We start from the raw sequence: 144179 nt of genomic DNA on the forward strand, positions 1-144179 counted from the left end.
AGTGTAGAACTAGACTGAGTCTTTTACGTCAAGTGATTTCTTGAAATGGTCAAGCTTTCTGTGTGGTAGTCGGAGAGGATTTGCTGAGCGAAATACGAGAGAAGAAAGCAACAGCAAAAAAAAAAAAGGGATTAGCCTATTTTGTGGTACCAATTCATTTTGCTGTGACTTCTTCACAACTTATTGACCACTTAAGGGGAATTACGCAAACTGCTTGATGTCATCACATTTTGCTTTCGCAATCATTTGGATTCTTTGTTTAATTTTTAATCATCATACTCTTTCAAACACAATTTGTTGAAGCAAAACGAAAATAAATAAATAAATAAAGATACAGATAACAAGAAGTAGTTGGAACACATTAGGAATTTGGTTATTGGAATCCATACACAACAAATTTGGTTAAGCAATTCCATTCTAGCGATCACAACACTTTTCCTTTAAGTCCTAAAATAATCTTAAAACAAAAAATATAAATACATAGGTTGCAAAAGTGAGTCGGTTTATATGAGTTCTCTGGCAAGAGAAACGACACGTCGTTCCACAAATATATCATTGCCTTGGCATTCAAGTAACATAATTCATCAATAGTCACCTAGCTAGCAGTAAGCATGAACTTTTTAATCGATTCAATAACCATTTTATTGCGGACATGAATATCCAGAGTCGAGTACATGATCAGTGTCACTAGCATATAAAAATTGAATAAATTAGTTAAATAATGACCTTAGGAAGATTTTCGTTTGAGCCGAGCTTTGACTAGATCGACGATTGGAACGGGTCTTATGTTGAAACGCGCGGCTACCGAGAAATACACGCAAACCAAAGGCACGTAAATCTTAAACCATACCGAGGAGAAAAAAGTAAAGTATGTGAAAATACCGGTCATGAGAATCACCGCCGCGAAATTCACCAGGCACTTGGCAGTGGAGAGATGATCCTCGGTTCCTTGGTCGGGGAACCGACCCCGGGAGCGGAAATCGGAGAGCATTTGGTCCTTGAGACGGAAAGCGTTGACCAGCCAGGCGTTGACTTCTTCCTCGGAGACCGGGATCGAGTCGAGCGAAACGCGCCGGACGTGAATGTGGACTTCTGAAGGAGCTACGCCGTAGACATTGTCCATGAAAGTCGGCAAGCAATGCTTGTATGCGATAGTTATGTCGTAAACTACACACACACACACAAACCAAGTTCACATATCAAAGAAGAGATTTGATTCGATTAAATATTATCCCGAGTTATTGACAATAAGAACCCTCGAAATTCTTTGATACATCGATGGAAGATGCAAGATTAATGAGACGTAGGGATTGAAAAAACAGTATAAAAAAAAAATAAAAAAAAAATAAAGATGCACCTTAAAAGGTTAAAGTGAAATTGCCCCATTTGCCACCAATTTTATAACATTTTCCCACTTTTCACCAAAAGACTAATTTGGCCCAAAATGCCACCGATATGTCAACAATGTTGACATCTAATAGTGAAGGGGCAAAAATAGATGTCAACATTGTTGACATAGATAGTGGCATTTTGGGACAAATTAGTCTTTTTGTGGAAAGTGGGAAAAAATGTTATGAAATTGGTGGCAAATGGGTCAATTTCTCAATGTTAAAAGGTGCACCTTTATGCATTCAAGAGACCCGGTAATAATTCATTTCCCCTAAATAATCATTCTCAAACTCTATTTGTAAACTTACTACTCTCACTGATAAGATTAAAGATGCATTTCAGACGATAAACAAGCAACAAACTATTTACTTATCATGAGTAGCATACTCTGATTGATATGTAATTACAATATAAATAAAAGATAGGCATAAGAAACCTGAATCGAGAGTTGCTCTGAGGCTATCCAAACAGAGAAAGAAGCCCTTTGTTTTCGGGAGCAAGACATGGTTTAAGACAGGAAGGCCGTTTTGCTCCGCATATTTCTGGCTACGAATGCACTTCTGCTCTCTGCATAAAGTATACACAAATTCAACTTTTTATTCACAATCATAGAGGTTAAGAGTGTAAAAAACTACTATTTGAGTGAGAGAGTGATGTAAAAAAAGATTTCATATTTACGTGAAGTCGGTGCCTTCGGGGAAAAGGGAGAGCCAGAGCGGGTCCCTCGGGTCCCGAAAAGACGAAACCATCGCTTTCATCACAGGCTCGTCGATCTCCCACTTCCTCGCGACGGGAACGAACTCCATGACCTGAAACGACCAACCGAACAACGGAAGCTTCATGAGGCTGCTCTTCAAGACGTACTTGATATAACCCACTATCCCTTTTCGCAGCGCCAAGTCCCACAGGTACATCCAATCCACCTCAGTCCCGTGATTCGCTATCAGCAAAACCCGCCCATCTTCGTCCCCGTTCCCGAGGGCTTCGCCGGAGAACACGACTCGGGTTCCGTTGATTTCCTCGAAGAGGAACGGCCACAGAGCGATCCACGACCCGAAGAAGAACGAGGTCGCTCTCCGGCTCTGTCCGGTGCTGAGGAATCGGGTTACGACCGCGGTTGCGAACCCGATGTAGACTCACATCATGAAAGCCGTGGACATGAGGACGACCAAGCACAGGACGCCCCGGATTATCCTGAGCGGAGTCAGAGCGGCGCGGCCGGTTTCGTCAGTCGTCTGAGAAGGGTTTTTTGCTTCCATTGTTCGAATGATCAAGAACCTCGCGGCATTTCTATTGGCACGGGTTCTCTATCTCTTTCTCTCTCTACATATATATGTATACACCTGGAAAAGGGCATTAGAGAGAGACTCAATGCTGTTTGTATTTGATTTATTAATATAAAACTGGAGAACTACTTGGATTCTCTATCTTCTATCTCCAATTTTACAGTGAAAAGACCAATATTGCAAAATGTGGACAAGTATGAATCCCGATTCCAACAATAAGGGATAAAAATGGAAAGAAATCTCCCACTTTATCTTGATTATCATCTACCAAATTCTTTTCAATCAATCTACTACAAAACCCATCAGCTCATTCGTAAAAATCGTAAAAGAAATGAGTTTTTAGATTGGGTTCATAGTTGATTACTTGATTCTGATTGATTAGCAAGAAGGGTAACATTTTTACAATATATAGATCCGACTCATTTTTTTTTCATTATTTTTTTTTCTCCACAAAGTACATCTGAAATATCAATGCCAAACAATACCGGGAAGAAATAAAAGGGTATTTTTGCCAAACAAACAAAAAAAAGAGAGTAATTAACTCGAGTGTTGTATAGTTGCTGAGAATGTAGTGAGTGAATAAAGATCAAATAGGCCATGTTTTTAAGGGCACGGAAAAGTATCGACAAAAGAAAAAGGGAAGAAAAAAAAAGGAATTACCTTGAAAATCGGAAACAATGTCGACAAAATCGAACGCTTTAGCAGTCGGTTACTGGGACGGTGGTACCTGCTGCTGAACAAGGCTATAAAAAAAAAAAAAAAAAAAAAAACTAAGGATCATATCCGCCTAAAATTACGAAATATGCCACGAATCTAATGAACGAATTTTAGGAAGAATATTTGAGAATATTTAAGGAGACTCCCATGATCTTAAAATATAGAACAAATAATATTTTTTTTAGAAACATAAAGGGTATTATAAAATAAAATGACTGTTTAGTTGAAAATATAGATTCTATCTTGAGATGAATTCTTCTAACTAAACAACTTTAGAGAAAGAACACACATTATTAATTCTTAAGAAGCCATATTAGAGTCCCCTAAAATTTAGTTAACAAGTTTATCACTAGACAATAGACATAAACTTAGAGTTAGATGTACAAACAAGACTTAAACTCGTTTGAAATAAAAAGTATTTCTCTAAATTTTGGATGTAGTCTCAGTCTTTATATTTGACTTCAATTGAATAGACAATTTCATACTCATAATGTAAACCAACAACCTCAATTCAAGTTATGGGCGCATGGAAATATGAATGATGTCATGTCATTTACGTCTAGCAATGACGTTGATAAGTTGTCCAACAACTTTAGATCGGCAGGACTTGCTCCTCAAGACCTGGAGTACTCTTCATTTACATATTACGAAAGATCTTCCTCTTACAACGACGAGTACTGTTCACCACAACCTCTCAACATCGTCGCCAGAGTCTAGCCACATCTAGATTATCCCTCGTACTCTTGGTGGCAGAGGGTCAGGAATTCTTAAAGTGGTGGTGATGTCTCTCTCTGCGGTGGCGCTACGTGGCAGTATGGCTCACTGGGAGTGGGCTTCTGATCGTCTCCGGGGGATGAAGGCAAAACTACCAACTGAAACTCTGGCCACCGTAAATACCCCTCTCCCCGCCTACCGAAACCATCGCCGAGCTCCAAACCCGCCGTCCCCGTCATCCACGTACCAAGTTACGCTGGTAAGTCATCATTTTCATTTCCCTCAAATAGTTCATAAACCCTTATTCCGAATTCTTTCTATCCATATGATGGTTCTCGTTCGCCGAAGAGCACATATGCGAGGTCCGATTCTTGCCGGAGTTTTCTGACTCAAGGTCTCCGGGGAAGGGGCCGTATGATTTACATGTACTACAGAAACTCAATCGTCGAGCGATACAAATCCGATTTCTCGAAGAGAGTCGCGTTCACGGAGGTCCATAGGAACTTCATCGGCGACGTAGGTTCGATTCGGAAGGCTTTCGATTTTCTCGAGGGTTGGGGTTTGATCAACTACTCACCTCCGCTCCATTTTTATTTTTCTTACTTTGTCAGCATTTTGGATCTTTAACTCAATTGGTTTTGGTTCATTCACAAATTGGTGAATAATTTTTTTTTATTTTTTATTTTTTGCTTTATTGAATTAAATTTCTAATGGACTGCAAATTACTTGTAAAAATAGTTTGGCAACGTATGTGAAAATCAGATAATTTAAAGCATCTACAAACAATTGAAATTATATGAAACTAGTGAATTGACTTCGTATTAAATTTGTAAGAGTATGTAGACAGATATTACTTCAGTCTATATATTTTTCACCACTAGTTTATGCTTTAGACTCCAGTACGTTTTTTTACATAGCTGATCCCCTTTCATCTACCAAGTTTGCATCTATCTTCTCTATTCAAATTGGGGAAACATTGACGTGTATTAGAAAAAAAAAAAAAGCATATGTTTTGGAATACTTTTGGAATTAAGCAAGTTAGAATTCTTTTTTAAACATGTAGATGTGAATGTAATTAGCTATTGAAATATGAATTCTTAGATATATGTTTGTGTTATTCATACTATAATTACTAGTATCACGCTTTGATGAAAATACTTTAAAGGTGCGAATCTCATCAAACCAATGTGAACAAAGTGTGTCATTTTTTTAATCATTCACAAATTGTATCTCTCAAAATGACTTTTTTTAAAATAAAAAAAAATTACAAGAGTTAAAAATATCTTATACAATACAAGTCCGGTGAAAGCTTGCTACTCGGGGTTCATGAAACATACAAGTGAATATGATCAAACATGAAAATTATGTCAATAAATCGTGTCATTTGTTGACATATATGTCACCAAATTATGTCATTTGTTAACATGATATATATATATATATATATATATATATATATATATATATCAACAAATCGTCAAATAAGTCTAAATTTGTTGACATATACGAGATTCATAGAAAACAAATAGAGAAAAAAGAAGAAGAGAGCAAAATTGTACACAATATATTATCTCTATTTTATTAATAATTGTCCAAATTATGATTTTGATTGATTATGTGATTTTTTTTTAGGAGATTCTTTGGGTTCGTGCCATGAGAGAAATTATTGTAGGAGGTAAATTTAAAAGAAAATAACCAAATTTGTCATTATATTGGGTTTTATTAATAGATAACTTGTGGATCAAGCAAACCTTTTCTTCTTTTGGGTTTCCTTTTTTCTTTCTTCCATTTACATATCAGTCCCTGAAAAATCCCATATTACACTTTAGACCATACCTGAATCCACATTCATTCGTTTCTTTCACTTCTTCTTCTCCGTCTTCGTCTTCTTTCTTGAATAATTTTGTTGTTCTAAAAGCCTCTTCTCTCATGGACATCGATTTTACCGAATACCAGTTGCGCTGCCAGCTTCACGGCCACGAAGACGACGTGAGTCAGTCTCTCTCTCTCTGCATTTGTATCAATTCTCACTAAACCTAATCGAGTGACCTAAAATCTCCAGGTTAGAGGAATCTGCGTCTGTGGCGATGTCGGAATCGCGACATCGTCGCGAGATCGGACGGTGCGGCTTTGGACGCCGGATGCCTCCGACGCGCGACGCTACTCCGCCGCCAAGATCCTGCTTGGCCACACGAGTTTCGTTGGTCCGGTGGCTTGGATTTCGCCCACAGAGGATATGCCGGCCGGCGGGATCGTCTCCGGCGGAATGGACACGCTGGTCATGGTTTGGGACCTCAGGACCGGCGACCCGGTGCAGACGCTGAAAGGGCACCAGCTTCAGGTCACCGGCGTTGCTGTGGACGGCGGCGACATTGTGTCCTCGTCTGTTGATTGGTGAGTTTTCTGTTTGATTCCCGGCGTTTATGAAATATTTTTTATGACCTTGTTTTGGTTGAGGTTTTTTTGATTCAAATTTGACATTTGGAGGACTGAAAGGGGAGTGGATTGGGAAGAAGAAACAGTAGTGTTTTGTAACATAGTGATATATTCCGATGATACGCTGCAGTGATGCATTGTGTTAAAGATTTGAGGGCATGAGAATCTTGGCTTCAAGTTGTTACGAGCTTTGGTAGATGAAGGAAAACTTGATGTAGGCTTAGATTTTTTTTTTTTTATTAGTAAATATAATGATAACAATAGTATCTTATGCTTGTGAGGTTTTTTGTTGGAGTCATTGCAAGCATACTGATAGTCTGTCTTCTCAACGTTCTCACTTTTTTAAGACTAGAGAATGGCATTGCCTCATTTGTATAAATGGACAAATCTGTTTTTGATTTTTTTTTTTTGGGTGTTTCGTTTGATTGGAAATTACAAACCTGTAATCTCTTTATTGTATTTGAAATAGTACTCTAAAACGGTGGAGAAAAGGTCAAGTTGTTGAATCCTGGGAAGGTCACAAATCACCTATCCAAGCAGTTATTAAGTTACCTTCAGGCGAGCTTGCCTCAGGTAATTATCATATAATTAGTAGGATTCAACTTTCAACAATGTATTGCTAATTTCATTAAGGGTATAAGTTATAACTTATAAGAACATCCATTGGAGTTGTTGAAGCTATACATCCTCGTCATTCTTATGTTACTTCAATTTTAGGTTCAAGCGATACAACTATTAACATTTGGAAAGGCAAGGCATGCACACGTACCTTGGCGGGGCATTCAGGTTCGGTTGTTAAATTTTAGTTTCGAACATTTCCGCGTAGTACATATATTAGGTTTAAACAAAATTTTATTGCTTGCTCGAATCCAAATAACCAATGAAAAAATGACAAAGTTAATATAGAAAGGCGACATTTGGATTTGGGCGATGGTAGGAATTGAATTCTGTTTCCGCTTGCATTTTAGTGAAAGACACTGAGCTCATCACTGATGTTTGACTCATTTTATGGAAGTGCATTGATTAGATTACACTTTTTTGGCTCCTCAATAAGTGTAAACCATATTTTACTCTGTTGTCTGAAATAAATTGTCATCTGAAAGTATACATGTATGTGGTTGCAGACACTGTCCGAGGATTGGCAGTGATGTCTGATATTGGAATTCTTTCAGCATCACATGATGGGTTAGAATTTCTTACTTTTCTAAGCTTTCGACCTTATTCTTTTGGTGCGAAGTGCATCCCTAATGATGTTAATACAATGTTTTCATAACAACTCAAGCTTTATATAGTGACAATGATGCAGTTCTGTTAGGTTATGGGCTTTGACGGGTGAAGTATTATTGGAGATGGTTGGTCATACGTCCATTGTCTATTCAGTTGATTCACACGAGTCTGGCCTTATAGTCAGTGGTAGTGAAGATCGCTTTTCAAAGATATGGAAAGGTAAAAGCTTTCTATCCCAACCTCATAGTCATTTTGCACCGAAGGGATAGTTTCTAAATTTCTCTCCTGCTTCCAGTTTATGTGCTTATTTCTCACAGTTATATGATTTATCAAACGTATGCTATTTATTTTACGCCAAGACTTACAATTCTTTGGTTGTCATTGGAATAGAAAGCTTATGAAGACGTATAAGTTTGGATATGATGGATTTTATTTAGTTTTGTTTGGATGAAGCTGAGGCGAAAAGCATTGTGCTAACAGACAAAAAAAAATTTGTTTGGCTTTTAATCTTTTCTAGTCTCATCAATTTAAAATAGGCAGTGTATAACTTTTAGAGCGCCCGAGATATTCATTAATCATTAGTATAACTTTTGTGCATTTGGGTGCTCCGGTATCAGTTTTACTTCACAGGGCATTAGTTTTTGTCCAAATTTTTTAATGCTTGCAACATGAATTTCATTTTAGTTTATAACCTTGAGTTTTAATCAAATTATTCAGATGGGGTATGCGTTCAAAGCATAGAACACCCCGGCTGTGTTTGGGATGCCAAATTCTTGGAAAATGGGGATATTGTGACAGCGTGTTCAGATGGAGTTGCACGTGTTTGGACAACGAATCATGATAAGATTGCTGATCCAGTAGATCTCGAGTCATATGCATCGCTGCTTTCTCAGTACAAATTGAGCCGGTACGATTCAAAGCTTACCTACCAGTTTGAGTTATTAATCTACTAGCCTAATATTGTCTGGGATTTTTGTTTTGTCATATCAATCTACTGTCATGGCTTGCCTGCATTCTCTCTCAAACAAAATCCACGCCTCATAATTTTTTTCGTTGCCTTTCATTGAATATCAACTGCCCCCTCAAATAAGACTTCTCTTGAGCCTTTACTTCCTCTTTTTTAGCTGTCTGGTTTTCACTTTGTGGCTTTTTTTCAGAAAGAAAGTTGGAGGACTAAAACTGGAAGATCTACCCGGGCTCGATGCTTTGCAAATTCCAGGTAATACTGATAGTTTTAATTTTTCATTTTCTGGCAACATTGAGCTTAGAATGCTGTACTGATCAAAAGGTTACTCATTGTAATTTTTAAGTGATAGTCTTAAAATCATAGATGAGGTTACGAATAACAATTTATGTTCATATAACTTCCAAAAGCAATTCAGGCTACCATAACTTAATGTAGCAGCGTGTGTTCATGGAGTCGTATTAACTTCATTGTTCTTGAACTCGTTGATTATTATTCATGTGTTCAAACATAATGATATACAGGCTCCAGTGACGGTCAGACAAAAGTTGTTAGAGAAGGGGACAACGGTGTGGCATATGCTTGGAATTTGACTGAACAAAAGTGGGATAAAGTAATTATTTTTTATCTGTTGCATTGTTTATATCAAGCGTTTTGTTATGCTCTTGTTTTCATGTGGCTCTGAAATCATCCATTTCTGTATTTTGCAAGTTTTCATTTGCTGGTTGCAACTGTTAGCATATTTGCTTGTACTTGTATCCACAAAAACTATATGCTGCTTTATTTCGGTTTGACTGGAAACATTTTAGAAAATGAACATATCACTTTTCTGCTTCAAGTTCTTCAAACAAGTTTCATTCATTTACTTTGTGTTATATCCGTGTCATTGACTTTGCGTTAACTAGATTGGAGAGATTGTTGATGGACCGGACAACAATACAAAACGTCCTGTTCTTGATGGAATTGAATATGATTACGGTAAGCATCTTTATTTCTGAAATTTAAAATCAGACACATTATCAATTATAAATCGATTTCAAAAAAGAACTTAATCTTCTCTTTCTCTTTCAGTTTTTGATGTTGATATTGGAGATGGTGAGCCCATACGCAAGTTGCCTTACAATAGATCAGGTAACTACATGTTCTCTTCTCTTCTTCCATATTTTAGCCCTCTAGTTATAAACCACTGTAACTCTTCATTTTTAGTTTAGTATCAATCATCCATTTACGTTTATATATTGGAGAATCTGAATTCTTAAGCTACCAATGGGATGTTAGGATTCTGTGGTCTAAAGTGCACTGAATAATAAATTTTGCCGAACATATGTTTTGTGGGCTGTAGCATGTGGTCTGTCATTTAGCTTTATCGAGATATAAGTTTATAATCACAAGTTGTTTATAGGTGCTGAGTTTGTCTACAATTCGCATTAATTATATAATAAAAAATCTTGATTTATATTTTAGTACGGTGCAGTTACATTGGCCGCACAATCATATTTTGAGACAATGAGCAATAATCAAATTCATTGAACAGACACTCCGTACGACACTGCTGACAAATGGCTTCTGAAGGAGAATTTACCTCTCGCCTACCGACAACAAATTGTGGAGTTCATCCTCCAAAATTCTGGACAACAACAAGAGTTCACTTTTGACCCATCTTCAGTGATCCCTTCACTGGCTGTGAGTATTGTGTCATCGGGTCAATTGCGTGAACAACTTGAAGATACTTCACCTTTTGTCTTTTGTTGGTTAATGTGGTTGTGTTTTTCATTTTTCAGCCGGCGCTTATGTTCCTGGAGACCACTCCAACAAGTCCGGTACTGTTAGGTCTTTTTTCGCTAGCTGATTTGCTTAATCTGTCATGTATGATTTACAAGCATGCAATCTCTCTGTCTAACTCTTTTACATCTAGCAGCCAGTGCTTCTGTACCAACTTTCAAGCATATTCCCAAGGTATGTTCAATGCATTTTCTGTATTAATCCTTTTACTAATTTGAATAATTGAAATTAATATTGTTATTTACAGTTACCACCGTAAAAAAAAATTAGCCTAGTTCTACCTAGTTCAGACCAAAATGCAAAACCTGTGTAGACTGATTTGTTTCTCTGCTATTATTATTTATTAGTTGTAACAGACAATAATTTATCTAGAAAATTATATTCATCTAACGTTGTTTTTATTCTACATCTTTCCAGAAAGGAATGCTTGTTTTCGACGTGGCTCCATTTGATGGAATTCTCAAGAAGATTACAGAATTTAATTTTGCTCTGCACTCTGATCAGGCAGGAACTGAATATGGGTTCAATTATATTAGGTGGTTAGTTACAGTTTACCAGCATGATTGGGTGTTTATGCATCTCTTTCTTTCTCTGAAGTATGTCTTATAGAAGGGATTTTTTTGGCCCCATGCTTTGCACAGACTTTTTTTTTTTTTTTTTTTTTTTTTTTTTTTTTTTCCTGGAGATTTTATTATTGTTTTTTTTTTATTATTAAATTTAGAGGTATTCTCTGTTTTATATTTATCCCTTGTTTTCATCTGCAACGGGTTAGCTATGTAGACTATCCTTCACCTTATATTTTGCATAGGAAAAAAATGGTATCTAGGCCAGTGGATTTCTTTAAAAGTAAGATGGGGATTTAACTAGACCTCAAGATGCTCATAGAAATATTGTAATTTTTTCTTCTTTCAAATCTGTTGTACTTTATATCATTCCATAGGTTCTGATAAAAGATTGGATTTTTTTTTGCAGGAAAACAAGCACTTGGCTCTATCAGAGCTTGAGCTTTCCAGATTGGCCTCTTTAATAAAAGTTTTGAAGGACACGTCACATTATCATTCTAGCAAAATAGCAGATACTGATGTTGCTATGTTGGTGAGACTGATAAAGTCATGGCCACTTGCGATGATATTTCCAGGTTGGAGCTAGACCTCTCAGGATTTTTTTATGTAGAAACTAGTTTTTAACATCTGTTAAAAAATCTGAGTTCAAATGTAGTTGAAAGCACGTGAAAAAATTAAAAGCAAATTATCCAGTATTTCGATTTCTAACTCGACCATTCAAGAAGTTACATTTATGGCTTGTGTGGTCTTCTATTTGCAGTAATCGATACTCTCAGGATTGCTGTCCTTCATCCGGAAGGAGCTACTCTTCTTCTTCAGCATGCTAAGGATACAAATGGTACTGCTATTAGAAATACCCATGCCTTAATTTTTCCATTGAAAGTTTTTTCCGTGGTAAATTTTCTCCGACGCTTTACTCCATTCTACAAATATATAACCAAAAAAAATGATATCTGTAATTTGTTATCGTTGACTTTCTGCGTCTTTTGTTTAGATGTGTTACTCGATATCGTAAGAAAGGTGGCCGAAAACATTTCAGTACCAGCAATCCTCCTGACAAGCATTCGTCTTGTTACAAATTTGTTCAAGAGTTCTTGCTATCTTGGTTGCAAAGACATCGTGGCGAGGTAAAAAAAATGAGAGTTTGCTAAACTTTCTTACAGGAGGATTTCCAGTTATCTAGATTCCCACGATTACCGAATATCCCTGTATAAGGAATTCTTCAACTTTTGATATTGCAGGTTCTTAATGCTTTCTCTGGTTGTCTTTCGTCTACAAATAAGCATGTACAGTTAGCTGGTTCAACCTGTCTATTGAAGTAAGTATAAAATTTGACTACACCATTGCATAAAACCACAAGGATCAGATAGGGGTTTGATTCCATAATCTTTACACGTGCCTTTTTTTGAATGATTTTATTCATTTATTTATTTGGGTGCACTTTTCTCTAGCCATCTCTTTGATTTATTGATTTATTTATTTTCTGAGTCGGTTATTTCTGATGAAACGAAAGGGTTTTATGCATTTTGTTCTTCCTCTTTTTATGATTGGAGCCTTGTTTCGTAATGTGCCAGCTATGCGGTGCTGTTGATTGAAAAGAAGGATGAAGAAGGTCAGTCTCAGGTTCTTTCTGCTGCTATCGAGGTATGATTCACTCTTTCAAAATATTTTGTGTTGAAAACGGAACTTCATATTTCCATAATGTTGAGGTTGGATTTATTTGTGCTACGTTTGCTATTACATTTTTTATGGACTTGGGTTAAATATTATAACTTGATAATATATCGTTTCTGCAGCTTGCCGAGCAGGAAAATCTAGAAGTTGTAGAAAATTATGTACGTGTATTAGTAGTTAGATAATCTAGCGTAAATTAGCTGTTTATTAACTAAATATTAGATAAGTGTTAGCTGTTAGTTAGTTCCTATTCTGTAGGCTAGAGTATTTCCCTGCTTGTTATTTTATCTTACTATAAATGTAGATGCCGTATGGCTTGATTAAATATACATCGAAGTATTTTCTCCAAACTCACATGGTATCAGAGCTATAGGTATTCATCATCACGATGGAAAACGATAGCCCCAAATCTTCCCAGTCACAAAATGTCTCTTTTCCTATTATACACACTAGCCCTACAGTAAACCAACAATCTTCTATCTATTCGTCTATGCTCATCACTGGCCATAGATTGAATGGAAAGAATTATTTAGAATGGTCTCAATCTGTCAAGCTAGCAGTAGATGGAAAGGGAAGGCTGGGATACTTAACCGGAGAAATCAAAGAAAAAAAAAGCGGCGAAGATGGCTACAGTACCTGGAGGTCAGAAAATTCCTTGGTGACAGCCTGGCTTCTCAGTTCAATGGATGCATCAATCGCCAAGCCCCACATGTTCATGAAGACGGCAAAGGAGGTGTGGGATTCCATCAGAGAAACATACTCAGATCTTGAGAATTCTTCTCAGATTTTCGAGTTGAAGACGATGCTGTGGCAATCAAAACAAGGTAATCGAGATGTCACGACTCATTACAATGAGATGGTGTCTCTATGGCAGGAACTTGACCAGTGCCATGACGACGAATGGGAGAGCGCAAAGGACCTGGCCAGGCACAAGAAAAGAGAGGAGAACGACAGAGTCTACATGTTCCTAGCAGGAGTCAATCGGAGTCTGGATGATGTGAAGGGAAGGATTCTAGGAAGGAAGCCCTTACCCTCAATCCGAGAGGTGTTCTCCGAAATCAGACTGGAAGAAAGCAGGAGGAAGATCATGTACAGCAATCCAGGACAGGGCAATGAAGCTGAAGACTCCTCAGCAATGATGATTAGAGGAGACGAGAAGAAGAAGCCTTGGTGTGATCATTGTAAGAAGCTGTGGCATACCAGAGAGACGTGCTGGAAAATTCATGGGAAGCCACCAGGGGCAGGAAAGAAGAGACCCGAGAAAGCTCTCCAAACTGCCGTGACTGAGACTCAACAGGAGCAGCAAGTCAATTCCAATCAGCCTAATTTCACAAGGGAACAGATTGAACAGCTTCTTCAACTCCTAACAGCCCAGAAAAATTCAAACCAAACCTCTCCTTCCTGCTCTTATGCTCAGAATGGTAAAATCGCATCATTTTTCTGTTCTGAAAAATCAAAAAATTCCTGGGTCATTGACTCGGGTGCAACCGATCACATGACTTCCATCTCAAAAATCTATCATTCATATAAACCCTGTGCAGGAGATAAAAAAGTAAAAGTTGCAGATGGCTCTTTATCAGCCATTGCAGGAATAGGAGATATCAAAATTTCATCGTTAATTGATCTTTCTAAAGTCCTACATGTCCCAAAACTATCCTGTAATCTTGCCTCCGTAAGCAAACTAACCAAAGATCTTCAATGTTGTGCTAAGTTCTTTCCTTCTTATTGCATTCTTCAGGATCTGGCATCGGGGAAGACGATTGGCAGTGCTAGAGAGGAAGATGGACTCTATATCTTTGATGAAGGGATTGAATCAAATAAAAAAGGTCAAAGAAATACTTGTTTGCAAATTTCTTTTTCCAATGACAATGAATTGTACCTGCTGCATTATAGACTAGGTCATCCTAGTTTTCATTATTTGAAAAAATTGTTTCCCAAGTTGTTTGCTAATAAAGATCCTTCATTATTTCATTGTGATATGTGTGCTCTTGCAAAACATCATAGAAATCCCTACCTTCCTCATACTTACACACCTACTAGTCCTTTTACTCTTGTGCATAGTGATATTTGGGGTGCATCTAGAGTATCAACCTTAAAAGGAAAGAGATGGTTTGTAACAATCATAGATGATCATACTCGGGTAACTTGGGTGTTTTTACTTAAGGAAAAATCTGAAGTAGAAAATGTGTTTAGAAATTTTTATACTATGGTCCAAACTCAATTCAATACCAAAATTAAAATGGTAAGAAGTGATAATGGCCGAGAGTATTTTTCTCAAAATCTAAACCAATTTTTTGCTGAAAAGGGAATTGTTCATCAAAGTTCTTGCATAAATACACCTGCTCAAAACGGAATTGCTGAAAGGAAAAATAGACATTTACTTGAAGTAACTCGTGCAATCATGTTTTCAACTAAAATACCTAAATACCTTTGGGGAGATGCTGTTTTACATGCAACCTACTTAATCAATCGGATGCCATCAAAAATTTTAGGATTTAAAACTCCTATTAACACTCTTCAAGATTGCTTTCCGATAAATAGGTTATTTAGCTCACTTCCTTTAAAAATCTTTGGTTGCACAGTGTTTATTAAAAATCCTGACAAAACAGCAAGTAAATTTGATCCAAGAGGAACAAAATGTGTTTTCCTAGGAATCTCATCAACACAAAAAGGGTATAAATGCTTTGAACCTTCGACAAAAAAGATGTTTGTAACTATGGACACTAGTTTTGTTGAAAATCAACCTTTCTTTGATACTCATCTTCAGGGGGAGAGTTTAATTGAAGATGCGAATAATTATAACAATGATAATCTTGATTTTCTTGACATTAATCTTGATGTGCATCATACTAGAAATCTAGGTTCATCAGAAAATGGTCATGAAACAGAAGATAATGAGCAGCATATAACTGAAACAGAGGATAATGAGCAGCATATAACTGAAACAAGATCAACAGAAAATGAGCAGAATGCAACTGAAATTAAAACAATTGAAACAAAGAAAAAAGAAGATCAACAACAAATGAGTAAGTTCTTTGGCAAAATTTATGAGAGGAAGTTCCCAAATCAAAGAATAGAGGAAGTCCCCAATCTTGCACCTGCTCATGAATCTGACTCGGTGACAGCAAGTGAAGAAGGTAATAATTCCATTGAACTTGATTTACCAATTGCTCTCCGAAAAGAAAAAAGATCATGTGCCAAATATCCTATCTCAAACTATGTCTCCTATTCTAGATTATCCTCATCTTTTGCAACCTTCATCTTTAGTGTCTCTTCTATCACTATTCCCTCAACCATACAGGAAGCTCTATCTAAACCCGAGTGGAAGAAGGCTGTTTTGGAAGAGATGGATGCACTTGAAAAGAATCAGACATGGAAAGTTGTTGAGTTGCCCAGAGACAAACCAACAGTGGGATGTAGATGGGTTTTCACTCCTAAGTTCAAGGCAAATGGAACTCTGGAGAGATATAAGGCAAGGTTAGTCGCCAAAGGTTATACACAAACCTATGGCATAGACTATACTGAAACCTTTGCACCAGTTGCCAAATTGAATACTGTAAGAATACTCCTGTCTCTAGCGGTTAATCTGGATTGGCCACTTCAACAATTAGATGTAAAGAATGCTTTTCTTAATGGGAAGCTTGAAGAAGAAGTATACATGACTCCTCCAGGATTTGAAAACAGCTTCGGGTCAAAGGTGTGCAAACTAGAGAGAGCCTTGTATGGACTTAAACAGTCTCCAAGAGCCTGGTTTGACAGGTTCACTCAGTTCGTCAAAAGACAAGGATTCCAACAAGCTCAAGCCGATCATACACTCTTCATGAGGTTTTCAAGTAAGGGGGAGATTGCAGTATTGATTGTCTATGTAGATGATATTATCCTCACAGGAAATTATCATGAAGAAATCGAAAACTTGAAAAAGAAGCTTGCTCATGAGTTCGAAGTAAAAGACTTGGGAGAGTTGAAGTACTTTCTGGCCATGGAGATAGCTCGGTCAAAGGAAGGAATCTGTGTTTCACAAAGGAAGTATGTCATGGATCTTCTCCAAGAAACAGGAATGAGTGCATGTAGACCGGCGGACACGCCCATTGATCCTAATCAGAAGCTAGGAGATGTCAAGGATGGAGTGCCAGTTAATATCCAGCAGTATCAGAGATTGGTGGGAAGACTGATTTACTTGGCGCACACAAGACCGGATATAGCATTCGCGGTCAGCATGGTGAGTCAATTCATGCATTGTCCATATGAGGAGCATCTTGAAGCGGCTTACAGAATACTCAGGTACCTGAAAGGCTGTCCAGGGAAAGGCTTATTTTTCAAAAAAGGCAATAGCCGATCAGTTGAAGCCTTCACAGATGCAGACTACGCTGGTTCTGTAACTGATCGGAGATCTACTTCAGGTTACTGCACATATGTATGGGGGAATCTGGTGACTTGGAGGAGTAAGAAACAAAATGTGGTGGCTAGAAGTAGTGCAGAATCAGAGTTTCGAGCTATGGCTAATGGAATTTGTGAAATTCTTTGGATCAAGAGATTGATCAAAGAACTGAAGATGGAGATGGACCTGCCTATGAAGCTGTATTGTGATAACAAGGCAGCTATCAGCATTGCTCACAATCCCGTGCAACACGATCGGACCAAGCATATTGAAGTAGACAGACACTTCATCAAGGAGAACATTGAAGCTGGAATTGTGTGCACACCATTTGTATCCACGAAGGATCAAACAGCTGATATTTTAACTAAGGGATTATTTAAACCGGTGTTTGATTTACTTGTTAGCAAGTTGGGAATGTATGATATATACTTACCAACTTGAGGGGGAGTGTAGAAAATTATGTACGTGTATTAGTAGTTAGATAATCTAGCGTAAATTAGCTGTTTATTAACTAAATATTAGATAAGTGTTAGCTGTTAGTTAGTTCCTATTCTGTAGGCTAGAGTATTTCCCTGCTTGTTATTTTATCTTACTATAAATGTAGATGCCGTATGGCTTGATTAAATATACATCGAAGTATTTTCTCCAAACTCACAGAAGTTGATTCAAAATTCCGTGCTTTGGTTGCAATCGGATCACTGGTATGTTTCTCACCACATGTATAATTATCACATGTTAGTCAATCGGTGCCGAACAAGCTCGGCGCGTTTGTTTTCTCTTATCTTATTTATTTGTATATTTGCTTTTGAAACAGATGCTGAACGGTCTAGTCAAAAGACTAGCTTTGGACTTCGATGTGCAAAGCATAGCTAAAGCAGCAAAAGCTTCCAAAGACACCAAAGTCGCTGAAGTCGGAACTGATATCGAGCTCGTAATCAAAACAAACTGGATGTTGGGGTAACTTATTTTCCTTCTCATTTCTTTTATTACAGTATGTTATTTCCCAATTGGCTAAGCTTTTTGTGTAGTGAGACAGATTGAATCTAAACCCCCAAATCAACCGTACGTTGAATGAAGCATTCAGTTTAATTACACTCTAATTACCCCCGTGACCCTGTTTTCCAGTTAGAAAACTACCATTAGATGTTCTGAGATAAATTTGTGACTGTTTGGAGATAGCTTTTTTATGTAGTTTTTGTAATCTTGTTCTCTTACAGATTTTTGTGCAAAACACAAGAGATCGAAGGGAATCGAGCAAGGCGATGAAAGACAAACCTGCCCCAAGCATAGACACTTGTTTTTAAATTCCCAAATTCACCGATGCTCAGTTTAAGAGCCTGCCATGAATTATATGAAAAGGCAGTTTATCTTGTTGTATACTTTTTCTCGGAGCAGACGGTAACAAACTGATGTTTTTTTATTTTGTAATACACTATCCATATATTCAATTTAAAAAAAGAAGTAGGTTACGGTAATTATTGGTTATTTCCATTTGGCATAGAACTTTTGGTCACCCCATATCCATTCGATTGAGAGGAATCTTGACATTCCTCTTCTTGAGATGCTCGTGCCTGGGCGCGATTCTCTTGCCCAAGCTGAACCCAAAGTACTGTGGAAACTTGAGCAGCTCGTCCGTCCCTCTCTCCATCTCCCACACCAAGTAGTCATACTTGGGCCGCAAGACTCCCTCGATGCTGTACCCGAATATCGCCGGAACCCTAGCGCAGGCCCGCTCGGCCTCCTCCCCCGAGAGCCCCGCCTCGTCCCTCAGGAACCGGAGCATCCTCTCGAGCTTGTCGACCCGCGTGTTGAGAAGGTGCGCGTTCAGGCTCGTGGGCGACCCGAGCCCCGCCACCCCGACCCGCCGGAGCAACTCCAGGCTCGGCCGGAGGCAGTACTCGACGTCAGAGAATATCAGCGCCGGGCACCGCAGAATCATCTGCCGTGAATCCTCCGGCGAGGCAGTGGCGACCTCGTCCGCCAGGAAGGCGAGGATGGCGTCCACGGTGGGCCCGCCGGATGGACGGAAGAGGTCGGGGGCATGGGCAGCGAGGCGGGGGATGTCGCGGTCGGAGAAGCCGCTCGACTTGAGGGACTCGACGGCGGCGAGGATTCCGGCGACGGCGTCGGAGGTGGGGAGGTTTCTGGGGTCGATGTCGGGGCGGATTATGCCGAAGGTTTTGAGGTAGCGGATGTTTTCGCGGTGGGAGGTCCGGAACTTGATGAAGTGAGACGGAGAGGAAATCAGGTTGTGAAACGCCGGGGAAGAGAAGTGGTCAAGCGATGAAGAAGATGAGACCATAATTTTTTTCAAAAAAATTCACTATGGATATGTGGTCTTAGTTGAAAGGTGGTTGTTTTTCGCGTGGGTCTTTGAGAGTGGATAAGGGATATTTCTCTCTCTCTCTCTCTCTCTCTCTCTCTTTTTCGCATGGAAGCATTTAGTCCGGGGAAGATAAAGGCTGTCTAGTTCTATAACTTCTATTAGACATATTTGCTAAATAGTCCAAAGTCAAGAAGGGAAAACTAGATAAGTACGTTTTGCATGCCTTTCCATTAATATATAGATTTTATTTTTATTTATACTCGCCTAATTTCTCTTTCGTTGCGACCTGTATGAATTTATTTATATTAAAATAAAACAAATATAGGAAAAGTACGTATTGGCATTGTATATGATAAGATAGGTAAAAATGATGGGATTGGGAGAGTAATAATGGAGGCATATATTAATTTCTCTGTAGTCCCCTATTTCCGGGCCTTACACGTCTCTCGGGTGTTTTTGAGAGAAGATGGAGGATTGCTATTTTTCTTGTTGTTGTTGCTGCTGCATAGAAGCATGTAGTGTACAGGGGCTGTGAACCTTAAGCGGTGATCATCGGGTTGATAGAAGAAATGGAAATAATTCAATAGAATTTCTCCTATGAAATCGAAAAAAAAATAAAGTCAAACACAACCGATCTTTGGCTGCTGTCATTCGTTGTATCTACATTCTTGAAATTTTAACAGTTCAACTTTGTTCAAGACAAGGTTACACTAATGGTACCAGTACTACTACTACTTACGTTCTATATCAACAAAATGAGCGAAGAGAAGATTGGTCTCTCACACAGATCAATCCCCCAAATGACTCAAATACAACTACAATTAACAAACACAAACACAACCGATCTTTGGCTGCGTTAGTTCAATATTCATTGAGTCAAAACAAATCTAACCGGGTCGTGGATGAATAGTGGGGGCCGTGTATATTCATCATGTTGGACTTGGTGGCGGAGTTATAGAAAAAAACGCTGTCTGTGCGTGCGGCCTTCTTCAGCTTATGAACAATTACGTGGTGGTATTTATTTAATCATCATATACTTTAATTTTTTAATACTTCAGCTTATTAAAATGAAATAAAAAGAATATACTTCATTGATATTAATCAAGAAAGGAATGATATATGAGAGGTTGAGCACATCCCAACTAGGTTGGCACCTACTCAACTCTCAGCATTTAACATTCAGTTTGTATTTACAATTACAACCATATATCCAATGGAATGGAAACAAACAATACCAAAAAATAATTAGCTAACTAATGAGGGAAAAAGAACCGGTGGGCCTTGGTGTTCTCGACTTTCTTGTTCTTGAGAACCTTTGCGATCCTTTCCTTCACAGTCGTGCCTGTTTTTGACTTTGTCTTTGTCTTTGTCTTTGTCGTCTTCTTGGCTTCGCGAAGCTTTTCCAAGAGCACCTTCATGCTCTTCCCGGGTCGTTCTTGCTCTCTCATCGCCGTTGACTTGTTCTTCGCCTCATCCTCTGCATCGCAACGCTCTTTCCACAACAACAGCTTCTTCATACACTTCCCGGGTCCTACTCGTCCTTGCGTTGACTTCTCATCCTCGTCGGGGTTGCTTGTAACGCAAGAATACTCCGCTGAAATTGAAGAAAACTCTTCGCTCAACAACAGGTCGTGTTCGTCCCGAACGCTCTTCTTGAACTCGTCGCTGAAGAGGAACTCCTCGTCCATCGCTGGAAAATCACTCCACAAATCATCCATCGCACCGTAGCTATTAACGAACTAGGATCAATCTGCAATCGATATTCTCCAAAATTAATCGAGAATTAGGGTTTAAGCTGCTAGCTTACGAGTTAAAGACTAATGCGGCAATATTTAGGGTTTTGTATTCGGGTTGATTACAATCATGTATCACAGTAAATGTGGGTAAATTAATTAAGGAATTGCTTACGTACGTTGATTGATCGAGTCTGTCTCTTCGCCGCTGAATGATCGACTTTCGTTGCTCACTTTGTTGGATTCCCTTCAAGAAATCACTAGTAGGGTTTCAGCTTGTGATTTGTTTTATGAGAGTAAATCAGGTAAGTTATGTCGGTGGCAAGGTGTAATTAATGTAATATACGCAGCTCCGAATACAACTTCTCGTTGCTCATTTCTAGCCACGTGGTATATGTACGCGTATATATGATATCAAAATATTACTTCCTTCTTCAAAGTAACAATACATGATATGATAATATAATAATATTTTGAACCAAATACATAATAAGACAATACGATAAAATTAACCGTCCTATTAATGGAATATAAGTTATACATTTATTAAGAAGCCTCAGTATGTCTTGGGTGATTAATTTACTTTAGGTCTATACCTATACATTATAGAATAAAGTTAATAATTTATTTTAATAAAATGAAATTTTGGCTAGAATTTTAAATGAAACTAGATAATTAGCTAATTGTAATAAATTCTTCGTCATTTTATTAAGATATTATAAGAATATTTTTTTAAAATATATTAGGAATAAATATTAGAAAAATTCGTTATATATTTCTTTAATTATCTATGTGGCACGTTAAATTTAAATATTATAATATGAATAATCCAAATAAGGGTACTAAATAATGTCGCATATAATACAAATTCTATAATGCTTCAATACAAGTAACTTGAATTTAAAAAATAAATTTACATTACTAATAATCTAACAATAAAAATGCTAAATATATATGATAAAATATTAGAAACTCGTGCGATTTTCCACGACATTCACACATGTCACAAGGTTTGTTAGACGCCATTTTCGGAGTCTGATTCTCAAAGATATATGATCTACAAACTTCAACGATGGGTATAATACGACTCCGATAGAGTTGATTTTTAATGATATTTTGTTGCTTGTAATAACTTATGCATAGTCTAAATTTCTCATGGCTCTAGTACTATTAAAGAAGCTATCCACAATCTTATTAAAGTTGGTTAGCTGGTTGATTCCAACAAGGTTTGGTGACACGAGATTTCTAATTCTATCTGGTTGAGGCGGAAACTATTAATTAGTGAGAAGCATTGACACGGCTGGTTCTTCTGCGGAGAATATCTTATTGAAATTGCTCAAACTAATTTTGACGAAGCTATTTCCTATAAAAATAAATATAAATAAAGATTAATAAGAGAAATTTCTTTCATAATTGAACAAGTAAATAAATGCATCGGTAATTATTATTTCTAAAGTAGAATATTCAAAGGATGAGCATTTTTAGATAAATTCTATACGATGCTTATAATATAATTAAATAACATTGGAGAAAATCGAAATGGTTAATAGATATCATTGACTGAATGGGCATATTATGATAAATAAGTTATGGCATCAACCAACTAAAGGAGTTTAATAAAGCATTATTCTACTACGTTGCCATATTGACATGTCACAAAATTTATCAACTAGCATATATGGAAAAATATAATTTTTTTCTCAGATACTAATTGACTTGAAGAATTAGTACATAGTTCTCGTAACAACCCAAAAAAAGGGAATTGCATTTACAGATATGCCTTGTATTGTTTCATTGTACCAAGAGATGCTTTGAACAAGTTGGTAGTTCAATTTTTTTTTTTTTGTGCTATTTATGAGAACTTTTTGACCATGTTAAACAAAATAGATTGATCATTGACCTTATAAAAAAAAACAGTGTGCTAGGTAAAACAAACAATAAAACTAATAAATTATCACTAATGGTACAACTCTTTTTGGATATTTGAAGAGTGACCTTATTAATATTAATGTCGATATTTGGGGAGTGCGTATAAAATCTAATATAAAATTGGATATAATAAAAAAAATTACACATTCTGTAATAAATATTTTTGACTTATTAAAGATTTTTATATAAATGGTGGAATTTTGAGGGGGAACGAATCCTAATAATTCGAGTAATATTTATATGGATAACTTTTTAAAATTGGCTTATACATAGTAAATTGTTTTTCTAAGGTGAATGCATATTGCAAAATATGAGGTCGAGGAACATCGAATGTAAAATTTATCGGACCTTTCTATTAAAAGAACATTATTACTTTATGTTGGAAAAATGGTATGAAGTAGCCAATTCAAACTATGACTTTTGCAAAATAGTCATAGTTTCATTAGGTATAGCAAAATAGCCAATTGAGAGTACTATGACTTTTAATCCTGCCTCGATTAATTTTAATCCAGCGTTCATAAAACTTACATTCTGTCTTTATAGTTCGTTGGGATTATATTTTAATACAGGCTAGATTAATCTTACCTGGGCTAGTTTGCTTATAGTTGGCGGCTAGTTTGCTTATAGTTGGCAAACTATGGCTATTTTGCAAAAGCTTAAGTTCTATTAAGCTATATATCCGCTTGACCCATTTTGCCTTTATGTTTAGGGGAAAAAAATCCCTATTTATCCTCTAAGTTGTGCATCTATTTGTGTGTCTTTTGAGCATATTGTTTATTACTTAAGTCTCCCTAAAAATAGATATTTAGTAACTCAAATACATCCTTTCGGTTAGGTCAGAGATCTCTCGGTTTCGCTTCATATATCTTTTTTTCTTCTGCTTTTTGAGCTGCGGTTTCTGTTTGGATGTTTCGTATGATATATTTTTCGAAGATTTTACATTGCTGATTCAGTATTTGGATCAGAAATGTGACACGCTGATATGAGAGAGAGAGAGAGAGAGAGAGAGAGAGAGAGAGAGAAGACGAGAGACGACTGATTATAACAGAATGATCTCATAATGAAATCTTACATTGAAAAATACGAGATTGCATAACAAAAAGCTAGGGAGACAGAGATAATAAAAAAAGAAATAAAAACAGCAATTACGAAACGAACTAAACATGCATAGCTGGAAATTACGAAATAAAACGAAAAAATAGATTATTCTTCGATCATATTTAATCCGATACGTGGTTGAGCTTGAGGATTCTAATCCTGCAATGGAAAACAATAAAATAATAAGTACGTGAAGCCACGAAATTAGTGGTTTGCAAATAGATTCCAGTAATTAATTAAATACATGAAATTAAAAAAAATATTAAAATAAAATAAAAACGCTCGCTTCAGTTAGTTATTGTATATATCAAATAAGGATGTGTTTTCCAGGAACTAATAAGAGTAAACACGAATGTGTTTTTGAATAGATTTTTAAATTTATCTTATCGGCATATAAGTGAGAAGCCAGTGCTGATTGAGCCATTAGTAAGCTTTGAATTTGGGAAGCACTATCGTGGGACAAAAATCTGGGCTTGTTATTTAGATGGGAAAAAATAGTTGTAAATGGTTTGACTAGAAAAAAAAACACTCTTATATTTGATAACCATGCATGGTATACCTCTTTTTACCACCCACCGGTGGTCTTGTACTTTGGGAGCGGAATTCGGTTGGACTCGATAAGCTTAATATCTTCGACAACGAGCTCATAGTGCACCTTAACCTCATCGGCAGTTTTCCCGCCAACGGCTCTTGCAACCTTGCCCCAACGGTCAGGGGTTTCCTTGTCGAACAAGGCAAGAGCACGCTCGAAGGCCTTGTTTTGCTTGTCGGTTCATGATGGCATTGTGGATGAAGTCATATGTGTTTTGAACTTCTGAGTGATGGGAAGAAGATAATAAGAACGGGAATAGTGAAAAGGAAAAAAGAGTTTCAAATAGGATATTAGAACTTTGTCTAAGTGTGAGTGATGGTTTGAATGAAAAATAAAAGAATGCAAGGCTTGCTTTTTATAAGGGGAAAAGAGTAATGGGTGAGGTGGGATGTGGCTAGTTGTCACGGATGTGCCTTGTTAAATTTTATGACATTTGAAAAAAAAAATGACGGCAAAAATGCTCAAAGTTTGCTATAATAGATATTTATACTCATTTTTTTTCTTGGGCAAAAATACCCGATGTTAATTTAGTTACGTATAAATACTTTTGCCATTAAAATTTATGTTTGAACTTAACGGTGAAAGTAGTTACGGCGCTACTAAATAGTAACATGTGGTATTTTTGTAAAAAAAAAAAAAATTAGTATATAAGTAGTGTTTGGTCTAAACATTTAATATTTTTGCCGCTATTATTAGTTATTTGTCTCCTTATTAGGAACCACAAATTTTGACGAAGCTATTTCCTATAAAAATAAATATAAATAAAGATTAATAAGCGAAATTTCTTTAATAATTGAACAAGTAAATAAATGCATCGGTAATTATTATTTTTAAATAGAATATTCAAAGGATGAGCATATTTGGATAAATTCTATACGATGCTTGTAACATAATTAAATAACATCGGAAAATCCAAACGGTTAATAAATATCATTAAATGAATGGGCAGATTATGATAAATAAGTTATAACATCAACCAACTATAGGAGTTAGTGCTGATTGAGCCATTAGTAAGCTTTGGATTTGGTAAGCACTATCGTGGGACAAAAATTTGGGCTTGTTATTTAGATGGGAAAAAGTAGTTGTAAATCGTTTGAGTAGAAAAAAAAAAGAAAAAAAAAAGAGAACTCTTATATTTGACAACCATGCATGGTATACCTCTTTTTACCACCCACCGGTGGTCTTGTACTTTGGGAGCTGAATTTGGTTGGACTCGATAAACTTAATATCTTCGACGAGGAGCTCACAGTGCACCTTAACCTTATCGGCAGTTTTCCCACCAACGGCTCTTGCAACCTTGACCCAACGGTCAGGGGTTTCGTTGTCGAACAAGGCAAGAGCACGCTCGAAGGCCTTGTTTTGCTTGTCGGTCCATGACGGCATTGTGGAGGAAGCCATTTGTGTTTTGAGCTTGATAGAGAGATGGGAAGATATATATATATATATCTATTAAAATATAATAAGCGCAAATCCGAAAACACTGTTCATAAGGATCTACCAATTAAAATACGACATGTAACCAATTCCGAAATTACTGTTCACCACTCACTTTGAATACAAACGGTTTTATTTTTATTTTTTTAGTTTGTTACCGTTCGGTTGGGTTTGTACGGTTTCGTAGGCTTCACCATTTTCTCTCGTCTCTTTATTTCGCGTCTCTTTCTTCTATATTTCTTTCTTCTTCTTCGCTCTTCGCCGCCAGCGTAACACTCGCCATTGGCTCGCGCGTCTCCGCTCCTCTTCACGGTGAGTTCATCATCTCGACCTCGTTTATGTCTCCTCGTCTTCTTCTATCTTGTTTTCAGATTTGATATAGGTTTTGCTCGAATTTAATTTGAAAAATAGGGTTTTCAGATTTTATAAATGTTTTGCTCGAATTTACTTTTAAATTGGGGCTTACGAAGTGGTTTATAAATTCGGGTTTTCAGATCTCATATAGGTCGCTTTGTCTCCTTACGCAAGGTATGCAATTTTTTCTGAATTGAATTACTGTATTTCATTTCGAGAAGTCTCTGTTTCTCGGATTGTGTCACTGTCGTTCGTGCCAAGATAATTTTTTTTATATATATTTATTGTTTTATCAACTGACGTTCATATTTTATTGAATATTGTGTTGGGTGGCCATAATTCTATTTTTTTTTAATTGTGGGTGTTTACTGTTTATATTCTTCTGCGTATTGCAGGACAAGGTCAAAGTATTGTTGGTTGGAGAATTTTGGATTTTGTTTCGTGGTTATATTATTAATAATAATCAATTGGAGTCATCATATCGCGATGCTGGGTTCGAATTGCAATGCACTTGATCATTCAAAATCGTTTCATCATTTGGCTGAATGGCATCCACTAGAATAGCAGAGTTTCATTTGGGCCCGAAAAAGCCTCTTCTTCCTCTGCGAATTCAGGTTCTTACTGTTAAAACAATTTCTAGGTGTATGTTCGAAACCCTGAAATATATATATAAAATGCTAAAGATAGCTGCTTTATTGTTTAATTCAGGTTTTGTAGTTAGAATATAATTTCTCTGTTTCTGGGAGCTCAGATCGCAAAACACAGATTGGTATGTTCAGTAAGAGTTCTTCGGTAGCAAAGTTCATGGGTTGCTGTAGCTACTTCGAGTTTGCCCGAAAGCATAACCCGCTATCTAGACCGAGCTCGGGCTTTAACAATTGCCTTTCCCAAGAGTTCTTATTGGATGAAGATATGGAAGATGATGATGATGATGATCGTTCGTACGATGGCGACGTTACAAGCACCGGAAGAGGAGACGAGAGTGACGCGGGAAGCCTTGGCCGCGAGTCACAAACTCGCCCAAAATGCTCCGAAGAGATTCTCGAGTTGAGGGAACATATGGGATTGGTTTGCAGGCAGTTCCCCGTTAAGGAAACCCATCAACTCGTTCGAACAGAGGTAAAGTCATTTTTTTGTGCAAGTCAATTCGTCGTATGGATTGTGGTCGTAGTAGTTCTGTTTAAGTCATTGCTCTTTTCGCTGTAAGTCGAGTCTGTTATATTGAATGTGGTGCGCTCTGTTGTCGTTTTATTTTTCTTCCTAGAGTTAGTGCTTAAAGTATGAGATTCACAAGAGTGTATTTGTACCTCTTTGGTTTGCATGCAGATTTGTCTTTACTGTGACGTAGTTTTAAGAGTAACAGATTTATGTGGATTGATGTGTTGAAAATGTTCAGGATGAGAATGGGAACAAGGTGGTGAATGAATATGTTTGCGAGCACAAGATTGGCTGTGGAAGCTATGGGAAAGTGGTAAGCACCGAGAGATAGAGATAGAGAGAACACATACGCAGTGGCATTTTAGCTGTTTGCTAGGTTAATTGTTGCCTTATGATAAAATCAATATACTCATCTTTGAAACAGGTTCTTTATCGAAGCCGTGTTGATGGGAAGCATTATGCAATCAAGGTACTATTATTTTCCTGATTCTGGATTGATGTTTCTGCATTTGAAATTCGAGAGCTGATTGTATTTTATTTGCAGTCCTTTCACAAGTCTCATCTTTTGAAGCAGCGAGTTGCACCTTCAGAGACAACAATGACTGATGTTTTTCGCGAGGTAAAATATTTTCGTTAACTGCGCTTTTGTAGTTTGCATTTCAATTGATCTCCATAGTTTCCTTAACTTTATATAAATCATTTATGTAGTTTGAGGTATGTACAAATGTTATATATTGTTTTTTTCTTACCAGGTCCTAATTATGAAGATGATTCAGCATCCAAATATTGTAAATCTCATCGAAGTGATTAATGATCTCGAAACAGATCACTTTTATATAGGTACGTATCTACGATATCTGCTTTTATATTTCTACTAAAAAAACCTTTTTGAAGGGCTCGATAGCTATGACCTAGCGTATGCTGTGTAGCGTTTGCGATAGATTCCCAATAGAAGATACAGGAAGGTGTTTCTGTATTTTTGCTGTCACTACATTTTTTTTCCAAAAAAAACTCATGATATGGAAATGAAAAATATTACTTTTTTTTAATTATTATTTTATATATTTATAGTAGCATTTCTTGTTTATAAATAAAAGCCAGAGGACATGTGTTGTTCTTCTTCAGGTGAGGATGTGTTTATTATATCTTGGGTATGCAATTGCTCTTTCATGATAAGCTACTATTTATTTGTACATTTCTATTCTTGTTCATTCTTGTAATTGCTATTGATTCTTTCAAACTATCTAGGAATTGATTACTCTCAACAAATCCAAGTCAGCTATTTGTAAACCTCTTTGGCAAACCAATTGAAAAGCTCACACTCTGCGATTCCTTCGCCGGGGTGAGCCCGCGGTACATCCACAAGATCTCTTTCTGGACCAAAACACTAAATTAGCCTATCCTAATAAAGGGAAAAAAATAAAGTTTAATTTATAATGTCCCAACAAAAGAAGAATATGGAACGTTTAACCCAATGAAACCACTAAGCATACTACCTAGACTATATGTATACATATATATTTGTGTGTCTGTGTGCGTTTTCCAACCAAATTAAGTTGAATGTGATACTGCATGAGATGAAAGAACACAAAAAAAAGGGAAAGAAAAAGTATGTTATGTCCTCTATTGCATAATTACAAAAGTTTGGCTAGCTGTTAAAAGAATAGGACTATCCTGTTTCTAATGAGTCCGTTGTCATTGTGACACGTTATCAGTGATTAAGTCACAGCGAAGTCAAAGGCTTGTGAGCGGTCAAATTGTGAACACTGCAAAGAGTGAATTAGTTTGAGCTTTTGTATTCAAGGGCCTCATTCCATTGAAGAAGTGTATGTTGTTCTTGTAGGTTTTGAAGAACTTTCTTGGCACCGCTCAAGCCGTAATTCGCTCGCTAATTTCCTTGAATTCAGAAGTGGTAAGTTTGGTTCTAATTTTTTTTTTTAATAAATAAGCTTTATACTGGGTTTGGAACTAAGTATACATATACATATATGTATATAAACAATAATTGAAAAAAAACTCATACATGTGTGAGCGGAGTTAGCTTAATTATCGTGATAATTATTAGTACAATACATATGAACAAGCTGGGTTGTTTTGGCTTTTGATAAGTAAAAATCAGATCTAGCTGTAAGCTAGGATGAGATATCCGTTCCTGAAGAAGTATTTGTTCACCGGTCATACTTATTGTAAAAGAAAATTGTAGTAATGCTAATCTATCCTATTTAGCTACACCTCATACTATATGACTTTGTCTCCGTATCAGCTTGGATTTTTTTTTTTTTTTTGGTTAGAAAAGTATCAACTCAGATTTTAAACGTCCATTATTCGACACGACACTCATTTTTTTTTCTTCTAAATTTTCTACGAACCTCGAAGAACAGTGGATAATAAAGCTTGGGTTTCTAACATGCACTCAATACTATGGATTTGGAGAAAATATTTATTTCTTCAATATTTTGGTAAAAATAACATATATCTCAGTTAACGTAAGTAACAGTTCGTTGTCTTCTTCTGCTAGAAATAAGAGGAATAAAATTCTTGGATATTGAATTGAAATCTGAAATTAATTATTATGTTTTATACTTCCAAACTGCTGAGGTCTAGATAAAAAATATATACAAGTTATGTGTAAGTTCATCAGTTCCTTGCAACACAAAATAGCGGGTATATTAGACCCCCGAGCCTTCTGAGATCTTCTTCCCATTTTGAATGTGCTTTACTTATTTCATGGACTGCTGATCACATTGATATTAAGTACACTAAAGCTACTTGATTTCTTAATTCTCATCGATTTAATTAGGACTTTATGATCAAGGCCATAAATTGTGTAGTTTAATTTTAACAACCAATTCCAATAATTTTACCATTCCTGTTTACTGAATGATAATCAGTATGAATTAGAAAAGAGTTGATCAAAGTCATGGCATTTTTATGTAGGAATTTAATGGTATCAGTTATGGTTCCAATTTTTTATTTATTTTTATAAATAAGCTTTATAATGGGTTTGGAACTACGTACTTCTACAATTTCTTGCAGGGAAGAACTGAAGAATCCTTGTCTCAATACTTTGTAGAAGATCCAACACGGTGTCTTTTCGAACAACGCAAAAAGTTAGACGTCCACGGGAAATAAACAAGGAGTAATTGTCGTGCCGGTCTCAGTTAAGGTAAGTAACAAATTCGTTGTCTTCTTCTGCTGGAAATTTGAGGAATAACATTCTTGGATATTGAATTGAAATCTGAAATTAATTATTGTGTTCGATTCTCTTATTTATGTTTTATAATTCCAAACTGCTGAGGTATATTACTTTTCTTGTATAATTTGATAAAAAAAAAATCAAAAGACAAAAACCCTGAAGATATTGATTGTCTTCTGTTCTTGATGTATGTCTGTAGCTTGTTTAAAACTATTATCCGAAATGATTAAGACGTGAAACGAAAAGAATAATATTGTAAGTTTGAACAGAGACTTTCTTCTCTCTTTTTTCTTGGTCAAAATTAAGAGCGTGATACGCTTGAAGCCTAGCACATATGCTTAAGTACATTGGGCACCAAATTCACATCCTTTTTTATTACTCTATTGGCTAAGTACTTATTATAAATCTAATGATCAATAAATCAAAGTTAAATTTTTCTCAGTTCTGGTAAAAAGTGGTCAATCGTTTGCTATTATACTCATGGTTACATGGTTTTTTTTTTTTCAAATGTCCCACTTTCACCTTGTACGTATGAACTTTTCATTTTTGGCGTGCCTTAGCTGTGAATCATTGAAGACTTGATATACACAATTCAGATAATTGCATGAAATACATATTTACACTCTTGAAGGCAGAATAAGAAGAAAAGTAGTAAATATACTGTTAGTAATTAAGGAATGAATACATGATCAAACTATGTTACTTTGAATAGTGATCGATTAATTAACAAGCAATCTTTTATATGAAACTGAATCAACAGGCAATTTGAAAACCCCCAAAAGTCCTCAGAGGAGGAGTTCCTGTTTCCTTTCCACAGATAATTTGACAGACATTGACACGTTAAAATGAATCCAATTTTAATTGGTTATAATAGCCTGTCAAATATTTTGCAGTTTGGGAATACTGGTTCTCTGGAACAGCACGTCTTCGCAAGGAGCAAGCTTTGGTCGATCGACGACGGCTCGTCGTCTCTTCCTCTGGCCTACGCCAAGACATTGGTTGTCTTGAGGATCAAGTCAACCTCGTCAAGTCAACCGACGAGGATTTCAAGACCTGGCTTCGCGGGTAAGGTGTTCGATCATTTGTCCCAATGCGTGCATTTTTTTTATTCATTAACCGTCGTTTTCTTTTTTGTTTTATGTAGCTTCGAGTTGAGGCTCTGAGTATGTGTCAGGCCCGAGAAGCTCAGATTGATACCCTGAGTGAGGAACATAGACAACAAAGCGTTCACTTTCACTTTCACTTTCGCTCTCCGAAACTACGTGCCCGTATCGGATATCAGGTCCGAACTTTTTTTTTTTTTAATTCTCTTCTTTTACTCTAATGGTCTTTCGTTCTCTGAATCACTTGATTACAGCAAACGCTTGATTACTTTGACAACCTGGTTCAAATAGAGAGGTTCACTTAGCAAGCTGATGCGATCACTTTCAACGGCCAGGGTCATGATCATCGTCTGGGTTATAGATCGATACAGTTACCTGAGCACGCCGACGAAGATCGCGATCATAGACCACGAGAAGGAGGGATCTCTGGTTCTTCGAAAGTCGGATTGCCCGATTCAGGTTCGTATTTCGGAACTCTTATTTTTTTATAATACAATTTTTACGACGTATATTATTGATTAGTTACAAGGCTTTGAAATACTCTTTGATCAGCTGTTAGGAATCCTTGGGACAAAAAGGCTAAGGCTTTGTCGGATTTGGGGGACGAAGACTACAATCGATGCTGTGCGTCGATTCAGCGGCTGTGGAAAGTCCGATCGCTTTGAAGCCCTTTAAGGAGTGGAAATGCCATCAAGATCTCTCTCCCAAGTTTCCCCAAGCTATTGCAGCAGCCTATTGGACCCTTACAAGGTCAATCACAGCTTTCGCTGAGTTTTTCTTTTATTTTACTACCATTACTACTTGTATATCGGTTATTTGACGTGTATAATATATGCCGGGTTTGTCTTTCCGGTGCATGAGATTTGGAAACATGTTCATGGCAGTTTAGGGTTTTGCTGGATTGTGGGTGTTAATTATTATATGTGGTAAATGTCAGTGTCACACACCATTCAATAATCAAGGTTGGTTTTTTACTTCAACGACAAAAAACCAGTAGCCATAAATATATATAACATGTACATCGTATGCATATATACTTATGGAAATCTGTTAGAGAATTTTTAGGAAATTGGTTAAGATTGACTCGGTAATCGTGTATGTAGCCACTCGGTTTGGTTAAAGATGCGACTAAACACTGAAACGTGTTTTCCTTTTTTTTAGATCCTAATCTCTGCTAAATGCAACAGCTTATTAAATCAAATTGAGAGAGTGAGAGAGATTTTTATAAATATAAATATAATATGTAGACCAAATCTAAAGGAAGAACATATACTTTCGTTTTAATTTCGTTTTTTCTTTCCCGTTAAATCACATATTGTTATATTTATAAATATAAAGTATCTGTAGACCAAATCAAAACGAAAATCCCATACTTTCCTTTTAACTTCGTCTTTTCTTTCACATCAAAACAGATTCTCTTTAAAACCATTTTTCATCTCAAACTAATTACAATTTAGATTCTCTTTAATTTAGTTTGTGAATACGATACTTGCTTTATATTTCTTATTATCTCTTAATGTATGTTAGTTAAGAAAAACGGATTAATTTTAAATTTTTTCTTTTCAAATAAAACTATAATAACCACGAAATATAAAACTATAACTATATATATATATATATATATATATATATATATTAAAATATAAATTAAAATATAATAAGTGCAAATCCGAAATCACTGTTCATAAGGATCTACCAATGAAATTGTGACATGTAAGCCAATTCCGAAATAACTGTTCACACCTCACTTTGAATATAAACCTTTTTTTTTTTTTAACTTTGTCACCGTACGAACGAAATGTTAAGTGCCTATATATTTTCGTTGTGACTATTTGTAATGTAATAAGATTACGACACATCATCACTTTCTCTTCATTAATATAATGAGAATCCAAGGGCAGGTTGAGCGGTTATATTTGCCTTGGAAGAACGAAAGAGAGAAAAAGAGAGGCTCAATAGAAAGAGAGTGCGAGAGATGGAGCGAGAAAGAGAGTTCGGGAGAGAATTGGCTGAAGAACGAGGATTCAACCGCTTAAGGTATGGCTCTCCTTGTTTTCCTTTGGTTATCTTTTGAATTTTAGATACGAAATTCTAGAATTTCGTCTTGCGTTTGATTTGAAGGTTCAAAGATGAAATTCGTCTTCAGTTTTGGGGGTTTAGGCGAGCAAGTGGAAAAGAAATTATGATTCATCGTTGGAATCGCTCAAGGTAAACAAATATTTCTTCTCGTGTTGTCATATTCCCGAATTGCGACCTCTTATGGGTTTTTCATTTGTGATGTTTGGGTTCTTCAATGGGTTTTATCTGTTTATTTATATTTTCTGGGTTGGGATATGATTTTTTAGAGTCGAACCTCTCTTAGGGTTTTCCTTATACACGTGTATGATATTTTAATTCTGAAAAAAAGCTATAACAATATTTTGTGTATTTTTGACGGATTAACTTTTCATAGCAATTTCTAACGTATTAACCATATGCACACATGTTAAGTACTTTCAATATTGATCGATTAATTAACAAGCAATCTTTTAAAGGAAACTGAATCGTTTCCTTTCCACAGATAATTTGACAGACATTGACACGAAAAAAAGAATCCAAAATTTATTGGTTATAATAGCCTGTCATTTTTTTGTAGTTTGGGAATACCGGTTCTCTGGAACAGCTCGTCTTCGCGAGGAACAGGCTTTGGTTGAACGACGATGGCTCGTCGTCTCTTTGTCCGGCCTACGCCAAGACATCAGCTGTCCTGAGGATCAAGTCAACCGACAAGGATTTCAAGACCTTGTCTCGTGGGTAAGGTGTTCGATCATCTGTCCCAAGGTGTGCACTTTTTTTTACTCATTAACAGTCGTTTTCTTTTCTGTTTTATGTAGCTTCGAGTTGAGGCTCGGAGTATGTGTTAGGCCTGCGAAGCTCAGATTGATACCCTGAGTGAGGAACACAGACATCAAAGCTTTCACTTTCACTTTCGCTCTCTGAAACTACGTGCCCGTATTGGATATCAGGTCCGATACAAACAATTTTTTATTTCTGACTCTCTTCTTTTACTCTAATGGTTTTTCGTTCTCTGAATAACTTGATTACATTGAAGTGCGTGTCGAGGGCTTGGAAACGCTTAATTACTTTGACAACCTGGTTCGTATAGAGGTTCACGAAGATCGCAATCAAAGACTACGAGAAGGAGGGATATCTGGTGCTTTGAAAGTCGGATTGCCCGATGCAGGTTCGTATTTCGGAACTCCTATTTTTTTAATAATACAATTTTTACAACGTTTATTAGTGATGAGTTACAAGGCTTTGAAATACTCTTTGATCAGCTGCTTGGAATCCTTGGGTGACACAGCAAAAAAAAAAAAAAAAAAAGTTTCAGTGACACTTGTATATTTAAAGACTAATGGGCTGTTGGGATTCGTACTGTGTGAACCTGGGAAGCCTTGCGGTGTCGCTGCCGTCTGTTACTATAGAGAGACATCCAAGGGGCGTCAAATATCGGCTCTAAAGTCTGTTGTTGTAAGCATTTCTACTCTCTTTGCAACATTATTTGAACTTGGAAATCTTGTTCTTTCTATTACATGGGTAAGTGTATAATACCTTAAATTCTTGATGGCCTTTCCAGCTTTTGCATGCAAATATGAGTTAGGATTTGGGATTTCAAATGCACTAAGACCATCACCAACAGCCAAAACAAATTAGGATTTCAACTTCTTACTCTCATGTTTGGCATATTCCCTATTTTCTTAAAGCCAAAAGCAAATCTGTAAAATGCAAATATAACATGATGGTTCTGATGGGCCCTTTGGTTTTTTCGCGACGACATGGTAAGCGATGGATTCCAATCCGATATGTTCACATGCTGACTGATTCAGTCCTTGTTAATAGGGGAGTGATTTATTCATGATTGTTTTGCAGTTTACTGTTGCTGTGCGTCCATTCCGCAGCAGTGGAAAGTCCGATCGCTTTGTAGCCTTTTGAGGAGTGGAAAGGCCATCAAGAGCTCTCTCCCAGGGTTCCACAAGCTATTGCAGCAGCCTATTGGACCCTTTCAAGGTCAATCACAGCTTCAGCTGAGTTTTCCGTTTATTTTACTTCCATTACTACTTGAATATCGATTATTTGACGTGTATAATATATGCCCGGTTTGTCTTTCTCGTGCATGAGATTTGGAAACATGTTCATGGCACTTTAGGGGTTAGCTGGATTGTGGGTGTTAAGTGTTAACTATTATATGTGGTAAATGTCTGTGTCCCACACTTCAAATTTTAGGGAAAGAGGGTGTTTTTATCTGGTTGCCCACAAGAGTTGTGGTTTGCTAATTATTCAATATTTTTAATTCATCTGAATAAACATATGTCCATATCTGTAGTGAAAAGTGGATAATGCTTTGCATTTGAAATATTTTATGCCAAGAATCAGACTGTACTCGGTAGTTGAATTCAGTGGGTATTGCAAATAACAAAGGCTTTTTTTTTTTACTTCAATGAAAAAAACCAGTAGTCATAAATATATGTATAACATGTACATCGTATGCATATACACTTATTTTTTTGAAAAAAAAAATACCATAAAATTACATGCCAAAATTACGAAAATTACCTCTGGCTTCGCCGGTGTCGGTGACGGATTGAGTCCCATTCGGGAACCATGACTCTCAATTGAAAAGGTTTACTTAAAAGAACTAATCAATTTCAAAACTACTTGCAATAAATTTCCTTAAAACCGCAACAATGTGTATAGTATAGTTGATTCATAACCAAGCAGTTGTGTAGAATTCTCGCAGCGCCTCTCCTACACACAGTGCCTTCATTGTACACAGATTTTCCTTTTATTTGCTCGACCTCCAAGAGCTGCTCGATCGCCGTGTTGACCATCATGAATCTCGGAGGTTCATACTCTTTCTTACCTCTGCATAACGCTTCCATAGTCGCCTCTTTCACCCGGATATCTAGCAACCAAAGAGTATGAAGGCTGATATTGCGATTCTGCTGAATCTTCTCGTAGAAACTATCGGGTCTCCAAGATTCAGTGAAGAACGGGATCGAGACGATCTGGCCGTAGCGGTATTGTTCCAATCCGCAGTCCGAGACGGCATCGATCACTGACACGTTGTGAACCACTTTCACTTTGATTCCCAGTTTCCTCGCTCGCACGACGAGATCCGTGTGAGTCGTGGCTCCAAAACCATCGCCAACAACGAGGAAAGCGATGTTAGATGTGTGAGCGGTTGAAAGAATCTCGTCGGCCTTTTCCTCCACCATCTCTCTATCCGCCACAATCACCGGTTTCCCATACAGTTATTCCTGCCACGGAGATAAAATCAAATTCATAATCTAAACCATATCGAATACATTGTATATAAGTTTTTTTTATATAAAAAACCAGGGACTTATATTATTTATTGCCATGGAGAAAACGAAAAAGAAAAAAAAAACTCCAATGCTTGTATATTGCTAGAAGCCTGGAACCGCTTAATTGGATTTTCTTATTAGGAAATGAAATCAATTGATTGATTAGGTATTTCAGACAAGACTAAGCTCATCGGTGGTGGTTTGCTCGAGAGATTGAACCATTGGTTTTCTTCGGAAGCAACTTCTTAATTCCGAGAACGTCGCAAGCATAAGCTTTGACGGCAAAAGATTAGATGACAAGTAAAAGCAAGGGAATGAAGAAAGATTACCAGAGCGGTGACGCCAATTGGAGAGACACCGAAAGAGAGAAGAGAAGTGTAGGCATCGATGTAGATCTTGTCTCATTGCTTGACGGCTTTCAAGCCTTTGTGAGTTATGTCTTCCTCGTCTCCCAATCCCAGTCCAACTATGTACAACATCTCTATTTTAGGCCTAAAATACCCTGGTCGACGGTGGGTTCTCAGGGAGGAAAGATGGAGGAGCTTATAGTAACTAAGGTATCCCACTAATGAATAAACCCTTACGCACTCGCGTATGCATATACACTTATGGAAATCTGTTAGAGAATTTTTAGGAAAAACGTTAAGATTGACTCGGTAATCGTGTATGTAGCCACGCAGTTTGGTTGAGGTTGCGACTAAAGACTGAAACATGTTTTTCTTTTTTTCAGATCCGAATAATCTCTGCTAAACGCAATGGTTGACTAAATCAAATTCAGAGAGTGAGAGAGATACGTAGACTAGATCTAAACGGAAAACTGATAGTGTTATATTTATGAATATAAAGTATCTGCAGACCAAATCAAAACGAAAATCCCACTCTCTCCTTTTAATTTCGTTTTTTCTTTCACGATAAAACAGATCCACTTTAAAACCATTTTGCATCTCATCCCATAAGGAATATTTTACCTTTGGTTCTCTATTTAAAAAAAATATATATATCATTCTATTTCAAACGTACCAACTTTCCAAACGATCTTTATTACCAACAATAATCACCAACAAGTCTTTATCATCATCCAGGTCAAGTCTTTATCGCATCGAGGTTAGCTAAATGTGTATTTTGAAATATGACCTATCTGTAGGCATTTCTAGGGTTTAGCTATGGTATATTGATAAGGATAGGCTTTGAGATTGATATTTGGTGGTATTATGGAATAAAGCGAAGGAAAAAGGAGGCTTGGTCTCGAAAAGTTCGGGTTTTGGGGTCTTTGAGTTACACCGTCACAGCGGGTTTGGGATTGAACTCGAGGAATGATGAAAAGGATAGTAAAGTTCTGGCCAAATTGGAAGAAGTATTTTCTTCGGTCAGAATTCTTCATTCTTTTGGTTTAATTTAGGGTTTATGTAACTCGAGTTTGACTGGTGAGAATTATGTAATGTTTTTCACAGATGGCCATCCAAATCGGTAGATATATTGTGACGATGATGAGTACGGGAGTAATCATGGGAGTTCGATTTCGGATATCTGGTAAGTATCAACAAAATCAAAATAAATACATAAATCATGTACTGAAAATGTTTATTGTTTAATGACTGATAAATTTGAACCTGTTTTTTTTTTTTTTTTTTTTTTTTTTGAAAGGGGTGACAGTGTTGATATGGTACAGCTGGCTCGGGGGAATCATCATCGGGCCGATGATCGGGTCCAACATGGTTCCGCCTTCTACCTTGATGACGAGCTCTTAAGCATCATGGCCTTATCCACGAATTCAGGTTCATATTTTCCCTCTCTCTCTATTACAAACTCACTTTACCCCTTTCGTTTAATTGCAGTCCAAATAATTTGATTCGGTGTTTTCTCTTCTCCAAGGTACGTACATTGATGTCTCAAGCATTTTCTCCTCATAGTTCATTGATTGATGTCCTGCGTAATTTCTCCTTGCAGTGTTCGGTTCTAGGGCATGATTTCGGTCTTCACAAATTTATAGGAGTTTTCTTATTTAAGGTGGTTGTTCATCAAAGTAAAATTCTAGCTTTACCATTTAGTATGATTGAGAAACGTATGAATTAAATACTCATTCTTTGGATTCCAGTTCAAAGTTAGCCCATTTATATAAAAAAAAAATTAATTTACTTATATATTATCAAGTTTGAAAGCATAATTTACTTATATATTAGCAAATTTTATCGAGCCATGTTGAGCGCAAGAACATGGCTTCCGGTAGGTAATATAATCTGAGCTTCATGTACAATGTCTCTCTGTTGCAGAGGACTAATTGTAGATCACTCCTTGAGAATTACTTTGTCAAATCCTGATTTATTAATTTTATTTATAATTTTCTTTATTTTGGATTTTGGATGTTAATTTCAAACGGATCAATTGATGTTTTGTTCTTAAATTTGGGTTTGTTTCAGATTTTCCAAGTATACACCTATATAACCCATTTGTAATTATATATAGTACGTTTTCCGTATAATGACGAAGTGGTTAATCTCATCAAAATTCAAGTGTAAAACAATGATGCAAATAATTGAAAGTTCATAATTATTTAGAAGGTCATGGTACTAATGCTTCTTCCACATTGCAATGATGCTTGTAGATTGCGCTATGAAATAAATAGCTCTTGCACCATATTTGGCGTCAAGCTCATTGTGTATGACTTTGCGGAAGAGGAGGTTGATCAAGATTGAAAATTCTAGAGATGAAGAATCACAATCTATTATCTCTTATTTAATTTGAATTTATTTTACTCTCACGGTTTATTATGGAATATTATCTCTTACAATTTCATATTATTTTTCAATTGTATTTTACTTTGATGAATACTGGTAAAACTCTTTAACAGAGTTGCATTAAAAAGCCATAACATTATTTTAAAATAAATTTACCAATTAATATCTATGATCACCACGTGCGAAGCACGTTCTACATCCTAGTGTATATATATATATATATATATATATATATATATATATATAAAGAGAAGCGCACGTTTACTCTGTTCAATCAGACTCAGATTCCTGTTACACCATTTTCTGAAATTACGAAAATGTCCTTTGATGATATCATAATTACAACAATGCCACTTTGAAATCTAGACATCTCCAGAGTCTGGAAAAATCTTACGAGATATTAAAAAAAAATAAACCAATACAATTTACAAATTACAATGCCACTTCTCTAGTCTTCTCTAGAAAAATCTGTTTCTGGATAAGTCTTTAATATATATATATATATATATATATATATATATATATATATATATATAGTTTATACTATAAATCACAACGATGGTTTACTGTTCATTTACTGTTCATAACAGAGCCAATTATAATCTTACACGTATATAAGTTTTATTCTACGAAGACATTACTCAATCAAATTGATTCACCTTATTTCTTCTTCTCCATTCTTCCTCACCGCCTATCTCTCTCATCTCACCTCACCGCTCTCTTTCTCTTCCTCCCTCTTTCACTGACTCTCGCCCCCTCTCTCCTGAACAACGCCACCAGTACCCTTTCCCCCTCTTCCTCTCTCTCACCCGCTCCCTCTCCTTCGTCCTCTCTTCCTCTCTCCCGCGCGAGCGCCAACCCCGACTGCGCGCGCGCCTCTGCCGACCGCGCGACCAGCGACCAGGCGCCGCCATCTCTACCTCTCGCCTGTTGTCTCTCTGTCCCCGCGCTCACCCGACACGCTCTTCCGACGCGATCACAGTGCGAGTCCCGACGAGCTCCGAGTCCTCTGCGCGACTTGACAGGACTCTTCCTCCTCCGCCGAGTCCGCCTCTGCCAAGCCGCTTCCGCCCCGTCGCCGACCTGTAATAGCAAAACTAATAATAAATCTCGAACAGCCTGTTCAGTTTTTCCTCCTGGTTCGCAAGTTTTCTATCTTTGTTTAGGGTTTGAATGTTTTCTATTTTTTTACTCTCCATATCAGGATTTAAAATTGTTGTTTAATTCAAGTATTTGGTTCACTCCCTCTTTGATATTTTCGTTGTTCCTGGTTTGGTTTCGTGATATATTTTCCACTGTCTGGTTTGATTTGAAAGCATGGAATTAATGTTCGATCGTAATTTTCCTTGGGGTTTTACTCATTTTCTTTTCACTCTGATAGATTTAGAGGGTCAAGGTTATTCTTGGTTTGATTCCTAACTGATTTTAGTTTGAACTGCGATTTCTCAGTGCTCATTGTGGTTTGTCATTTTTGGAAGCGAATTTTGTTTTTGCTATGTAATTTTTTTTTTCTCTCATGTGACTGGTTTTGTTGCTTTGTTTTAAAGAAGAAAAAAAAAACGCTTGATGTATTAAAGAATTAAGAACTAGGTTTTGAATCTTTTTTAGTTTTTTCTCCGAATTTAAAATTATTGTTTAATTTTATTAAATTATTCGTAGTTTTTGGTTTGGTGGTTCTTGAATTCGTGTTCACAATTCAGATACAACTTATAATAAGTATCAAATAGATTTGCTGTGTCTTTTAAGAATTGAGATTGTAGTGTGTGGATAAGAAAAGTAATGCATGAATTTTTCGTGTATCTCTGTTTATGTGTGTGTCTATAATGCTATGTATATATAGAAGTCCTTTTTTGTCACTATTACTGCCAGATAGAAGCAAAGTTGGATTTCAAAAATCTAAATGATTTAGATACACACATTTCTTAGTTCGTCTAGAGCCATAAAGAGATTAACTTTTTACTTTGATGAATATTTTTAGGCTTATACTTGTATGGGATCTTGTTTTTATATTACTCTGAGGTTGAATTTTTGTGTTGTTGGCTTTGAAGTTTGTCTTTCACACCTCCCTATTTGGTCTGGCTCAGTACGTAGTTAGTATTACTCTTTCGTAGTTATTTCCAGTGTCTGTGGGTGTGTGATTACAGGGGCTTGTAGGTTGCAGCACACTCACTGGTCGCTACAAGCTTCAATTAAATTGTGTTATAGTGATTACGTGAATAACTTTGTGTATGAAACTAAGGATCTATTAATATTATAATATTATTAAAATGAATCGCATGAATGATTTTGCTTCGGTAATTTATCTGTTATAATTACAGTGGATGCACAGAGGCAAACCAGTCAAGTTTTTAAAATACCATTTTCCGTGAATGAATGACCTGGTGTCGTCTCGTCCTTCAACATCTTAATGGTGTAGTTTCTTGTTTTCTAATAAATCCTTATTAACCACGTGCGTAGCACGTGTTACTATCTAGTATATATATACACACACATAGGCATAGCCATCAGACAGACCCCACCCCCCACCCCACCCCACCGCCTGCTCTTCAAGAATCCCTGTAAACACAGTTAACAAACTCGGGTAATTACAAGAACCACACTATTTATGAGAGGGGTCGGGAAGTGTAACATACAAAAAAAATATCCTTCCTAAGTATTTTTGTTCAGCAGAGAGAGAGATATATATATTTAGAGAAACTAATCTAACTACGGCAACTCACGTAGCTGCAGCCAATTTGCAATTCAACAAAGCAATAAAACCAACGTAACACCTAACTATGTTCTAAATAAGAATTCATTATTAGCACAAATGAATTTGAAATTCAAAAACAAACAAATGTGAAAAATAGAGGCTAAAAAAGATATAGGAGAAGAAGAAGAAGCTAGAAGAGGAATGAAATCAGTGACAACATTGCTTTATCTGCACAGAGAATGAGAGAAAAATAAAGACCTAATCGGTTGAGTGCATAAGTCTATTCTTAAACTCAACCCACACAACCCAAAACCTACTGAAAGAAAGATTAAAAAAATTAAAAGTTGCATAAAATAACTCTGACCAAATCAAAACTCATAATCAACATTTCAATTCCTTCTGTGCATCATTTGCCTGTGAAAAAAGCCATAAGCTGAATAAAAGCTTATCATTTCTGATTTATTTCATTTCGGTACATAAAGCCAATACAAAACATCCCCAATAAAATTCCGATTTCTAGCCCAATTCATTACTTTCGACTACAGTTTTGTTTATGATTCAAAGAGAAACAACATATATAAAGTCAGTTCCAAGATTCAAATTTCAAAGCACAACAGTTGTCTCTTTACCTTATCATTTCAATCAATTTTCTTTACCTAATGATCCGCTACAATTGTACTAGCTAAGAAAAACTAAACAGAAAACATAAAACTTACAATTGTACTAGCTAAGAAAAACTAAACAGAAAACATAAAACTTACATATTACTAATATATACAAATCAGAGAGAAAAAATCAAACACATGAATTTAAATCGAAAAACATTCCAAGAAAAATAAATCACTACCAAATCCGAAAACGGGATTAATTGTTCTATAAAATTGAAGAAAAAGAATAATCATTTTTAAACTTTACCTATACAAACGCTGCCTGTTATTTTTGGTCTCTTCCGCATCTTCTTCTTTTTGTATTCGTCTTCACCATCGAGATTTTGTTCTTCTTTTCATTTACTTTTATCTTTTGGATAGTTTATCTCTCTGCCTCTCTACCGCTCTCTCTCTCTCTCTCTTCTCTCTCTCTTACCTTGAGCGGTTCTAATCACTAATGTGACCCTAAAGCAAGAAACCCTTTAAATAACACCTCATTTCTTTTTCAATCGGATTGAAGACACGTTGCTTTCTTCATTTACTTTGGTTTTCTATTTTTTTTTTTAATTGAACTTGGCCTTTGTTATTATGGCGGTTATGTTTATGTTTGGGCTCTCTAACTGGGCTTCTATTTTCATTTAATTACGTTTGTGTATTTCCATATAATTAGTATATGAAAATTAATAATAAATAATTTAAAAGGATCAAATCAAACAACATACCTTGGAAGGCATATCCATATAGCTTCTACAAATATGTTTGTAAAACAATTATTTGTTAACGTATTAAATTCTTACAAAATGACAATTTAAAATCTAGAATACAACCAATTTACTTATTCTCAAAATTTATATATTATGTTTGTAAAACAGTTCTTTATTAATTAACATATTAAATGTTTAGTAAATGACAATTTACAATCTATAATACAATCAATTTATTTATTCTGGAAATTTTACTATGTTAGTTAGCTTGAAAATATTCACAATTAACAATATACGAAATTTTCTTTTAACACATAATATTAACAATATTTTTTAATTTTTGAATATATGTATATAAAAATTTCAGAAAATGGTGACCCCTATTAAAGAATTGAAGGCAAAGCAAAGATGCAATTTTATCCGAGTAAGAATTTGTAGAATATTAATATGCAGCTCGAATAATTCACAAAAACGCGCCTCATCCAGGTATTTCATATTTTTACTTTATATGCAAAAAAATTATCATTCGCATTTTAATTGTCAAAATTAATTTGTTTTCTTTAATTTTTTTTATGCAGTGACAAAGAAATCAACAAAAAAGGGAAACTGAATGATGATTAATTTCAAAATATGTGTTTCACCTTTTATAAATATTTTGAATTAACACCACAAACAATTTATGGGCTGTAATAATTTTTTTATTTTTGTGCAACTTTTATTTTGATTTTTTGGTGTATGTATATGATATGTCACTAATGTAATATGAACTAAAACTAATCTTATATTATTAATTTACATGCCAAAAACTTTATTGTGTTATTTTGAATAAGTCATATTCATAAAAAAGAACGTTATCAATTATTTGATAACAATAATCTAAGGAACCCAAATTTTTCATAAAAAGAATGTTATCAATTATTTGATAACTCATTAACAATAAAATATATATATATATATATATATATATATATATACATGGATATATATATATATATATATATATATATATAAGAACGGGAATAGGGAATAGTGAAAAGGAAAAAAGAGTTTCAAAGAGGATATTAGAACTTTGTCTAAGTGTGAGTGATGGTTTGAATGAAAAATAAAATAATGCAAGGCTTGCTTTTTATAAGGGGAAAAGAGTAATGGGTGAGGTGGGATGTGGCTAGTTGTCACGGATGTGCCTTGTTAAATTTTTATGACATTTGAAAAAAAAATGACGGCAAAAATGCTCAAAGTTTGCTATAATCGATATTTATACTCATTTTTTTCTTGGGCAAAAATACCCGATGTTAATTTAGTTACGTATAAATACTTTTGCCATTAAAATTTATGTTTGAACATAACGGTGAAAGTAGTTACGGCGCTACTAAATAGTAACATGTGGTATTTTTGTAACAAAAAAGAAAAGAATTAGTATATAAGTAGTGTTTGGTCTAAACATTTAATATTTTTGCCGCTATTATTAGTTATTTGTCTCCTTATTAGGAACCACAAATTTTGACGAAGCTATTTCCTATAAAAATAAATATAAATAAAGATTAATAAATGAAATTTCTTTAATAATTGAACAAGTAAATAAATGCATCGGTAATTATTATTTTTAAATAGAATATTCAAAGGATGAGCATTTTTGGATAAATTCTATACGATGCTTGTAACATAATTAAATAACATCGGAAAATCCAAACGGTTAATAAATATCATTAAATGAATGGGCATATTATGATAAATAAGTTATGGCATCAACCAACTATAGGAGTTAGTGCTGATTGAGCCATTAGTAAGCTTTGAATTTGGGAAGCACTATCGTGAGACAAAAATATGGGCTTGTTATTTAGATGGGAAAACGTAGTTGTAAATCGTTTGACTAGAAAAAAAAAAAAAAAAAAAAGAAAAAAAAAGAGAACTCTTATATTTGACAACCATGCATGGTATACCTCTTTTTACCACCCACCGGTGGTCTTGTACTTTGGGAGCGGAATTTGGTTGGACTCGATAAACTTAATATCTTCGACGACGAGCTCATAGTGCACCTTAACCTCATCGGCAGTTTTCCCGCCAACGGCTCTTGCAACCTTGACCCAACGGTCAGGGGTTTCCTTGTCGAACAAGGCAAGAGCACGCTCGAAGGCCTTGTTTTGCTTGTCGGTCCATGACGGCATTGTGGAGGAAGCCATATGTGTTTTGAGCTTGTGAGAAATGGGAAGAAGATAATAAGAACGGGAATAGTGAAAAGGAAAAAGGAGTTTCAAAGAGGATATTAGAACTTTGTCGAAGTGTGAGTGATGGTTTGAATGAAAAATAAAAGAATGCAAGGCTTGCTTTTTATAAGGGGAAAAGAGTGAGGGGTGAGGTGCGATGTGGCTAGTTGTCACGGATGTGCCTTGTTAAATTTTTATGACATTAAAAAAAAATGACGACAAAAATGCTCAAAGTTTGCTATAATCGATATTTATACTCATTTTTTTTCTTGGGCAAAAATACCCGATGTTAATTTAGTTACGTATAAATACTTTTGTCATTAAAATTTATGTTTGAACTTAACGGTGCAAGTAGTTACGGCGCTACTAAATAGTAACATGTGGTATTTTTGTAAAAAAAAGGAATTAGTATATAAGTAGTGTTTGATCTAAACATTTAATATTTTTGCCGCTATTATTAGTTATTTGTCTCCTTATTAGGAACCACAAATTTTGACGAAGCTATTTCCTATAAAAATAAATATAAATAAAGATTAATAAGTGAAATTTCTTTAATAATTGAACAAGTAAATAAATGCATCGGTAATTATTATTTTTAAATAGAATATTCAAATGATGAGCATTTTTGGATAAATTCGATACGATGCTTGTAACATAATTAAATAACATCGGAAAATCCAAACGGTTAATAAATATCATTAAATGAATAAGCATATTATGATAAATAAGTTATGGCATCAACCAACTATAGGAGTTAGTGCTGATTGAGCCATTAGTAAGCTTTGGATTTGGTAAGCACTATCGTGGGACAAAAATTTGGGCTTGTTATTTAGATGGGAAAAAGTAGTTGTAAATCGTTTGACTAGAAAAAAAAAAGAAAAAAAAAAAGAGAACTCTTATATTTGACAACCATGCATGGTATACCTCTTTTTACCACCCACCGGTGGTCTTGTACTTTGGGAGCGGAATTTGGTTGGACTCGATAAACTTAATATCTTCGACGACGAGCTCATAGTGCACCTTAACCTTGTGACGACCCGACTTTTCGGACCGTCTTACTTTACTTACTTCTTTTACTTATCCAAAAATTATGTATAAAAAAATATGAGATTTTTTTTCTATCATATAATACTCTTACAAAATCGTAATCTGGAAATTCGCGGATTATATTTTTTTTTTCGAATACATATATTCTCAAATACCATAAAGCAATAAAATCACACTAGTCCTTATCAAAATAACTTGGTCGAAAGTATAACAAATAAATTAATAAAAACTAAACTTTAAGCTTTGATCATGGTAAATCTTTGACTTGAAAATATTTTAACCTTTACTTGAAAACTAGTATTTTAATACCAACTTAATAGAAAATAAATTATAATAAATTTGTTAATCAAGCTAGGGATAAAATGATACAAAACTATAACATACTACTTAATCTATATTAAAACTTTATTTTAGAAATTATATTAAATCTAATTTATCTTATGCTTAGCGGAAGTCTTTCTTACGTAGTTGCAACCATAACCCGACCCTTTTGCTATCGATGCCGCTGGTCCATACTCATCACTTAGCAGTAAGTTGTTTACCTACAGCACATACGTAAAATTTTCGTGGAAATGAGCTATCGCTCAGCGAGAACAATATAAAACTCACAAAACAAGATGAGTGATGCAATGCATGAACCGGTTATTAATATTTTCATTCTAAAGATGAAATGGTCTTTCTTAACATAAATCTTATCATATTTTATTCGGGGCTCCCCTAGAGTAGTCGTACCAATTTCAGTGTACACTTTGGAAACAAAGATATGGGGTTGCAAGGTCCCATACTTTGCTCCATCCTATGAACTTATAACATATGAGAAATTTCTCCATTTGGGCCCGTAAGTCGGCTCGGGAAATTCTCATTGTAGACCTCCGTAACTCGAGGCGGTACGACTCTCTTACTTATCTTTTCACTTTATTATTTAGGTGACATGCAAATATGACATGTAATATAGATAATCATCATACATAACATCAGACGTGACATGATTTTAACTTAAAAAAAAATAACATGACATAGCTTACCAATGCATATGAAACAAAACATAGGTCAACAAGAAAACGTTAACTAGCTTCTCATACATCATACATAAATTTACTTAGCATAAAGACATGTGCAAACATCAACATACATAATGTCATATAAATTTAAAAACATGTCATTATTACTCCATCATCATCATTTATCATAACATAACATATCATAAGCTAAAAGTCATAAACGTAGACATGTAATCATCGCATAATATATAACAACTCATAAATCATATCATCGTACTTAAGCATATCATAACATGTATCACGTGGCTTATAACTATTAACAAAACCACATAATACTATCAAACAACCACGTCATGGATCACAAAACTCATCATAATTTTATTTAAAACTAATATGTGCTGTAGTGAGATTGTTCTCACCTGGGGATTGAAATTACGATCTTTGATCGTGAACCACTTAAATGCTCTACTCGGTTCAAAACCTAATAGGAAAGATTAATAATTAGGATATCACTTAATACTCACTAAAAATACTATTATGGACGGGAAAAGGTTTACGGAAAAAAATTCAGAACTCATCGCTAAGTAAAATTACTAAAAAAAAAACCCATAGCCATGAAATCTCGGGAAAATAAAATCGTTGAGATAAAATCTGAGAAAATTACATAACCTAGAAAAAAATATCGTGAACGTTTTCTTCTCAAGTGACATGACCAAAATCGATCTTAAATCATCAAAAACAAATAAAAAGACATAAAGAGGAAATACTAGTTTTATTAAAAATTGGGACAGATTTGCACATGTATCGGAATAACACTCATACGCATAAACATTTTGGTCTAAAAATTCATCAAACTTTTATCCTACAAACAAGACACATAAATATACGTTGTATAAAAATTTCAATCCAAAATCCTTTCTGTAGCTATTTTAAAAAAATTCCATAGCTACGCTGATTTAAACATGATCTTTTGTCTAGATGCTGATCGTAAATTATTTTTAAAATAAAAGTTATTTATCTAAAAATCTTGAATTTTTATACACGTTTCAAAAACATGTTAATATTCGGGAATAAAAAATATCAGATCAAAAATACTTTCGTAGCTAATTGAAAATCATACGATTTCAATTTCCTATAAAGTCTTGCAAATCAGAAAAATAAATTAACGATTATTGCTCATACGAAGAATAATTAAAGTAATAAAAGAAAACTGATGAAAAGACACGCTACATAGAGAAAGAAAAATACCTGCGAAAGAGTTGAAAGAAAAGCTTCATAATGTTTTATAGATCCCAACGTTTGATAGGAATTTTTTTTTTTAAAGAGGCTATGGTCTAAGCTTCTTTTGTTTTGCGCAGAGAAGAAGGAAAATGGAGTTTGGGAGAGGTATGGAACTGAGAGAAAATGATATTATGCACGTCCAATATGAGAGTAGCATTTCCAAATTAATAATTATTAACCTTTCACAAAAGCTAAAAGTTAATGCCATTAACTCCCCACTTTAATTCTTTTAAAAGTAAACGTTGCTACGTATATATACTTAATGAATATATCCGGACACACATATACTTATATATAAATCCGTATACACTAACGTCATATTGCTATAAATTTGTATAATTCACATTACCACTATTTTTATTGAGATTTGATTACAGATCTCTTTCTTTATGTGTATCTGAGTCAACACATATAAAGAGCTTTTGTCTTAACTCAAAAGAATATCATATATTTATTTCTTTTTTTTTCAAAACATTCTGAGAGTACAATATATATATATATATATATATATATATATATATGTATATGTAGATATACTAATATGTATGTATAATTTATACATTCCCTAGAAAACTCTTCAACGTGTATACATATATATTTAAGACGTTCTTACTATATTTTGGAAACAATATCTTAAATAATAAAATGGATTATACCATACTGAATAAATAATGCATACTAACACGTAAAGATATAACTAAAAAGAAAAAAAATCACATCACCAAAATTAAATCTTTAATGATGAATTTTTTTTTTTTTTGGGATTTCACAAACCTCATCGGCAGTTTTCCCGCCAACGGCTCTTGCAACCTTGACCCAACGGTCAGGGGTTTCCTTGTCGAACAAGGCAAGAACACGCTCGAAGGCTTTGTTTTGCGTGTCGGTCCATGACGGCATTGTGGAGGAAGCCATATGTGTTTTGAGCTTGTGAGAAATGGGAAGAAGATAATAAGAACGGGAATAGTGAAAAAGAAAAAGGTGTTTCAAAGAGGATATTAGAACTTTGTCGAAGTGTGAGTGATGGTTTGAATGAAAAATAAAAGAATGCAAGGCTTGCTTTTTATAAGGGGAAAAGAGTGAGGGGTGAGGTGCGATGTGGCTAGTTGTCACGGATGTGCCTTGTTAAATTTTTATGACATTAAAAAAAAAATGACGACAAAAATGCTCAAAGTTTGCTATAATCGATATTTATACTCATTTTTTTTCTTGGGCAAAAATACCCGATGATAATTTAGTTACGTATATAAATACTTTTGTCATTAAAATTTATGTTTGAACTTAACGGTGCAAGTAGTTACGGCGCTACTAAATAGTAACATGTGGTATTTTTGTAAAAAAAAAGGAATTAGTATATAAGTAGTGTTTGATCTAAACATTTAATATTTTTGCCGCTATTATTAGTTATTTGTCTCCTTATTAGGAACCACAAATTTTGACGAAGCTATTTCCTATAAAAATAAATATAAATAAAGATTAATAAGTGAAATTTCTTTAATAATTGAACAAGTAAATAAATGCATCGGTAATTATTATTTTTAAATAGAATATTCAAAGGATGAGCATTTTTGGATAAATTCTATACGATGCTTGTAACATAATTAAATAACATCGGAAAATCCAAACGGTTAATAAATATCATTAAATGAATGAGCATATTATGATAAATAAGTTATGGCATCAACCAACTATAGGAGTTAGTGCTGATTGAGCCATTAGTAAGCTTTGGATTTGGTAAGCACTATCGTGGGACAAAAATTTGGGCTTGTTATTTAGATGGGAAAAAGTAGTTGTAAATCGTTTGACTAGAAAAAAAAAAAAGAAAAAAAAAGAGAACTCTTATATTTGACAACCATGCATGGTATACCTCTTTTTACCACCCACCAGTGGTCTTGTACTTTGGGAGCGGAATTTGGTTGGACTCGATAAACTTAATATCTTCGACGAGGAGCTCAAAATGCACCTTAACCTCATCGGCAGTTTTCCCGCCAACGGCGTTTGCAACCTTGACCCAACGGTCAGGGGTTTCCTTGTCGAACAAGACAAGAGCACGCTCGAAGGCCTTGTTTTGCTTGTCGGTCCATGACGGCATTGTGGAGGAAGCCATTTGTGTTTTGAGCTTGAGAGAGATGGGAAGATATATATATATATATATATATATATATATATATATATAATATAAGAACGGGAATAGTGTAATTGAAAAAAGAGCTTCAAAGAGGATATTAGAACTTTGTCGAAGTGTGAGTGATGGTTTGAATGAAAAATAAAAGAATACAAGGCTTGGTTTTTATAAGGGGAAAAGAGTGACGTGAGATGTGGCTAGTTGTCACGGATGTGCCTTGTTAAATTTTTATGACATTTGAAAAAAAAATGACGACAAAAATGCTCAAAGTTTGCTATAATCGATATTTATACTCATTTTTTTTCTTGGGCAAAAATACCCGATGTTAATTTAGTTACGTATAAATACTTTTGTCATTAAAATTTATGTTTGAACTTAACGGTGCAAGTAGTTACGGCGCTACTAAATAGTAACATGTGGTATTTTTGTAAAAAAAAGGAATTAGTATATAAGTAGTGTTTGATCTAAACATTTAATATTTTTGCCGCTATTATTAGTTATTTGTCTCCTTATTAGGAACCACAAATTTTGACGAAGCTATTTCCTATAAAAATAAATATAAATAAAGATTAATAAGTGAACTTTCTTTAATAATTGAACAAGTAAATAAATGCATCGGTAATTATTATTTTTAAATAGAATATTCAAAGGATGAGCATTTTTGGATAAATTCTATACGATGCTTGTAACATAATTAAATAACATCGGAAAATCCAAACGGTTAATAAATATCATTAAATGAATGAGCATATTATGATAAATAAGTTATAACATCAACCAAGTATAGGAGTTAGTGCTGATTGAGCCATTAGTAAGCTTTGGATTTGGTAAGCACTATCGTGGGACAAAAATTTGGGCTTGTTATTTAGATGGGAAAAAGTAGTTGTAAATCGTTTGACTAGAAAAAAAAAAAAGAAAAAAAAAAGAGAACTCTTATATTTGACAACCATGCATGGTATACCTCTTTGTACCACCCACCGGTGGTCTTGTACTTTGGGAGCGGAATTTGGTTGGACTCGATAAACTTAATATCTTCGACGAGGAGCTCAAAATGCACCTTAACCTCATCGGCAGTTTTCCCGCCAACGGCGTTTGCAACCTTGACCCAACGGTCAGGGGTTTCCTTGTCGAACAAGACAAGAGCACGCTCGAAGGCCTTGTTTTGCTTGTCGGTCCATGACGGCATTGTGGAGGAAGCCATTTGTGTTTTGAGCTTGAGAGAGATGGGAAGATATATATATATATATATATATATATATATATATATATATATATATATATATAAGAACGGGAATAGTGTAATTGAAAAAAGAGCTTCAAAGAGGATATTAGAACTTTGTCGAAGTGTGAGTGATGGTTTGAATGAAAAATAAAAGAATACAAGGCTTGGTTTTTATAAGGGGAAAAGAGTGAGGTGGGATGTGGCTAGTTGTCACGGATGTGCCTTGTTAAATTTTTATGACATTTGAAAAAATAAAATGGCGGCAAAACTGCTCAAATACTCTAATCGATATTTATACTCATTTTTTTCTTGGGCAAAAATATCTCGTGTTACAAATTTAGTTATGTATTAATACTTTCGCTGTTAAAATTTATGTTTGAACTTAACAGTGCAAATAGTTACAGCGTTACTAAATAGTAACATGTGGTATTTTTGCAAAAAAAAAATGAGTATATAGGTAGTGTTTTGTCTAAAGTTTAATATTATTAGTTATTTGTCTCCTTAGGAACCACATTTCCCTGGGGTGTTTATGAGTTGAAAGGGGGAAGAGGGATATTTTATCTCTTTATTTTATTTTTTATTATTAGCATGAAAGCACGTACGTATAGTTAAGGATTAAGAAACGCTGTCTTGATCATTTTTCCATACTTGCAAAATAAAATAGGAAATAGTATAAGCATGTTCACGTTTTAGCATGCTTCCATTTTTTTTCACTGTTATTTGGACTCTTCTTTAATTGTGAACTATACCAGTTTATTTCTCTCTAACGAAACAAAACTACGTTTTGGCATATTAATTGTATATGATTATCTGTTGATGCAAACAAAAAAAATTAAAATTAAAATTAAAATGATAAATAATCAGGTAGTAAAAACATGAATGTAAAAATGGAATAAAAATAATACTTCATTGATATTGATCAAGAAAGGAATGATATATGAGAGGTTGAGCACATCCCAACTAGGTTGACACTCACTTAACTCTCAACATTTAACATTCAGTTTGTATTTACAATTACAACCATATATCCAATGGAATGGAAACAAACAACACAAAAAAATAATTAGCTAACTAATGAGGGAAAAAGAGCTGGTGGACCTTGGCGTTCTCGGCTTTCTTGTTCTTGAGAACCTTTGCGACCCTTTCCTTCACAGTCGTGCCTGTCTTTATCGTCTTTTTGGCTCCGCGAAGCTTTTCCAAGAGCACCTTCATTCTCTTCCCGGGTCGTTCTTGCCCTCTCATCGCCGTTGACTTGTTCTTCGCCTTATCCTCTGCATCGCAATGCTTTTTCCACAGCAACATCTTCTTCATACACTTCCCGCCTCCCACTCATCTTGGCGTTGACTTCTCATCCTCGTCAGGGTTGCTTGTAACACAAGAATACTCGGCTGAAATCGACGAAAACTCTTCGCTCAACAACAGGTCGTGTTCGTCCCGAACGCTCTTCTTGAACTCGTCGCTGAAGAGGAACTCCTCGTCCAACGCTGGAAAATCACTCCACAAATCATCCATCGCACCACAGCTATTAACGAACTAGGATCAATATGCAATCGATATTCTCCAAAATTAATCGAGAATTAGGGTTTAACTTGCTAGCTTACGAGTTAAACACTAATGCGGCAATATTTAGGGTTTTGTATTCGGGTTGATTATAATCATGTATCGCAGTAAATGCGGGTAAATTAATTAAGGAATTGCTTACGTACGTTGAATGATCGAGTCTATCTCTTCGCCGCTGAATGATCGACTTTCGTTGCTCACTTTCCTTGATTACCTTCAAGAAATCACTATTAGGGCTGATTAGTCAAGACTATATATGAGAGCAAATCAAGTAAGTTAAGTCGGTGGCAGAGTATAATTAATATGCAGCTCCTAATCCAACTTCTCGTTGCTCATTTCTCGCCACATGATATGATAATAAAATAATATTTTAACCAAATACATAATAAGACAATACGATATAAATATTAACCGTCCTATTAATGGAATAGTTTATAAATTATACATTTATTAAGAAGCCTCAGTATATCTTATGTGATTAATTTACTTTAGCCTATACCTATACATTATAGAATAAATTTAAATCTTACTTATCTTTATCTTTATCAAATTTAAAAATAATATGGCGAACTGTATCACAGATAATTATTGATAACCAGCTTAATCACATATTGCTATATGAGATACTGAAGTGAATAATGTATTTGAAATTCGCACCGAAACAATCATTTCATAGGAGAATCAGTTCAGTAACCCAATAGTCAATTATATTTTAGAAAATAATCAAAATTTTATTTTATTAAAAAAAATAGTTCACCAGGTCGAAATTAATTCATTAACCAAGTACGTTAATTTAATTTATTTAGGAAAATAGTCCACCAAATCAAAGTAAATTAAATTGACCTAACCAGTTAATTAATTTACTTCGACCTGGTGGACTATTTTCTTCATAAAATGACATTTTTGCTAAAATCTTAAACGAAATTAGAGAATTGACTAGTTACAATAAATTATTCGTCATTTCATTAAGATATTATTATAAGAATTTTTTTGAAAATATATTAGGAATAAATATTACAAAAATTCGTTATATATTTCTTTTATTATTATCTATTACACGTTGAATTTAAATATTAGAATACGAATAATCCAAATAAGGGTACTAAATAATGTATGATACGATACTAGAAAAATGCGGCAAAGTTGCTTCGTTATTTTTGGATATAGGTAATAGTAAACGGTTCCCATTCGACAAAGTAGTAGGAATAACCATCTTAAAACTAATTTACAGAGAACCCGTGACTGTTATAACATCTTGTTAGTTATCATTAAGTTTCAATGCAGAATCCTACGAAGCAGTAAATCATAACCCTTATAAAACCTTGTTTGTTATCATTCAGTTTGAAAGAGTTTATGCATAAGAAAGTAGTTGCCAATTATAGATTGTTGGGCTCATCATAAACCTATGATACATATCCCTTATAAAGTTGTGATGACATTGTACTTATTCTTCAAAGGCACAGGTTTGAAGCTTTAATGACTTAAACCAGAGAATTTCGCACTTCTCGACGACAAAGCTTGTTCGAGTGTCGTTCATGACCACTCAAATCTTAGTCAATAAACATTCTTATAAAATTCTTTTTTGATCTAATACACTACTAAGATTCAAAATTTATTTTCCAAAGTGCTCGTTGTCAATTGAGGCTTTGAGCTCCATGATGAAGATGACACTCAAACTATTTGTTGCGATTGTCGATCTTTCATGGCAATGACAGCAGCAAAGTACTAATGATGAAGAGTAGCACAATGAAAATATTTTAGAGTATTGTTTTGATGTTTTGATTTTTTTTATTTTTTTATACCTAATCTTTTCCCTTCGTAAAGTTTTAGGTTCCAGACGCTCTATTTTGCAAGGTTTAAAATTTTGAGAAATTGAATGAAAATTGCATAGAAATTGCAGTAACTTGAGAAGTCCGGCAAGTTTACGACCACTTGTGCGTTTTGCCATTTGTGTCAAAGATATTGCGTCGAAATTTTCATGTCGTTGGATCCATTAATGTCGTTTAACCTATGGTATAAAACACAAAAAATTGTGTCATTTCCGTCACATTCCACTCCGCAATTTCGATCCCGTTGCCCAAAATCCAATCAAGCTAGTGCCAATTCAACAATATTTCGGAAAATTGTGTGCAAACTGCATTAAAATTGTGTTTATTTGTGTTTTTCAGCATATATATATATATATATTATAATTTTAATGTTTTTAATTTTTTTATTAGATGTTGTTTGTACTTGTTTCATGGTGAACATTGTTTTAATATTTTTTGAGAAGTTACAAATTTTAAATTGATGTTAATTAGAATTTAATTGTTAGGAAATCGTAGTTATATATATATATACACATATATATATACACACACACACATATATATATATATATATATATATTTGTAAACAAGTATTCGGAAATATGAAAAATGATAACATGATAGTGAATTTCATTTTTGGGGTAGTACGTGATATTATAATATGCTTAAACTTATTATGTGTGTTTTTTATATTCTGCTTGATTTTGATATTTTTTTTAACTTATTATGTGTGTTTATTATATGTATTTGACTTTGAAGTTTGAACTTATTATGATTGTGTATTATGTGTATTTGTAATTGAAACTTATAATGTACGTTTAGAACTTATATGTGCATGAAACTTATTTTTTATATTTGAAATTGTATTATTTCCGTCGCAATTTTCGTGTTTTACCGCAATTTACGTCAACATATTTTTTTCAAATTTCCACATTATTTTCGTCGCAATTTTCATCAGCCACATCAGTTTTCGTTTTTTGGACCATCGGCAACCAGCATTTCAAACATTGCTATTCTATACTAAAACGTTTCATTTATTAGTATAAATCTTAAATTTAAAAATTTAAAAATACATGTATTGTGTATATATATTTAACATATTCAACAACAATATTTCCGTTCAATATCCAATCGATATTTCAGTTTTCCATGAAAAACGACATTTAGAAAGGGTAAATAGTTGCCCATTTTCATAATTTTTCTATTCGATTTTCTGTCAAGATGTCGATTTTTTCGTAAATCATGAAGTTCAGAACGACATAAAAAAGGAATTTGAAACTTTGGCTAAAAGTACAATAAAGAAAAGAGGTAATATTTAAATAAAGAAACATGCGACTACTCGGTATAAATTGCAAACCCTTTACAGTCACAGTTAAATCTTAAATTATTATATATATATAAAGCAAAACCCGGATTTCACTGTTCATAATACAGTGACCGGGATTTTCTCCTAATATTTTCCTAAAATGCCTATTTAAGTTTTAAAATTACATTATTCATTCTACAGTGAACAAACAGATAAAAATATCTTTTGATTGATAAAACAATTACAATTTGTAAAGAAGATGACGTCTCTCTCTCACAATTATACCCAACTTTTTTTTTCAAAATTATATAAATGCCGTAAATATTATGACAGCTGCTCAGATTACAGAATTGCCATTTATAACATCAGACCAAGAATATTCTAGATATACGATATTTTGCAGTGTATACACTTTCAAGGTTGGTTGTGAAATTACATGCATGTCACCATGATTGAATACATAAAACTCTGAAAGTTAAGTAAATTATAAAAATGCCACTCAAGCTATAAGATACAAAGCTCTAGAAATTTCTGGAAAAGCCATTGAATAAAAAAAAAAAAAAAAAAAAAAAATCCTAGATATCTCTAGATACGGGATATTTCATATTCTGGCTGATTTCTATTTGACGTTACCAAATTCTTTGCCGAGAGCCTCCATACGAGATTTAGGCGTCATTCTCATGGGGTCCGGATACGAGGTTTTATTCAAATAGATTTTCACCTTTTTTCATTTACCAATCCCATTAATCGACCTGGATGATAAAACAGAAAGTCTTTTACACTATACAGGTATTTGTGAAGGGGCCGTGTTTGTACGCGTTCAAAGGACTTTCGGGTCGGTTTGCTCCGATCGGAGTGCACTTAGCGATGATCCTCATAATGGCGGGCGGTAGTCTGACCGCCTATCTGGGAGCTTCAAAGGCTCGGTGGACGTGCCTCAGGGACTCAATTTCTTCATGGGAGACGTGTTGGGCCCGACCGGATTTCTCTCCAGTCCTAACGACGCTTTCAACACCGAAGTCCACGTCAACAGATTCTACATGGATTACTTCCCCACTGGAGAGGTTGGTAATAGATTTATGTTGTATACGAAAATTGCTTCAATAGGGTTAAGAAACAAGAGATTTCTTGGTAACCAAGCAAAGAAACACGGATCGAACTTAGTTCAACGAGAGTTAGAAAGAAGAAGATAAACAATTTAACGCGAGACTAATTCTTGTGTACGCTATTTATAACATCAGTGCACATAAGATAACTTGAATCCTAAGCTAATTACTGCTATCATCCAACAACTTAATCATAGATTCTCTTTGTCAATAACTAAATAAATAATTTGACTTTGATCTGTGTACCCTTTTTCTTTTTCATTCATGTACCAGGTTTCGCAGTTTTACACCGACCTTTCTCTGTTTGATCTCAACGGTAAGGAGGTACTAAGGAAAACGATCAGCGTGAACAACCCTCTAAGGTACGCTGGGATCACCATATACCAGACCGATTGGAGTATTTCGGCGCTACAGATAGTTGAGGATGATCAAGGACCGTTCAACTTGGCCGTAGCACCGCTCAAGATAAACGGAGGCAAGAAGCTCTATGGGAATGTAAGTTTACATGTTTCTCTCGCTGCTAAAAAAAAAGTTAAGAAAAATACCAAGTTTTTTTTAAGTAATCGTACTTGTTTTGTGCCACTCAGATCAATGCTTTTACGCGATCTACAATCCGTAGTGTTGTACGACCAGGACGGAAATTTCGTCGGGATTCGTAGACCAAATTCCAGTCTTCCCATCGAGATTAATGGAAGTAAGATTGTTATCGAAGATGCTATAGGGAGTACCGGCCTCTACTTAAAGGTTAAAAAAATAAATAAATAACTCGTTATAATTAATGTGATGTTACATGACTTATTGTGTTCACTTGAAACTTAAACATGGTTTTCTTTCTTTCTTCTGTTTTTTAGACTGACCCGGGTGTCCCGGTTGTATATGCTGGCTTTGGTGCTCCGATGCTTACCACTTGCATCAGCTATTTGTCTCACTCACAGATGAATTTTCTGTCTCTGTATGAGCTTTTGGGGGGAAATAGTGGTTTCACTGAATTTTTTTTTCTTTTCTTTTTGGGTGAACAAAAAAAAAGTTATTGGCTTTGAAATTCTGATTAGTTGCAAAGGCAAGATGTCGCACACAATGTGTTGACAATGTGTCCGACAACTTGCTTGAACACAGATATGGATAAACAACAAAAGTGCAGAAATAAAGTACACAGGATATGGTTACCCAGTTCGGTGAAACACACCTACGTCTGGGGGCACGCTGCCAGTGGAAAGGATTTTCACTATCTTGTAGTCAATAGTACACACAAGGTTATATCTGATTACAATCAACAAATCAATAAAACCTAGAGACTATTACTACCAGTGATCACCTAGACAGGGACTCCCCCTGAATTTGAGCTCCGTCTCAATTCCACCCTTCGAGCAACCTCCTGGCTCGGTTGACCTTCAGTCTTCAGAAGCACGTGAACCTTCAATCACGAAAGGCACAAGAACCCAAATCTCACATACACTCAATCTGTAGAATAGTGTTTGAGAGAGTACACCACTTAAAACCAAAACACACAGCCTCCCAGTCCGCCGGTCTTGCACGTCTAAGAGCTCTGAGTGTTTGATCAAAAAGTGTCCAGGCTGCTAAGGGAGAGCACACGGCTTTTATAGCAGCTGGACAATCCTGGAAGATATCTCGGGTTTCCTTACCCGGCCTCATGCGAATATCTCAACGTAAAGACTCCATCAAAGAGAATATTCGTGCAATGAAGATAGCAGCGGAGGATATCTTGCAATGAAGGCTCCAGCGAGGCAGATATCTTGTAATGAAGACAGCAGCAAGGCAATAACTCAGCAAAAATTCACCAGCGAAGCAATCTGTCGAAACTGGAAACTTGCCTGAAATACTGTCTGCACACACGAGGAAAGATGTCAATCCAGAAGATGAAACATAACATCCGACATCTTTCCATACCACTTGCACTAAAAAATAAAGCCAACAAAACAACGTAACAACAATCTCCCCCTTTGGCTATTTTTTAGGCAAGCACTTCCAGGACCAGTTCTCATCAAGCGTCAAACCAGAAAGAGAGTCAAAATAAATGACCTCATGACGCCTCTCCCCCTGATTGCCTCAAAAAGATACCAAAGGCAAGGATCGACCAACACAGAGGGAGGAACAAAAGCCTGAAAAGGGAATGAGAACTAGGAAAACAGCATATCATTCAGCAGAAAAAAAATACGATAGAGCTGTCTTACAATCATCCAAAACGAAACATATCAGTCTGAAGCATAAAAGGAAAAGTAGCAAACGATGTCTAGAACAGAGAATATTACAGACCAGAACCGAATCAACCAATAGTATCCTGATCATTCTCAGAGACATACACATCCTCTTCAGAGTCAGAGTCTTCAGTGGCTTCAGAGATATGAGACCCAGCGGCAGGACCTGGTTGAGACGAGGTGGCAGAGCTCGGGGCAATAAGATCTTTGAGAAGAGCTTCACACATGACTTTCCTGGATGAGAGAGTCTCGATGGTCTTTTTCAGAATCTCAACCTCTTCAAGGAGTTCCTTCACCACTTTTCTCTGAACACCTTCAGTCATGGAACTCAAGTGAAGATTGCTCGCAGGCGCGTCAGATGTCTCGCCAGAAGGTCTGATAAGATCCTGAACATGTTTCCCTTCAAATAATTTGGGACTGAAGGAAAGGGCACCAGGACGCTTACCCACCACATCAGAGCTCCTCAGGATGTTCTTGTTTTGATCAAGCAGAATCCCAGTGATAAGAGAGGGAAAGCCGATGGGAAGCTTTACTGCAAAAGACTTGGCATGCTTTGCCAAGTGATCAAAAACAAAATCACCAAAGTCGAAAGAGGAGCGAGTACCTATCTGAAAAATGAGCCGAGCGAGATCTGCGGTGATGCTGGACCCATGAGAGGAGGGAGCCCAGTTGGCGATGCCAATGCGATACAGGACAGAGTACTTGACGGTGAGCTCGGCAGAGGGCAAAGTTCCCTTAGAGGGCCAGACCTTGGTCTCATTACCAGTAATTTCTTGCACGATGACGTCTAGAGAGGGAACACGATCAGCAGTGATGATCTTCCCTCGACCCAAAAACTTGTTGATCACATCAGGAGAGATCTCAAAACAATGACCTCTGACAAAAACCTTCCTGAACTCTGGGTCTTCTGGAGAATCAAAGGAAGAGGAGAGATTAACAATGAACTCTTTGACCAGTGCCGGATAGAATGCTCCAATGCCAGTGACAGTCTTCAGCATCTCGGCGTCGTGAAGAAGCTCCATAATGGCATCAATTTTCAGTGCCTCAGTGGACAGTTCCTTTTCAGGAAAAATGGCGCGATGATAGACATATCTCCATTTGAGAACACCGTCTTCTTTGTGGAAGGAGACATTATCCATGGGAGCAGCAGGAATATTCTTCGGCAGCTTTTGTCCTCCTACGGACCTTTTGTTTCCCAACCCGAGAGGAATAACAGAGTCTTCTTCTTCAATCACTTGATTCTCAACAACTGGGGACAAGGGAGTCTGAGCCGGTTTCTTCACACGTTTCTTGATCATGCCCATCTTTTTCTTTTTCTTCTTCTGAGCCGGGATGGGAACAACTGGAGAGTTTTCTTCCGAAGACTTCATCTTCTTCCTCTTTTCAGACAGAAGAGTAGCCAAGCACACATCATCATCTCTCTGAGTCTTCTTCTTCAGGGAAGCCAGGATGTCTTCTGCAGCCTCCTGAACCTGATCACCTTTCCTCTTTTCCCTTTGGGAAGATGTGGGCACATCTTTCGTGACATTTTTGTTCAAGCCCATCATGCCACCAATGACATCCTCAGGTGTAGGCTCATGATCATCAGGGCGCGAAATCTCATCTCTAGAACTAACATCAGGAGCATTAGGAGCTTTGGGGTTACCTCGAACAATCTTATGAGGGCTCTCGATAGGAGACTCTCCAGACCTGACTTTTTCTTCGCGATCAGCAATGTCTTGTCCCTTTTCCGAGGAGGAACTGCTGGAGCTTGGTTCTCCTGTGACGTCGGCGATGGAAAGAGCAGCTTTCTTCAAAATAGCACTTCTGGCGGCAGAGAGAGATGGGTTCTTAGGAGGGACCGTCAACCCAGCGTTCGCACCTCCGGCCTGACCATCGGCGCGTATGCTGGGGTTTAGACCTCGAACCCGGACACCATGCATGTTACTCTCAGCCCCAGGTTTCTTTGAGGCGACATGTTTCTTCTTCATCTTGGCTTTCTCAGAAGGAGTGGTAGTGCTGATTCCACTTCTCGTCCCAACCATTTTGAATAAAAATTTAGGGAAACTGCCACAAGGGTAACTGTCAAAATGGGTAAGAAAGCAAAATCGGGAAACAAATCTTAGGAGTACTGAAGAAGAATAGGAAATTTCGAAATTCAAACAGGAAATAACTTCCCCTTCTTTCTCGGAAGAGCAACCGTCTGCATGGGTGAGATCATGGCAAGAAAAACGACGTCGCAACTTCAAGTGGGCCTTGAACGTTCCTGGGCCCTGAGAGACAACACTTGGCAATATAGCCCGGCAAATCAGTCGAATGGGCCAACCAGAAACATGGGCCCATGAGAGAAATAACACACCAGTAACACGAACAAGAGTCAGCGAAGGATTAGCGCAAAAGTTAAGACCAAAAAATCATTCGATAAACAATAATTGCTATTGATCAATAACACATAACCCAAGAGAGGATCTGAGATTTTCAAACCGGTTAGCATCCAAAGCCTTGGTGAAAATGTCTGCAAGCTGTTTCTCGGTGTGAATGTATTCGAGTTTGATCTTCTTTTCTTCCACGAGATCTCGAATAAAATGATGTCTGATCTCAATATGCTTGGTCTTACTGTGTTGAACAGGATTCTTTGAGATGTTGATGGCGCTAATGTTGTCGCAGAATAATGTCATGACATCTTGTCCAACATCATACTCGGCGAGCATCTGCTTCATCCAGAGAAGCTGAGTGCAACTGCTCCCAGCAGCGATGTATTCAGCCTCAGCGGTGGACAAGGAAACACAGTTTTGCTTCTTGCTGAACCAGGAGATGAGATTGTTTCCAAGATAGAAACATCCACCAGAAGTACTCTTTCTATCAATCGTGCTACCTGCCCAGTCAGCATCACAGTATCCCACAAGCGTAGAGGAAGTATCATAGGTATATAGTAAACCGAAATCAGCAGTACCTGAGATGTACCTTATGATTCGCTTAGCTTGAGCCAGATGGCTAGCTTTGGGATTGGCTTGATAGCGCGCACAAACACCTACAGAGTAGGCTATATCTGGTCGGCTGGCAGTGAGATAAAGAAGACTGCCAATGATGCTCCTGTAGAGACTTTGATCAACAGATTCTCCATGCTCATCCTTAGTGAGTTTGATGTGAGTAGCGGCCGGGGTCCGCTTGTGAGAGGATTTCTCCAGGCCAAACTTTTTCACCAAATTTTTGGCATACTTACTTTGGGAAAGGAAGATACCATCATTCATCTGTTTGATCTGAAAGCCCAGAAAGTAGTTTAATTCGCCGACCATACTCATCTCAAATTCTGACTGCATTTGTCGAACAAAAAGATCCACCATCTTGCTCGACATTCCTCCAAAGACGATGTCGTCAACATAAATCTGAGCTATCATGAGATTGCCATTCTCCTTTTTCACGAACAAAGTCTTGTCAACGCCACCTCGAGTATACCCATTCTGCACAAGAAATTGGGTAAGTCTTTCATACCAAGCACGAGGGGCCTGCTTAAGGCCGTAGAGAGCTTTTCTGAGTTTGTAGACATGTTGTGGAGAGCTGGGATCTGTAAACCCTTTTGGTTGAGCTACATAAACTTCCTCATTCAGGTACCCATTGAGGAAAGCACTCTTAACGTCCATCTGATAGAGCTTGAATTGCAGGTGACACGAGATGCCAAGCAAAAGTCTGATAGCTTCTAGTCTCGCAACAGGGGCAAAGGTTTCATCAAAATCAACACCTTCCACCTGTGAATAGCCCTGCGCCACAAGTCTAGCTTTGTTGCGAGTTATATTACCATGTTCATCAGATTTATTCTTAAAAATCCATTTAGTCCCAATGACATTTACATTGTTAGGCTTGGGGACCAGCTCCCAGACTTGATTTCTTTCAAACTGAACCAGTTCTTCTTGCATAGCATTAACCCAATATTCATCATCAATAGCCTCGTTAACATTTTTTGGTTCAATCTTAGAGACGAAGCAGAGATTACCAATCATTTCCCGGTAGTTAACAGAAGGTTTTGGACGAGTCTTTATTCCTTCACTGATTTCGCCAATCACCTCATGAGCAGGATGATTTTTCTGAATTCTTCGAGAGGGGACTCTTTGTTCAGTCTCAGGAGGGGAGCCTTCATCTGGAACAATGTCGCTAACTTTGTCATCAGCATCAGTCCTGACATTCGGATTTCCAGTGGAGATGTCGTCCAAGGAGTTAGCAACATCTGTCCTGTCAATGTCGCTAACTTTGTCATCAGCATCAGTCCTGACATTCGGATTTCCAGTGGAGATGTCGTCCAAGGAGTTAGCAACATCTGTCCTGTCATCTGGGTTACTGGGAAAAACTTCATCCTCATCATTAGGACTGTTAGTAGCATCATGATTATCATCATTTATCACCACGTTTATTGATTCCATTATAGTCTTAGTGCGTTTGTTAAAAACACGGTATGCACGACTATTTCTAGAGTATCCAAGGAATATACCTTCATCACTTTTCGGGTCAAATTTACGCCGTGGATCCCTGTCAGCAAGAATATAACACACCGAACCAAAAACATGGAAGTATTTCACATTTGGCTTTCTCCCCCTCCATATTTCATAATGAGTGCTGGAAGTACCTGGACGAATAGTAACTCGATTGTGAATATGGCAGGCAGTATTTAAAGCTTCAGCCCAGAAATGTGGTGGAATATTCTTGGCCAACATCATTAATCTAGCCATCTCCTGAAGGGTTCGATTTTTTCGTTCAACAATTCCATTTTGTTGAGGTGTGATAGGAGCTGAGAACTCATGTGCTATCCCTTCTTCAGTACAAAACTTAGCAAAGCTTATGTTCTCAAATTCCCTCTCATGATCACTCCGAATTCTGATCACTTTGCCTATGCTCTCTCCTTTTTCTCTCTGAACCTTCTTACAAAGGGCTTCAAAAACAGCAAAAGTGTCAGACTTTTCACGAATAAAATCAACCCAAGTGTACCTGGAGTAGTCATCCACACAGACGAACACATATCTCTTCCCTCCAAGACTCTCGACCTGCATCGGTCCCATCAGGTCCATGTGGAGAAGTTCCAGAACCCGAGACGTGGTAAGATGTTGCACCATCTTGTGGGACTTCTTGACCTGTTTCCCAATCTGGCACTCACCACAAATTTTACCTTCAACAATCTTCAGGTTTGGGACACCGATGATAGCATTCTCAGAGACAATTTTCTGCATACTTCTGAGATTTAGATGACCGAGCTTTTCATGCCACAGCTTGGTTTCATCTGCTTTGGTCAAGAGACACTTGCTGGTTGGTGCGGGGTTCCACATGTAGCAGTTGTCACGTGATCTGTTTCCTCGCATAAGTTCATCCTGATCTTCATTAATCACCACACACTTATCACGAGTAAAGTTGACATGCAAATTCAGATCACAAAGTTGACTAATACTAATGAGATTAGCAGTGAGTCCTTCTACCAACAAAGCCTCAGTCAAACAAGACATACCAGGATAGTTTAATTGACCTTTACCCACAATTTTGGCTTTGACTCCATCTCCAAAGGTAACATGGCAGTTCGAGTAAGGTTTTATGTTGGTCAGAAAGGTGTGATCCCCAGTCATATGACGAGAACAGCCACTGTCGAAGTACCAGTCATTCCCGGTGGAGGCGCTCAGAGAGGTGTAGGCAATATTGGCACGATAGGAGGTATTCTTCACTCTCCATTCCAGCCGAGTAGCAGGTTGTTGATGAGAAGAGACATTTCTGTGGATGGACCTGTGTTGACAGACATTTCTCCCATACAAACGATAGCAGAAAGGACGAATATGTCCCTTTCTTCCACAATAATGGCATACCCAGCGAGGTCTGTTGACAGGAGACCTGTTTGGTCCAGATTGATGATATCGAGAAATGTCATGAAATTTGTTATTACCAGATGGTTGAGGCAAGTTTCGTGACATCTGGCTAGTCTGCTTTTGAGGAACGAACGTAGTCTGGGATGATGAAGCGCCATGGGTATATCCAAGTCCCTTCATGTTCTTCGCGGGTTTGCCGATGGTGAGGATTTTGTCAAGACTGTCAGTCCCAGAGTTCAGCATTCTAACAGTTTTAGTCATGTGCTCGAGTTCGCCGTTCAAACGATTGACTTCCTTCTTTAGATCCACAATAGTCTCGAGAAGTCTAGCTTTATCTTCAGTCAGGGTAAGGATGAGAGCACCCTGTTTGTCTAGAATCTGAGATTCCTCAACCCATTTGGTATGAAGGGTATTGTAGGCTTCATTCATAGCATCGTCAGATAGTTCATCATCAAGAACATATTTCTGAGAGCACTCACCAAATTCATTAGTAGACTCATGAGTATGAACAGAAGCAGTAAAGGCTACAAAATTACTTATCTGATCTGAGTCGCTCTCTTCATCTTCTTCATCTGAAAGAGTAGCGTTGTATCCCTTTTTCTGTCTCTTGAGGAAGTTGGGACACTCCTTCTGAATATGTCCAAATCCTTCACACTCGTGGCACTGAATGCCTTTGCCTTTCCCAGATCGTTCACCACCTTTACTATTCCTGTGAGGATAAGTATTTTTCTGGAAACGTTGTTGGAAGTTGTCCTTGACATCTTGTGAGACATTTTTCCCATTCATCTGATTAAGTCTTTTCATGACCCTGCCATAGTTTTTTGCAAGCATAGCAATAGTATCATCAATATCATTGTCAGAGTCTGAATATACCTGATCCCTTGGTTCATGAACAGAACTTTTGAGGGCCATCCCTCTTTGTTTCTTTTCCATCTTAGGAAGGGAGAGTTCAAACGTCATGAGAGATCCCATTAATTCGTCGAATTTCAACGTCTTTAGGTCATGAACTTCCTCAATGGCCGTGATTTTCATCTTGAATCTGGGGCTCAAAGCTCTCAGGGTTTTTCGAACAAGATCTTCATCTGTCATGGGTTTTCCGAGAGAATAAGATTCATTGGCGAGATCACGAATGCGAACGTTGAACTCAGCGACAGTTTCGTCTTCGAGCATCATGAGAGCTTCGAAATTGGTTGTGAGGTACTGAAGTTTTTGTTCCCGGACCTTTGTAGTTCCCTCATAGGCAACAGCGAGGATTTCCCAGGCCTCTTTGGCAGTAGTGCAAGTATTTATCAACCTGAAAACATCTTTATCAACACCATTAAATATAGCATTGAGAGCACGGGAGTTACCAAGGGCCGCCTCATCCTCAGTGGGGGTCCAGTCTTTTTCCGGCTTGGTTCCAGTACGGGCTCCTTTGTCATCAGTAGTCACAGGAGCTTCCCACCCATGTATCACAGCTTTCCATGTTCGACTATCCAGGGACCTCAAGAAGGCGGTCATGCGTGCCTTCCAATATCCATAGTTGGTTCCGTCGAGTACTGGAGGGCGATTGACAGAACCTCCTTCTCGGGAACTATCCATAATAGGCAATCAGAAAGAAAATACAGGAAACCACCTAAGAGATCAAGGTGCCCGCTCTGATACCAAATGAAATTCTGATTAGTTGCAAAGGCAAGATGTCGCACACAATGTGTTGACAATGTGTCCGACAACTTGCTTGAACACAGATATGGATAAACAACAAAAGTGCAGAAATAAAGTACACAGGATATGGTTACCCAGTTCGGTGAAACACACCTACGTCTGGGGGCACGCTGCCAGTGGAAAGGATTTTCACTATCTTGTAGTCAATAGTACACACAAGGTTATATCTGATTACAATCAACAAATCAATAAAACCTAGAGACTATTACTACCAGTGATCACCTAGACAGGGACTCCCCCTGAATTTGAGCTCCGTCTCAATTCCACCCTTCGAGCAACCTCCTGGCTCGGTTGACCTTCAGTCTTCAGAAGCACGTGAACCTTCAATCACGAAAGGCACAAGAACCCAAATCTCACATACACTCAATCTGTAGAATAGTGTTTGAGAGAGTACACCACTTAAAACCAAAACACACAGCCTCCCAGTCCGCCGGTCTTGCACGTCTAAGAGCTCTGAGTGTTTGATCAAAAAGTGTCCAGGCTGCTAAGGGAGAGCACACGACTTTTATAGCAGCTGGACAATCCTGGAAGATATCTCGGGTTTCCTTACCCGGCCTCATGCGAATATCTCAACGTAAAGACTCCATCAAAGAGAATATTCGTGCAATGAAGATAGCAGCGGAGGATATCTTGCAATGAAGGCTCCAGCGAGGCAGATATCTTGTAATGAAGACAGCAGCAAGGCAATAACTCAGCAAAAATTCACCAGCGAAGCAATCTGTCGAAACTGGAAACTTGCCTGAAATACTGTCTGCACACACGAGGAAAGATGTCAATCCAGAAGATGAAACATAACATCCGACATCTTTCCATACCACTTGCACTAAAAAATAAAGCCAACAAAACAACGTAACAACAGGCTTTACAAGATGGAACATCGGTGGTTATAGGAGGAAAGACTAATCGAGCGAAAGGCGAATTTCCAAATGAGATGGATCGCTTGCTTGATATGTTGCCTGAGTTGGTTGATACGCCTTCCCAAGTGACTCGGTAGAGGTTCGATTCTGATCAGCGGATATCATAGCTTTTTATTTTATTTTATAATTTATTAAGAGATAATATTGCTAACGACAATGGACAGTTTGAGTTTGGTATATAATCCAGATTTGCCATATGCTTCTTCTCAGGATGTATAGAAAGGAATAAAGAATATTTGAAGACGCGAAGGCTAAGGCTCAAGTCATAGGAAATAGATCATGGAGGCGAAAATGATGTAAACAGCAACATCAGGTATCATAAATTATTTTTTCCGATTTTCCGGAGCCTTGTTTTATTTTATTTTTCTAAGATACTGATCCTTTTTTGAACTATCGTATGGGTTGGTACACGAAATTTGTTGCTAACTTGAAATTTTTTATATTGTGCAAGTTAGTACTTACATAGTAATAACTTGAAAATAATCTGATGAGCTGAACTTGAACTTATTGAAATTAAGTTGTTTAAGTAGTAGTACGTGATAAATAATCTTATGCGTGGATGTTCAAAAGTAGACGAAATTCAACACAGCAAAATAGAATAAAAAAGGTGTGGTCATATAATTACATGTTTGGAGACGAAGAGCAGAAGGTAAGGTGGGGCTGATTTCTTTGGTGGTGCATAGAATATATAGACAGTCTGGAGTCTGGACTCGAAAGAAAAAAAACTTTCCTAAAATATCTGATGTTTTCAGCGGACATTTAGAGAATCCAGACAGCAAATGGCTTTAAATGTAATTTTATTAATGTTTACGGTTCTTTTGTAATTTATTAAGCTTTCAGGGTATTTTCGTATTCATTTTGAGTGGCAAACATGTAATTACAAAACTTTGAAAGGGTTTATTCGTTCGGTTACTGTAGAATGAACATTTTACATTATATATATAGAGATAATGGCTGCGTTTGGTTCAGATTAAAAAGCTCTGTTTTTGTTTTTAAAAAAAACTAAACTGCTTATCTGGTGTTTGGCAAAATTGTTTTTACAAAAAACTTCAAAAGCGATTTTAGATTTTGTACATGAGATGGAAAAGTTAGGATTCTTAACTTTTAAAAAAAGTATTTTTAAGTTTGGTATATAAATCCTCGTACAAAATATTATTCATATATGTGTATATATATATAAGCATATTAATAATTATTAAGAACATGTCTATTTTAGTCTTTTTACTATAATATATTTATTTTACCAAACGCTAAATCAGTTTTTGTTACAAACAACAACTGTTTTATAAACAGTTTACCAAACATCTTGTCAGTTTTTGAAAAATAAAGCACTTTTTTTTAAAAACAAAGCTATGCCAAACGAGGCCAATATGAACATAAAAAAATCAAAGATAATGCCAATAGGTAACGCACTAACTGTTTAGCCTTACTATTACGCTACATAAAAAATACAAAAAATTATAAAAATAGCCAACTTAAACGTTTAATATTGCTAAATAGCCAAAGTTTTATAAATATTAAGTAAATAATCATAAATGATGACATGTCTTAATATGACAATGATTATTTACTTAATATTTACGTGTGTGGATATATAAAATTGGCTATTTACCTAATATATACCAAACCTTGGTTATTTAACAATTCTCAACGTTTAAATTGGTTATTTTGTTAAATTACCCTAAAAAATATCATGATAACGGCATCAAAGTTTTATGTTAATAGTGTCATGAGTTTCAACTCAAAACTAGTTGATAATGTGAAAAATGAATTATTTAAAAAAAAATACATAGGATACACCATCGATGTGGAATTTCCTAAACTTCAACGCTTCATGTAGAATGTACCATTATTTAAAAACCCATTGGTCTTTAGAGAGAGATGGAGAATGATATGATTGTTAGTTAGCTACCTATAGATATAGTTAATATTTTTTTTTAAACATGTGCCTTTAAAGTCAAATATCCAAAATTTGTAACAAAATATAGATATAGAATCAAACAGAATAACAACGGGTATATTAAGACCAACTAATCAGATCTAAATATATTGATTATTATAATACATTCTTCTATCTATTTTGTATTTAAATAAATGATATATTTATTGAATAAAACTTGTAGATATTACTATTTAAAATATCTTATTCACCAAAATTTAAATACAACACGAATTCAAATCTTATTACACTATCTTTTGACGTCCATCATCGGACCCAATGGTAAACGCCATTCATTCTTATAATTTTCTAATTGTTTCAAAGTTTTTTGAGGTTGAATTAATCAAATTACATTTTTCTCGTTCTATTTCAGAATATCCATTCACTCGAAATTGATATGTTTTCATTTTTACTTTTCGTAAATGGGATCATAAGTGCGCTCTCAAGCCCTTTTTAATTTAAGTGATTGCTATTCAATCATTAATAAATATTTTTGTCAAAATTCATTTTTCGAAATTGAAACGTTGAAATTGAAACATTGTATGATCTCATCTAGTTATAGAGTATCTTCAAAATCTTATCAGAGCCATGCATATACATACGTTGTTTGATATGTTGGTCATTATCTTACAGATTATAAACATTCGATGTTGGTCAATATTCTTTAGTTTGTGTATTAGTTTGATGATATTGGGTTTCAAATTAATTTCATATTTTTTATGATTTTATTATTTTTATAGCAGAATAATCATAAAGAATGATTAATATTAATTTTTACATGGTTTTCAAGAGCTTTGCACGACAATTTCAAAACTATCGTTCAAAAACCTAACACTGCTTGAACGACATGTTTAAATTGTCGAGTAAACACATTGTACGACAGTTTTGAAAAATGTCGTACAACCTTGCACGACATGTGCTTACACGACACAAAATAATTGTTGTGTAAGGCTTACACGACAACTTTAAACTGGCCCAAAATTGTACTAGTGCTTACAAATTATTCTCATTTTGACTTGCTAATAATTTACATATTTTTAAGCACTTGATCTTTTACTAAAAAGATCTCTCTCTAATCATACTCACTGAGACTCAGTGACTATGAACCTAATAACTCAAATTAAAAAAGAGACGAATGAAAAAAATAAAAAATAAAACGAACATTTAATTTTCCTTGTTTTTGTTTGATTAAATTCTTTAGATATTCCACTAAAATCTTAGAAATTGCACTTTTTTTCTCGAAGAAACTGCACTTTCTAATTTTAGAGACTACTCATTGGATAATATGTGACAAGAAATCAACGATTTCTCTAACGATATGCCACAAGGTCGTCACTGTAATTCGCTCAGAGTTAGTTTTTCAAGAAAATGTTTTAATGATTTACTACATATATATATGATATATCAAATCACGTAATTTATTATGAAATTTATTGTAGGCTCCACCATAACAAATGAGTCGCACCTGCTATCAGTGTCACTAGGACAAAATACGTTATCCGGTGCGACGAATGTCGCACCTAATGCTTCGAATGTCGCACCTAAAAGTTTATTAGGTGCGACATTAGGTGCGACCGCGTCGCACCGGATAACCCGTCGCAGAAGGTATCGGGTGCGACATGTCGCACCTAATAAGTACACCTTTAGGTGCGACACTTTCAGGTGCGACATGTCGCACCTAAAGTCGCACCTATTTTCCTGCCAAAAGCAAAAAAAAAACCTTCAAACCCTAGAACACACAGATTCGGCCAAATCAATTCCAAACTCAGAATTGAGAGCGAGAGAGAGAGAGAGAGAGACGTACGTCACGGTGCCGGGGAGGTCACGGCGGCAGAGAGACGCACGGGCGGCGGGGAGGTCACGGGCGGCGGGGGACGACCGGGCTGAGCTGAGGTGCTCACGGGCGGCGGGGAAGACCGGGCTGAGCTGAGGTGGTCACGGGCGGCGCGGGGGACCTGCAAGTCGGAGAGTAAGAGAGAAAGAGAGATAGATAGAGAGATCGAGAGAGAGATAGAGAGACGTACCTTGGTCCGGGCGGCGCGGGGAGGTCACGGCGGCGGGGGGAGGTCACGGCGGCGGCGGAGGAAGATAGATAGAGAGAGAGAGTGTTAGATAGAGAGAGGCGCACAGTTTAGGCGAGAGAAAGAAGACGCTCGGTATTTAAAATACCCTAAACTATTAGGTGCGACATTAGGTGCGACATGTCGCACCCAATATGACTATTCGGTGCGACATGTCGCACCCAATATGACTATTAGGTGCGACATGTCGCACCTAATGTGAAATTCAAGAACCAAAAATTTTTGGGGGGAATTTCTGACCGTTTTAAATTTTTTAACCCATTAGGTGCGACACGAGTCGCACCTAATGGTATTAGGTGCGACATATGTCGCACCCAATAGTATCCGATGCGACAATTTCATATCAGGATTTTAGAAAAAACTTCAAAAGCGATTTTAGATTTTGTACATGAGATGGAAAAGTTAGGATTCTTAACTTTTAAAAAAAGTATTTTTAAGTTTGGTATATAAATCCTCGTACAAAATATTATTCATATATGTGTATATATATATAAGCATATTAATAATTATTAAGAACATGTCTATTTTAGTCTTTTTACTATAATATATTTATTTTACCAAACGCTAAATCAGTTTTTGTTACAAACAACAACTGTTTTATAAACAGTTTACCAAACATCTTGTCAGTTTTTGAAAAATAAAGCACTTTTTTTTAAAAACAAAGCTATGCCAAACGAGGCCAATATGAACATAAAAAAATCAAAGATAATGCCAATAGGTAACGCACTAACTGTTTAGCCTTACTATTACGCTACATAAAAAATACAAAAAATTATAAAAATAGCCAACTTAAACGTTTAATATTGCTAAATAGCCAAAGTTTTATAAATATTAAGTAAATAATCATAAATGATGACATGTCTTAATATGACAATGATTATTTACTTAATATTTACGTGTGTGGATATATAAAATTGGCTATTTACCTAATATATACCAAACCTTGGTTATTTAACAATTCTCAACGTTTAAATTGGTTATTTTGTTAAATTACCCTAAAAAATATCATGATAACGGCATCAAAGTTTTATGTTAATAGTGTCATGAGTTTCAACTCAAAACTAGTTGATAATGTGAAAAATGAATTATTTAAAAAAAAATACATAGGATACACCATCGATGTGGAATTTCCTAAACTTCAACGCTTCATGTAGAATGTACCATTATTTAAAAACCCATTGGTCTTTAGAGAGAGATGGAGAATGATATGATTGTTAGTTAGCTACCTATAGATATAGTTAATATTTTTTTTTAAACATGTGCCTTTAAAGTCAAATATCCAAAATTTGTAACAAAATATAGATATAGAATCAAACAGAATAACAACGGGTATATTAAGACCAACTAATCAGATCTAAATATATTGATTATTATAATACATTCTTCTATCTATTTTGTATTTAAATAAATGATATATTTATTGAATAAAACTTGTAGATATTACTATTTAAAATATCTTATTCACCAAAATTTAAATACAACACGAATTCAAATCTTATTACACTATCTTTTGACGTCCATCATCGGACCCAATGGTAAACGCCATTCATTCTTATAATTTTCTAATTGTTTCAAAGTTTTTTGAGGTTGAATTAATCAAATTACATTTTTCTCGTTCTATTTCAGAATATCCATTCACTCGAAATTGATATGTTTTCATTTTTACTTTTCGTAAATGGGATCATAAGTGCGCTCTCAAGCCCTTTTTAATTTAAGTGATTGCTATTCAATCATTAATAAATATTTTTGTCAAAATTCATTTTTCGAAATTGAAACGTTGAAATTGAAACATTGTATGATCTCATCTAGTTATAGAGTATCTTCAAAATCTTATCAGAGCCATGCATATACATACGTTGTTTGATATGTTGGTCATTATCTTACAGATTATAAACATTCGATGTTGGTCAATATTCTTTAGTTTGTGTATTAGTTTGATGATATTGGGTTTCAAATTAATTTCATATTTTTTATGATTTTATTATTTTTATAGCAGAATAATCATAAAGAATGATTAATATTAATTTTTACATGGTTTTCAAGAGCTTTGCACGACAATTTCAAAACTATCGTTCAAAAACCTAACACTGCTTGAACGACATGTTTAAATTGTCGAGTAAACACATTGTACGACAGTTTTGAAAAATGTCGTACAACCTTGCACGACATGTGCTTACACGACACAAAATAATTGTTGTGTAAGGCTTACACGACAACTTTAAACTGGCCCAAAATTGTACTAGTGCTTACAAATTATTCTCATTTTGACTTGCTAATAATTTACATATTTTTAAGCACTTGATCTTTTACTAAAAAGATCTCTCTCTAATCATACTCACTGAGACTCAGTGACTATGAACCTAATAACTCAAATTAAAAAAGAGACGAATGAAAAAAATAAAAAATAAAACGAACATTTAATTTTCCTTGTTTTTGTTTGATTAAATTCTTTAGATATTCCACTAAAATCTTAGAAATTGCACTTTTTTTCTCGAAGAAACTGCACTTTCTAATTTTAGAGACTACTCATTGGATAATATGTGACAAGAAATCAACGATTTCTCTAACGATATGCCACAAGGTCGTCACTGTAATTCGCTCAGAGTTAGTTTTTCAAGAAAATGTTTTAATGATTTACTACATATATGATATATCAAATCACGTAATTTATTATGAAATTTATTGTAGGCTCCACCATAACAAATGAGTCGCACCTGCTATCAGCATGTGTTGTTTTTTCCCTTCCAATTTTGTTAATTTCTCTCTCCTTCAAACACATTACGACTACATTTTTGTAATTTTTCAGGTTTTATTCCTTTCTAATTTTTATCTTCTATTGTTTCCAAAAAAAAAAAAAATCTACGAGCTAGAAAACTAATGGATATAAGGTGAAACGACTACTTTTCGTACATACATTAAGAAATACATCACGTCTCAAGATTAACATGCAAGAAAGTCCACGTCAACTAGATCGCTAGTCATATTCATGAACGTTATATCCTATTTTCTATTGTTTAGTATGTAAAAATGTCAAATAAGATTTTCATTAAAAAAAAATTGCACCATAATTAAATGGTACCATATAAATTAATCATAATATTCTTTTTTTATTTATAGGATTACATGGGGAAAAAAAAGAATATGCATGCGTGGATCAATTATTCTACTGATCTCCACTATTTGGTTAATCTTCATTTTCTTCAAAATTTATTATATATGTTTTAAGGACTCGCGCAGGACCGGCTTAACATACCTCAAAGCCTAAAGAAAAAGTGCAAAAAAAAGGCATTTTCTTAACACGTATAAAGAGAATTGGTAACTTCGCGAATTTTTTCGAGAATTTTTTTTTATTGAATCAAAATTTTCCTTTTTTCCCTTAATTCTTCAAGAATTAGACATAATTATTCTTTGATTATATTGACAAATAATAAAGCTATATTGATAGTGCACAATAATTAAAAAAACATATATACACACACAAAAATTAAAATCTAGATAGCAAAAGCAAGAAGTATACATAAAAGAAAGGAAGAAAAAAAATTATTAAATAAAAACCCAAATTTTAAATATGAAAAAATGAATATAAGCACTCTCTCTCTCTCTCTCTCTCTCTCTCTCTCTCTCTCTCTCTCTCTCTCTCTCTCTTTATTTTCTTAATAAAACACTATATTCAAACATTGTATTCTAACACTTGTACAAAATAGAAGATGAAGTATTGCTCTTTATTTTTTAAACATTAGTCATGTGTTAGTTATGTAAGTATGAAAAGTATGAGTCTGATTTCAAACAATTGTATATGAGCTTATACATGGGCTTATGAAATTGAAGCTTTAGTATTAATTGATGGCAATTGATTAAGTGTGGTAAGTGGGCTCCGAATTCCTATTTTTAGAAGATTGTTTTAATTTTTTTTTTCTCTGCTGCATTTAAAGTATAGCTTGTACCGAATTAACATTTCAAAGTGCACACTCGAGGAAACAGATCTATTTTTTTGGCATTATAGACATACACTAATGTTTAGCATTTCTAAGTAAATACCTTAACTTACATATTTTATTTTTATAGCTTTTAAGTATTCCGTTAAGTGGAGAATGTAGATATATGGATGAGCAAATCTACGTTTTGTATTTATAGATTGAAATACCAATTTTGTTATACGAAATCACATTATCCATTTTGTTGAGAAAATCATGTATCAGTCAATAATTACTATTAATAATCAGCTAAAAGACCAAATTAAACCCAAAATCCAAAATTAATTAAATGAACCGACGAAGAGGAGTGTTAAAGATGACATTGGCAATCGATACCTTATCTCAAATTGATAGCTTGCTTACAGTCGTATAAGCACACTCACAGAGTATTAATCAATCCTCTCCACATACCTACAAATCTTTCCAAAACCCACCCCGCCCACACAAATATTTAGTAATTAATAGACAGTTTCTAGCGACACCAAGAAATAAATACCACGTGAAAGTTAGATATGTAAGATATACATTACGAATATAGAATATATGGCTACTAATTACCGTATATTGTATATGGAGTATATTAAGTAAATACGTTATGATATATCTCTCTATTTATGGTCTATCAAATCCCATAATTATAGCAACGAATCAATACACATTAAACCTCTCATTTCCGTTTCTCTTTGATGGAAAGGAACCGGTTTATAAATTGAGAGAGAGTTATTTTGGTCCTTAAGCCTTTTAATCTCATTCATAAACACACACCATCTAGTTCGAGGTTATTTCGGTTTAGAAGAGCAAAACGACGTTCTTTGACGCCGGCGAAGCCATTCCGAGTCACCGATAAAGCTCCGACGATTTTCCGATAACAATGGCCGGAGGTAAACGCTTGATCCATTTAGCTTCCGCTTTAAGGTTCATGTTTCTAATCATATGTTTTTGGATTAGAGGCTATATTATTCTAACATTTGGTATCAGAGCTTGCCTCACAACCTCTACCTTGTTTTTGAAAATTTCCATATTCTTGTGTGTTTGTGTTTTGCGTTTTTTCGACGTCAAAATATTAATATTATTATGGAAATCTTTGAGAAAATTGTTTTGTGATTCTTTTGGCTTTTGAATCACTCAATTCCGTGCTAAAATGAGGGAGAACGAGTCGGATCTTCACATGGGTCTCAACCGGGTCGAAAATAACCCATCTAGAGGTTGAAGACGACTGAAAACGACATGTCATTTTTTGTTGTGACAGTTTGTGTCGTTTTGTTGAGAAGAAGCTGTCGTTTATTTGCTGCTGCACGCTGGGCTGATAAAATCTTTAATGGGCCTGATATTAGTTTTCATTTTGGGTTTTTGTGTTTTTGCTTTTAAAACCCATTAAGTGTGTATATATGGAATCGTACACATATTTGAATGTGTTTGCTTACGTACGTGTACCCATTGTTTTTTACTTTTGCTACACATTCTGACATGAATACTATTATGTGCGCAAGCTGTTCAATTCATTTATTGTGTTATACATACATACATATATATATATATATATATATATATATATATATATATTTTAAGGGTTATATGTTTTATTGCTTTACATATACCATTTAGTTTACACTGTTTTGTATGTATATGTTTATTTATCTATTTATTTTTATATGATTTGGTGTCATATTATATAGAAAATAAAATAAATTGATACATGTTATTAATTTTATTTGCATTATTTAGAATCTGCATGCAAATATTTAGTTTTAAATTATATTGTGTTAGAATAATTAAGAAGTTATATGACGGTTTATTATTATTATTTTGTAATATGCATATAACATTTAGTAATGACTAGCACAATATTATTTATTTTAGATTTTATTTTATTGTTTGTGATTTATATGGTTTTAATTAATTAAAGAATAGCCACAGCATCTTTAATTAATTTAGATTGTATATTTAGAATTAATGTCACATAAAACAATAATTGTGGTTAATCATATGCTATATTATGAAATCTACCCACAGGAATTTTATAATATTTGTATGATTAATTAGGATAAAATATCAAATTATATTTCCTAATTAACCCACAGGTATTAGGAAAATGAACATAGTTTGATAGTTTTATCATAACGTGTGAATCTAATGGAATTAGAATTTTAGCCCACAGGCAAATTTTATGTCTCTAGATTCATTAAGTACATGTTTTGCATTGATAAATCATGATATAGTTAATTTCTTCAAAAACATAATTCTTATAAGCATGTTTAATTTCTATAAATTGCAGCTAGTCAAACTGTTAGTTACTCTGATGTTAAGTGCGATGTCCCCGAACTCAAAGGGGACAACTTTAAGGTTTGGAAAGAAAGAGTTCTCCTTCAGCTGGGATGGATTGAACCCCCTAAAATCACTGAGAAAAGTACCCCTGATCAGGTTGATCTTTATGAAAAGTGGGAGCGATCTAATCGCCTCTGCGTTATGTTCATAAAGACCAAAGTATCTGCTGGGGTTAGGGGTTCAATTGAGGAATATGACAATGTTCGTCTCTTAATGAAAGCAATAGACGATCAATTTGTCACTTCAGATAAGGCTTTGGCTAGTACTCTTATCATGCAGTTCTCATCCGTGAAGCTCACTGGAATAGGAGGTATGCGTGATCATATCATGCGTATGAGGGATATTGCGGGTCAATTAAAGACACTCGAAGTTGAAATGTCTGAAACCTTTCTGGTTCACTTTATTCTGTGCACTCTGCCCCAACAATATGGTCCATTTAAGATTTCTTATAACACACATAAGGATAAATGGTCAATCAATGAACTCATGACCATGTGTGTTCAAGAGGAGCATAGGTTGGCTATGGAACAGGGTGAGAAAGTGAATCTGACTTTCTCCGAAAGGAAGAAGAAAGATCATGCCAAAGGCAAAGGCAAGCTCTCTGTCAAACCGGACATTAAGAAAGAGTCAAAGTGTTTCTTTTGCAAGAAGAAAGGACACATGAAGAAAGACTGCTCTAAGTTCCAGAATTGGCTTGAGAAGAAAGGTATTCAATTTTCGTTTGTATGTTATGAATCAAATCTAACTGATGTTGATCATAATACTTGGTGGATTGACTCTGGTTCTACAATCCATGTTTCAAATACTTTGCAGGGTATGCAAAACCTACGGAAGCCAGTGGGTAGTGAGTGCTATATCCTCTCAGGAGGGAAGATGAGCTCACGTGTGGAGGCTGTTGGTTCTTGCAATTTTGAGTACTGGTTTTATTTTGCATTTAGAAAAGACCTTTTATGTTCCTAGTTTTTCAAGGAATTTAATTTAAATTTCGAGACTTGTACCTTTTGGTTTTGGTTTTAACTTTTTGGATGATGGTTTTACATTATTAAATAAATCTAAAACTGTTGGTTATGGTACATTGTCTCATGATGGTCTTTATTCTGTTACTTTGCAAAATAATACTGCTTATAACTCTTTGAATGTTACTGCTGGGTTGAAACGTTGTATTATGAATGAAAATTCTTCTCTATTGTGGCACCGGAGATTGGGACATATCTCCATTTTAAGAATCAAGAGGTTGGTGAATGAAGGGGTACTTAGTACTCTTGATTTTACTGACTTCGAGACTTGTGTGGATTGCATTAAGGGAAAGCAAACCAATAAGTCTAAAAAGGGTGCAAAGAGAAGTACTGAATTGTTAGAAATCATACATACTGACATTTGTTGTCCAGACATAGATGCTAGTAGTCCAAAATACTTTATCACTTTCATAGATGATTTCTCACGATATATGTATCTCTACTTACTTCGTTCTAAGGATGAAGCTATAGATGCCTTTAAAGTTTTCAAGGCTGAAGTAGAGTTACAATGCGGTAAACAAATTAAGATAGTGAGATCAGATAGGGGTGGTGAGTATTATGGTAGATATACAGAGAATGGACAAGCACCTGTGCCATTTGCGAAGTTTCTTCAAGAACATGGGATTGTTGCCCAATATACGATGCCTGGTACTCCAGATCAAAATGGTGTATCAGAAAGAAGAAACCGAACTTTAATGGACATGGTGAGAAGTATGAGGAGTACCACAAAACTTCCTCAATTCTTGTGGACTGAAGCACTAAAGACGGCTGTGTATATATTAAACCGAGTTCCAACCAAGGCTGTTTTAAAAACGCCTTTTGAGTTATTCAAAGGTTGGAAACCCAGTTTGCAACATATACGCATTTGGGGATGCCCGTCTGAAGTGAGAATTTATAATCCACAAGAAAAGAAACTAGACCCTAGGACTATTAGTGGGTATTTCATTGGATATGCCGAGAAGTCTAAAGGTTATAGATTCTATTGTCCATCTCACAGTACTAGGATTGTGGAATCAAGGAATGCAAAATTTCTTGAGAATGACTTGATTAGAGGGAGTGACCCATTGCGTGATTCGGTCTCTGCAATGGATCACAATGAAGTTGAACCTTCTAGTTCAAGTGATAGATTGATTATCATACACACTCCTCAAGCTCAATCGTGTGTACGACAACCAACTATTGAAGTTCCACAAGTTGATAATGCTGATCCTGTAGATCAAGTTGCTGATCAAGATCATGTTGAACAACCTATTGAACAACCTGTTGAACAACAAGATCATCAAGATCATGATGAAGCACCATTAAGAAGATCTACTAGAGTTAGAAATTCAGCAATCCCTAGTGATTATGAAGTATATCTGCAAGAAATGGACGGCAACATTGGAGCCGAGAATGATCCTTAAACGTTTTCACAAGCTGTAAGTTCTAAAGAATCTAACTTATGGCACGAGGCTATGATTGAGGAGATGAACTCTATGGGAAAGAATCAGGTCTGGGATCTTGTCGAGTTGCCTGATGGTGTAAAAGCCATCGGATGCAAATGGGTCTTTAAAACAAAGAAAGACTTACAAGGCAACATCGAGAGACATAAAGCAAGACTTGTAGCCAAAGGGTTCACTCAAAGAGAAGGAATTGATTACACTGATACATTTTCGCCTGTATCAAAGAAAGATTCACTTCGCACAATTATGGCATTAGTAGCTCATTTTGACTTCGAGCTACATCAAATGGATGTGAAAACGGCCTTCCTTAACGGAGATCTAGAGGAAGAGGTTTACATGAAACAACCAGAAGGATTCTCCTCTAGTCACGGTGAGCATTTAGTCTGCAAGCTTAATAAATCCATTTACGGTTTAAAACAAGCCTCCCGCCAATGGTATTTAAAATTTCATGATGTTATAACTTCTTTCGGTTTCGAAGAGAATGTCATGGATCAATGTATATACCAGAAGGTCAGTGGGAGTAAGATATGTTTCCTTGTTTTATATGTGGATGATATTTTGTTAGCGACTAATGATAATGGAATGTTGTACGAGGTGAAACAATTTCTGTCTAAGAACTTTGATATGAAAGATATGGGTGAGGCATCTTATGTCATTGGCATTAAGATCCATAGGGAAAGATCACGAGGCATTTTGGGTTTGTCTCAAGAAACCTATATCAACAAAGTTCTAGAGAGATTTCGAATGAAAGATTGTTCGCCAAGTATAGCACCTGTTGTGAAGGGTGACAAATTCAGTCTTGATCAATATCCAAAGAATGATCTTGAGCGGGATCAAATGAAGAATATTCCATATGCTTCCGCTGTGGGAAGCCTTATGTATGCTCAGGTCTGTACCAGACCTGACATTGCATATGTTGTTGGAGTATTGGGTAGATATCAGAGTAACCCAGGTCTTGACCATTGGAAAGCTGCAAAGAAGGTTATGAGATACCTTCAAGGAACAAAGGGTTACATGCTTATGTTCAGACGAACCAATGAATTGGAGGTGGTTGGTTACTCTGATGCTGACTACGCAGGCTGCATAGATTCCAGAAGATCCACTTCAGGATATATGTTTATGCTAGCCGGCGGAGCTGTATCTTGGAGAAGCACGAAGCAGACGTTGGTCACTACTTCCACCATGGAGGCCGAGTTCGTATCTTGTTTTGAAGCTACATCACATGGTGTTTGGTTGAAGAGTTTTATATCTGGGCTTAGAGTTGTAGACTCTATTTCTAGGCCTATTAAGTTGTACTGTGACAACTCAGCTGCTGTCTTTATGGCTAAGAATAACAAAAGTGGAAGTCGAAGTAAGCATATCGACATCAAGTATCTAGCCATAAGAGAACGTGTTAAAGATGGAAAAGTGCTCATCCAACACATTAGCACTGAGTTGATGATTGCCGATCCTTTGACTAAAGGCATGCCACCAAAGAAATTTAAGGATCATGTGGAAAATATGGGACTTGGTTCCATAATGTAATTTTTCATAGTACGCTACATTTCCATTTACGAAACTCGTATTCAGTTTAATATTTCTCATATGGTTTGTGCACATTCATTATCATTATTGATTTGAGAAGTATTTTATTATGTTTGGACCTATAATAAACATATGGTTTATTCATTATATTTTGATGGGTAATTTGTGAAAAGTAATATATATGATACATGGAAGATAATACTCATTTATAGAGGACTTATCGTCATGATCTATATATTAATTTTCTTGCGACATATATTGAATTTATAGACCAAGTGGGAGAATGTAAGATATACGTTACGAATATAGAATATATGGATACTAATTACCGTATATTGTATATGGAGTATATTAAGTAAATACGTTATGATATATCTCTCCATTTATGGTCTATCAAATCCCATAATTATAGCAACGAATCAATACACATTAAACCTCTCATTTCCGTTTCTCTTTGATGGAAAGGAACCGGTTTATAAATTGAGAGAGAGTTGTTTTGGTCCCTAAGCCTTTTAATCTCATTCATAAACACACACCATCTAGTTCGAGGTTATTTCGGTTTAGAAGAGCAAAACGACGTTCTTTGACGCCGGCGAAGCCATTCCGAGTCACCGATAAAGCTCCGACGATTTTCCGATAACAATGGCCGGAGGTAAACGCTTGATCCATTTAGCTTTCGCTTTAAGGTTCATGTTTCTAATCATATGTTTTTGGATTAGAGACTATATTATTCTAACAAGATATCTTAATCAGATAAACGATGACAAATACTTATTTCAAACTTTAAGACGAAAAAAAACAAAAAAAGAAAAGAGTTGCTCTACAAAGTTGCTAAACAATTCCCTTTTAGAAAACTTCAAAGATTCATTTATTATAATATCCGTCTTCAATCAAATCTATATGCGGGCATGGTAGCGTAATATTTATAGAAAAACCAAAGTAATTCAGAAGATATACATACCACCTCGAAGTTACGGAATACAAATATTAGAGTTTCGATAGAAATGAAGAATATTGAAGTGGAAGTAACCTCGGAAGAGATCATCAAACCGTCGTCGGAAACACCTGACCATCTTCGCCGCTAAACACTCTCGTATCTCGACCAAATATCTCCCAAAATGTACAGTCCTCTAATCTTTTTCTACGAGTTGAAAAACGACCGAGCCGACGAGCCTGGGATCAGCGAGATATCGAACCGAATAAAGAAGGCTCTCTCTGACGTCCTAGCCTTGTATTACCCGCTCGCCGGCCGTGTCAGAAAAGACCAGTTCGTCGACTGCAATGACGAGGGAATCTCCTTCTCCGAGGCCCGAGTCGTGAGCCCTCACGAGCTCTCCGAGGTAATAAAAAACCCTAACCCTAGCGAGCTCTCGAAGTTCCTTCCGTTCGAAGTCAATGAGATGAACGAGTTCGCCGCCGGAATCCGACTCAACATGTTCTCCGGCGGAGGCGTGGCGGTCGGAATCTGCGTCTCCCATCAGCTCGGCGATGGTCTCTCTCTCATCAGCTTCATCAAGTCCTTGGCCGCCATCTACCGCGATGCGTTCACGATCATCCGCGGCAGCGTCGTCGCAGACGGCGGAGAAGTCGCGAAGAGGATAAGGGAGGAGATAAGGAAAGTGGACAAGGAGTTTCTCGAAAAGATGAGGGAATCCGGGGAGGACCCGAATCTGAAGCGTGTGGTGGAAGAAATGAGGAGGGTAGAGATGGAAGGCGGCGAGTTTCTCGAGTTTAGCTTCAACAGTCTCTGCATATTTCCTCTTTACGACGCCGACTTTGGGTGGGGCGAGCCTGCGTGGGTCAGCGCGGCGGCGTTGAATTACGACAACGAAATTAGCTTTTTTGACTCCAAACGCGGCGGTGGAATTGAGGCCTACGTGAGCTTGAAACCCGAGATTATGGCAAGGCTCGAAGCTGACGTGGAGTTTCTTAAATATGCAAATTTTTATCACGAGACCAAGGATTTTCTTGGAATTTGGGAGTTTCTTTTCTTCAAGCTTATTTACAAAATCTCTCTCCCTATATAAACAAATACCTACAAAAAAAAAATTAAACTAATTTTCCCACATCGCTTTCACTTCTCCAAACACAGAAAAACAACACGAAAAGGGAAAAAAAAAAAAATTCATCTGATTCAGCGGTGATTCTCAAATAAGCAACTAGAAACCAAAAACAAAAACAGAGAGCAGATAAAGTTCGAGTCGTTTTCATTTTTCTTGATTACTGTGATGATCTTATAGTCTGAAGACATTTCGACCAAAAAAAAAACTTTGAAACGGTTCTGGGTTTAGATCTGGAGTATTTCGAAGGCTAAACCATGGGAAGCCATATGAGCAAGAAATCGCATCACACTGCCGGTACTTCTTCTTCGGCGACCACAACGATGACAACGACGACGACGACAATCAACGCACAGCAATACTCAGCGGAGCTGAGCTCATACGAGGCGGCTCTGAAGCTGGACTCGGACCTCCAATCGTTCGACACAGCGCTCCAAGCTCGGACTCACCAGGTGATCAACACCCTGGCCGTGGGCGTGGAGGTTCGAGCTCTCTCGTTCGAGTCTCTCAAGGAGGTCACCGAGTGCCTCATCGAGATGAACCAGGAGGTCGTGAAAGTTATCTTGCAGTGCAAGAAAGACATCTGGAAAAGCCAAGAGCTCTTCGAGCTCGTCGAGGACTACTTCGAGAACAGCCTCCGAACCCTAGATTTCTGCGCCGCTCTGGACCGCTGCCTCAAGCGCGCTAGAGACTCCCAGCTCCTCGTCCTCGTCGCGCTCTGCGAGTTCGACGGCGGAGGATCGTCGTCGTCGTCGTCTCCGGCGAGCCGATCCGTGCCAGGAATCTGGAGGAGCTCCGGCGATTCCGCGACGCCAGAGATCCGTTCACCGCCGAGTTCTTCGATCTCTTCCGCGACGTGTACGGCCACCAGGTCGCGATGCTGGAGCGGCTCAGCGGCCGGAAGAGCCGCCTCGACCGGAAGCTTCGCCGGATCCAAGCTTGGAGAAAGGTTTCGAGCATGATCTTCGTCGCCACTTTCGCCGCGGTTCTGATCTGCTCCGTGGTCGCCGCCGCCGTGGCGGCTCCTCCGGTCGCGGCGGCGTTGGCGGCGGCGGCGGCGGTTCCGGTAGGCTCCGTCGGAAAGTGGGTGGACTCGTTGTGGAGGAAGTACGACGACGCGCTGAAAGGTCAGAGAGAGGTGATCGGATCGATGCAGGTCGGGACTTACGTGGCGATCAAGGATCTGGACGGGATTCGAGTCCTGATTGATCGCCTCGAGACGGAGATCGAACGGCTGGTGAAGAGCGCCGAGTTCGCAATCGACAGCTCCGATGAGGCGGGAGAGGAGGCCGTGAGGGTTGGGATCGAAGAGGTAAGGAAGCATCTCGGAGTGTTCATGAAGGTCGTGGACGAGCTCGGAGCTCAGGCCGATGTCTGTAGCAGGGACATCCGGCGAGCCAGGACCGTCGTTCTGCAGAGGATCATCAAAAACCCTAACGGCCATTGATGATCCATTCAATTTCTTAGTATAGTAATTCGTGTTGTTGTAAACTGTGATAGACTTTGTAGTTTAATACTTAATTCAATGTACAATTTTAAAATTTAGGATTTTTTTTTTAATATTATTTGTACATGCAAATTGCAATGGTTTGTTGGTGAATTACTGAGTAATCGATTGGGAAAATCTGAAAGGCGTTGCAATGAATGACGAGCTGATTTTGACGTTTCCTCTAAAATTATTTCTATTAAGGTTCGGTTTCACTGTCAATTGTCAATCAATTCTTAGGTAAAATAATCACTTAATATTGCACGTGTTAGTTCAACACAAGCCCAATTTTTAGGTGGAAATTGGAAGGAAACAAATTCAGGTCTGGAGAGAGAGAGGGACAATCTGGCCAATAATTCGGCCCAAGAGCATGGAATAGTTGAGTATAGAGAAATTAGTCTCCTCGTGATTGGCTTGGCTAAGAAGAGTTTATCATGAGTTATGACCAAAGCAAGAACAATAAGAGAACAAATTAAAGTGTAGAACTAGACTGAGTCTTTTACGTCAAGTGATTTCTTGAAATGGTCAAGCTTTCTGTGTGGTAGTCGGAGAGGATTTGCTGAGCGAAATACGAGAGAAGAAAGCAACAGCAAAAAAAAAAGAGAGAAAAAAATAAAGTGATTAGCCAGCCTATTTTGTGGTACCAATTCATTTTGCTGTGACTTCTTCACAACTTATTGACCACTTAAGGGGAATTACGCAAACTGCTTGATGTCATCACATTTTGCTTTCGCAATCATTTGGATTCTTTGTTTAATTTTTAATCATCAAACTCTTTCAAACACAATTTGTTGAAGCAAAACGAAAATAAATAAAAATAAATAAAGATACAGATAACAAGAAGTAGTTGGAATTTGGAACACATGCATTAGGAATTTGGTTATTGGATTCCATACACAACAAATTTGGTTAAGCAATTCCATTCTAGCGATCACAACACTTTTCCTTTAAGTCCTAAAATAAATCTTAAAACAAAAAAATATAAGAAAAATTAGACGAACTAGCCATGTTCAAACGTTTAGATTGCAAAATAGCCAACCTTTGAGAAACTTTTGCAGAATAGCCAATATGGGTGAGCTGGCAAATCATACGTGTTTTTTCTACCTAAATTGCCCTTATTTTTTTTTAACGTTGGTTTTATATAAACTGAAAGAATCAAAATGAAAAAGTCAACAATGATCCACTTTTAATGTTTGTTTAACAGAATTTACACGTTTAATTGCCCAATATTATTATTACTACAAAAAGAAAAGAGCCCCGTGTATGCAGTCCCGAGCCACGCCCCGACGAACCTCTCGCGGGCCTCGAGCGGCGGCGACAACCAGATCGCCCAGACGAACCTCTCGCGGGCCTCGAGCGGCGGCGACAACCAGATCGTGCTGACGGCGTATAGCCTGTTGTCGGAGATCGCAGTGAAGGCCCTATTGTCGGAGATCGCAGTGAAGACGGCGAACTCCGAGGGCAGGAAGTTCGCGGCGGGGAAGAAGTTGGATCCGGGGTCGGAGGTGGTGTACGGGTTGGCGCAGTGCACGCCGGACCTGTCGAAGAATGACTGCCGACAGTGCCTCTTGAATGCGACAGAGGGGATCAAAGGGCGGCAGAGGAAAATCCTCCTTCCCAGCTGATTCATGTATGGAACGATTTTCAATCCTGTTAATTAACGTTAATATCTGTTAATTGCTGTTATGTATGTTTTTGAACGATTTCAATCCTGTTAATTAACATTAATATATGTTAATTGACTTTGTTTTTGAATTTTTTCCTTGTTCTTCCCAGCTGATTCATGTATGGAACGATTTTCAATCTTGTTAATTAACGTTAATATCTGTTAATTGTTGTTATGTAGGTTTTTGAACGATTTCAATTATGATATTAATTAACGTTAATATCTGTTGATTGCTGTTAATTGACTTTGTTTTTGAATTTTTTCTCGTGCAGTGTAGGTTTGGTTGTGTGTTTGAAAGATAAGCATTTATCACGGTGGATTTGTTAGATATACATTTATCACGGTGGATCTGTTTTAGTTGGCATTTATACACTCGATTCCAATTTCATTTCTTTCTTTTTTGGACGCGGGAATCTTCCAAATATTTTGATTTGATATTATTTAAATGATGGGCAAATTTGTATTTTTTTTTACTGTTAATGTGGTATATTGGCGCTACACATTAAAAATAACAAAAAATTAGCAAAATAGCCAAATCAAACCTTATGATTTGCTATTTAGCCAAGGTTTTGTAAATACTAAGTAAATAGCCACGCCGATAACGTGGCCCAATAATATGTTTTTTTATTTCCGAAAATTGCCCATGTGCGTTTGAATTTTGAATTACATATTTGAATTTTCGGTTTAAATTTTTTCCCGAAATTTTTTGAATTGTTTTCCTGATATAAGTGTGAACATGATTTAATCAATTTATGATTCCCTTTATTTTAGGAACTAAATGGACGTGGAAGTTGTAATTTATTTGTTTCTTTTTATAGATTATTTCTGATATTTTCGGCCAGAAATATATTGTATCGTTTATTATTTAAATATATGTAAATAAGTTAAGGTTATGACAACTTATGCAGTAAATATGCGTAAATAAACACTTCCTGATAACCAAATATAATAGTACTTAATATTTACACACATTTACTACATATATTAACAACCATACATTGTTGTAAAATCCAAGGATTGACATACTCGGTGTAAATATGTGTAAAGAAAGATTTACACACGACAAAAATTTAAACTACCCAATATTTACTCAGATTTACTGCAAAATATGTCAACACCTATTTTTTCATTCTAACATCCAAACACTCAAAATTCTAAACGCATTCACAATGGTTTTTCCCATACATTAACACTGAAACATGATTACATTAATTTGCAGTTATTACTTCCTTGATTCTCGTTTACACGTTACCTTTTTTTTTTATTAAGTAAACCGTGTGCTTATGGGCGGGAAATGCCTGGGCTTTTTAGTAAATGTAGAAGTGTCTTAAATGATATCTGGCTATTTACTTAGTATTTACAAAACCTTGGCTATTTAGCAATGTTAAAAGTTTGATTTGGCTATTTTGCTAAATTACCATAAAAATAAACTAAAAGTTGGCTATTTTGACAATTACAACGTTTGACTTTGCTATTTTGCTCGGGCTCATACATAGGTTGTAAAAGTGAGTCGTTTATATGAGTTCTCTGGCAAGAGAAACGACACGTCGTTCCACAAATATATCATTGCCTTGGCATTCAAGTAACATAATTCCTCAATAGTCACCTAGCTAGCAGCAAGCATGAACTTTTTAATCGATTCAATAACCATTTTTATTGCGGACATAATATCCAGAGTCGAGTACATGATCAGTGCCACTAGCATATAAAAATTAAATAAATTAAATAAATAATGACCTTAGGAAGATTTTTGTTTGAGCCGAGCTTTGACTAGATCGACGATTGGAACGGGTCTTATGTTGAAACACGCGGCTAGCGAGAAATACACGCAAACCAAAGGCACGTAAATCTTAAACCATACCGAGGAGAAAAAAGTAAAGTAGGTGAAAATACCGGTCATGAGAATCACCGCCGCGAAATTCACGAGGCACTTGGCAGTGGAGAGATGATCCTCGGTTCCTTGGTCGGGGAACCGACCCCGGGAGCGGAAATCGGAGAGCATTTGGTCCTTGAGACGGAAAGCGTTGACCAGCCAGGCGTTGACTTCTTCCTCGGAGACCGGGATCGAGTCGAGCGAAACGCGCCGGACGTGAATGTGGACTTCTGAAGGAGCTACGCCGTAGACATTGTCCATGAAAGTCAGCAAGCAATGCTTTTATGCGATAGTTATGTCGTAAACTACACACACACACACACAAACCAAGTTCACATATCAAAGAAGAGACTTGATTAGATCAAATATTATCCCGAGTTATTGACAATAAGAACCCTCGAAATTCTTTGATACATCGATGGAAGATGCAAGATTAATGAGACGTAGGGATTGAAAAAACAGTTAATATACCAAAAAAAAAAAAAAAAAATGCACCTTAAAAGGTTGAAAGGTGCACCTTTATGCATTCAAGAGACCCAGTAATAATTCATTTCCCCTAAATAATCATTCTCAAACCCTATTTGTAAACTAACTACTCTAACTGATAAGATTAAAGATGTATTTCAGACTATAAACAAGCAACAAACTATTTACTTATCTAGAGTATCATACTCTGATTGATATATGTCATTACAATGTAAATAAAAGATAGGCATAAGAAACCTGAATCGAGAGTTGCTCTGAGGCTATCCAAACAGAGAAAGAAGCCCTTTGTTTTCGGGAGCAAGACATGGTTTAAGACAGGAAGGCCGTTTTGCTCCGCATATTTCTGGCTACGAATGCACTTCTGCTCTCTGCGTAAAGTATACACAAACTCAACTTTTTATCGTAAAAAACTACTATTTGAGAGAGTGATGTAAAAAAGATTTCATATTTACGTGAAGTCGGTGCCTTCGGGGAAAAGGGAGAGCCAGAGCGGGTCCCTCGGGTCCCAAAAAGACGAAACCATCGCTTTCATCACAGGCTCGTCGATCTCCCACTTCCTCGCGACGGGAACGAATTCCATGACCTGAAACGACCAACCGAACAACGGAAGCTTCATGAGGCTGCTCTTCAAGACGTACTTGATATAACCCACCATCCCTTTTCGCAGCGCCAAGTCCCACAGGTACATCCAATCCACCTCAGTCCCGTGATTCGCTATCAGTAAAACCCGCTCATCATCATCCCCGTTCCCGAGGGCTTCGCCGGAGAACACGACTCGGGTTCCGTTGATCTTCTCGAAGAGGAACGGCCACAGAGCGATCCACGACCCGAAGAAGAACGAGGTCGCTCTCCGGCTCTGTCGGGTGCTGAGGAATCGGGTTATGACCGCGCTTGCGAACCCGATGTAGACTAACATCATGAACGCCGTGGAGACGAGGACGACCAAGCACAGGACGCCCCGGATTATCCTGAGCGGAGTCAGAGCGGCGCGGTCGGTTTTGTCGATCGTCTGAGAAGGGTTTTTTGCTTCCATTGTTCGAATGATCAAGAACCTCGCAGCATTTCTATTGACACGGGTTCTCTATCTCTTTCTCTCTCTACATATATATGTATACACCTGGAAAAGGGCATTAGAGAGAGACTCAATGCTGTTTGTATTTGATTTATTAATATAAAACTGGAGAACTACTTGGATTCTCTATCTTCTATCTTCAATTTTACAGTGAAAAGACCAATATTGCAAAATGTGGACAAGTATGAATCCCGATTCCAACAATAAGGGATAAAAATGGAAAGAAATCTCCCACTTTATCTTGATTATCATCTACCAAATTCTTTTCAATCAATCTACTACAAAACCCATCAGCTCATTCGTAAAAATCGTAAAAGAAATGAGCTTTTAGATTGGGTTCATAGTCAATTACTTGATTCTGATTGATTAGCAAGAAGGGTAACATTTTTACAATATATAGATCCGACTCATTTTTTTCATTACTTTTTTTTTCTCCACAAAGCACATCTGAAATATCAATGCCAAACAATACCGGGAAGAAATAAAAGGGTATTTTTGCCAAACAAAAAAAAAAGAGAGTAATTAACTCGAGTGTTGTATAGTTGCTGAGAATGTAGTGAGTGACTGAAGATCAAATAGCTTGAGGCCATGTTTTTAAGGGCACGGAACAGAATCGACAAAAGAAAAAGGAAAAAAAAAAAAAAAAGGATTTACCTTGAAAATTGGAAACAATGTCGAAAAATTTGATGTTTGTTTGAAGTTTGAAGTTTGAACGCTTGAGCAGTCGGTTACCACTGTTGGACGGTAGTACCTGCTGCTGAACAAGGCTATAAAAGACTAAGGATCATATCCGCCTAAAATTACGAAATATGCCACGAATCTAATGAACGAATTTTAGGAAGAATATTTGAGAATATTTAAGGAGACTCCCATGATCTTAAAATATAAAGGGAAACTTGATAAACCAAGTATTGTGTGACACACCATTTGAAAATAAAACCATATTTTGGTAGTTGTTATGTCATCGTTTTAACAATGTAAAAACGATACCCCGAGAGCCTAAAACGACAAGAATTGACAAAGTTCAAGACCTAACTATCGACGTGTTGAAACCATCGTCATGCAAACCATCGGCGACCTAGAACCTTTCGCAAAGCAAGACTATCGGCGAAAGGAAGAATCATTGAGCTATCGGCGGCCATACTATCGGCGAAGTTCAAGATCAAACTATCGGCGTCCTAAAAATCTTCGGCAAAGTAAGACCATCGGCGAACTTATGACCGAGACTATCGGCGAGCTTCATGACCTAGACTATCGGCATGAAAACTATCGGCGTGTAACTATCGGCGTGAAAACTATCGGCGTGTAAACTATCGGCGTGTAACTATCAGCGTGAAAACTATCGGCGTGAAAACTATCGGCGTGTAACTATCAGCGAGCCTCTAAACCTTCGGCAGACACCAACTCTCGGCCACCTTGGTCTGCCAAACTATCGGCACAGGTCTGGCTCACGGCCAAAAATGACCACTTTGGCCCAAGTTGCCCACAAAGCCCACACAAGCTCCAAAATGAAAAACTATAAATACCCCTCTCTCCATCTACAATCGAGGTAAGTTTGGAAAAACTTACAAAACCTCTACTTCACTCCCGAAGATCGCGAAGAACACGACGAACTCGAAGGACTCGACGAACACAAAGAACTCGAAGAACGTGAAGAACTCGACGAATCCGAAGATCGCGAAGAAAACGAAAGCGAACTAATTATGAAGTCACGAGAAACCGAGAACCTCTTTTCGGCGAGGCAAAGACGACGAGAAGAGTAGATCTCACCACACCCAACCTACGTGCGGTCATAGGGTCCGGCCCTAGACCGAACCACAAACAGTTCTAAGTGTTGGCCCAAAACGTGGTTAACAGTAGTCTTAGGAAAACCAAGCATTTTTAGTGATGAAAAGTCATAAATGCCCTTACTTATTTTCTTCCTTCATCAGAGTACATGAGTTCCCAATTAAATCAGTTAAACAAAATAGAAAAAAAAAAAGGAGCAAAACCCACACCCACGCACGACGAACCCACAGCGAACCCCACGCACGGCAAACCCTCGGCAAACCCCACGCACGGAAAACCCCCACGCACGAATGGGTAAGTTTCGATCCCTAATTCGATGATATTTTGTAAGAGATTTGTTAGATTTCCTGAAAAAAGAGTTTGGGTTCGTCATGTGGGATCCAGGAAAAAGTTCGAATTTGTTGTCTGTAATTTCGAACTTTATAGATGTTATTTCGATTTCATTTCGAAGCTTACGATGCCCACGCCCTAATTCCTTTAAACTCAAATTTGTTGGGCCTTCTATGTAGTTAACCAGTTGAGAGAAGAAAAATGGGTAAGTTTCGATCCCTAATTCGATGATATTTTGTAAGGGAGTTGTTTGATTTCTTGAAAAAATGAGTTTGGGTTCGTCATGTTGGGTTCAGGAAAAAGTTCGAATTTGTTGTCTGTAATTTCGAACTTTATAGTTGTTATTTCGATTTAATTTCGAACTTTTTTAACTTGTACAGATTTGACTTCTAATGTATACTTTTTAACTTCTTAACAGGTTCAAACGTTAATATATGTTGTTTATTTGATGGTACTTGGGTGAACAAAGGTACAAAATGGGAATATACTAATGAATCGCGATTCGAACTGCGTGCACTCGCGAAAGACATATCTCGGGCGGAGCTATTAATCGCTATGTACGAAGCTTTTTGTGTCGATGAGTCGTTATACGATTTGAAACTTGAAGCTGCGTATGTTTGGGCTGGAAGACCAATGCCTTCTCTCATTATGCCTTCTAATGTGTATTGATAATTACTTCGGTAGTTTTGGAGACTAGTTTTTTGGATGAAATTTGGGTTTGTAATGTATACTGAAACCTCTGAAATCCATTACAAAAAATAACTGAAATGTCTGAAATTCAACACATGAATAACCTGAAATGTCTGAAATCCAACACATGAATAACCTGAAATGTCTGAAATCAAACACATAAACTAACTGAAATGTCTGAAATCCATTACAAGAAATAATTGAAATGTCTGAAATCCATTACAAAAAATAACTAAAATGTCTGAAATCCATTACATAAAATAACTTGAAACTCTGAAATCCATTACATAAAATAACTGAAACCTCTGAAATACATTACATGAATAACCTGAAATGTCTGAGATTCAACACATGAATAACCTGAAATGTCTGAAATCAAACACTTGAATAACCTGAAATGTCTGAAATCCATTACATAAAATAACTTAAAACTCTGAAATCCATTACATAAAATAACTGAAAACTCTGAAATCTATTACATAAAATAACTGAAAACTCTGAATTTATGTAATGGATTTCAGAGTTTTAAGTTATTTTATGTAATGGATTTCAGACATTTTAGGTTATTCAAGTGTTGAATTTCAGACATTTCAGTTATTTTTTGTAAAGAATTTCAGAGTTTTCAGTTAGTTTATGTGTTTGATTTCAGACATTTCAGGTTATTCATATATTGGATCTCAGACATTTCAGGTTATTCATGTAATGTATTTCAGAGGTTTCAGTTATTTTATGTAATGGATTTCAGAGTTTTAAGTTATTTTATGTAATGGATTTCAGACATTTCAGTTATTTTTTGTAATGAATTTCAGACATTTCAGTTAGTTTATGTGTTTGATTTCAGACATTTCAGGTTATTCATGTGTTGGATTTCAGACATTTCAGGTTATTCATGTGTTGAATTTCAGACATTTCAGTTATTTTTTGTAATGGATTTCAGAGGTTTCAGTATACATTACAAACCCAAATTTCATCCATAAAACTAGTCTCCAAAACTACCAAAGTAATTATCAATACACATTAGAAGGCATAATGAGAGGAGGCATTGGTCTTCCAGCCCAAACATACGCAGCTTCAAGTTTCAAATCGTATAACGACTCATCGACACAAAAAGCTTCGTACATAGCGATTAATAGCTCCGCCCGAGATATGTCTTTCGCGAGTGCACGCAGTTTGAATCGCGATTCATTAGTATATTCCCATTTTGTACCTTTGTTCACCCGAGTACCATCAAATAAACAACATATATTAACGTTTGAACCTGTTAAGAAGTTAAAAAGTATACATTAGAAGTCAAATTTGTACAAGTTAAAAAAGTTCGAAATTAAATCGAAATAACAACTATAAAGTTCGAAATTACAGACAACAAATTCGAACTTTTTCCTGAACCCAACATGACGAACCCAAACTCTTTTTTTCAGGAAATCAAACAACTCCCTTACAAAATATCAACGAATTAGGGATCGAAACTTACCCATTTTTCTTCTCTCAACTTGTTAACTACATAGAAGGCCCAACAAATTTGAGTTTAAAGGAATTAGGGCGTGGGCATCGTAAGCTTCGAAATACAATCGAAATAACAGCTATAAAGTTCGAAATTACAGACAACAAATTCGAACTTTGACGAACCCAAACTCTTTTTTTTTTTTTTTTTTTTTCAGGAAATCAAACAAATCTCTTACAAAATATCATCGAATTAGGGATCGAAACTTACCCATTCGTGCGTGGGGGTTTGCCGTGCGTGGGGTTTGCCGGGGGTTCGCCGTGGGTTCGCCGTGCGTGGGTGTGGGTTTTGCTCCCTTTTTTTTTTTTTTTTTTTTTTTTTTTCTATTTTGTTAAACTGATTTAATTGGGAACTCATGTACTCTGATGAAGGAAGAAAATAAGTAAGGGCATTTATGACTTTTCATCACTAAAAATGCTTGGTTTTCCTAAGACTACCAAAATATGGTTTTATTTTCAAATGGTGTGTCACACAATGCTTGGTTTATCAAGTTTCCCAATATAAAACAAATAATATTTTTTTTTAGAAACATAAAGGGTATTATAAAATAATGATTGTTTAGTTGAAAATATAATTTCTATCTTGAGATGAATTCTTCTAACTAAACAACTTTAGAGAAAGAACACACATTATTGATTCATAAGAAGCCATATTAGAGTCCCCTAAAATTTAGTTAACAAGTTTATTACTAGACGATAGACATAAACTTAGAGTAAGATGCACAGACAAGACTTCAACTCGTTTGAAATAAAAAGTATTTCTCTAAATTTTGGATGTGGTCTTAGTCTTTATATTTGACTTCAATTGAATAGACAATTTCATATTCATAATGTAAACCAACAGCCTCAATTTAGGTTACGGACGCATCAATGAAGTAGGAATGATGTCATGCCATTTACGTCTAGGAATGACATTGATCAGTTGTCCAACAATTTTAGATCGGCAAGACTTGCTCCTCAAAACCTGGAGTATTCTTCATTTACATATTACGAAGGATCTTCCTCTTACAACGACCAGTATTGTTCACCACAACCTCTCAACACCATCGTTAGAGTCCAGCCGCATCCAGATTATCCCCCGTACTCTTGGTGGCAGAGGGTCATGAATTCTTAAAGTAGTGGTGATGTCTCTCTCGACGGCGGTGCTACGTGGCAGTATGCTTCACTGGGAGTGGGCTTCTAATCGTCTCCTGGGGACAAAGGCAAAACTACCAACTGAAACTCCGATCGCCGTGAATACCACCTCTCCCCGCCTGCTGAAACCATCACCGAGCTCCGAACCCGCCGTCCCCGTCATCCACGTACTAAGTTACGCTCGTAAGTCATCATTTTGGTTTCTCTCAAATAGTTCATAAACCCTTATTCCGAATTCTTTCTATCCATATGATGGTTCTCGTTCGGCGAAGAGCACATATGCGAGGTCCGATTCTTGTCGGAGTTTTCTGACTCAAGGTATCCGGGGAAGGGCCCTATGATTTACATGTTCTACAGAAACTCAATCGTCGAGCGATACAAATCCAATTTCTCGAAGAGAGTTGCGTTCACGGAGGTCCATAGGAACTTCATCGGCGACGTAGGTTCGATTCGGAGGGCTTTCGATTTTCTCGAGGGTTTGGGTTTGATCAACAACTCACCTCCGCTCTATTTTTTATTTTTCTTACTTTGTCAGCATTTTGGATCTTTAACTCAATTGGTTTTGGTTCATTCACAAATTGGTGAATAATTTTTTTTGTTGCTTTTATTGAATTAAACTTCTAATGGACCGCAAATTACTTGTAAAAATAGTTTGGCAAAGATAATTTAAAGCATCTACAAACAATTGAAATATGAAACTAGTGAATTGACTTGGTATTAAATTTGTAAGAGTATGTAGACAGATATTACTTCAGTCTTCATAATTTTCACCACTAATTTATGCTTTAGACTCCAGTACGTTTTTTACATAGCTGATCCCCTTTCATCTAACCAAGTTTGCATCTAACTTCTCTATTCAAATTGGGGAAACATTGACGAGTATTAAGAAAAAAGCATGTTTAGAATTTGTTTTGGAATACTTTTGGAATAAAGCAAGTTAGAATTCTTTTTCAAACATGTAGCTGTGAATGTAATTAGCTATTGAAATATGAATTCTTAGATATATGTTTGTGTTATTATACTATAATTACTAGTATCACGCTTTGATGAAAATGCTTTAAAGGTGCGAATCTCATCAAACCAATGTCAACATATTATCTCATCTGATAAGATATATGTCAACAAATCGTGTTATTTATTGAGATAATGTCAACAAATCTTCAAATAAATTCAAATTTGCTGACATATATATTAATATATCGTGTCGTCAAAATGTGTAATTTTTTTAATCATTCACAAATCGTATCTCTCAATTTTTTTTTTAAATTACATGAGTTAAAAATATCTTATACAATACAAGTCCGGTGAAAGCTTGCTACTCGGGTTTCGTGAAACATACAAGTGAATATGATAAAACATGAAAATTATGTCAATAAATCGTGTCATTTGTTGACATATATGTCAACAAATTATTTCATTTGTTGACATTGTTGACATATATATGTCAACAAATCGTCAAATAAATCTAAATTTGTTGACATATACGAGATTCATAGAAAACAAATAGAGAAAAAAATAGAGAAAAAAGAAGAAAATGGTAAAATTGTACATAATATATTATCTCTCTTGAATTTATTAATAATTGTCCAAATTATGATTTTGATTGATTATGAGATTTTTTTTTAGAAGATTCTTTGGGATTGTGCCATAAGAGAAATTGTTGGAGGAGGTAAATTTAAAAGAAAATAACCAAATTTGTCATTATATTGGGCTTTATTAATAGAAAACTTGTGGACCAAGCAAACCTTTTCTTCTTTTGGGTTTCCTTTTTTCTTTCTTCCATTTACATATCAGTCCCTGAAAAAACCCATATTACACTTTAGACCATACCTGAGTCCACATTCATTCGTTTCTTTCACTTCTTCTTCTCCGTCTTCGTCTTCTTTCTTGAATAATTTTGTTGTTCTAAAAGCCTCTTCTCTCATCGACATCGATTTTACCGAATACCAGTTGCGCTGCCAGCTTCACGGCCACGAAGACGACGTGAGTCACTCTCTCTCTCTCTGCATTTGTATCAATTCTCACTAAACCTAATCGAGTGACCTAAAATCTCCAGGTTAGAGGAATCTGCGTCTGTGGCGATGTCGGAATCGCGACATCGTCGCGAGATCGGACGGTGCGGCTTTGGACGCCGGACGCCTCCGACGCGCGACGCTACTCCGCCGCCAAGATCCTGCTTGGCCACACGAGTTTCGTTGGTCCGGTGGCTTGGATTTCGCCCACAGAGGATATGCCGGCCGGCGGGATCGTCTCCGGCGGAATGGACACGCTGGTCATGGTTTGGGACCTCAGGACCGGCGACCCGGTGCAGACGCTGAAGGGGCACCAGCTTCAGGTCACCGGCGTTGCTGTGGACGGCGGCGACATTGTGTCCTCGTCTGTTGATTGGTGAGTTTTCTGTTTGATTCCCGGCGTTCATGAAATATTTTTTATTACCTTGTTTTGGTTGAGGTTCATTTGATGCAAATTTGACATTTGGAGGACTGAAAGGGGAGTAAATTGGGAAGAAGAAACAGTAGTGTTTTGTAACATAGTGGTATATTCTGATGATAAGTTGCAGTGATGCATTGTGTTAAAGATTTGATTTCGGCATGAGAATCTTGGCTTCAAGTTGTTACGAGTTTTGGTAGATGAAGGAAAACTCGTTGTAGGCTTATTAGATTCTTTCATTAGTAAATATAACAATAGTATCTTATGCTTGTGAGTTTTTTGTTGGAGTCATTGCAAGCATACTGCTAGTCTGTCTTCTCAAAGTTCTCACTTTTTTAAGCATGGAGAATGGCATTGCCTCATTTGTATAATGGGCGAATCTGTTTTTGATTTTATATAATTTTCTTTTGGGGTGTTTCATTTGATTGGAATTCACAAACCTGTAATCTCTTTATTGTATTTGAAATAGTACTCTAAAACGGTGGAGAAAAGGTCAAGTTGTTGAATCCTGGGAAGGTCACAAATCACCTATCCAAGCAGTTATTAAGTTACCTTCAGGCGAGCTTGCCTCAGGTAATTTTCATATAATTAGTATTTTTAAACTTTCAACAATGTATTGCTAATTTCTTTAAGGGTATAAGTTATAAGAACATCCATTGGAGTTGCTGAAGCTATACATCCTCGTCATTCTTATGTTCAATTTTAGGTTCAAGCGATACAACTATTAACATTTGGAAAGGCAAGGCATGCACACGTACCTTGGCGGGGCATTCAGGTTCGGTTGTTAAATTTTAGTTTCGAACATTTCCGCGTAGTACATATATTAGGTTTAAAAAAATTTTTATTGCTTGCTCGAATCCAAATAACCAATGAAAAAATGAAAAAGTTAATATAGAAAGGCGACATTTGGATTTGGGCGATGGTAGGAATTGAATTCTGTTTCCGCTTGCATTTTAGCGAAAGACACCGAGCTCATCACTGATGTTTGACTCATTTTATGGAAGTGCATTGATTTTTTTTTTAAAAGAAACTCATCCTTTATTGAAAAAAAGGCACAGCCAAAAAGATTACAACCAAAAGAGCTGAAAAGAACTCAAAACCAGCTCCGAAAGAGAGAGGAAAAAAACCCGTACAACAGATTACATAGCACTGACCCAATCCCTACCCAACTCTGTGAGAGAAAACGCCCCAAAAACTTTACTAATAGAGTGAAGCCATAACGCAATACAGGTGTTTATCCTGTCAATCAACTTATCCTGTCAATCAATACAGGAAGTGCATTGATTAGATTACACTTTTTTGGCTCCCTCAATAAGTGTAAACCATATTTTACTCTGTTGTCTGAAATAAATTGTCATCTGAAAGTATACATGTATGTGGTTGCAGACACTGTCCGAGGATTGGCAGTGATGTCTGATATTGGAATTCTTTCAGCATCACATGATGGGTTAGAATTTCTTACTTTTCTTATCTTTCGAACTTTTTCTTTTGGTGCGAAGTGCATCCCTAATGATGTTAATATAATGTTTTTATAACAACTCAAGCTTTATATGGTGACAATGATGCAGTTCCGTTAGGTTATGGACTTTGACGGGTGAAGTATTATTGGAGATGGTTGGTCATACGTCCATTGTCTATTCAGTTGATTCACACGAGTCTGGCCTTATAGTCAGTGGTAGTGAAGATCGTTTTGCAAAGATATGGAAAGGTAAAAGCTTTCTATCTCAACCTCATAGTCATTTTGCACTGAAGGGATAGTTTCTAAATTTCTCTCCAGTTTATGTGCTTATTTCTCTCAGTTATATGATTTATCAAACGTATGCTATTTATTTTACGCCAAGACTTACAATTCTTTGGTTGTCATTAGAATAGAAAGCTTATGAAGACCTATAAGTTTGGATCTGATGGATTTTATTTAGTTTTGTTTGGATGAAGCTGAGGCAAAAAGCATTGTGCTAATAGAAAAAAAAAAAAACTGTTTGGCTTTTAATCTTTTCTAGTCTCATCAATTTAAAATAGGCAGAGCATAACTTTCAACGCGCCCGAGATATTCATTAATCATTAGTATAACTTTTGTGCATTTGGGTGCTCCGGTATCACAGGGCATTAGTTTTTGTCCAAATTTTTTAATGCTTGCAACATGAATTTCATTTTAGTTTATAACCTTGAGTTTTAATCAAATTGTTCAGATGGGGTATGCGTTCAAAGCATAGAACACCCCGGCTGTGTTTGGGATGCCAAATTCTTGGAAAATGGGGATATTGTGACTGCGTGTTCAGATGGAGTTGCACGTGTTTGGACAACAAATCATGATAAGATTGCTGATCCAGTAGATCTCGAGTCATATGCATCGCTGCTTTCTCAATACAAATTGAGCCGGTACGATTCAAAGCTTATCTACCAGTTTGAGTTATTAATCTACTAGCCTAATATTGTCTGAGATTTTGGTTTTGTCATATCAATCTACTGTCATGGCTTGCCTGCATTCTCTCTCAAACAAAATCCACACCTCATAATTTTTTCGTTGCCTTTCATTGAATATCAACCACCCCCTCAAATAAGACTTCTCTTGAAGCCTTTACTTCCTCTTTTTAGCTGTCTGGTTTTCACTTTGTGGCCTTTTTTCAGAAAGAAAGTTGGAGGACTAAAACTGGAAGATCTACCCGGGCTCGATGCTTTGCAAATTCCAGGTAATACTGATAGTTTTAATTTTTCATTTTCTGGCAACATTGAGCTTAGAATGCTGTACTGATCAAAAGGTTACTCATTGTAATTTTTTTAGTGATAGTCTTAAGAATATAGATGAGGTTACGAATAACAATTTATGTTCATATAACTTCCAAAAGCAATTCAGGCTACCATAACTTAATGTAGCCTCGTGTGTTCGTGGAGTCGTATTAACTTCCTTGTTCTTGAACTCGTTGATTATTATTCACGTGTTCAAACATTATGATATATAGGCTCCAGTGATGGTCAGACAAAAGTTGTTAGAGAAGGGGACAACGGTGTGGTATATGCTTGGAATTTGAGAGAACAAAAGTGGGATAAAGTAATTATCTTTTTATATTTTGCATTGTCTATATCAAGCGTTTTGTCATGCTCTTGTTTTCATGTGGCTCTGAAATCATCCATTTCTGTATTTTGCAAGTTTTCATTTGCTGGTTGCAACTGTTAGCATATTTTCTTGTACTTGTAATCCACAAAAAAACTATATGCTGCTTTATTTCGGGTTGATTGGAAACATTTTAGAAAATGAACATATCACTTTTCTGCTTCAAGTTCTTCAAACAAGTTTCATTTATTTACTTTGTGTTATATCCGTGTCATTGATTTTGTGTTAACTAGATTGGAGAGATTGTTGATGGACCGGACAACAGCACAAAACGTCCTGTTCTTGATGGAATTGAATATGATTACGGTAAGCATCTTTATTTCTGAAATTTCAAATCAGACACATTATCAATTATAAATCGATTTCAAAAAAGAACTTCATCTTCTCTTTTTCTTTCAGTTTTTGATGTTGATATTGGAGATGGTGAGCCCATACGCAAGTTGCCTTACAATAGATCAGGTAACTACTTGTTCTCTTCTCTTCTTCCATATTTTAGCCCTCTAATTTTAAACCTCTGTAACTCTTCATTTTTAGTTTAGTATCCATTTACGTCTATATATTGGAGAATCTCAATCAAATCTTAAGCTACCAATGGGATGTTAGGATTCTGTGGTCTAAAGTGCACTGCATAATAAATTTTGCCGAACATATGAACATTTTGTGGGCTGTAGCATGTGATCTCTCATTTAGCTTTATCGAGATATAGGTTTATAATCACAAGTTGTTTATAGGTGCTGAGTTTGTCTACAATTCGCATTAATTATATAATAAAAAATCTTGATTTATATTTTAGTACGGTGCGGTTACATTGGCCGCAAAATCAGTTTTTGAGACGATGAGCAATAATCAAATTCACTGAACAGACACTCCGTATATCATTGGCTGTGAGTATTGTGTCATCTGGTCAATTCCGTGAACAACTTGAAGATACTTCTCCTTTTGTCTTTGGTTGGTTAATGTGGTTGTGTTTTTCATTTTTCAGCCGGCGCTTATGTTCCTGGAGACCACTCCAACAAGTCCGGTACTGTTAGGTCTTTTTTCGCTAGCTGATTTGCTTAATCTGTCATGTATGAATTGCAAGCATGTAATCACTCTGTCTAACTCTTTTACATCTAGCAGCCAGTGCTTCTGTACCAACCTTCAAGCATTTTCCCAAGGTATGTTCAATGCATTTTCTGTATTAATCCTTTACTAATTTGAATAATTGAAATTAATATTGTTATTTACAGTTACCACCGTAAAAAAAAAATTAGCCTAGTTCTATCTAGTTCAGACCAAAATGCAAACCTGTGTAGACTGATTTGTTTCTCTGCTATTATTATTTATCAGTTGTAACAGACAATAATTTATCTAGAAAATTATATTCATCTAACGTGTTTATTCTACATCTTTCCAGAAAGGAATGCTTGTTTTCGACGTGGCTCCATTTGATGGAATTCTCAAGAAGATTACAGAATTTAATTTTGCTCTGCACTCTGATCAGGCAGGTTCTTAATGTAACTGAATATGCGGTCAATTATTTTAGGTGGTTAGTTACAGTTTACCAGCATGATTGGGTGTTTATGCGTCTCTCTCTTTTTCCGAAGTATTTCGTATAGAAGGGATTTTTTTGGCCCCATGCTTTGCACAGACCTTTTTTTTTTTTTTTCTTCCCCCTGGAGATTTTATTATTATTATTTTTTTTCCTTTTAAATTTAGAGGTGTTCTCTGTTTTATATTTATCCCTTGTTTTTATCTGCAACGGGTTAGCTATGTAGACTATCCTTCACCTTATATTTTGCATAGGAAAAAAATGGTATCTAGGCCAGTGGATTTCTTTAAAAGTAAGATGGGGATTTAACTAGACCTCAAGATGCTCATAGAAATATTGTAATTTTTTCTTCTTTCAAATCTATTGTTCTTTATATCAATCCATAGGTTCTGATAAGCACTTGGCTCTATCAGAGCTTGAGCTTTCCAGATTGGCCTCTTTAGTAAAAGTTTTGAAGGGCACGTCACATTATCATTCTAGCAAATTAGCAGATACTGATGTTGCTATGTTGGTGAGACTGATAAAGTCATGGCCACTTGCAATGATATTTCCAGGTTGGAGCTAGACCTCAGGATTTTTTTATTTTTTTTTTATTTTTTTATTTTTATATTGAAACTAATTTTTAACATCTGTTGAAAAATCTGAGTTCAAATGTAGTAGAAAGCTCGTGAAAAAATTAAAAGCAAATTATCCAGTATTTCTAACTCGACCATTCAAGAAGTTAACTTTATGGCTTGTGTGGTCTTCTATTTGCAGTAATCGATACTCTCAGGATTGCTGTCCTTCATCCGGAAGGAGCTACTCTACTTCTTCAGCACACTAAGGATACAAATGGTACTGCTAATAGAAATACCCATGCCTTAATTTTTCCATTGAAAGTTTTTTCCGTGGTAAATTTTCTCCGACGCTTTACTCCGTTCTACAAATATATAACAAAAAAAATAAAAATTGATATCTGTAGTTTGCTATCGTTGACTTTCTGCGTCTTTTGTTTAGATGTGTTACTCGATATCGTAAGAAAGGTGGCCGAAAACATTTCAGTACCAGCGATCCTCCTGACATGCATTCGTCTTGTTACAAATTTGTTCAAGAGTTCTTGCTATCTTCACTGGTTGCAAAGACATCGTGGCGAGGTAAAAAAATGAGAGTTTGCTAAACTTTCTTACAGGAAGATTTCCAGTTATCTAGATTCCCACGATTACCGAATATCCCTGTATAAGGAATTCTTCAACTTTTGATATTGCAGGTTCTTAATGCTTTCTCTGGTTGTCTTTCGTCTACAAATAAGCATGTACAGTTAGCTGGTTCAACCTGTCTATTGAAGTAAGTATAAAATTTGACTACACCATTGCATAAAACCACAAGGATCAGATAGGGGTTTGATTCCATAATCTTTACACGTGCCTTTTTTTGAATGATTTTATTCATTTATTTATTTGGGTGCACTTTTCTCTAGCCATCTCTTTGATTTATTGATTTATTTATTTTCTGAGTCGGTTATTTCTGATGAAACGAAAGGGTTTTATGCATTTTGTTCTTCCTCTTTTTATGATTGGAGCCATGTTTCGTAATGTGCCAGCTATGCGGTGCTGTTGATTGAAAAGAAGGATGAAGAAGGTCAGTCTCAGGTTCTTTCTGCTGCTATCGAGGTATGATTCACTCTTTCAAAATATTTTGTGTTGAAAACGGAACTTCATATTTCCATAATGTTGAGGTTGGATTTATTTGTGCTACGTTTGCTATTACATTTTTTATGGACTTGGGTTAAATATTATAACTTGATAATATATCGTTTCTGCAGCTTGCCGAGCAGGAAAATCTAGAAGTTGATTCAAAATTCCGTGCTTTGGTTGCAATCGGATCACTGGTATGTTTCTCACCACATGTATAATTATCACATGTTAGTCAATCGGTGCCGAACAAGCTCGGCGCGTTTGTTTTCTCTTATCTTATTTATTTGTATATTTGCTTTTGAAACAGATGCTGAACGGTCTAGTCAAAAGACTAGCTTTGGACTTCGATGTGCAAAGCATAGCTAAAGCAGCAAAAGCTTCCAAAGACACCAAAGTCGCTGAAGTCGGAACTGATATCGAGCTCGTAATCAAAACAAACTGGATGTTGGGGTAACTTATTTTCCTTCTCATTTCTTTTATTACAGTATGTTATTTCCCAATTGGCTAAGCTTTTTGTGTAGTGAGACAGATTGAATCTAAACCCCCAAATCAACCGTACGTTGAATGAAGCATTCAGTTTAATTACACTCTAATTACCCCCATGACCCTGTTTTCCAGTTAGAAAACTACCATTAGATGTTCTGAGATAAATTTGTGACTGTTTGGAGATAGCTTTTTTATGTAGTTTTTGTAATCTTGTTCTCTTACAGATTTTTGTGCAAAACACAAGAGATCGAAGGGAATCGAGCAAGGCGATGAAAGACAAACCTGCCCCAAGCATAGACACTTGTTTTTAAATTCCCAAATTCACCGATGCTCAGTTTAAGAGCCTGCCATGAATTTTATGAAAAGGCAGTTTATCTTGTTGTATACTTTTTCTCGGAGCAGACGGTAACAAACTGATGTTTTTTTATTTTGTAATACACTATCCATATATTCAATTTAAAAAAAGAAGTAGGTTACGGTAATTATTGGTTATTTCCATTTGGCATAGAACTTTTGGTCACCCCATATCCATTCGATTGAGAGGAATCTTGACATTCCTCTTCTTGAGATGCTCGTGCCTGGGCGCGATTCTCTTGCCCAAGCTGAACCCAAAGTACTGTGGAAACTTGAGCAGCTCGTCCGTCCCTCTCTCCATCTCCCACACCAAGTAGTCATACTTGGGCCGCAAGACTCCCTCGATGCTGTACCCGAATATCGCCGGAACCCTAGCGCAGGCCCGCTCGGCCTCCTCCCCCGAGAGCCCCGCCTCGTCCCTCAGGAACCGGAGCATCCTCTCGAGCTTGTCGACCCGCGTGTTGAGAAGGTGCGCGTTCAGGCTCGTGGGCGACCCGAGCCCCGCCACCCCGACCCGCCGGAGCAACTCCAGGCTCGGCCGGAGGCAGTACTCGACGTCAGAGAATATCAGCGCCGGGCACCGCAGAATCATCTGCCGTGAATCCTCTGGCGAGGCAGTGGCGACCTCGTCCGCCAGGAAGGCGAGGATGGCGTCCACGGTGGGCCCGCCGGATGGACGGAAGAGGTCGGGGGCATGGGCAGCGAGGCGGGGGATGTCGCGGTCGGAGAAGCCGCTCGACTTGAGGGACTCGACGGCGGCGAGGATTCCGGCGACGGCGTCGGAGGTGGGGAGGTTTCTGGGGTCGATGTCGGGGCGGATTATGCCGAAGGTTTTGAGGTAGCGGATGTTTTCGCGGTGGGAGGTCCGGAACTTGATGAAGTGAGACGGAGAGGAAATCAGGTTGTGAAACGCCGGGGAAGAGAAGTGGTCAAGCGATGAAGAAGATGAGACCATAATTTTTTTCAAAAAAATTCACTATGGATATGTGGTCTTAGTTGAAAGGTGGTTGTTTTTCGCGTGGGTCTTTGAGAGTGGATAAGGGATATTTCTCTCTCTCTCTCTCTCTCTCTCTCTCTTTTTCGCATGGAAGCATTTAGTCCGGGGAAGATAAAGGCTGTCTAGTTCTATAACTTCTATTAGACATATTTGCTAAATAGTCCAAAGTCAAGAAGGGAAAACTAGATAAGTACGTTTTGCATGCCTTTCCATTAATATATAGATTTTATTTTTATTTATACTCGCCTAATTTCTCTTTCGTTGCGACCTGTATGAATTTATTTATATTAAAATAAAACAAATATAGGAAAAGTACGTATTGGCATTGTATATGATAAGATAGGTAAAAATGATGGGATTGGGAGAGTAATAATGGAGGCATATATTAATTTCTCTGTAGTCCCCTATTTCCGGGCCTTACACGTCTCTCGGGTGTTTTTGAGAGAAGATGGAGGATTGCTATTTTTCTTGTTGTTGTTGCTGCTGCATAGAAGCATGTAGTGTACAGGGGCTGTGAACCTTAAGCGGTGATCATCGGGTTGATAGAAGAAATGGAAATAATTCAATAGAATTTCTCCTATGAAATCGAAAAAAAAAATAAAGTCAAACACAACCGATCTTTGGCTGCTGTCATTCGTTGTATCTACATTCTTGAAATTTTAACAGTTCAACTTTGTTCAAGACAAGGTTACACTAATGGTACCACTACTACTACTACTTACGTTCTATATCAACAAAATGAGCGAAGAGAAGATTGGTCTCTCACACAGATCAATCCCCCAAATGACTCAAATACAACTACAATTAACAAACACAAACACAACCGATCTTTGGCTGCGTTAGTTCAATATTCATTGAGTCAAAACAAATCTAACCGGGTCGTGGATGAATAGTGGGGGCCGTGTATATTCATCATGTTGGACTTGGTGGCGGAGTTATAGAAAAAAACGCTGTCTGTGCGTGCGGCCTTCTTCAGCTTATGAACAATTACGTGGTGGTATTTATTTAATCATCATATACTTTAATTTTTTAATACTTCAGCTTATTAAAATGAAATAAAAAGAATACTTCATTGATATTGATCAAGAAATGAATGATATATGAGAGGTTGAGCACATCCCAACTAGGTTGGCACCTACTCAACTCTCAGCATTTAACATTCAGTTTGTATTTACAATTACAACCATATATCCAATGGAATGGAAACAAACAATACCAAAAAATAATTAGCTAACTAATGAGGGAAAAAGAACCGGTGGGCCTTGGTGTTCTCGACTTTCTTGTTCTTGAGAACCTTTGCGATCCTTTCCTTCACAGTCGTGCCTGTTTTTGACTTTGTCTTTGTCTTCTTCTTGGCTTCGCGAAGCTTTTCCAAGAGCACCTTCACGCTCTTCCCGGGTCGTTCTTGCTCTCTCATTGCCGTTGACTTGATCTTCGCCTCATCCTCTGCATCGCAACGCTCTTTCCACAACAACAACTTCTTCATACACTTCCCGGGTCCTACTCGTCCTTGTGTTGACTTCTCATCCTCGTCGGGGTTGCTTGTAACGCAAGAATACTCCGCTGAAATTGAAGAAAACTCTTCGCTCAACAGCAGGTCGTGTTCGTCCCGAACGCTCTTCTTGAACTCGTCGCTGAAGAGGAACTCCTCGTCCATCGCTGGAAAATCACTCCACAAATCATCCATCGCACCGTAGCTATTAACGAACTAGGATCAATCTGCAATTGATATTCTCCAAAATTAATCGAGAATTAGGGTTTAAGCTGCTAGCTTACGAGTTAAAGACTAATGCGGCAATATTTAGGGTTTTGTATTCGGGTTGATTACAATCATGTATCACAGTAAATGTGGGTAAATTAATTAAGGAATTACTTACGTACGTTGATTGATCGAGTCTGTCTCTTCGCCGCTGAATGATCGACTTTCATTGCTCGGTTTGCTTGATTCCCTTCAAGAAATCACTAGTAAGGTTTCAGCTTGTGATTTGTTTTATGAGAGTAAATCAGGTAAGTTAAGTCGGTGGCAAGGTGTAATTAATGTAATATACGCAGCTCCGAATACAACTTCTCGTTGCTCATTTCTCGCCACGTGGTATATGTACGCGTATATATGATATCAAAATATTACTTCCTTCTTCAAAGTAACAATACATGATATGATAATATAATAATATTTTGAACCAAATACATAATAAGACAATACGATAAAATTAACCGTCCTATTAATGGAATATAAGTTATACATTTATTAAGAAGCCTCAATATGTCTTGGGTGATTAATTTACTTTAGGTCTATACCTATACATTATAGAATAAAGTTAATAATTTATTTTAATAAAATGAAATTTTGGCTAGAATTTTAAATGAAACTAGATAATTAGCTAATTGTAATAAATTCTTCGTCATTTTATTAAGATATTATAAGAATATTTTTTTAAAATATATTAGGAATAAATATTAGAAAAATTCGTTATATATTTCTTTAATTATCTATGTGGCACGTTAAATTTAAATATTAGAATATGAATAATCCAAATAAGGGTACTAAATAATGTCGCATATAATACAAATTCTATAATGCTTCAATACAAGTAACTTGAATTTAAAAAATAAATTTACATTACTAATAATCTAACAATAAAAATGCTAAATATATATGATAAAATATTAGAAACTCGTGCGATTCTCCAAGACATTCACACATGTCACAAGGTTTGTTAGACGCCATTTTCGGAGTCTGATTCTCAAAGATATATGATCTACAAACTTCAACGATGGGTATAATACGACTCCGATAGAGTTGATTTTTAATGATATTTTGTTGCTTGTAATAACTTATGCATAGTCTAAATTTCTCATGGCTCTAGTACTATTAAAGAAGCTATCCACAATCTTATTAAAGTTGGTTAGCTAGTTGATTCCAACAAGGTTTGGTGACACGAGATTTCTAATTCTATCTGGTTGAGGCGGAAACTATTAATTAGTGAGAAGCATTGACACGGCTGGTTCTTCTGCGGAGAATATCTTATTGAAATTGCTCAAACTAATTTTGACGAAGCTATTTCCTATAAAAATAAAGATTAATAAGAGAAATTTCTTTCATAATTGAACAAGTAAATAAATGCATCGGTAATTATTATTTCTAAAGTAGAATATTCAAAGGATGAGCATTTTTAGATAAATTCTATACGATGCTTATAATATAATTAAATAACATTGGAAAATCGAAACGGTTAATAGATATCATTGAATGAATGGGCATATTATGATAAATAAGTTATGGCATCAACCAACTAAAGGAGTTTAATAAAGCATTATTCTACTACGTTGCCATATTGACATGTCACAAAATTTATCAACTAGCATATATGGAAAAATATAATTTTTTTCTCAGATACTAATTGACTTGAAGAATTAGTACATAGTTCTCGTAACAACCCAAAAAAGGGAATTGCATTTACAGATATGCCTTGTATCGTTTCATTGTACCAAGAGATGCTTTGAACAAGTTGGTAGTTCAATTTTTTTTTTTTTGTGCTATTTATGAGAACTTTTTGACCATGTTAAACAAAATAGATTGATCATTGACCTTATAAAAAACAGTGTGCTAGGTAAAACAAACAATAAAACTAATAAATTATCACTAATGGTACAGCTCTTTTTGGATATTTGAAGAGTGACCTGATTAATATTAATGTCGATATTTGAGGAGTGCGTATAAAATCTAATCTAAAATTGGATATAATAAAAAAAAATTACACATTCTGTAATAAATATTTTTGACTTATTAAAGATTTTTATATCAATGGTGGAATTTTGAGGGGGAACGAATCCTAATAATTTGAGTAATATTTATCACTACTACAAAACTAGGATTCTACAACGCTTAAAAATAGTTGTAGAATGTTTCTACAACGCTTATTAAGCGTTGTAGAATCCTGCGTTGTAGAAGCTTCTACAACGCTTAAAAATTCGTTGTAGAATCCAACAGCTTTCTACAACGCTTAATGATCCGTTGTAGAAACTAAGCTTCTACAACGGATATTTAAGCGTTGTAGAAGCTTCTACAACGGTTTAAATCCATTGTGTAATTTTTAAATGTTTTCAAACATCTCGCCGCGCGAAGTATATTTCCCGCCGCGGCGAGAAATTCTACAACGGTTCTTAACTCCGTTGTAGAATCATGTCGCCGCGGCGTAAATAATACGTTGCCGCGGCGACTTCTATGCCGCGGCGAAGTACGTTCCACGCCGCGGCGACATGATTCTACAACAGATTGAAGATCCGTTGTAGAATTTCTCGCCGCGGCGAGAAATATACTTCGCCGCGGCTAGATTCACGCCGCGGCGACTTAGGTTCTGCGCCGCGACGAGAGTATTCTACAACGGATATTTATCCGTTGTAGAAGTTTTCTGAATTTTTTTTTAAAAACCCGCCGCGGCGACGTTTAAGTTTCGCCGCGGCGAGGTGTATATCGCCGCGGCGAAACTAAAACATCGCTGCGGCGAGTTTTTGATGCATGAATAATGTGCTCTCGGTATCTTTTTTGCCGCGGCGACTCTTATTTTTCGCCGCGGCGAACGTTATACGCCGCGGCGAAATTTCTAAGTCGCCGCGGCGAAGACTTTATTTTGAACCTGAAATCATTTTTTACACGTACTAAACCCGGTTTAAAAAATATGGCACCTGAAAATAACCTTCAATCCAAAAAATAATATATACATCTTCAAAACATTCAAAAGAAATATTTACATCTAAAACCAATCCAAAATTGAATATAAAAACTAACTAATCATCACAATTAATAAATGTTTGTACATAAGTTACCCATTCTTCCCTAACTCTCTCTAAATCCTCTTTTGTATAGTTTTTCTTACTTTCTAATTTTCCTACACCTCCTACGACTATATCGCGCATATACGAAATAACAAAATACCCGCATTCCGTGTTTCCGGTTTGTCTCGGAGCGTTCCAAGCCTTGATGTACGTTGACTGTCCGTTATTATTGGCGTTTTGGTGCTCGAGCTTGAAATCCACAAAAACCCTATAACACGAAAATCATAAGAGAAAAAACCTCTACAATGATTTATAATAAAAATAGTTTAAAAAATCAAAATATTACCTTTTTATCAATCGAGTTAAATCGATTGGAATTTTATTTCTTAACAGGTCGAAGAACATAGCACTATCTCTCCAAGGGTCGAGGACAACGAGCATCCAATGCGCACCTTTATTGTACGGCATCAAAGCTAGTTCACCAAATTTGCATTTTCGTACTATGTTTCCAACGTCCTTGACTCGTTTTGACAAATAAGCGTCCTCGTCGTTGTTTTCGATGTACGAACTTAAGCCCGGATTTATAAAACAATAGTCTCGACTCTTCTTCGCCTTTTCTAGCCTCGAGCGTAGATAGCTATGACAAACAAGTATTTGATTGATCAAAACACTAAATATTGAATATTTATATTAAAAACGCATATAAAGAAAACACTTACTCCATATAGACCGTTATGCTCCCCGCGCCAATTTCCAAGTATTGTAAAAAGTCGGAAACATCTTCAAATGACACCGGAATCGGGATAGCCGCGAGACTTGGACTAACATTGACCATAATCACATCCCCTTCCGGTAACATTACTTTATTGGCATGTTGAGCGAGCAATCGAAACTTTGGATTAATCACCTTGTACGGAATCTTCTTAGTATCATCGATGCTAGGTTCACTCTCTAAACCAAGGAATCAAATGCCGCGGAAATTCCAGGAATTTCGGGTGGAAATTCCATTTCCACGGAAAAACGGCCGACGGAAGACAAATATGTCGTTTCCATGTTTTATGCCGATGGAATTTCCACGAAACGACATTTCGTTTCTGTCGTTTTATGCCGATCGTTGTCGTTTCATTTTACGTATAAAAACTTCATCTTTTCCAGGAAATTCGAGGAAATTCCATGGAAAAGAAAAAAAAAACGACGCTTGGCCGTCGAAACACCATTTTTTCCTGCGAACCTTGAATTTTTCCGGCGACTGAAATAACCGAATTTCATGTTTTTTTTTTCTGTTGTTAAGTAAGGTTATGTGTTTAATTCTTGTATATGCTAGAAATGAAATCATTTAAGAGTTAAGTGTAGGAATTTATTGATATGTTCATTATATTGAAATTAATTTGTTGACATGTATAAATTAGATTATGAAATGAAGTTATTATGTTTTGAATTGAAAGAAAGTATTGTGAATTCAATTTATTGATATCTTGAAATAAATTTGTTGACATGTAGAAATTAGATTATGAAATGAAGTTATTACGTTTTGAAAGAAAGTATTGTGATATCAATTTATTGATATCTTGAAATAAATTTGTTGACATGTAGAAATTAGATTATGAAATGAAGTTATTACGTTTTGAATTGAAAGAAAGTATTGTGAATTGAATTTATTGATATCTTGATATATGTATGATTTGAAGTGTTTTAAATTTGAACTACTTGTAAAAATATATATATTTATGTGTTTGTTTCGCCACATTATTTCCGTTCGGTTTTCCGTCGGCACGTCGAATTTCCATGGAAATCGGCATTTGAAAACGGCATTTTACTTGCCCATTTCCACAATTTTTCCGTTCGAAATTCCATCGGCATGACGAATTTCCGTAAATCAGGAGGCTCGAAACGGCAACGAAATCGGCATTTTTTTCCTTGCTCTAAACCGAGCTTTGAGAGTTGTTTGACAACCGGACCGCGACTCTCTATTCCCGTGTCCACTTCGATCAATCTCTTCGGCCACGAGACAAATCCTCCTATTGCATCTTCAATGGTTTGAGCTTCTTCGGTGGGAATTGGCAATTTTGCTTTTTTAATCAAAACCCCCAAAACGGTCACACGTACATTTCCTTCCTCCAAAGGTAAAGAGTGAACGACGCTCCCATTTACGTATGCTCGCCCATTTGCAACATGAATCGTGCCTCCTTTCACAACATCATCTATGAAAAGAAGACACTCGAGGCTTTCATCCGAAGTCGGTGTCACCGGGGTGGTTGGATTCAATGAGCAACTAGCACGAACACTATTGGGTTTTTCCACAACAATAGGATCGATCTTCGGACGATCATCAACAATGATAGGATCGATCTTCGGACGATCATCAACATCGTCGTGTTCTAAGCGAATCAAGAATATTATCAATAACTTAATACCAAAACATTTATCTTTATTAATAAATAGATAAAAAAAAATTAAACATACCTAAAGAGACCGCTTCATTGACACTAGGCGACTCGACATTAGCATCTCCGACATTTGTCATCTCTTTATCATCAACAACTTTCGCGTTGAGATTCTCTTCCACACGCTCGACACTAGGCGACTCGACATTAGCATCTCCGACATTAATGCTACCATTTCCACCGAAGGCCTTCATCACCAAAGACTTTAACTCGCTCATTTCCCGACGCATCTTCATTACTTCTTCGTTGGGCGTTGGAGGAACAAAGTACTTAAAACGCGACGTGTGTTTGGATTGACCGCAAACTCGCGACGTTCCCAAAGCTTCTTGCAAAACACTCTTTCCCGATTCCGGCAACCATATCCCTTGCGATGCTTGTTGTGATAACGTTTTCTACACATAAAATTATTTGAAAATAAAATTACAAGGTTAATTGTTATAACAAAGGTAAAGAACTTACGATTTTTTCTCCCATCAATTTGTCTTTCTCATCCTTGTAGTTATCTACGTCTTTCATTCGCGAGTCAATCCAAAGTTCCTCTTTCGTAGGCCATTCTCCCGTTTCGTCATGCTAGTAAGAAGTAATTTTATAATAAATTAAAAACTAATTGCAACATTTGGAATAACTAAAAGAAAAAAAAAGAATCTAACCTTTTCTTGACCAAGCTTTCGATATCCATTTCGGCCCGTTCGAGATTTGTACACACTTTTTCCGATATTTGATTTCCCATGTTCCGATGTTTGTTTGAACATTTCGGTTCGTCTATACTCAACAAATGCTATCCAATCTTCTTCGGTGATACTTGTATAGAATTTCAAAATACAAGCCGGTCTCTTTAAGGCGATTGGTTCGTTGATTATGTCTTTGAGTAGATCGTTGTATATCTCATGACGAAATAACCTTGCCGCTTCTCCGACTCTCATAAGGCAATCGTGTTTTTGTTCGATAGGAATCGTAAATCCTTCTTGCATTTCGTTCCAAATCCGTTCTTTAATTTGGGCGTTGTCTTTACATCTCCAATCACGCATCGAAAGTGGAACGTGTTCTCTTGCTAACACGCCAAAGTAACTCGACAACTCATCACCCTCTTTACCCATTGGTTGCCCTTTATCATCAAATTGTACCGGGATTTTTTTACCAAGTGTTTTAGCCTTATTAACCCGACCCATAAGAGTGTTTCTTCGTTTTCCTTGTTCATCGGAGTTAAGCGCTAGTTGTCTTCTAATTTTTCTTTTACCACTACCGCTAGAAGTAGTAGTAGTGGACGACATGGAATCTAATATACAAAATTCAAAACATAATCTCAATTTCTAACTCAAATCCAATCCGATTCCAACTCAAATACAACTTCAAATCAATATCAAACTCAAATAAAACGAATTCAAATCCAATATACTAATCCAATACAAATTCTTCCCAAATTCAAATAAATACCAAATTCTAACTAAATAATAACATAAATCAAATTAAATTAAAAAAAAAGTTGGGAAATAACATACCCGGTCGAGGCGAGGACGTGGCGAGCGAGAGGCGAGGTGGAGGCGGGGCAAGGGCGAGGTGGAGGCGGGGCAAGGGCGAGGTGGAGGCGAGGCGGGGTCAAGGTGAGGTGGAGGCTGGGCGGGGTCAAGGCGGAGGCTATGAGGAGTGAGAGTGAGGACCGGAGAGAGATGGGCGGGGAAAAGAGAGGGTGAGGGCCGGAGAGAGAGGGGCGGCGAGAAGAGAGGGTGAGGGCCGGAGAGAGAGGGACGGCGAGAAGAGAGAGAGGGGGGCGGAGAGAGAAGGACGGCGAGAAGAGAGAGAGAGGGGCGGGGAGAGAAGAAGAAGAATGGAGAAGTAGAAGAGAATGAAATGTGAATGACAAATATGGGAAAAAAAACGCTTAAGTCTGAAAAATAGGCGGGATGTTTAAAAAAAGTGAAAATTTTTGGTTTTAAAAGGATTCTACAACGCTTATTATAAGCGTTGTAGAAGTCTCGCCGCGGCGACGTGTACTTCCCGCCGCGGCGAGTTCTTTCTACAACGCTTATACTAAGCGTTGTAGAAGTCTCGCCGCGGCGACGTGTAAAGTCCGCCGCGGCGAGACAAACCCAGAAAAGTTACGCCGCGGCGAGAAATATTCCTAGCCGCGGCGAGTTGAGCCTCCTAACCCTAAATGTTCTCTCCGCGGCGAAGTGTACTTCCCGCCGCGGCGAGTTGTTTCTACAACGCTTATACTAAGCGTTGTAGAAGTCTCGCCGCGGCGACGTGTAAAGTCCGCCGCGGCGAGACAAACCCAGAAAAATTACGCCGCGGCGAGAAATATATCTCGCCGCGGCGAGAACAGAATTTCAAATAAGCATCCTCTCGGTAAGTTTTGCGCCGCGGCAAAATCTATTTCCCGCCGCGGCGAATAAACATCGCCGCGGCAAAGGTTGTACATCGCCGCGGCGGAAATTTATTGTTGGATGGCGCCGCGGCGACGTGTAATGTCCGCCGCGGCGAGTTGTTTCTACAACGGTTATGTAAACCGTTGTAGAATGTTTTCGCCGCGGCGAAGTCATATTTTCGCCGCGGCGAGAAACACGAGGCATATATATTCTCATTTCTCTTTTTTTTCACTTAGAACTCTCATAACCTCTCGAAAAATATTTCCAGCACCATTTCGACTCATTCTACTGCATTCTCATTTACAAGTCTCATCTACACATCCAAATCTAGTAAGTTCTTTTTTAATTTGCTCCAAATGTTGTTCTCTTGATAGTTTACTAATTAGAATGAGTTATTTTTTTTTTTATATAATTAGGGTTTTCTATGAAGATGAGAAAGTGGATGTGGGAGAATAGATTAAACGAGATATATCGTAAAGGTGTAGATGAGTTTTGTGATTTTGCTAGAGAGAACATGGTAAATGTGAAATCTATGCGTTGTCCTTGTATTCAATGTGGAAATCATAGACATTTTTCGATTGATGTCGTTCGGACCCATTTATTTGTATATGGAATAATGACCTCGTATCAAAGATGGTACTACCATGGTGAGGTTTTTCGTTCTACGGTAAACGAGGATAACAATGATGTTGCAGATGATATTGATGATATGTGCGGAATGATGAACGATTTGGAGGATGATTTTGTTGAGCGACCGGAATTGTTTGAGTCCATGATGAATGCGGAGACACCATTATATGAAGGGTGTACAAGCTTTTCGAAGTTGTCGTTTCTAGTTACATTATTTCATTTAAAGGCGTTGGGCGGTTGGACAAACACTAGTTTTACTCTATTGTTGGAAACACTAAAAGAAGCATTTCCGGAAGATAATAAAGTTCCTTTAAGTATGTATGAAGCGAAGAAGACTTTGGGCACATTAGGCATGAAGTACGAGAAATTTCATGCGTGCCCAAATGATTGTGTTTTATATAGACATGAGTATGAAGATCTGAATGAATGTCCGACGTGCAAAGAGTCAAGGTGGAAGAAGGGTAAAATTCCATGTAATGGGGTTAAATGAGTTCCAGTCAAGGTACGTACATTTTCATTATTTGATTAAGAAATACATGTAGCTCATATTCATTATTAATTATTGATTTTCTTTAAATATATTTCAGTCATTATGGTACATTCCTCCAATGCCGCGCTTCCGTCGAATGTTTAATAGTGTCAAACACGCGAAGAACATGGTTTGGCACTCCGAAAAGCGTATCGATGATGGTATGTTGAGACATCCTGCTGATGCTTCACAATAGAAATCCTTCGATTTAGAGTATACGGATTTCAGTGCTAATACTCGAAATGTGCGCCTTGGTCTAGCGTCTGATGGTATGAACCCGTTCAGCATGATGAGCAGTAAATATAGTGTTTGGCCGGTTATACTCGTGAACTACAATCTCCCTCCAAAGCTATGTATGAAGAGAAAGTTCTTGATGTTAACGCTTCTGATTTCAGGACCGAATCAACCAGGAAATGATATCGATGTTTATTTGGCACCGTTGGTCGATGATTTGAAGATGTTATGGGAGAAAGGGATAGAAGTCAAAGACGCTTACCGTGGAGATTCGTTCAACTTAAGGGCAATGTTAATGTGGACTATTAACGACTTTCCTGCCTATGGAAACTTGTCAGAATACTCTGTGAAATGCTCGATTGGTTGTCCGATTTGCATGAAAGACACATCTTCCATCAGATTGAAGCATGGTAAGAAGACCGTTTTTCTTGGTCATAGAAGATTTTTACCAAGAGATCACTCATATAGAAGGTTGAAACAGGCATTTGATGGAAATACAGAAGAACGACCGCCTCCTAGAATTTTGTCTGGTGAAGATGTCTATGAGATGGTTAAAAACGTCAATGAAGTGCTTGGGAAAAGAAAGCAGATGAAATTGGGGTACCCAAAAACACCAATTTTGATTCAAAAGCTCTATCTACAGGTATGTTTTTGACACTTTATTTGTTACTTTTAATTATGATGCGTTCTTGTTAAAGTATGTTTTTATTTATAGGTACCTATTCGAGTGTCAACCGAAAAGAATGGCAGCAAGCCGGTCTCCATGTGCTACACAACGTTTCTGAGGTCACGTCATTTGTGGATATTCATTTGAATGAGTTGAGAGTGAATAATCCAAAGAAAGGCAGAAATGAAAAATGGTTACAAGAAGAGCACAACCGTTTGTTTCAGAACTGGCTTGGAAAACGATTATTTAAAGAGGCAGGACATTCTTCTACATTGAGTAAACTATCTGGCGGGCCTTCCTCAATGGTTACAAGGTACACTGCTTGGTCTGTTAATGGTTTTACATTTTACACAAGAGAGAGAGACAACAAGCATCTCGTTCAAAATAGTGGTGTTACATTGTTTGCCGAAGCATTACATGTTTCGTCGGTCAAAGATAAGAATCCAAAACATGCTTTTATGAACTATTATGGATACATTGAAGACATTTGGGAACTTGATTATTGCGGGTTGCGAGTCGCTTTATTCAAGTGAAAATGGGCAGATAATAATCATGTTAAAGTTGATAATGACGGAGTTATAGTTGTCGACTTTAGACGGATTGGCTACGAGAATGATTCATTTATTATGGCTTCGCAAGCAATTCAAGTGTTTTATGTTTCGGATCCAGCCAATCCAGAGTTATCGTTAGTAGTTCATATGAAAGCGAGAAATGGTAATGATGAAGAAGACGAAGACATGTCTAGCATTCCACCGTTCACATCGGGATTACCTCCTATTGATCAAGAGATGGATGATTTTGATGATGACGATGTTTCTCATCTACTTCGTAAGGATATAGATCCTATTTTTGTTTGATTTAGAACAGTTAACAATGTATTTTCATTTTGGATTTTATGTTATTCTCTTATGGACAACATTTCTATAGTGTTTAAATTTACAATATCATTTCTAGACTCTTGCCGCGGCTATGTGTGTTGTCCGCCGCGGCGACAAGTTTCTACAACGCTTAGTAAGCGTTGTAGGACATCTCGCCGCGGCGATTATGTAATTTCTCCGCGGCGGCGAGAAAATTATGTCGCCGCGGCGAGGATATGTTCTCAAATATGAAGGCTCTCGGTAAGTTTCTCGCCGCGGCTATGTTGTATTTGCGCCGCGGCGACACGTTGTCGCCGCAGCGAGAAGACTATGCCGCCGCGGCGAGATTATGTTTTAAAAAATGCATGCTCTCGGTAAGTTTCTCGCCGCGGTGATGTTTACTTTTCGTTGCGGCGAAGAATTTCTACAACGCTATGAAAAGCGTTGTAGAATCTCTCGCCGCGGCGACTATGTAATGTCGCCGCGGCGAGATAAACTTGCCACGGCGAGAAAATCATGCCGCCGCTGCGAGATTATGTTTACAAATATGCATGCTCTCGGTAAGTTTCTCGCCGCAGCGATGTGTACGTTTCGCCGCGGCGAAGACTTTCTACAACGCTTTGGAAAGCGTTGTAGAATTCCTCGCTGCGGCGAGGTAGAAAATACGCCGCGGCGAACGTTATACGCCGTGGCGACATTTCTAAGTTGCCGCGGCGAGATTAGAATAGAATCACCTCAGCCTACACATTTTTACTTTCTTTCCCATTTTAAACCTGATTTTCAACAGAAAAATTATCATTCAAATAAAAAACCATCACACATTCAGATTTCACAATTTTTAAATATTAATCAAGTCTCAAACACACATTAACTAAAACACGAGTCTTAAACATAAACAAACCATGCGAGTCTTAATTTAAATTTAAAATGAAGCTTAAACAAACCAAACGAGTCTTAAATTTAAAATTTAAAGTTGGTGTTGTTGGTTTAGTCGTCATTCGGTGGTGGTGGTGGTGGTGAGTGCGCCGGATATTGAGGAGGTGCCATATGCGGTGGCCACTGTGGTGGTGGGTACGGATAATCGGAGTATTGAGGATATGGAGGAAATAACACCTGGTTCTCTTGGTTGATGTCCCACCGAGAGTAGAGATCGTTCAGTTGGTTGATGTGAGAGGCGCCATACTCCGCTTGTTGGTGCATGTACTGTTGCGTGTGTTGGAACCCGCCGACGAGATAGTTGGAGCATTGAGCTATGTAGTCGATGGTGGCGGGGTCGACTACCGGAGGTGCTGGTAAGAACAATCGAGGCTCGTTGACTGGTGGTCCCTCTTCCCCTTCCTCCTCCTCTTCCTCTGCTTCCTCCTCTTGTGGTTCCTCCCTAATCTTGTAGCGATCGATGATGTTATTCGTAATAGGCCCCATAGGACCCTTGATCGTATCCCTTTTCGAGCGTCCTACCCCCGCATTTGTACAAAGGCCGGTAATGATCGACGAATATGGCAAACCGTGTCGTTCATTAGTATAGTCTAGACTCTTCATCCAATTGTAGATGAATCGACCGACGTTGATAGAATGACCTTTTATGATGCAGAACAACACCTGGATACGACCCTCGTCAAGAGTGGTGAAGTGCTTGATCGGATAGAGGCGAGCGCAAACAAAGTAAATCCAAGCTTTAGCAATCCTGGTGAGTTGGTCACGCTTGAGTACCCTTTTCCCTTTTTCAAGGACCCAATCCTCTCCTGGAATGCACAGCAACCTCGCCATCTCCTCGTGGCTGCAAGTTCTCAACCATTTCCGATAGCCTTCATTCTCGAAAGGCACATCTGGGGTCCCAAGCAAATCGTTGATCGCTTCGACGCTCACATCGACCGGTCTACCTCGGACCGTCACAACATCTCCATTGTGATCTGGTAAGTTTGCGTAGAATTCGTACACGAAGTTTAAGTTCGCCTCGAACTCGGGAACGGCACAATACTTCACCCAGTCATGACCAAGAATACTGTTGCGGATTGACACTCCTATATCGGTGTTAGAGCTTACATTGAATCCCCGCTCAGGGATCACACTGCGCGACGAGATTTTGTCGTAACGATCCTCCGCGGCCTTGCTGGTGAAGATACTTGTGTTATAATCTGCTTCAGGGGACGATTGACGAGCTCGCTTACTTTTACTTTCACTAGGACCTTTGGAAGTGCTCGGAGCCGTGGCGCCCGCCGGATTTTTTGTTCAAACCATTTTTCACCTTCACAAAGCATAATCATAAAAAATTCAATCTCGACATCTACAATAAACATAACCATTTTAAATACTAACAATGTCACAACAATCACAAATTCTATATCAATTCCAACTTCATTTAAACATAACAATATCAAATTCATAAACAATTCCATTCTAACACAAATTCTAACTCAAATTCATTCTAACACAAATTCTAACTCTAATTCATTCTAACACAAATTCTAACTCAAATTCATTCTAACACAAATTCTAACTCAAATTCATTCATAATAAAATAAAAAACCCTAATTTTGTTAAATCAATAACCACCTTAAATCAATAACCCTAATTTTGTTAAATCAATAACCACAACATGCAACTCGGGGAAATAACATGAAATCCATATTGAAAAACACGAAATCCATATCAACAACACGAAATTAAATCAATAACCACCTTAAAAACTTAGAAAATCATACCTTTAAAAAGAGAGTGAGAGGTGGTGAGAGAGAGAGAGAGGCGCGAGAGAGTTGGGCGGCGAGGACGTGGCGAGCGAGAATGGCGGCGAGGATGTGGCGAGCGAGAATGGCGGCGAGGACAAGGCGACGGCAAGAAATCGGGGCGGCGAGGACGTGTCGAGGGAATTTGGAAGAGAAAATGAAGACAGACTCGGCCGAAATAGTTTGTCTCGCGTTTGTATTTTGAGGAGAATGAGAAAAAAAAACTGAAAATGGGTTTATATAGTGAAAACCTAAAAACCTCGCCGCGGCGAGAATATGTCTTCTCCGCGGCGAGAGGATCCTACAACGGATATTCTAACCGTTGTAGGATCATCTCGCCGCGGCGGGAGTCCTTCATCGCCGCGGCGAGGAAGTTTCATAAAAAACTGCTAGGCCACGGTATCCTTATCGCCGCGGCGGAGTATATTTCCAGCCGCGGCGACATAGTTTCGCCGCGGCGAGAGATGACCATCGCCGCGGCGACTTTATTCTACAACGCTTATAAAAAGCGTTGTAGAATGCTTCGCCGCGGCGAGGTTTAAATCGTGCCGCGGCGAGGTCCATCCTTCTACAACGCTTTGAACTTGCGTTGTAGAAAGTTTTCGCCGCGGCGAAAATCACATGGTGCCGCGGCGACGGTTCTACAACGGATAGTGTTAACGTTGTGGGAAATCTGAAATTTAAGTTCTTCTACAACGCTTTACAAAAGCGTTGTAGAATCACCCGGATTCTACAACGCTTATCCAAAAGCGTTGTAGAAACACCTGGATTCTACAACGCTTAGTCATAAGCGTTGTAGAAACACTAAGTTTCTACAACGCTTATGTTAAGCGTTGTAGAAACACTAAGTTTCTACAACGCTTATGTTAAGCGTTGTAGAACGTGGATTGTATAATCCATCATTTGAAGTAGTGTATATGGATAACTTTTTAAAATTGACTTATACATAGTAAATTGTTTTTCTACGGTGAATGCATATTGCAAAATATGAGGTTGAGGAACATCGAATGTAAAATTTATCGGACCTTTCTATTAAAAGAACATTATTACTTTATGTTTAGGGGAACAAAATCCTATTTATCCTCTAAGTTGTGCATCTATTTGTGTGTCTTCTGAGCATACTGTTTATTACTTAAGTCTCCCTAAAAATATTTATTTAGTAACTCAAATACATCCTTTCGGTTAGGTCAAAGATCTCTCGGTTTCGCTTCATATATCTTTTTTCTTCTTCTGCTTTTTGAGCTGCGGTTTCTATTTGGCTTTTTCGTATGATACATTTTTCGAAGATTTTACATTGCTGATTCAGTATTTGGATCAGAAATGTGACACACTGATATGAGAGAGAGAGAGAGAGAGAGAGAGAGAGAGAGAGAGAGAGAGAGAGAGAGAAGGCGAGAGACTACTGATTATAACAGAATGATCTCATAATGAAATCTTACATTGGAAAATACGAGATTGCAAAAAAAAAGGTTAGGGAGACGGAGATAAACAAGAAAGAAATAGAAACAGAAATTACGAAACGAAATAAACATGCATAGCTAGAAATTACGAAATAAAACGAAAAATTAGATTATTCTTCGATCATATTTAATCTGATAAGTGGTTGAGCTTGAGATTTATAATCCTGCAATGGAAAGCAATAAAATAATAAGTACGTGAAGCCACGAAATTAGTGGTTTGTAAATAGATTCCAGTAATTAATTAAATACATGAAATGAAAAAAAATATAAAAAATAAAATAAAAACGCTCGCGTCCTTTAATTATTGTATATATCAAATAAGGATGTGTTTTCCAGGAACTAATAAGAGTAAACACGAATGTGGTTTTGAATAGATTTTTAAATTTATTTTTAGGTTGGCTCTTTCTTTTTGTTAACAGATTCTTATCGGTATAAAAGTGAGAAGCCAGTGCTGATTGAGCCATTACTAAGCTTTAGATTTGGGAAGCACTATCGTGAGACAAAAATCTGGGCTTGTTATGTAGATGGGAAAAAGTAGTTGTAAATGGTTTGACTAGAAAAAAAAAAGAGAACTCTTATATTTGACTACCATGCATGGTATACCTCTTTTTACCACTCACCGGTGGTCTTGTACTTTGGGAGCGGAATTTGTTTGGACTCGATGAGCTTAATATCTTCGACGACGAGCTCATAGTTCACCTTAACCTCATCGGCAGTTTTCCTGCCAACGGCTCTTGCAACCTTGACCCAACGGTCAGGGGTTTCCTTGTCGAACAAGGCAAGAGCACGCTCAAAGGCCTTGTTTTGCTTGTCGGTCCATGACGGCATTGTGGAGGAAGCCATATGTGTTTTGAGCTTGTGAGAGATGGGAAGAAGATAATAAGAACGGGAATAGTGAAAAGGAAAAAAGAGTTTCAAAGAGGATATTAGAACTTTGTCTAAGTGTGAGTGATGGTGTGAATAAAAAATAAAAGAATGCAAGACTTGCTTTTTATAAGGGGAAAAGAGTGAGGGGTGAGGTGGGATGTGGCTAGTTGTCACCGATGTGCCTTGTTAAATTTTTATGACATTTGAAAAAAAAATGACGGCAAAACTGCTTAAATTTACTTTAATCGATATTTATACTCATTTTTTTCTGGGGCAAAAATATCTCATGTTACAAATTTAGTTACGTATTAATACTTTCGCCGTTAAAAGTTATGTTTGAACTTAACGGTGCAAGTAGTTACGGTATTACTAAATAGTAACATGTGGTATTTTTGAAAAAAAAAGAGTATTAAGTAGTGTTTTGTCTAAACATTTAATATTTTTGCCACTATTATTAGTTATTTGTCTCCTTAGGAATCACATTTCACTTGTGTGTTTATGAGTTGAAAGGGGGAAGATGGATATTTTATCTCTTTATTTTATTTTTTATTATTAGCATGGAAGCACGTACGTATAGTTAAGGACTAAGAAACGCTGTCTTGATCATTTTTCCATACTTGCAAAATAAAATCGGAAATAGTGTATGTATGTTCACGTTTTAGCATGCTTCCATTTTTTTTTCTTTCTATTTTTTTTACTGTTATTTGGACTCTTCTTTCATTGTGAACTATACCAGTTTATTTCTATCTAAAGAAACAAAACTACGTTTTGGCATATTAATTGTATATGATTATCTGTTGATGCAAACAAAAAAATTAAAATTAAAATGATAAATAATCAGGTAGTAAAAACATGAATGTAAAAATGTAATAAAAATAATACTTCATTGATATTGATCAAGAAAGGAATGATATATGAAATGTTGAGCACATCCCAACTACGTTGGCACTCACTCAACTGTCAACATTTAACATTCAGTTTGTATTTACAATTACAACCATATATCCAATGGAATGGAAACAAACAACACCAAAAAATCTTTTGAACCATATACCAAAATATTACTTCCTTCTTCAAAGTAACAATACATGATATGATAATATAATAATATTTTGAACCAAATACATAATAAGACAATACGATAAAATTAACCGTCCTATTAATGGAATATAAATTATACCTTTATAAATCATATAATCAAATCAAGTTGTAGTAGCAGTAGGAGTTGATATATGAGATTTTTTTTAATATATATTTATTTTTAATTAAAAAAAATCGGTTAAATAACCGATATCAAGATTTTCCCAAAATCAAATCCAATATCCGGTCTAGTTTTGTAAACCGAATCGGTTATCCGAATCCGAATTTCGGTTAGCTGACGTGGCTCCAAATTTCAGTTTCGGTTCGGTTTGGATATCGGTTTTATCCGATTTTCGGTTCAATTTCGTACAGCCCTACAAAAAAATCATTCATTTTAATTTTTTTTATTGGTATATTATTAGCTAGTTAGGTTTGTCTAGAAATTAGAGATAGTCCAAATAAAAAAAATAAAATAAAAAAAGGCAAATATTAGATTTGAATAGATTTACATATTGAGGTATGCAATTTATATGTTGTATAGCTGTATAAAAAAATTGCTAAATAGATAAGAATTTTGATTATTTTGATGTAAACTTAAAACAACTGTTATTTTGTTAAATAATTAGTTTTATATGATTATTTTTTTTTTAAAATAAATGGTTTTATTTTGAAAAATAAAATTCATTTTTAATCATGTAACTCAAAGTTAATCATAGACTTCATCGAGATATATTCAAAACAAATGAGTTTATTTTTATAAAAAAAAAGTAAATTATAAAATTATGAGCCGCTATATTGATTTTATTCTAGGTTTCAACTCTTAAAAATATACACAACGAACTCGATACATCCAACAAAATAAAACTAAACTCATTTTTTTATGGTGTGAAGGAATAGATATTTCTTTCCTTAAATCGTATTTCTTTAAAAAAAATATTAGACTAAATAATCGTTATAAATTGATTGCATAGTCAAAGTATTTTACTATTTGAGTAAAAGAATAATGATTTGAAGTTTTTTTTACAAAGCTCACAATCCAAATATATTTATATTTAAATTATTCATAAAAAATTTAATTTGTATCGACACTTTTGAATTTTTATTAAATTTATGTACCTAGAACCAAAGATTTAAAAGCCGACGAATTTCCAAGAATTTCTTCCGGAAATTCGATTCCGGCGAGTCAACGGCCGTCGAAAGGGTAATATGTCGTTTCGTCGTCGTTTTTCGGTTTTTGTCATTTTTTGCCGATTTTCATCGTTTGTCGTTTTTACTGTCTTTTTACTGCTGTCGTTTTTTTTTAAGTATTATATACAATGTATCAAGTATTACATACAAAATATTATTACATATTTTAGTCTTCAAATATTTTGTGAAGATTCTATTTCATTTGAAAATATTACATACAAAATATTATATAAAAAATATTACATACAAAATAGCTCAAATTTATAAAATATTATACATTAACAGCACAAATTTATAAAATATTATGTATATATATATACAATTATCTATTAAAAAAGATTATATATATACTGTATTTTCTTTATATGTGTTTAAAAATTGAAAAATATATGTATGTATTACATGTATATATTTTAAATATATTTTTCCACATTTTTTGCGTTCGGTTTTTCATCGGGTTGTCGTTATTCCATGGAAAACGGCATTTGAAAACTGCAAATCGAATACCTTTTTCACATTTTTTCCGTTCGGTTTTTCGTAAATCAGGAAGCTCGAAACGGTAACGAAAATGACATTTTTTTTCTTGCCTAGAACTACTAATTTTTCAATGAACTATTATTAATTTTAACAAAAGTCAGATCTCGCTATCTACAAAGTGGCTTCTTGAGTCACTCAGCCAACTACTTTTTTTTTTTTTTTTTTTTTTTGTATTTTATGTCAGTGATTTAAAAAGTATTTTATGTTCAGTCTTCAGACAAACAGTCAAAACAACATAGGCGGAGTTAACAATGCATGAAACCGTTTCTTTAAGGTTTCAGACCAACTCCACCCGAACGTCATTCCCACGAGTGTTTAATTGATTTTAGTGTTGCGCCAAATATGACGCAACACTATTCACTACACTAATTTTTTTTTAGCCGTTGTAAAGTTTATAATTTATACATTTGCACTTATTTATAAAATTATATCATATTTATCTTTAAATTATTCATATTTTATATTTTATATTTTAAATTTATTTTCAAATACAACATTGACATTTAGAGTTTGAGAAAAACTAAAATGACATTAATAAATATTAAGTTTAGTTTATGTTAATTTGTATTTTGAATTATTTTATGGAGTAATATTTTATTATTAAATAATGAATAAGTGGTATGATTGGAAGATATGAAATAAATATAAGGGTATGGAAATAAAAAGAGAAAGTTGAATATAAAATTAATATTTCAATTCGGTGTAGATAAGAGTTGAAAATGGTGCAATCGGGGGTGGAAGGAGTTGGTCTCAGACTTCGTACTCTCCGAAGCAAATCTCCGAACGAAACTCGCTCTGATCTTTCTTCTCTGCGTGTGTTTCCAAAGCTACGATCTCATCTCTATAGCCATGGAAATCTCGCTCGGATCTCGAACCGCCACAATTTCTTGCGTCTTCGGTTTTTCTTCCTCCGATACTCGGTCCTTCGAGCGCCGGAGATCTCTAATATCGCCGCCGAAGGCTGTGGCTCCCCGCGCAAAGTGCTCTCTCCAGCCACGCCCGGAGGCGAAACGTTTCGCGGTGGACGTTGGCGAGAGGAAAAAAACGGCATCGATCGAGGAGCCGAAGGTGGCTACGAGGTCGATGAGTGGGATTTGTAATGAGATAGAGATGCTTGTTTCGGGGAAGAGATACGAAGAAGCACTCGAGCTTTTCGGGGTTTTGGAGATCGCTGGCTGTAATGGAATTCGGACCAGTACTCTCGATTCACTGGTATGGGCGTGCATCGGATTGAACTCCGTTAGAGGAGTGAAAAATCTCTCTGAATTCGTTTCCAGGACTGGCCTTGAATTGGCGTTAAAACCGACCATTTCACCTTCTCCATAGTCATCAAGATCTGCGCGCACGGCAAGCAAGCCCACGCCGACCTCGTGAGCCACGGCTACGGATTCGACCTCGTCGCCAACACCCGCAAAGTGGGGCAGCGCCGAGGACGCCCGCAACGTGTTCGACAAAATGCCGCTCAAGAACGTGATCACGTGGAACGCGATGATCGCCGCGTACGGCAACCACGGGCTCGGGAGCGAGGCCATCAAGCTCTTCGAGAGGATGACGAGGGAGAACAACCGGAAGATCATCCCCGACCACGTCACGTTCCTCGCGGTCCTCAGTTGGGCCTCTCTGATCAAGGCTTGGCGATCTTCGAGTCGATGAGGAGAGACCACAAGGTCAAGCCTCGGGCGATGCACTACGCGTGCATGATCGAGTTGCTCGGGAGAGAAGGCTGGTTGGAAGAAGCCCACGAGATGATACTGAAAGCCCCGTTCGAGCCCAAGATCAACATGTGGGCCACGCTTCTCACCGCTTGCCGGGTCCACGGGGATTTGGAGCTCGGGAGAATCGCCGCCGAGAAGATCTACGGAATGGAGCCGGATAAGCTCAACGGCTATCTAGTCCTCTTGAACATATACAAGGCCACAGAAAAGGCAAAGGAAGCTTCTTCCGTGCTTCGGACCCTGAAAAGGAAGGGTATGAGGATTTTCCCTGCGTGCACTTGGATAGAGATGAAGAAACAGGCTCACGTGTTTCGGTCCGGAGACAAGACCCATGCGGAAACCGAAAAAATCTACCGGAAACTCGAGGAACTGACGGCCGAGATCACAGAGCGAGACTCTGTGCTCGACGAACGCGAAGAACGGTCGTCGCATCAGAGTGAGAAACTCGCGATCTCGTTCGGGATCATTAGTACTTCCGATGGGATGCCGCTGCAGATCGTGCAGGGCCATTGGGTCAGCGGTGATTGCCACTCCGCGATCAAGTTGATCGCTTTGGTCGCCGGGAGAGAAATCGTTCTCAGGGACGCTAGTAGGTTTCACCATTTCAAAGATGGAGGTTGTTCTTGTGGAGATTATTGGTAATTTCTTTCAACAATTATACTACACCTTGTGTCATTTTACTTCTATTCTTCAGTTAGTATCATAAAGATGGGAATTGCTCTTGTGGAGATTATTGGTGACTTTCTTGTCTTTCTTTTTCAAGCACACAACTTTAATGTTAAGATTGTCCATTTAATCATAGCTCAATAGTAAATAAAAATTGGCCTACTCTTGTTATTCAGTTGTGAGTAATTTTTATTTATTCGTTTATTGAGAGGTGATTTGATACTTACATGTAATCATCCTCATCGGCTTCAACGTTGTTTACATCGTCTTTGCTGAGCACATTTCCTCTCTTTTCTTGCCTCACTTTCCACTTTTCCACTCTGTCTTTCCATTCCTCATTGGACTCATTGCCATAACCTTCTCTCTCTCTCCCTCAAATTCCTTACCAGCAACTACACATTCCAATCACAGCAACGCAATTAATTGAATGTCTGTATATATATATATATATATATATATATATATATATATATATATATATATATATATATTTTGACATCAATTAGGAAATCCAATTACCACTTCCTCCAACAGAGAAAGCGTGAACATTGGGCTGCCATTACTGATTACTGTTATTATTGTTATGGTTGTCTCCACCGTCCTGTAAAATAAATAATTATTTATAATTGCCCTGAAAATGTCTTCAAATAGATCTTCCGAAAAATAATATATATATATTTTTCTTTTTTACCGAGTCGTTGGCAAGAGGATTCTGATCTGAGTGATCAAGCTGATCGATGATTCTTAACTGGAAACTCGTCGTCAAAATCTTCTCCATCGAATTCGTCTTCATCATCTCCAGCGACCCTGGGACAACCTGAACAGGATAATAATAACTTAGGTCACAAGTTTTCACGAAACTTTCTCAGCACATAGATACGGAAATGAAACCATGAGTTCCTGGGCGATGATTTGATCGCAATCTGAGTATTCACAGAAACAATGAGACTAAAAAGGATTAATATTCCTCAAAAAAAAAAAAAAAGGAGTAATATGATGACGTCAAATAAAGGGGAAAATATGATGTCACATGAATTTTAATCAAAATGTTAAAGCAACACCGTGAATTTAGTTTTTAACATTATATTATGTATATCCCATGAATCTCCACTTACTTAATTATCTCACGCATTTTTTTTCAACTCATATAAATTCCTGTTCTAATTTTTGTTAATTTTTTTTTAGTGAATTTTCAATAAAATTACTATCGAGCAAAGTACACTACACAGACATAATTATTCATTATTTTCCACAAAATCACCTTAGTTCTATTCTTTTCTTTTTATTTTAATTCCTAAATTCTTTGTTTCAAAACTGCACTATTATTGGTTTAAATCACCTTAATTCCATAATTATTCCTTGTTTCTTTATTTTCGACCAAAAGAAAGTGAAAATGTGAAAGTACTTTGTGTATGAGGGTAATTTTGTCATTTTTGAAAATTTACTAAAGAAAAAATAAACGAAAAATAGATGAAATGTAGAACCATTATATATGTAATGAAAAATTCTATGAAAAAGTTACGAAAATAACGGTTTTAAGGTCACAGTTGTTAAAGTAGCAATTATTTTAAATCCTTTAAAAAAATAAACAATTATTTTTCTTAATTATAAATGAAATTGTAAACAGTAAAAAAAAATTAAATAAAACCTAAAGCAGTAATCAATTATTGTTTACTGTTTGAAAATGACTGTTTATAAATTAAAAAAAACTCTATTTTTACAGTAAAATTTTTAAAACACAAAAAGCTGAAAATCCATTCCAAATTTGTATGGGTTAATCTAGATGGATCTGAAAATCCATACATTCGTATTTCAAAATATATATTTTAAATGTGATATTAGAAGTTTCTTTGAAAAGCTTTTGTAGTTGTGGGCCAATTTGTAAAATATTGACAAAAAATATTTTACTATCGTGTACTTTTGCCGATGCGATGACAAATATATGTAAAAAAAACGAGTTGATGGTTTTGCATGCGATAATAATGAGTTACATTATTACATGAAAAAAGAAAGAAGAACAAAAAAAAAAAGAAAAAAGGACGGGGATTCCAAGCTCTATCTCTACATCATCATGAAAAGGCGAGAACAATATCGATCAAGACTTTGACTATAAACTGATGTACTTTTGCAAGATATGCATGACAAATCGAAACCCCACGATATCAAATTATTAATATTTTATTTAGAAAAACACAAGACCTTCTTGTTCTCTTCTCTTCTTGTTGATTCCAGTACGCCTGCTTTGTCATAAATATTAATACTGAACACTTTTGGTCCCGGGTCAGTTTCTAGTTTCATCGCAGTTAATCGTTTTTCACAGCATGATTAGATGAGAGTGAGATAAGATAACTAATTCAAGATAGAGGATGTATTCTGAAAATAAGGCGGTTATTTATTCTGTGAGGATTGTTTTCAGACTCGCTTAGTTTTATTTAGTTTGTTGAGTTAGTTAACAGTGGCTTTTTTGTAAATAGAGTTATTATGCCTTGGTTTATAAAAGGCAGGCTCTATAACACTGTATAACGGTAATGTAACAAACAAGTTGGGTTTGGGAAACACGATAGAACTAGGCGTGGGAAACACGAGTGAATTGAGAGGAATTGGTTGAGATTCAAGTCAATCAATTGGTGTGATTCAAGGACAACAAACACTTTGTATTTCATGTAATCGATCTTGGCATAGTGGAGAAGGCAGGAGTAGATCATTTGATCGAACCTGGGTAAATCGCTTGTGTTCGTGTGTGTGTTTGATTCTTCGCGTTGTCTTAGTGATTCTCGTCTTTGCAAGATTCTTAATTCCGCAATAGAACAAGGGTTATTGTTCACAATTGGTATCAGAGCCATCAAGTTGCAGAGATGGGTTTCGCGAAAGTTGAAATCGAACGATTCGACGGAAAAGGCGATTTCACGTTGTGGAGGCAAAGAATGAGGGCGATTCTCGTACAGATGAAGGTCGTGAAGGCTTTGTCAAAGGAATCCGATTTGCCGAGCACCATGACCGCCGAAGAAAAAGCCGATCTCCAAGAACTCGCCTACAGCACGATCGTCTTGCACTTAGGAGACAAGGTCCTGAGAGAAGTAGCCAAAGAAAAGACTGCTGCTGGGATTTGGCTAAAGCTGGAGAGTCTCTACATGACGAAGACCCTTACAAACCGGATCTTTCTGAAAGGACGTTTGTTTGGGTTCACGATGGGCGAGGATAAACCAGTCGACGACTATCTCGATGACTTTGCCAAGATAATCATTGACCTAGAGAATATCGGCGTGAAGGTGGAGGATGAGGACCAAGCCGTCATGATCCTCAATTCTCTTCCAAAGAGTTATCAGAACTTCGTCGAAACGATGAAGTATGCCAGGGAATCTCTGAGTCTTGAAGAGGTTCTTGCCGCACTGAAGTCAAAGGCTATAGAGAATAAGGCCTCGGAGATAGCTGAAGGACTTATGGCACGTGGGAGATCCGAGAAAAGAGACAACCAGAAAGGAAAACACAAGTCCAAGAACAAGTCTAAAACTCCATCGAAAGACAATGAAAACAATAAAGATTCCAAAGTCTTTAAGTGTTTCAATTGTCACAAAGAGGTACACTTCAAGAGAGACTGCCCTGAGAAGAAAGCAAGCAACAAAGACAAGACTAAAGGACATGCCTCGGTGGTAGAACAGGGATATGAAAGCTCAGACACAGGCTATGAGGGTGCAGAGGTTCTAGCTGTCACTGAAAGAAATTCAAGCCTGGAGTGGATAATGGACAGTGGCTGTACGTTCCATATGACACCAGACAAGTCTTTCTTCGAGGTCCTTGATGAGAAGACCAAGGGGGTTGTTCTTCTGGGAAACAACAAGGCCTGCAAGGTAGAAGGCAAAGGCAGTGTGAGAATCAAAATGTTCGATGGACAAGAAAGGCTAATGACTGAAGTAAGGTATGTGCCAGAACTTAAGAGGAATTTAATCTCTCTAGGCTACCTTGACAAACTTGGTTATTCTTTTAAGTCTGAGAATGGAGTCCTTAGGGTGTCTAAAGGATCACTTGTTGTACTGAAAGGGTCCCTAACAAATGGCTTGTACACTCTAGTTGGAGAAACTGTAAAATTGTCTGCTTGTATCTCTGAGTCTGCCCTAGATAAGACAACCCTGTGGCATCAAAGACTAGGGCATGTCAGTGAAGTTGGCTTAACAGAATTGAAGAAACAGGGCTGTTTTGGAAAATATTTGGTTGGTATAATAGGCTTCTGTGAAAACTGTGTTTTGGGAAAAGCCAGCATGGTCAAATTTGGTAGGTCAGTACACAAAACTCAGGGGATTCTTGACTACATACATTCTGATCTATGGGGTCCAACCAAGACTAAATCACACGGCGGGAAGAGATACTTCATGACCTTAATAGATGATTTCTCAAGGCGTGTGTGGGTGTATTTCTTGACACACAAGAATGAGGCTCTAAAGGCCTTTACAGATTGAAAAATCCTGGTTGAGAATCAGACTGGCAGAAAAGTCAAGAGACTCAGGACTGACAATGGCTTGGAATATCTTGACAAAGATTTCCTGAAATTGTGCAAAGACTCAGGAATTTCAAAGCATCACACTGTTCCTGGAACTCCACAGCAAAATGGTTTGGCTGAGAGATATAATAGAACCATTTTGGAACGTGTGAGGTGTATGCTCATTCAAGCAGGACTACCAAAAACCTTCTGGGCAAAGGCAGTGCAAACTGCATGCTATTTGATCAACAGGTGCCCCTCAACAGCCATTGAGTGCAAAACTCCAATGCAGATCTGGTCAGACAGTCCAGTTGATTACAGCCTGCTCAGAGTCTTTGGTTGCTCAGCCTACGCTCATGTGAAACAGGAGAAGCTTGAAGCAAGAGCTCTGAAATGTGTGTTCATAGGTTACCCTGAAGGGGTTAAAGGCTTCAAGCTGTGGTGCTTGGAAGATGGACACAAAAAGTCCCTGATTTCCAGAGATGTGACTTTCAATGAAAGTGAATTTCCATACAAGAAAGCTGATGGTCAACAGAAACAAGTCTCAGAAAACTCTGAGGGATCAAGAGACATGAGAGTTGAGGTGGAGCTTGGAGAGTCCAGTAGAAGTCAAGCAGAGTTACCAGAAGACCATGTTGAACCTGTTGTTGAGGCTGAGCAGGACTACACTCTTGTAAGAGACAGACAAAGAAGAGTGGCCAAAGCTCCAGTCAGGTATGGTTTTGAAGATCTTGTTGCTTTTGCTTTCAATGTTGCAGAAGATATCACTGAAGAGACAGAGCCAAGATCTTACCAAGAGGCTATGAGGTCAAAGGAAAGTGATCTTTGGTTCAGTGCTATGGAAGAAGAGATCACATCCTTGGACAAAAACAACACATGGAGGCTGGTTGACAGACCAAAGAACCAGAGGTTAGTTGGTTCTAAATGGGTGTTTAAGAAGAAAGAGGGGATTGGAAATGTGGAAAAACCTAGGTATAAGGCCAGGTTAGTGGCAAAGGGTTTTACACAACAAGAGGGAATAGATTTTAATGAGATATATTCGCCAGTTGTGAAACACAGATCCATCAGAATAATATTGTCTCTAGTAGCTCAGAAAAATTTGGAGTTAGAGCAACTAGATGTCAAAACGGCTTTTCTACACGGTGACTTGGACGAGGTCATATACATGAGACAGTCTGAGAGTTTTGTAATTGGGGACAAGGAACAGAAGGTTTGTCTGTTGCAGAGATCCCTCTATGGTCTTAAACAGTCACCACGTCAGTGGTACATGAAATTTGATGATTTCATGTTGAAAAATGGCTTCACAAGATCAAACTATGACTGGAGTGTGTACACTAAGGAACTGAAGTCCGAGTGCTTGATATATTTGCTCTTGTACGTGGATGATATGTTGATTGCGTGTCAAGACAGGACTGAGATAGAGATCTTGAAGAAGCAGTTGAACAAGGCTTTTGAAATGAAAGACTTGGGGCCAGCTCAGAAAATACTTGGCATGGAGATTCAGCGAGACAGGAAGAAGGGAAGTCTTTTTCTGTGCCAAACTCAGTACTTGACCAAGGTTATTGACAGGTTTGGCATGAGTGACTGCAAGACAGTCTTGACCCCTCTTGCAAGTCATTTCAGGCTTAGCTCAGAACAGCAGCCAGAAACAGCTGAAGAGAAAGAGGAAATGAGCTCTATCCCTTACTCATCTGCAGTGGGATGTTTGATGTACGCCATGGTTTGCACAAGGCCAGATTTGGCGCATGCTGTGAGTGTGATCAGCAAGTTCATGGCAAATCCGGGCAAAGAACATTGGAAAGCTGTGAAGTGGGTGCTGAGGTATGTTAAGGGTTCGCTGAACAGGGGACTAAGCTATGGTGGAGCTGAGTCAGAAAGTGAGGTGGCTACTGGTTTTGTGGACTCCGACTATGCAGGTAGTGTGGACACGAGAAAGTCACAAACAGGGTATACTTTCACAGTGTTTGGAACTGCAGTTAGTTGGAAGGCTTGTCTGCAAAAGGTGGTGACTTTGTCCACAACTGAGGCCGAGTTTATGGCTGTAACAGAAGCTGTTAAAGAGGCATTGTGGATGAGAGGTGTTCTAGCAGAATTGGGTTTGAAACAGGAGAAAATAACTGTGTTTTGTGACAGCCAAGGAGCCATTCATCTGTCAAAACATCAGGTATTTCATGAGCGCTCAAAGCATATCGACGTGAGGCTGCATTTTGTTCGTGATGTGGTGAGTGAGGGCTTGGTAAGCATTCAGAAGATTGGAACTGAAGACAATCCGGCTGATATGTTGACCAAGGCAGTTCCTTAGGAGAAGTTCGATCATTGCTTGAGCTGATCAAACTGGTGAAGAACAACTGAAGACTGAAGACCTCCACTAGCTGAGTTTGAGTCATGAAATCAAGGTGGAGATTGTGAGGATTGTTTTCAGACTCGCTTAGTTTTATTTAGTTTGTTGAGTTAGTTAACAGTGTCTTTTTTGTAAATAGAGTTATTATGCCTTGGTTTATAAAAGGCAGGCTCTATAACACTGTATAACGGTAATGTAACAAACAAGTTGGGTTTGGGAAACACGATAGAACTAGGCGTGGGAAACACGAGTGAATTGAGAGGAATTGGTTGAGATTCAAGTCAATCAATTGGTGTGATTCAAGGACAACAAACACTTTGTATTTCCTGTAATCGATCTTGGCATAGTGGAGAAGGCAGGAGTAGATCATTTGATCGAACCTGGGTAAATCGCTTGTGTTCGTGTGTGTGTTTGATTCTTCGCATTGTCTTAGTGATTCTCGTCTTTGCAAGATTCTTAATTCCGCAATAGAACAAGGGTTATTGTTCACATATTCAAATCTTATTTAGCAATGATTGCATAATCTTGTCCTTCACGAATACAAGGCTAGAAGCCACTGAAAGCATTTTCAAAACTATTATTTTTATGTCAATTCTATAAAACATAGCCTCAAAATATATACTTTATTCTCAAATTGTGATAAATGGTTGTTCAACTAAGTTACTGTGCCTACTTGTTGAATAATTGATTAATTTTAACGGAATTAATTAAATCAACAATCAATCAAACAATAATATGGAAAGCAATAAAGAACACGCAAGATTGATAACTCTATTCGGTGATAAAACACCTACTCAAGGGAACTGATACGTTAGGAGTGAAAAAAATCCACTAATATGAATAGTCAAAGATATATAAATATTAAGTTTGACAAAACTCCCATTCGCAAACACCTTCGTCTTTGACTCATTCTCTGGATTTTTGCAACCTAAGTTCCACTTAGTTTGAAACTCCATCTCCCTTTCACCCAATCTGCTCCTGAAGATTGACGAACACATCAATGCAAAAACACACGCTCTCACACAGTCAGTACAATGTTACACAAGTTGTAAGTTTCTTTGAGCTCGTTATCGATGATGATCTCCAGAGTAGAGAGACAAACTCAAAGTTATGGCTGCGCAAATTTTACCAAAAAAAAAGTGAATTCGATCGCTCAAAATAAACCCTAGGTGTATTTATATGATTGACTTCTTAATCTCTCGCGAAATCTAATAATTTGGATTCTCCTAGCAAAAAAGTGCTTTGTTTCTATTTTCGCGCGGGAAGAAAAAGACACAAATACTCCGATATCTTTAAGTAGCTTGAACAATTCATTGAACATTTGACTTGAACAGCGGTTACAATTTGTTTTGTCAAACATAAAACATCCAGAATCACATACTTTAAAAATAAAGGAAAATATATATGTCCAAAACCGTGATGTTGGAGGCTTCTCAATCACTCAATGATTGTTAGAGTATACGCCAGCGTGGCATTAAGTTGACTGGTATTGTACTGCCTACGTGGCATTTCGTTTATGTAGAGCTGAGTATATATAGTGGGCCACGATATAAAATCATTTCAGAGATTGAAATACAAAATCACTTGACTCTCATCTTTCTCTGTCTTTCTCATTCTCTCATTTCTCTCATGGTATCAGAGCTCTAGGTCAGACAATGGCGAGGGAAGAAGTATCGTCAACAACCATGGATGAAAGCTCACAATCGGCAGTAGCAACGACAGTCATTCCAATTGCGTTCAACAATGCGATCTCAGTGAAGCTTGATGTGAACAATTTTTTGGTGTGGAGAAAGCAGGTGCTCGCTGCGGTCAAAGGCTACAAACTCTCTGGTTTTCTTTTTGGAAGTTCGTCTGCTCCGATGAAATTTCTTTCTCCGACCGATGCAACAACCGAAATGGTTAATCCTCGTTACAGTGACTGGGAACAGCAAGATCAATTGCTTGTTTCGTGGTTGCTCTCCTCGATGAGTGAAGGAGTGTTGACTCGGATGATAAATTGCGACACGAGTGCTCAGATCTGGAGTACACTCGAGATCTATTTTGCAGCTCAAGTGCGAGCTAAGATCTCGCAATATCAGACTCAGCTTCAACAGTTGAAGAAGAACGCACTGTCGATGAATGAGTACCTGCTGAAAGTTCGTCACACGGTCGATCTTCTGAGACTTGTTGGTGAAGATGTGAGCGTCAGAGCTCATGTGGATGCCATTTGCAATGGTCTCTCCGCTGAGTATGATACTTTTGTTCTTGCCACAACTGCTCGAGGTGAAGATTTTACTGTCGAATCGCTTGAGTCTCTTCTTCTTGCTCAAGAGTCTCGCATTGAGTCACGGATTTGAGAACTTGACTCGTCAATGTCGAAGTCAGTGAATCTCACAAGTCAGGCATCGGATCGGAAGAAGTCTGAGGTAAATGAAAATCTCAGTCCGAATGTTAATCTTGCATCTTCATCGCCGGCCACTAGAGGAGGCAGAGGTGGTCGAGGTCGAGGAAGGTACGGACGTGGTAACTGGAGTGGTGGTGGATCCAAACCAGTTTGCCAAGTCTGTGGAAGGATCGGCCATGTAGCTCTCGATTGCTTCTATCGTTATGATGATTCATATATATCTCACTCTCAGCCATCACAGTTTCGCGGTGGGTTCAACAGGGGAAGAGGTTTTGGTCGTGGACCTCAGCCTCAAGCGATGTTTGCCTCACCATCTCACTATGTGTCTGATCCAAACTGGTATCCAGACTCCGGTGCTTCCTCGCACGTCACTGCAGATCTGAACAATCTCTGGTACCAGACTGAGTATCACAGTCAAGATCAGGTGCACGTTGGTAATGGTAAGGGGTTATCCATTCATTATATTGGTCATTCCATGGTGTCCAGTCCTCTTACGTCTCAGAAATTGAGTCTGTCTAAACTTTTACATGTTCCTGAAATTACAAAGAATTTGCTTAGCGTGTCTCAGTTTTGTCTTGATAATAATGTTTTCTTTGAATTTCATTCTGATTGCTGTTTTGTTAAGGATCGGAGTACTCTTGTTACACTCCTGGAAGGCAAGCTTAGGGATGGTTTGTATACCTTCGATCCTACTCAAATGTCTATCGTGGAGTCATCTCGGAGTCAGTTCACAGCGTCGTCTACTAGTCCAGCCATACACAGTGTTCTTAGTGTGTCTAAGTCTACAAAATCTATTGATTTTTCTATTTGGCATGATCGATTAGGTCATCCATCTTCTCAAGTTGTCAACTCTGTTATAAGTAAATTTCAAAATTCAGTGTGTAATAAAAGTGTGGATTTCTTTTGTGATTCTTGTTGTTATGGAAAGATACATAAATTTCCTTTTCCATCCTCGTCCACTGTCTATACTACATCGTTGCAACTTATTCATACCGATCTTTGGGGACCTGCCCACACTATTTCTAAAAATGGCTATCGTTACTATATCACGTTCATTGATGCTTTCTCTCGTTTCACGTGGATTTACATGCTCAAACACAAGTCTGATGCCCTACAAGTGTTTAAGAATTTCAAATCACAAGTCGAGTTGCAAACCTCTCATAAAATCAAATCCATTCAGTCCGATGGCGGGGGTGAGTTTCAGGCGTTTAAAAATTTCCTAGAGTCGAATGGTATTGTTCATCGTATCTCTTGCCCTCATGCGCATCAGCAAAACGGTCTTGCTGAGCGTAAACATCGCCAGGTTGTTGAAAATGGCATTACTCTCTTAGCCAAGTCTGATCTTAGTTTTGAGTTTTGGGATGAGGCTTTTCGAACTGCGGTATATCTTCATAATCGTCTTCCCACACCTATTCTACAAAACTCCTCCCCACTCAAAGTTCTTGAGAATGTCAAACCAGATTATACTCTTTTACGTGTGTTTGGGTGTGCGTGCTATCCTAATCTTCATCCCTTTAACCGTCATAAACTTGATTATCGGTCTGTTGAGTGCACGTTTATTGGTTATAGTCTAAATCATCGTGGCTACAAATGTCTCTCTCCGACAGGTCGCTTGTACATTTCGCGTGATGTTGTTTTTAATGAGCGAAAATTTCCACATAAAGTGTCAAGTGTCTCTTCTGGTGTGTCATCGTTTTCCCCGGTCTCTTCTAGTGTATGTCCAGCTCAAATCCCTGTTGTCTTTATTCCGCCTGTGTCTTTGACCAATTGTGTGGATCGGATTGACCCTTTACCTGTTAACCATGGTCCTGGTCATGAGTCCTCTGTGGTGCAGACGCCGAGTATCTCTCAATTGCCTCGCCGTTGGTGGGTTTAGTCTCGCCTCGGTCTCCTGAGTGTGCTGTTACTTCTCCGCCAGCGTGTGTTGTGACAGTGAATGCTCATCCGATGGTTACTAGAGGAAAAGTGGGTGTGTTCAAGCCACGTGTTCTTCTCGCTGTTCGTGAACCGTTCACTGTTGCTGAGGCTATGCATCATGATGGTTGGACTGATGCCATGAAGGCGGAGCTCGCTGCACTTGCTCGGAATGGAACGTGGGATCTGGTTCCATCTCCACCTGATCGTCGTCTTGTTGGATGCAAGTGGATTTTTAAAGTTAAAGAAAATCCCGATGGCTCATTGCATAGGCTCAAGGCCCGGCTTGTAGCTCAAGGGTGTAGCCAAGTGGCTGGTTGTGATTATGGCGAGACGTTCAACCCTGTGGCTAAACATACCACGATTCGGGTTCTTCTTACGCAGGCTGTGTCACAGAACTGGTCGGTTCGTCAGCTTGATATAGACAACGCCTTCTTGAATGGAGATCTTCATGAAGATGTGTTTATGCGTCAGCCTACGGGATTTGTTAATCAACGTTACCCACACCATGTTTGCAAGCTCCGTAAGTCGTTGTACGGCCTTAAACAAGCCCCGCGTGCGTGGTACACTACTACAAACAGGGGATTCCACAACGGTACAGTACCGTTGTGGAATGATTCCACAACGGTTCTGTACCGTTGTGGAATCCTCCGCTGTGTAATGATTCCACAACGGTACTCGTACCGTTGTGGAAACATCCATTTTCCACAACGGGACAGGCCCGTTAGGAAAAATGGATCAATTTTTTTAAAAATCTCCGTGGCCAAGTATTGATTTCGCCGCGGCGAACACTTCCACAACGGTAAAGCCGTACCGTTGTGGAATAGTTCGCCGCGGCCAATGACATACGTGGCCGCGGCGGAGTTGAATTATGATGTTTTCCGTTTCTCGCCGCGGCAACGTTACTTACTCGCCGCGGCGAGATCTTCCACAACGGGATGGTAGTCCCGTTGTGGAAGAATTTGCCGCGGCGAAATGTACACGTGGCCGCGGCGAATATGTATTGTGTTTTTTTTAAATTCTCGCCGCAGCAAGGTATACCTTTGGCTGCGGCGAGATGAATTCCCAGGAAACTTTGCCGCGGCGTAATTATTACACGCCGCGGCCAAATTTACCTGAGAGCTATTTTTTTGTTTTCCAATTAAAAACCTGAAAATGAAATTATATATTCAAAACCAAATACATCCATAACATCCAAAACCAAATATATATCCAAAAAATCCGAAATAAATATCTATATCCAAAATCAAACTAATATTCACATTCTATAAAAGTTTGTACGTATAACACCCACTCTTCTCGAACTTTCTCTAAGTTATCCGGTGTATATGACTTCTTCATTTGTAATTTATCTATACCAAGTCCAACACTATCACGCATATAACTTAAGACATAATACCCGCATTCCGTGTTTCCGATTTGTCTGGGAGCCGAGGCACTTGTGATTAAGGTTGATTGACCGTTACTTCGGGCTTCTTGATTGTGAAGCTTGAAATCCGAAAAAATCCTTATACGCCAAAAAAAAAAAAATTAGAAAAGAAGCATTAGTGTAAATGAAATATTTCAAATAACATGTAATTAATTTACCTTTTTATCAACATCCTTAAATCCAATGGGATTTTATTTTAACGGATCGAAGAACATCGCTTGATCTTTCCAAAGATCGAAGACAACAAGCATCCAATGTTCATTTAAATTGTACGGCATCAAAACTAGTTGTTTTGGTTTGCAATTTCGTACTATTTTCCCGATTTGCTTGACGCGTTCGGATAAATGGGCCTCATCGTTGTTGGTTTGGAGGTAGCAACTCAAACCCGCTTCAACAAAACACATTACTTCACTCCGCTTATTTTTGTCTAATATGGATTGTAGA

The 144179-nt window shown here is 37.0% G+C and overlaps 6 protein-coding genes and 10 pseudogenes across 15 annotated transcripts; 7 read left to right on the forward strand and 9 right to left on the reverse strand.

Moving 5' to 3' along the window:
* Nucleotides 1-390: 390 nt before the first annotated feature.
* On the reverse strand, nt 391-3389 carry LOC149387698 (putative 1-acyl-sn-glycerol-3-phosphate acyltransferase 5; annotated as a pseudogene). Its single transcript, XR_016300459.1, has 5 exons — nt 3336-3389; nt 2068-2732; nt 1826-1956; nt 883-1167; nt 391-782 (listed from the first exon to the last, which is right to left on the reverse strand). The product of XR_016300459.1 is annotated as a putative 1-acyl-sn-glycerol-3-phosphate acyltransferase 5 (transcript).
* Nucleotides 3390-5956: 2567 nt separating this feature from the next.
* On the forward strand, nt 5957-18570 carry LOC149387699 (uncharacterized; annotated as a pseudogene). Its single transcript, XR_016300759.1, has 25 exons — nt 5957-6095; nt 6169-6500; nt 7012-7115; nt 7260-7328; nt 7667-7727; nt 7849-7988; nt 8487-8676; nt 8927-8988; nt 9258-9346; nt 9639-9711; nt 9805-9864; nt 10268-10416; nt 10515-10553; nt 10652-10689; nt 10933-11019; nt 11488-11653; nt 11839-11916; nt 12073-12205; nt 12320-12396; nt 12653-12722; nt 12875-12898; nt 15425; nt 17791-17831; nt 17945-18087; nt 18348-18570. The product of XR_016300759.1 is annotated as an uncharacterized LOC149387699 (transcript).
* Nucleotides 18571-18601: 31 nt separating this feature from the next.
* LOC149387700 (transcription termination factor MTEF1, chloroplastic-like) lies at nt 18602-19554 on the reverse strand. The gene has a single exon (XM_089623857.1). The coding sequence runs from the start codon at nt 19430-19432 to the stop codon at nt 18641-18643; it is 792 nt and encodes a 263-aa protein (XP_089479983.1). The 5' UTR covers nt 19433-19554; the 3' UTR covers nt 18602-18640.
* A 6841-nt stretch (nt 19555-26395) lies between these two features.
* Nucleotides 26396-36296, forward strand: LOC149387701 (serine/threonine-protein kinase GRIK2-like). Of its 6 annotated transcripts, none has more exons than XM_089622113.1 (13): nt 26396-26554; nt 26737-26770; nt 26992-27210; nt 27305-27715; nt 27993-28067; nt 28179-28223; nt 28299-28373; nt 28507-28594; nt 29598-29666; nt 30791-30920; nt 34689-34846; nt 34927-35058; nt 35145-35276. In XM_089622113.1, exons 4-10 carry the CDS (start codon nt 27368-27370, stop codon nt 30799-30801), a joined length of 711 nt encoding a protein of 236 aa, XP_089478239.1. In that variant the 5' UTR covers nt 26396-26554; nt 26737-26770; nt 26992-27210; nt 27305-27367; the 3' UTR covers nt 30802-30920; nt 34689-34846; nt 34927-35058; nt 35145-35276. The 6 variants fall into 6 exon arrangements, 5 of the variants coding, with proteins under 5 accessions (XP_089478239.1, XP_089478236.1, XP_089478238.1 ...); XM_089622110.1 differs by lacking the exons at nt 34689-34846; nt 34927-35058; nt 35145-35276 and adding exons at nt 32095-32232; nt 32308-32512; nt 32606-32954 and having other exon boundaries at nt 29577-29666; nt 30791-30840; XM_089622112.1 differs by lacking the exons at nt 34689-34846; nt 34927-35058; nt 35145-35276 and adding exons at nt 32095-32232; nt 32345-32512; nt 32606-32954 and having other exon boundaries at nt 29577-29666; nt 30791-30840.
* A 321-nt stretch (nt 36297-36617) lies between these two features.
* On the reverse strand, nt 36618-37325 carry LOC149387702 (putative diphthine methyl ester synthase pseudogene; annotated as a pseudogene).
* An 8797-nt stretch (nt 37326-46122) lies between these two features.
* On the reverse strand, nt 46123-46356 carry LOC149387703 (transcription factor RADIALIS pseudogene; annotated as a pseudogene).
* Nucleotides 46357-47310: 954 nt separating this feature from the next.
* On the reverse strand, nt 47311-50621 carry LOC149387704 (transcription factor RADIALIS pseudogene; annotated as a pseudogene).
* A 958-nt stretch (nt 50622-51579) lies between these two features.
* On the reverse strand, nt 51580-51813 carry LOC149387705 (transcription factor RADIALIS pseudogene; annotated as a pseudogene).
* An 883-nt stretch (nt 51814-52696) lies between these two features.
* LOC149387706 (protein RADIALIS-like 4 pseudogene) lies at nt 52697-53032 on the reverse strand (annotated as a pseudogene).
* Nucleotides 53033-58386: 5354 nt separating this feature from the next.
* On the forward strand, nt 58387-59492 carry LOC149387707 (cytochrome c biogenesis protein CCS1, chloroplastic pseudogene; annotated as a pseudogene). Its single transcript, XR_016300990.1, has 4 exons — nt 58387-58425; nt 58517-58791; nt 59107-59328; nt 59421-59492. The product of XR_016300990.1 is annotated as a cytochrome c biogenesis protein CCS1, chloroplastic pseudogene (transcript).
* A 20386-nt stretch (nt 59493-79878) lies between these two features.
* LOC149387708 (uncharacterized) lies at nt 79879-80650 on the forward strand. The gene is made up of 2 exons (XM_089621578.1): nt 79879-80511; nt 80619-80650. Exons 1-2 carry the CDS (start codon nt 79947-79949, stop codon nt 80648-80650), a joined length of 597 nt encoding a protein of 198 aa, XP_089477704.1. The 5' UTR covers nt 79879-79946.
* A 4141-nt stretch (nt 80651-84791) lies between these two features.
* LOC149387709 (limonoid 21-O-acetyltransferse-like) lies at nt 84792-85860 on the forward strand (annotated as a pseudogene).
* An 11-nt stretch (nt 85861-85871) lies between these two features.
* On the forward strand, nt 85872-87306 carry LOC149387710 (UPF0496 protein At4g34320-like; annotated as a pseudogene).
* Nucleotides 87307-90497: 3191 nt separating this feature from the next.
* On the reverse strand, nt 90498-93253 carry LOC149387711 (putative 1-acyl-sn-glycerol-3-phosphate acyltransferase 5). 2 transcript variants are annotated; one of them, XM_089624829.1, is made up of 4 exons: nt 93085-93253; nt 91811-92475; nt 91596-91726; nt 90498-91177 (listed from the first exon to the last, which is right to left on the reverse strand). In XM_089624829.1, the coding sequence occupies exons 2-4, from the start codon at nt 92389-92391 to the stop codon at nt 91155-91157; spliced, it is 735 nt and encodes a 244-aa protein (XP_089480955.1). In that variant the 5' UTR covers nt 92392-92475; nt 93085-93253; the 3' UTR covers nt 90498-91154. The 2 variants fall into 2 exon arrangements, with proteins under 2 accessions (XP_089480955.1, XP_089480954.1); XM_089624828.1 differs by lacking the exon at nt 90498-91177 and having other exon boundaries at nt 91523-91726.
* A 4609-nt stretch (nt 93254-97862) lies between these two features.
* Nucleotides 97863-107533, forward strand: LOC149387712 (ubiquitin homeostasis protein lub1-like). The gene is made up of 23 exons (XM_089624572.1): nt 97863-98055; nt 98145-98311; nt 99667-99855; nt 99929-100260; nt 100772-100875; nt 101009-101077; nt 101689-101749; nt 101871-102010; nt 102492-102681; nt 102931-102992; nt 103263-103351; nt 103648-103720; nt 103814-103930; nt 104644-104651; nt 104811-104901; nt 105332-105499; nt 105702-105779; nt 105942-106078; nt 106192-106268; nt 106525-106594; nt 106747-106812; nt 106926-107068; nt 107329-107533. Exons 1-23 carry the CDS (start codon nt 97863-97865, stop codon nt 107375-107377), a joined length of 2673 nt encoding a protein of 890 aa, XP_089480698.1. The 3' UTR covers nt 107378-107533.
* Nucleotides 107534-107575: 42 nt separating this feature from the next.
* Nucleotides 107576-108535, reverse strand: LOC149387713 (transcription termination factor MTEF1, chloroplastic-like). The gene has a single exon (XM_089623888.1). It carries the CDS (start codon nt 108411-108413, stop codon nt 107622-107624), a length of 792 nt encoding a protein of 263 aa, XP_089480014.1. The 5' UTR covers nt 108414-108535; the 3' UTR covers nt 107576-107621.
* Between the last annotated feature and the right edge of the window lie 35644 nt (nt 108536-144179).

The sequence above is a fragment of the Urtica dioica genome, chromosome 8, assembly GCF_054948205.1.
Source record: "Urtica dioica subsp. dioica isolate 48M chromosome 8, U.dioica_male_clone48M_v1_H2, whole genome shotgun sequence".
Taxonomy (NCBI): Eukaryota; Viridiplantae; Streptophyta; class Magnoliopsida; order Rosales; family Urticaceae; genus Urtica; species Urtica dioica.

Excerpts from the sequence above, each read along its gene's own strand:
- LOC149387701 (XM_089622109.1), top strand. The coding sequence starts at position 27,368 with ATGTTCAGTAAGAGTTCTTCGGTAGCAAAGTTCATGGGTTGCTGTAGC. Across the intron at positions 27,716-27,992 it reads ATCAACTCGTTCGAACAGAG|GATGAGAATGGGAACAAGGT; the intron begins GTAAAGTCATTT and ends GAAAATGTTCAG. Across the intron at positions 28,224-28,298 it reads GGAAGCATTATGCAATCAAG|TCCTTTCACAAGTCTCATCT; the intron begins GTACTATTATTT and ends TTTTATTTGCAG.
- LOC149387712 (XM_089624572.1), top strand. The coding sequence starts at position 97,863 with ATGTCTCTCTCGACGGCGGTGCTACGTGGCAGTATGCTTCACTGGGAG. Across the intron at positions 99,856-99,928 it reads TTCACGGCCACGAAGACGAC|GTTAGAGGAATCTGCGTCTG; the intron begins GTGAGTCACTCT and ends TAAAATCTCCAG. Across the intron at positions 104,902-105,331 it reads TCTGCACTCTGATCAGGCAG|GTTCTGATAAGCACTTGGCT; the intron begins GTTCTTAATGTA and ends ATCAATCCATAG.
- LOC149387711 (XM_089624828.1), bottom strand. The coding sequence starts at position 92,391 with ATGGAAGCAAAAAACCCTTCTCAGACGATCGACAAAACCGACCGCGCC. Across the intron at positions 91,727-91,810 it reads CCCGAAGGCACCGACTTCAC|AGAGCAGAAGTGCATTCGTA; the intron begins GTAAATATGAAA and ends TACTTTACGCAG.
- LOC149387708 (XM_089621578.1), top strand. The coding sequence starts at position 79,947 with ATGTTCATAAAGACCAAAGTATCTGCTGGGGTTAGGGGTTCAATTGAG. Across the intron at positions 80,512-80,618 it reads GAATTGGCTTGAGAAGAAAG|GGTATGCAAAACCTACGGAA; the intron begins GTATTCAATTTT and ends AATACTTTGCAG.
- LOC149387713 (XM_089623888.1), bottom strand. The coding sequence starts at position 108,413 with ATGGTCTCATCTTCTTCATCGCTTGACCACTTCTCTTCCCCGGCGTTT.
- LOC149387700 (XM_089623857.1), bottom strand. The coding sequence starts at position 19,432 with ATGGTCTCATCTTCTTCATCGCTTGACCACTTCTCTTCCCCGGCGTTT.